The sequence below is a fragment of the Pituophis catenifer genome, unplaced genomic scaffold, assembly GCF_029215685.1.
Source record: "Pituophis catenifer annectens isolate HBS135680 unplaced genomic scaffold, rPitCat1.0.hap2 SCAF_2, whole genome shotgun sequence".
Classification (NCBI taxonomy): Eukaryota; Metazoa; Chordata; class Lepidosauria; order Squamata; family Colubridae; genus Pituophis; species Pituophis catenifer.
Genome location: NW_027256882.1, coordinates 250,278,649 through 250,422,140, shown reverse-complemented (window position 1 = coordinate 250,422,140; position 143,492 = coordinate 250,278,649). Strand labels below are relative to the sequence as shown.

At 37.0% G+C, this 143,492-nt stretch overlaps 2 protein-coding genes across 11 annotated transcripts; both read left to right on the top strand.

Moving 5' to 3' along the window:
- The first annotated feature begins 24,023 nt into the window (after positions 1–24,023).
- PPIP5K2 (diphosphoinositol pentakisphosphate kinase 2) lies at positions 24,024–84,351 on the top strand. Of its 8 annotated transcripts, XM_070938756.1 has the most exons (30): positions 24,024–24,167; positions 24,939–25,134; positions 25,993–26,083; positions 27,344–27,429; positions 29,258–29,412; positions 31,297–31,398; positions 38,524–38,685; positions 39,461–39,582; positions 40,220–40,321; positions 48,297–48,383; positions 50,976–51,051; positions 51,155–51,264; positions 53,840–53,925; positions 54,497–54,622; positions 54,728–54,849; positions 56,535–56,717; positions 58,573–58,714; positions 59,165–59,388; positions 61,074–61,201; positions 62,013–62,127; positions 62,907–63,014; positions 63,097–63,213; positions 63,975–64,148; positions 67,768–67,929; positions 69,167–69,236; positions 71,214–71,333; positions 72,083–72,145; positions 76,692–76,841; positions 78,913–79,041; positions 81,012–84,351. In XM_070938756.1, the coding sequence occupies exons 1-30, from the start codon at positions 24,024–24,026 to the stop codon at positions 81,041–81,043; spliced, it is 3,684 nt and encodes a 1,227-aa protein (XP_070794857.1). In that variant the 3' UTR covers positions 81,044–84,351. The 8 variants fall into 8 exon arrangements, with proteins under 8 accessions (XP_070794857.1, XP_070794849.1, XP_070794850.1 ...); XM_070938748.1 differs by lacking the exon at positions 67,768–67,929; XM_070938749.1 differs by lacking the exons at positions 67,768–67,929; positions 71,214–71,333; positions 72,083–72,145.
- A 5,262-nt stretch (positions 84,352–89,613) lies between these two features.
- On the top strand, positions 89,614–101,884 carry MACIR (macrophage immunometabolism regulator). Of its 3 annotated transcripts, none has more exons than XM_070935741.1 (2): positions 89,614–89,681; positions 100,739–101,884. In XM_070935741.1, exon 2 carries the CDS (start codon positions 100,760–100,762, stop codon positions 101,384–101,386), a length of 627 nt encoding a protein of 208 aa, XP_070791842.1. In that variant the 5' UTR covers positions 89,614–89,681; positions 100,739–100,759; the 3' UTR covers positions 101,387–101,884. The 3 variants fall into 3 exon arrangements, with proteins under 3 accessions (XP_070791842.1, XP_070791841.1, XP_070791843.1); XM_070935740.1 differs by lacking the exon at positions 89,614–89,681 and adding an exon at positions 90,066–90,134; XM_070935742.1 differs by lacking the exon at positions 89,614–89,681 and adding an exon at positions 90,282–90,351.
- The last annotated feature ends 41,608 nt before the right edge of the window (positions 101,885–143,492 follow it).

Below are 143,492 nucleotides of genomic sequence, written 5' to 3'. Positions count from 1 at the left end.
ATAAATAAATAAGCAAATAAATAATGCAACTGCTACCATGCTGCAAAGCACACAATTTACCATGCCTCTTATAGCTTCCTACCCCCAAGCATGGATCTAAAAAGCAAAAATGCAATAAAGCAACAACATAAAATATAAATATGAAGGGTGACCTGGTGCTTTGTTTGAAAAATATGCTTACTTGTCTGGAAAACTTAAATTATTATTTTATTTTTATTTTATTTTATTGGTTCAATTTATATGCCGCCCTTCTCCGGAGACTCAGGGTGGCTTACAATGCGTTAAGCAATAGCCTTCATACTTTTGTATATACCTGCTTAGTAGGGCTTTCAGCCCCCCCCCCCAAGCGATGTTCTTTATATACAAAGTCAGTTTATTGCCCTCACAATCCGGGTCCTCATTTTACCTACCTCGGAAGGATGGAAGGCTGAGTCAACCTTGAGCCTGGTGAGATTTGAACTTGCAGTAATTGCAGGCAGCTGGCAGCTAAGTGCTACTTGACAGCACTTTAGTCCACTGCATCACCAAGGCTCCTAAACAGAATAGACGTTCAAGAAAGGGGACTAGAGGAAAGATCTGTGATTTGCAACTAATCATGTTCTATGCGGCAACCATTCTATTAACAGATAAGTCTCCTAGAAGAATTATTTTAAGTGAATCGAAATGCTGCTCAAAGTATAAATATAACAGCCCAAACTTTGGCAAAATATGTGCCTAGGAAGTTGGGAAAACTTGTCTAGGTCACTTAGCTGCTATTTCTTATGAAACTCACAGTAAATTAATCTGGTGAATGAGAATTAGTTATGCTGTCTTTAGTCACCCCAATCAACTGAATTAGTTCTCCTGCAGGGAATAGGTATAGTATACATCTCATAGTCAATGGTACCATTTAACCAATCTTAAGTTTATCTTCCTGTTGTAGTAATGACTAAAACTATAGTGGTATTAAATGCTGCACCCACTATGTTTGATCTCAGCTAAAAGGTCCAGAAACCCTGAGACTCAGTGAGTGATTGACACCTAGTGGTTAAGAAGACAAAGAATAACTTATATTTTGCACTGAAGACTGAATGAAGCTTTACTGTCACACTAATCCCTCTGAAGTCAATCAAAATATCTTTTTTTTCCTAATTTGTATAATAATGATGCACCAGGAACTTGACTGCTTGTCAGTTATGGATTTAAATGTTCAACAATTTATTTAAACAATATAAATAAGCTTTATATGCTTGCTCATACATAACAGACTCAAGTTAGTGCAGGGCTTTGTCTCTTTTTTCTCCAAAATAATTAATCATAAGCTTTGGTAAGACACAAATTTACTCTGAGACTTCCTTGTACTCCCAGCAACCCCACCTAGAATGGCTAAAAACAAAAAAACGCAGGAAGTTTTAGTCAGTGGTGGGATTCAAATAATTTAATAACCGGTTCTCTGCCCTAATGATTTCTTCCAACAACCAGTTCACCAAACTGCTCAGAAAGTTAACAACCAATTCTCCCAAAGTGGTGCAAACTGACTGAATCCCACCACTGGTTTTAGTACAAATGATCATCCCTATTGATTGGATAATAATCCAAGCACAGATTGTTATGTATTATAAATTTGTGCTAGGATGAACATTGCAGTAGGTACACAGTTATGTACCATAGAGAGTTTATGCCACCCAACTGAATTAGTATTTAATCTATTCTAGACAGGCAGAAAGATAAACAGATGATAGATAGAGAGATGATAGAGAGATAGAGAGATAGATAAATGTAATATTTGAATTGCCGTAGAAACTGAATTTCTTTTGAAACATGAGGAATTAGTGTATCTACTGTAAGTTTCCAAATTCAGATATTGATGGCCAGAAATCTCACAGCAGGACAGTGGCATTGAATCAAAAAAGCAATGTCAGACCAAGACCTCAGCCATGGAAAATTACTTCTAAGTGAGAGAATATGCCATGAGAATCTGCAGGCAGTGGTGGGTTTCAAAATTTTTTACTATCGGTTCTGTGGGTGTGGCTTGGTGGGTGTGGCATGGCTTGGTGGGTGTGGCTTGGTGGGCGTGGCAGGGGAAGGATACTGTAAAATCTATTCCCATCCCACTCCAGGGAAAGGTTACTGCAAAATCCCCATTTCCTCCCGATCAGCTGGGAATTGGGAGACAAAGAATAGATGGGGGCGGGGCCAGTCAGAATTTTTACTACCGGTTCTCCGAACTATTCAAAATTTCCGCTACCGGTTCTCCATTTTCTGGACTGCCCACAAACCGTGGAAACCCCCCCTGTCACCCATCGGGTCTCATAACCCCACCCCCTCCCCAATCCCCCTAAAAGCCTAATTAAAAAAGAATGCAGAGAGCTTTTAAAAACAGTAACACCCTCATGACACATATTTCTGAATCCAGAAATATAACAGTTACAATAATTTCAGTGAAAACGTGGTCACAAATAATACAAGCACCTGAATGAAATGATTAATACAGCGTTGAATTGTCCCATGGTGAGTTCTCCTGTGGCAAGTTGGCTGTGGTGAGTTGTCCTAGACCCATTTCAGACCCAGCCTTGGTGCTGCTGTTCAAGGTGGCCCATATGGGGGTGAGGGGGGATAGGGAATTGTTTCTCTTTTTTGGAGGGGGGGGAGGGTAATATTCCAGCAGAGTTAAATTAGGCATTGTTCAGATTTTTGACATGCCGAGTCCAAAAGATAAAGGAAACTGCATCTAAAATGAAAAATGTGCCACTTCTTGAAATATAGCTCTGAATGGTAAAATCACATTTCGATGTTGTATTTCAGTGGAATGCACTTTTTTAAAAAAAATTATGAAATAGATTCTTGCTTTAAAAAAATGGATTTGAGAAACAGAATGAAATTACAAACAGTTGTTTTACCTCACTGGCTTTTTATCTTTCAAATTAAGATATCTAAATTTCTCTTTCATTCTTTATCAGGCTAGGAAAGGAACAGTGAGATTAAAAGCAACTATTAGTTTTCTTCAGTTATTATTTATGTGATGGCTTGAAATGTTCCAGATAATTTTCTTGAACTATTTGAGAATAGGGTTTTGCTAGTTGCTTAGCTCAAAAAACATAAAGGGGGGGAACAATTTTCTTAGAATGTTTTCTCCTAGGTTGTAAACCAGGGGTGAAATGTAAAATTTGTTACTACCGGTTCTGTGGGCATGGCTTGGTGGTGGTGGGGGGGGTAATGTGACGGTGGGCGTAGCCAACTTTTTTTTTTTTTAAACTTTTCAAAGCATTTTTTCTAATGCTTTGAAAAGCCTCTGCTGATCAGGAAGCTCAGCTGGGATCGTCAGAGACTTTTCAAAGCATTTTTTTTTACCACTTCTTCGGCCAAGAGATTGCAGAAAAAAATGCTTTGAAAAGCCTCTGACTATCCCAGCTGAGCCGCACAATCATCAGAGGCTTTTTTTTTTTTTACTTTTAAAAGCATTTTTTCGTTGGAAGAGGTTGTAGAAAAAATGCTTTTAAAAGTAAAAAAAAAAAGCCTTTGATGATCCTGCTCAGCTGGGCATGGTGGTAGTGGAGGGGGGGTGGGGGGCGTAGGGATTTTTGCTACCGGTTCTCCGAACCACTCGCCGCCATCGCTACTGGATCGGGCGATCCGGTCCGAACCGGGAGCATTTCATCCCTGTTGTAAACCTTTGGTTCAGACCTAAATATATTTACCATGATATAAAAAAGACTCTAGAAAGAGTTCAGAGAAGAGCAACAAGGGTGATTAGAGAACTGGAAGCTAAAACATATTAAAAACAGTCGCTGGAATTGGGTATGTCAATGGACACCTATAATCTGCTATATTGGCATATTTTATAGTAATGGCTTTTTTTTAAAAAAAACTGAAGTACAGGGAATTCAGACATATTGGTGTGTTTTACCTATGTGTGTTCTTTGGGAATCTTTAAATATTGATATTTATTTTTCAAAGGAATTTACCAATATTTTTATTCCTTGATGGTTCTGGACAGAATCTGCAAGCAGAGTTACTATTTCTGGCCAAGTTTCAGAAGAGTAGTCTAAAGTATGGGTATGTGTGGTGGTAGCAGCTGAACCTAGAGTAGCCCAGTGAATAGGAAATTAAACAAAGACTTAGTAATTTGCATTCAACTGACAAGTTCAGAAACCATTTTTGTCTAATGAAGTCTATACCATATTTTATTCAGGCTGTCTTATAAGTCCAAAAGAAATGCAGACCATTGCTTGGTATTCAAAATAGTAGTTTGGATGTGCAAATTCCAAGTACTTTTACACTCTGAAAAAAGAAGGTCCTTCCTCAGGAAGGATATACCATGGGTAGAAGGTCCTTTTGCAGAGAATACTTCTGCTCTGCCCTGCTTTGTGGAAGTTTCCAATGAACCAACATTGTCAGTCAATCACAATGGCATTTTGTCAGGCATAGCTGCTATCTGCAACAGGCAAAGATCTACATCACGGTTGTCAAGCTCGCGGCATCACGTTGTCGTCATATGATGTTTCACAATGTTTTTCCCATTCACGGAGCTGGGGTGGGCATGGCCTGCGTGTGATGCGTCCGGCCCACGGGCCGCCAGTTTGACACCCATGATCTACATTAAAGGTACATTTATCTCATCATAAGTATTTAACAGGATAGAAATTCCACTGACCATGCTTTAGTTTGGCAGTAAGGATGACAAATGTCTTTAAATTACAAAAAAACCCCAAAACAATGCCTAAAACATATATTACATTTCATATAAAAACAGCAAGAACAATAAAGCAGGACAGGCAATTCTTTCTTTCATTTTATGGCGGGCACAAGAAATCTAAGATATTTCCATTAAAAACTGGAAACAAAGTAAAAAAGATTGATATGTGGAAATTTCTCTGGAAAGCACTATACATAGTAAAAGTAATGACTGAATACACTGCAAGTTGTTATGTTATAGAAAGCCAAAATCATTAGCTTTGTATAACACACTTTCACACATTCTCCTCCTTTAATAATGTAACTACATATTCATTATTTCTTAACAGAAATAAATTAAGAGAACATTTATTCATTTAAGAATCCTAGCAATTAAACTGACCATGGAGAAGCTTCTTTCTAAAATAATAAATAAATAATTCACTAGTACATTTTAGAGTTAAGCCCGCAAAAATACACACACTGTGTTGCAAATAGATCTTTAAACTATGTTACTATTTGGCTTCTTTCTAATGATCATGTTCAATGATTCATTACTAATTTAAAGGGAATGAAACAACACAAGAAAAAAATGATATTGCTGAATCTATCACAACTAAACTGGTATTTAAAATTAAATATTTCTATAATCTTCTCTGTAGTAGTACAAAAAATAAATCAAAAGCCTTCTCTGTGAAGTACTTACTGACATCAAGATATTCATCCCCTCAATAAAAGAATAAAATAGTTTTAAGAGGTACCAACAAAGGCACTCAAAAATCCATTACTTTTACTGGCTAGATTAGACAAAATGATTTAAATTTAGGGACAAAATAAAGACAGGGAGCATCTTTTATATCTTATTTAGTACTGGTGTGCTGTCATCAGAAATTATGTAAAGCAATAATAATAATGAAATCCAGAGCTCTCAACAATTGCTGTTTGTGGACAGTATCTGTTCACACATCTCTCTCACTCTCTCTCTCTCTCTCTCTCTCTCTCTCTCTCTCTCTCTCTCTCACACACACACACACACACACACACACACACCTCTAATTTCATGTGGGATTTTTTTTTTCCCCAAACAGTAACTTGGAAGAAAGTATTGCCAACTGGGGGAAGAGTAGAAGCACAAGATCAAAAACATGGTTTTTGACTATGTTTTTTTTTTTTTTGAAAGGATGCAGAATTGACTTTTCATTTACGTCCCAACTCTGTTAATCTGTCTGCTATTCTATAATAAAACTGTTCCCCCACCCAAAGAATCAGAAACAACTTTTACTTTGATTATGTGATACTTTTATAGATGGTTTGAGATATTTTGATGGATTGTTTCAATTCTGAGCCTGCACAATCTCTTGAGTATTGCACATCCATTATTAGTGGTGCAGTATATAATGCAGGAGGCTAACCTATTCAGATGGAAAGCTGGGAACACCCATCTTTGCATTGTTTTGTTTTCTTTTGTTTAAGGACATCGTGTTTAACTTTAAGAAAACAAGATTCAACTGTTCAGGCTTTTTTCTAATGTGGGCCTTGTTCCTTCTCTGGATCCACATCTATTTTCTTCAAATTCTAAGAAAATAAAGAATCTTTTAGTTAGACTATTTTGGCGGAAGGTATTCAGAGATTAACATGTGATTTCAGAATCTATGATATATATAAACTTGATGCAATCATTCTGTTTCATTATGTGTGTATATAAAACATACATTCATTCTTGGTTATATTTGTCTAAATAACTGATCAGTCTCTATTTTCTCTCTAAAATAATTCCTATAGATGACATTGCTGTACTTAATGTATATAAGATTCCTAGTTTTGAGCATTTGCCAAGAATTAAAATTAGATCTATGTTGGATTGTAGTGCATAGAGGATAATTTACAATTCTCTAAAAAAAAAAATGTTGCAAGAAGTACCACCCATTTTTTTCATATAATATTTTTGGCTTCCTCCATATGGAAATTATTAAAAACTCTATCATAAATCCATGTTTAAGCACAAACAGGTAACATGCAGTTTTTCATAATTGATAAAATTTGGCTTTTAGAAACTTCGTGATGTTTCATGCAGGTTCCAAACATTATGAACTCCAGATTAAAGCATATAAAAGGGTTTGAGGAGACTGCAAAATGCTGTGCCAGTCCTTCTATCCCAGTTGTCTCTTTTCTTCTTTGCCTTCCATTCCTCCAACCCTCAAGGATCTTCTAAGCTAACTTGATGGTCTCATTTGTCTCCCTCACTGTGTAAGCTAATCCAATTTTATCTCTCCCAATGGAAGACCAACTCCCTCTTGACAAATTTCTTAAATTTTGGAATAATCCAGGTGTCAGCGCTTCGACGCTGGCATAGAGAGCAGAGGAGAGAGAGAGATAAACTCTGAAGTTTTGCCTGCTAAATCCCTTTGAAGTCGGGTTGTCGTGGAAATGAGGGGGGGAGACATTCCTGGGAAATGACGAGGCAAGAAGTCTGAAGAATGACTTGGAAGATAGCCAATGAGAAGCAGAGATTTGGGGATCGGAAAGGGAGGGATTGGGGGGCAAAAGGTCAGTCTTGTCTGCATCGAGTCATGATCCGGTGGCTGTGCTCAATTAAAGAAAAGATTTCCTTAAAGATTGGCAGTTTGGAAATTCATTTATTTTGAGATAGCATCGAAGTCTGACAGACTTCCAAGTTGCTCCTTATGCTTCATTTTCCTATCTTTCTGCACCTTCCTGTTCTCCATTTAAATCTCTCACTGTCAAGCTCTGCCTACCTAACAATGTCAGCCATTCCAATTCTGATAGTGAGCTGACAAATAGCCATTCTGTCATAGCCCAACTCCAGGCAGCTTTGTTAGCTGGCAGTTCATCTTATTGGTGTCTTAAGCAAGGACATCACTAGGTGATAAAATACCATCTGTTAGTTCTTCCTGCCATTCTAAGTTTTAAAAATTCTCATTCTTAACAGCCAGATGGTCACTCAATTCCCTGGCATGGTCTCCCAATGCTAATGGCCATCTCCAGCAAATCCCCCCCTCTCCCCCAAAAATATGAAAAGGTCCATTGCTTTTCCTTTTCTTCATTAATAACTGGCAATTGGAAACTTACGTACGGTAGACAACTTGTTCCAAAAAATAGGACCAAAGATTGGAACACATTTTTGCCATAGACTCTGGAAGCGTAGGTAAGCCTTATTACATTTTGGCCATTTTAGAAAAGTATTTTAATCCTCCATTTTTAACTCTAAAAGCTGAAGGACTGCATCAAGTAAAATTATACCACCACAATATATTCAATGAGTACTGAATCTGTTTTATGAGATAAAGACTTATCTGGCAACCTTTTCTTCATTACTCCCTTGACTTGCTTAACTGCAGTTGCAATTCTTGTGAACATGTTTTTCCCTTCTTGTAAATTTGGTGGATATCAGGATTTCTGTGAAACATTTTGAAATATGGTGTATTTGAATTACTGTCCTTTTTTCAAAGGATTTAAAAAGAAACACATTCTTATCTATATTGTGGTACTAAAAAAAACCAATCAGTTCATACAACAGTGTCCATACATACTGAATGAATCAAATTGAACATCTATACAATAGTTGGAAAATGATTGTCCAACTCGCTCCCAGCTGTGCTCCATACAAAATTTGAGAAGGAAAGATCTGATTGGCTTGCTAATTTCTTTTTTGTGCTTGGTTTGAGGATATGGCACGATTCATTCCTTCATTCAAACAGCTTACTGTTGATCTTTAAGAATAGGAGGAATGCTTTAAAAATCTTCATATTGCTATTGAAATAGCAACAGTCACTATGTGGGATGGGTGGGTATACAAATATGAATAAATAAACTTGAAACTGTTGTTTATAACTGTGCTGTCCCAAACTATTAATAATTGATATATAACATGCACATATTTTCAAAACAACTATATTCAGTTGCAACTGCTGAATACCTGATGTTTAAGGCACCTCTTTCATAAGCACTATTGACTGCTTCTAATAAATTATGTAGCTTCAAAATCTTCAAAAATATTCTCATAACTCTAATAACATGGAGGCAGATGTACGTTTTCATTACACGAAACACGAGTTGCAATATTTATGCTACTGTCATGAGAGCAAGCCACTACTGAAATACCATTTGTCTTTTAACCACTCTAAGGAAGGGGAACATTTATACTGTCTCTCTTTAAATCTATCTGACTATGGACTGATGGAGGCCCAAGCTTTTATCAGTGGGTTTATAGCTCTTTCTAGACTCATGATCTTTAATTATCTTTTTTTCCCCGAGATCCACATATATCTTTTTGGATTGGGGCATAATTTAGTTCTACAAGCCTGCTCATGAAAAGCAAGATTCCAAGAGTGGAAACTAATTTATGTTTCTTAAAAGGGAAGGGCCATTCAATCTCACATCTGATTGAATTTGCACTAACTGGACCATCAAATTCAAATTACTCCCTTTAAAGAACTGAGTATTTCGTGACTTCACATACTTTTTCTAGTAAAGACTGTGAATATTGGTTTTATGAGTAAAAACATGACATTTTCTGAGGAAAAGGGGCTAGAAAAATAGTAGATTCACAACTCTCTTGAAAACTGCGTTCAGTGAAGGTTCATCAATAGTTCCACACCAAATCAATGGCAGGTATTTACTGGCTTGAATAATCCATTAGAAAAATAATTTTAAAAACCATAAAAATAAAAATTAAGTGAAAAGGTTAAAAAAACTCCAGCTAATCAGATCTTTTCACTATGAAGTGATGGAACTGCACTTGAGCTTCTTGGCTTTTCTTTAGTGGCCACTCAAAAATATGTTGATTTCAGAATTTTGCCTTGTAATATGTTTGTTTGTTTCATTTTCATTGACAAATGCAAACTACCACACATGTTGGAAAGAAATTGTTATTTTCAATTCAAACAACATATATGCTTTGTGTTTTAAGTAACTATGTGATGATGTTGATGATGTTATATTCCTTTGAATTGCTTGAAAATGTGACACCTATTTCATTTTTGTATTTTACATACAGCATATTTCACATATACCGAAATGAACAGGAATCTCTTTTTTATTGTAATAGAAAAAGCACATTTTTATTGGGCAGATCAAAAATATAAAAATTAGTAATAATTTTTTGTCTCCTCAAACTCTCTCACACACATGCACATTATGGGGCCCAAAAGGCATCTAGAAACTGTCAGCTTAACATGGAAAAGTGAAAAATTGATATGCAAGATGTGATTCACAAAGAAAATACATAACACTGACTCCTAAATAGTCTGATATAATTGTGATCTTTACTCTTCAGATAGATGTACTATCCACTTTGAAGTGGTGTATTCAGAAGGAAGTTCCCAGGATATAGTGGGCTTATTCTAAAGGAACCTTGAGTTTTTTCATGTTCAAGACAAGCCATTCTGGAATGCTAATAGAAAACTGAAGAGGTCTACAGATAGTTCTTGCTTAATGACCATTGTTAAATGATTGTTTAAAGTTATGGTGGCACTGAATGATACTTTTGCCTGCTCCCCAAAGTTATGGCTGTTGCAACATATCATGGTCACTTGATCAAAATTCAAGTATTTGGCAGTCCACCCACATTTAAGATTGCAAGGATGTTTCAGTTCCCTCCATCTCCCTGTTTCCTCCCGTCCTCCATCTTTGCCCTCTTGGCCATCTTGCATTTCACTGTCTCAGCTTGCCCTCATTCCCACAGCAGACCTTCACCATCTTCTTCTCCTGCTGGTGACAAGGTATGCTGGTCTGGCCCTTCTTCCTGAATCTCTATGTAGCCTTGTCCAAATCATCAAAAAGTCAGCTTGGAAGTTACCCTGGACCAATGGTGGGTTGCCTCTGGTTCAGATCGGTTCTATAGAACTGGTAGTAAAACCAGCGGGAGGCTCCGCCCGCTGACCCTGATGTCATCAGAAAGCTTCTGCGCATGCACAGAAGTGCGCGCAGCCCCATTGCAAACTGGTAGTAAAGGTAAGTAGAACCCACCCCTGCCCTGGACCTATTTCTTTGATGTTTCTTTTATACATCTATGAATACATTGGCTTACAGGAAACTTGCTATCATTCAATTTTCAGAAATACACCAGTCAGAAATATGGAATTGTAATATTTAACAAGAAAAAGAATATAAAATGTCTACAATATTAAGAGAATCCCTTCAACTGACATTGTGCCACTAAGCAACAAAGTGCTATCATCCTGATAAAGCTGGCTCAAAAACCTGCAAATTTTGCCAACCATACAGAAACCTAGTAGAGACAATTAATTAGGGTGTCATCTTCACATTTGACTGGGAACACTGATTTTTTTTTTAGGAAAGAAAGCTTTATCTATAAAAAGAGCAAGAAATAGTCAGGAATATTATTGGACAACTGCCCCTAAAAGAAAAAAGAAGGCAGGAAAAAAAAATGCCTGCTGACATTTCAATACATAGAATATATTTGATAGAAAAAGAGAGAATATCTTTATACTGGTATAGTGTATTGATATTATACATCTTCAAAATCTAGTGTGATGTAACAATTTGAAGTTATATAAATATAGTATTAAATAAAAAGAACAATGTGTATTGTAACCAAAGAATAAAATATGGAGTACAGCCTTCAATTTAGCACCTTAGAAAATTTTCCATTAAAAAAAACCCTACACAAATGCTTAGGTTGCATATTATTCAAAATAACAAGGTCATTATATAAATAGCAACCATAACAAATGGATGCAATTTATCACATGCTGATAACAAATTCAGCAAAAAATGACTGCTTGGATACACTTGAGAGGCGAATCAGAATTATGTATAAGGGGAACAAAAAAAAAATCTAGGGAGGAAGATGAAACAAATGGAGATTACAATCTCGTCTTAAAATAAATTATGACAAAGCACTGAGCCTTATAACATGAAGGAAGACACAAGGGAAAATACTCTACTGCTTCAAAAAATCAGGATTTACTTCCAATTGACTTTTTTTTTTCTTCTTCAGAAAAGCGCATCACAGAAAAGGGCATCTTTAACCTCAGCCTTCCCTTCCACGGGGAGTAACCCCGTTATTAAAAGCCCAGGCAAAGGTTGTCATTTATTGACCATCTTTATCACTGCAAAATATAAACGAACAAACAAAAGTTTAAGAATGTTTTCCCCATTATTTTTTTTGCACCCCTTCGTTTTCATAACACGATCCTACCTACCGTCCCTGTCCTAATGTCCTTTTATTTATTAACCATCTCGTGCATTCGTAATCATGTTTATATATTTCATGTATTCACAATCATGTTTACACTTTTATCTGTAATCTTATATATGCCTTTATCTGTAATCTTATATATGCTTAACAAAATAAATAAATAAAATAAATAAATAAAATAGTCACCCCCCCCCCCCGCAAGAACCTGAATGTCATTTTATTCTATTTGAAATGCATTGCACCATGATATGCGGCTCATTTTTGCTGGTGACCGACAACTGTCGCTTTAGCCCAGTGTTGTTTTCCAACCTCGGTAACTTTTAGAAGACTGGACTTCAACTCCCAGAATATTTAGGGCGAAGTCTAAGGAGTTGGAAGTCCACAAATCTTAAAAGTTGCCAAGATTGAAAAATACTGAACTAAAAAGCGCTCTTGGCGTCAAAAAAATGCAAGGAGACCGGCGCAGATTCTTTCTTCGCGAGCTCGGACTCTGCTTCGCCGCAGCAAAGAGGGCGCGCTTCTCCGGCGACGGAGCCCTCCCCTTCCCCAAGCCGGGAGAAAGCTCCCATGCAGCGGAAGGTTGGTACCGCAACGCTCAGCTCTTTATGCATAGAAGGGAACCACTGCAGCGATTCAAGACATTTCTGGCGCTACGGAAGTGACGTCGAAGAAAGGGCGGGCTCCGTCGAAATCATAGAGATAAAAAATAGAGCCATGTCTTCCTGCCCTGGTTGGCTTTAAGCCAAGGGTCTCCAACTTTGGCAACTTTAAGCCTGGAGGACTTTAACTCTCAGAATTCCCCAGACAGCTTTGCTGGCTGAGGAATTCTGGGAGTTGAAGTCCTCCAGGCTTAAAGTTGCCAAAGTTGGAGACTCCTGCATTAAGCGAAGGCTTCATTTTCCAACAAGGGCAACATGTGGCTTGGAAAAGAAAAAGAAGGGAGGAAATATATCAGCGTGCAGAACAGCGGGGCTGTAAGGCTGGGAGAGGATTGCCCAGGTGGTGTTTCAGGGCGTGGGGGGGGGGGGGTATGATGCAAAAGCGAGATGGCCTGGGATACAATTAATTTTAAATTAAAGTTGATTCCCAAAGGTGCTTTTTCAAAAGGCAACTCGACTTTGTTTTTTCCTTGAAAATGTTTCCCTTCATTATCCAAGAAGCTTCTTCAGTTCTTCAACTAAAGCAGCTTCTTGGATGAGAAGCGAAACATCTTCAAGGAAAAACAAAGTCCAGTTGCCTTTGAAAAAGCACCTTCACCTGAGACTGAGAATCTCTACAGCCTTTTAGCAATGCAATTTGGGATGGATAGTGTGGGAGTATGAATGGATTTCCAGAAAAATTGCCGACTACAGGAACCATTAGCACTACTAGGGTGACCCTGAAGACACTGATAAACTTCCAAGTGCTTCAATGACTCTCTAAAAGTATGCAAACAACCAGCTGTATGCAAGGAATATAAATCCTTCCATTCCCCAATAGCCTGTCAGAGCTGAAGAAGCTTCTTGCCTCCTGAAAAAGCATCTTTGGGACAATGGCCAGAAATGTGAATTCTTTCCTAAAGCAAAAGTTGCCACAGATGAGGCTCAAGTCTTTGCTGACTCTCGGGTAGATTACTGCAATTCACATTATATGGGGCTGTTCCTGAAGGTTACTCAGAAGTTGCTGTGAGTTCAATGCAGCTGTCCATCTCCTTTTCTTTGGGAAAGTATTTGGGGAGGAAGAATTTCCTTAAAGTTGCAATAGTTTTTATTTAACAATATTTCGTTTAAAATCATAAATTGTTTTGTCCCAATTTTGACTTGGCTTAAGTTTCATACATTGTAAGCCATCTAAATTTGCTGGAATAGGCAGAAGTAACTATATGAATTTGTTTTTGTCAATCCCTTAATGCCCACACAGGGAAGAAGAAAAGCCATCTCTTAATTAAACAAAGCCAATGTAATTCACCAATCACCCATAATTAGAGATGATCAATGCCATTAGAGAAAAATCCTGCATAGAAACAAGTTTCCTCTAGAACAGGTGTATCTTACTACCTCAATACATCTCTTCCAGTAGGACTCCAAGGTATTAGCTGCAAAATTCCATAGAACCATTTAGATATTTTAAAGAGTATATTTTCTGTATCACTCTGATGCATCTAGAGGTTGTTTTGATTTTTGCAATTCAGATATGATAGCCCTAGTTCCAGCCTTGATGCATCACACATTCGTTTGTTATTGTTTTGAAATTAAAACTGGCTAGGCCACTCCTGAAACAATTTAAGCAAAGGAATGATGATATATGAAATGGTCCAAGTGTACATGCAACATTGCATTGCAAAGTTATTGTGGGACTGAGAAGTAAATACAATAAAAGAATGTATACATCATAATAATTTTAAATGTGAAACCAGTAAGATATCTTCAGAAGTTTTTTAGCCTGAAAGGTATAACAATATCTGTTAATAATGATAATAACCTATAGGTTAAGTGTAAATTAGGACTACCAGATTTAGACTGAAAAAGACCAACAAGTTACTAGATGTCAGCAAAGAAAACTCTAGGGACCATTTGGACTTTTACAATCCCAGCCTGATAATCCTAGAAAAGATATGAGCTCATTTATAAATAATCTTCAGGCAGGCCTACTATCAACGTTCCTTAAATTGGTTTGGTGAACAGTTGCAAGGTGCCCTTTCTCAGCCCCTGCTTCGTAGCCTGCAATATAGAATAAAACCCAGATTAAAAATGTAGTTTTTTAAATTCTTCCTTCTAATAGAGATGAGGAAGCATGCCAATTCTTTGTCCTGGCTTTTAAGAGAGCGATTCCTTTGGCTGACACACACACTCAAACTGGGGACATCATGACAACGTTTTTCTTGACAAGAGAGGGGAAAAAAACTTCTTTCTTTGTAAAGTTTTTATTGTCCTCGAAGTCCAGCATTGACATTTTCGGGTCGTCCGGCCTCCAAGCTGTGATCCCAGTTACCTTTTTGACCTTAGGCAAGGCCAGCTAAGCGCGGCCACTTGGATAGCCCAGTTAAGAGTTTTAGAATTATTACACCCCGCAACCCGCGAATGAACACGCAGCAAGAGAAAAAAAAAAGTTTCGAAAGGAACCTGGAAGTCTTTGATGCGGCCGATAGAGGCATCACTCTTCCTCAGGACCGACATTATGACGCAGGAGAGAGGGGCGGAGAAAGAGCAGCGGGTCAAGGGTAAGAAGGGGCGTGGTGGCGGTAACCACGGTAGCCTCGGCTTTTTTCCCCCTCTATTGGGAAAGGAAGTAAAGCACGATGCGGGCACGCTATGGCAGCCGCCGGGGGAGCAGGTGAGAGGGCCTGTCTTGCTGGTCGAGAGTGGGGCGGATGTTCTTTTTTTTTTTTTTCCCTCTCTTCCCCCGGCGGGTGAACGCGGACCGCTCCCTCCCTGAGCTCTTTGCTCCCTTGGAAGGCGCCAATGAAGCGAGGGGCGGGGTTCAGGGCGCGAGCGTGTGTCAGGTGTGTGGATCGGGGTTGGAACGTTAGGTTAAAAAGGTGAATGGCGCGCGCGCGTTCTACCCTCGCTGCCCCCTCCCCGGGCAAAGGCGCGCGTGGCTCCTGAGCGCCGATGCTGCTGCGAGTTTTTTTTTTTTTTTGCTCGTCTCTTGCGGTGTCGCCGGGCGCAGCCGAGGAGAAAACCCGAAGGTGCTTCTTGAGCTCAGGTGTTTTCCTTCCCTCCCTCCCTCTCTCTCCGGAGCACAGAATAAACTTCCGCCGTTCATGCATTTTTGGCCTCCCTGACTCAGGGGTGGGGTCGGGGGGGGGAATAGTATAGTAGTTGTGTCTGGGACTTCTGTTGTTATAATATAAGCCGCCCGGAGGCGTGAAAGGCGTTGCCGGGTCCTGGAGGTTGAATCGCTTCTTCTTTCGAAGCAGAAAAAAAAGCAGCAGGAAGAACTGGTGCCAGTTTTATTGCGGTCGGGCAATGTCACGGGGTAGCATCGATTATTTGAGATTCCGGGTCGTTTTTGCAACCGAGCGCTCTGCAGTTAACAAATCCTACTGGCTGCATTGCCCTAACATAGGAACCTGAATTGTATATGAAGCAGATTGTAGTGTAACGTAGGCAGTTGAAGAAAGAAACACTTTTTTTTTTTTTAAGACATCTTATGATGGCTTGCTGCATGCATCGTGCTAAAATACAAAGCCAAAAAGGCTTGATTTTCAGATGCTGCTTTCTGAATCTTGGTGTATGATTTAGTATGTCGGGTGAACACTGAGCGATGCTTCATAATTTTCCTCCCTTTGCAGTGTTTGTTAACCTCGGCACATTTAAAGGCACTACTCTTGACCTTCTTGCTTTCCTGCATACCTCAGGCTAAAAGTGCACATTTGCCATCTGCAGGAAATACCCAAGCATTTCATTTTTGGTTTCCTTTCTTTTTCCTTTTTGCACTTTCGGGATTTTTTTTTTTTTGTTATTCCTTTCTGTAAAACTTAAAAAATAAACAGAAAATATTGATACTTAAATTTACACTTTTGCTGCACATTAATTAGTAGTTAATTTTAAAAAAAGCAGTAAGAAATAAGCCAATTAGAGTTTACTAAAGTTGAAATTCTATAGGCATTGAATTTATTTGTCTTAGCACAATATATGATAATGAGTTTTAGGTAACATAGTGCTGTATAAATGAACTGTATAACTGCCGTTGAAGTAGACTTGAAGATGCACCATTGATAGTTTGGGAATGTTAAAGAAAACCTTTATAACATTTTGTTGTAAACTCTCAGAAACTATATTAGAATCCCCTATATAGTTCTTTTGACTGTGTTAATAGAAAAAGTGTAAATTGCTTTGGTTATGTTTTATTCAGTTTTTTCCTTAGTTGTTGTGATGCGACATTGTTCACTAGTTGGTTTAAGATAACATTTGGTTATTACTTCTTTACTATGGAATTTCAAATAGATAAGTTACAGTACTGTTACCTGTCTTGTTTTACTGAGGTATTTTTTCTATAATGTTAAAATAAAAACAATTATAATTGTTCCAATCTTGGTATGGTAGCAATTAATAGTTCCTGATATCCTATAATGAAATAATTCTTTAAGTATGGCTCTATAGTGGCTTATATATTGCATGTTTTTTTAAAAAAAATTGCAGGAAAATATAAAAAATCCCAACTACCAAAAATATACAAAAAAAAAATCCTAGTTTATTTCACCTGCTTAGTGGTACCTAGATAAGCATAACCTTTTAAATAAACAATTTGTTTTAAATAATTGGAGGTTAACCAAAATTGAATAACTAAACTACATATGTTCAGGATATGCATAGTGTATGCTCTTGTCTGCTCATTTATATGTCAACTATTTCAAGCATAACTAAATGAATTGAAGCAGTGGACTTTCAGGCTTTACTAGTCTTTCATAAGGACTTGGAGCAATGGGAATACTTCTATTACTTCAGAAGTACAGTATATAACAATGAAGATAAATAAACATCAAGTGCTTATTTCAGGATATGTTTTAGTAGTTTAAAATAATCTCACAGCTAATAAATAGGAAAAGAGAGAAAAGCCAAATGAATGAGAGAAGTTAAAAATGATTTAACTCCCCCAGCAATACATTGGAATTTATTTATATTTGATTATTTCCTCTGTTTTAGGAAATTATCTCTATGAAAAGCAGTGCCAACTATGTAACTGAAAGATGAATATACAGGTAGTCCTCAATTTACAACCACAAATGAGCCCAAAATTTATGTTGCTAAGTGAGAAATTTGCTAAGTGAATCACTGCAGTTCTTAAATTAGTAACACGGTTATTAAATGAATCTGGTTTCCCCATTGACTTTGCTTGTCAGAAGTTTGGAAAGGGGGATCACATTACCCTGGGATCTGGCAACAGTCATAAGTATGAACCAATTGCCAAGTGTCCAAGTTTTGATCATGTGACCATGAGGGTTCTGCAATGGTCATAAGTGTGAAAAATGGTCATAAGTCACTTTTTTCAGTGCCTTTGTAACTCTGAACGGTGAACTGTTGTAAGTTGAAGATTACCTGTACTGTTTTGCACCTAAGGAGCTGAGCCAGTATGCTATCTCATGGGTTCTTTCTACTTTTTTTAGCTTTCCTTTTAAATTCTTGGTAAGAAAATATGTGCAATTGTATTTTTCATATTTGTGAAATCACAGATTTTTCAGTATACTTTCTTAAATTTATCTCTAGGTGCAAATACTAATTAATACTCCAGTCACTATGTCCATTATTGAAAATTTTGAGGGGTTTTGAGGCTGAGGAAAGGAGTTGTAAGGTAGTTTGATTTTAGGTGCTCTCTAAATTTTACCTTTTTAAAGACAGTGCTCTATCACTGACAACATCAGGATCATGTCCAGTATAAAGTTGCCTTAAGTCATTCATTAGGTTACTTAGCTGAATGCAGCTTAAAGTTTCTCACTGTTTTGTCTCTTTACTTCAACTACAACTTCAACTGTACGTCTGGTTCTTTATAACTTTGAGCTTGTTGCTTTTTCCATTTTTGTAATTCCAGATGTTTCTGTATCTACATCTCTCTTCTATATACATTTCTCTTCCCAGTATTTTGACCTCCAGATAGTCTTCAACTTAACAACCACAATTGAGCCCAAAATTTCTGTTGCTAAGCAAGACAGTTAAGTGAGTTTTGTTCCATTTTATGATCTTTTTTGTCACAGTTGTTAAGTGAATCACTGCAGTTGTTAACTTAGCAACATGGTGGTTAAGTGAATCTGACTTCCCCATTGACTTTGCTTGTCAGAAGGTTGCAAAAAGTGACCAAATGACCCTGGGCCACTGCAGCTATCATAAATCCATGCCATCCCATGTCAAGGGTCCAAATTTTGATCACACACAGGGATGCTGCAATGGTCATAAGTGTGAAAATTGGTCATAAGTCTTTTTTTTTTTTTACCAGTGCCTTTGTAATTTTGAAGATCAGAATGAATTGTTGTAAGTTAAGGACTACCTGTATATTGACTGCTAGAAGTTGGAACAGGCCATTTTTGAAATCACTTATTACTATAGAAATAATATATGAGTGACAAGACAATTACATGATCATTAAAAATAAAAGGACCAAACAGTCAGCATCATGTATCTTTCCTCTCAGGATAGCATGAATCAGTTATAAAACCAAAAATACAAAAATGTTTCCCATTCCTAGTATCTGTACAATCCCTTTCTATGGTAATAAAGTTGTATATGTTCGTTCAGAACTTGAGTATTATGGAATAACTAAGATATGTTGCTGGAGAAATAAAGCAAGTTATTGAGAACAGCATTGTAGATATTTTTTTTTATTTTGTGAATGATAACTTACCAATATTTTTAAAGGTTTGCTTAACTGCAAAAAATGTAAAAAATGTGATTCACTATTACATGACTTGGGAGTCATGTAAGAGAAGAAGAAAAGAAAAATGTTTCAATTTTCCTACCATTAAAAAAGTTTCAGTTTGTAATTAAAAATCATATAAACATCTTTTTAAAATACTGCATTAAGTTTAGCTTCATTATTAACAAATGTCTTACAGATTGCACCTGAAAATATCATTGGTTGTACATCAACATTATGAAAGTTATTTCTGATTAAAAAATCAATTTTTTTAAAAAATACCATTTTAAAACATGTAGGTGGCTAGTTTTTTTTTAATGAGCGGGTCTCTTTGTGAATCTAGGTAAGTATCAATAATTAAAACTGACACATATTTTTCCAACTTGTCTAGCCACTTCTTAACCTGTTCCACGTTCTTTCAGTATACATGTGCATACATTTCACTTTTTCTTTTATCCTCTCCCTTTGGCTTGAAGTTCAATGTGATCAAAGTTATCTGTAATTAATTAATCCATATGATACAAGAAATATTTTGTTAATCATTTCACAATGTAGCAGGCTTATGTCATGTACTTGGCAACAATATCCCAATATCTATTGTTCTCTTTCTCTTTTTTAAAGAATCTAAATTTATGCAGTGTTTGTATTCCTAGAGACAACTAAGTTGTATTTTATATTGCTTGCATTATCATGTGGTATACTTCGTTTGTTCATTAGTGTGAAAGTAGCCAGTTACATCTTTTATATTCATTTAGTCACCAATCATATTTTAATTCACCTGGGTTTCCACGTGAACTCCAGCATATTCTGCATGGTTCACAGTACATACAACTGCACACAGCCCCAGGAAAATGGAATAGTTGCTTGAACAAATACTCTACCCACATCACACTCCCTTTCTTTGGCATACAGCTCTGCCAGTCTTTTGTCTTGTACCTGCTACATTCCTGGCTGAGTTTCAAACTGCATACCACAGTATTCTTCCCTAAATACATCAAGCTAGAGCAGTATTGCTCTCTTCCAAATGTTTTATTAAGGTTTATTATAGTGCAAAATACAATGAAAATTAAGATTTAAAAATAGGGTGGACAGGGTGGGGGGGAAAGGGGGGAAAAAACATTGACTTCCCACTGTTTCCAGTACAGTGAATACTAACTACCGCTACATTTACAGCATCAACATTTTCCATAATTGCAATAATATTTTAGTTATTACAAACCATTTCTATAACTACACAATTATTCAATCTTCAAACTAAAGTCTAAGTTCCTTTTTGCTATTTTGAGAATAAAAACCAGAACAGAAGTGATTTCCCAATGGAAACAGGACTGAATAAAATGTTCTCTTTTCTTTTTTAAAAAAAGTTTACATAGCCATCTCCATTTTTCCCATCCATTTTTTTCATTGTGAGAGATATTATATCTTTCTAGCTACACTTAAAATATTTTCTGCAGTGTTACTATGTATAATAACAAAAGATCACAGTATTCTTTCAGGGTAATTCTGAGAATTGAAGTCCACACATCTTAAAAGTTGCTAGGATGAAGAAATTGCGAGTTAAGCAGTGAAAGAGAAACAAGACAGGTTATGCTAGCAGCCGATGTAATGGTGGCTCCTGAAGAGCAAGGACTGTGTATCTGCAGGACTTTATAGATAACCATTAGATTGGCAACAAAGAGATTTGTAGTCCCATTTAGTAATTGGGGTGTGTGTGACTTCTGAGGGTGGATGGTAAGGAAACAACTAAGAAGGTTACGTGTGTGTGGAAGTGAATGAATGAGAGAATGCGAGAAAAAGAGGGAGAAGAGAAATGATAGCTTTGTGTGAAGAGAAAAAAGCATGTTGCTTATTAAATTACGGTAAACAGGTAAGTGTATTCTAGGAATTTTGTTCAGAAATCTAAGAGCCATTTTTTCCTAGAAACAGTGCTGGTTATTTAATATACCCCAAATTCCATAGTGAAAAACTTAATTCAGAATGACAAAATCATACAACTTTATATATTATGACTGGAAAGGATGACCATCATGGATTCTGAGCCTACTATCGCTGTCTTGTGAACCTTAACATACATACTGTTGTATTCCTTGCTGATATACAACAGCTGCCTAGAGGTAGCAAGAAAAATATTGACTTCTCCTTCCTGTCTGTCTTGAATAGTAAATGGATCCTGAACCCGCTGCCATTGGCCGCCAGGGAACGTACTATGAGAACCCTCCACCCACCCTATCTGCTGTGCCTTGTGGGAAAGAGAGGGCAGGGGAGATTGGATATCTTAACACCTCATTTTTTAAGGATCCGGAATGTAAATGTAGAGCTGTATGAAAAACAGTATCTAAATGTGGAATTTCATCAGATCTCCAAATTTCTTATAAATGAAGGCATGGTATTCTATTTTATTTTTTTTTCTACATGCAAACTAGCAGATGAATAGATGAATGTTGTGGTAAACTTGGAATGATTTATATTGGAAATGGAGAGAGAAATAAAGTAAATTGAATATTGCTTTCTGCTGTTGATATGGGCAATATATAGTGGTCATAGATATTCAATTGACGCAGATGCAAAATATTACCTTATATGTCATCTGATTATTATAACCATTTTCTTGCAAAGCTGCTGCTTGTTGGTTAGATATTAACAGTGAGGTAATAGATAACTGCCCTTTGAGCTTGTTGATGTCATCCTTCCTAGGGTTAGGCTAAATGCCTGATACTGACTATGGGCTCAGTTTTCCAACTATGGACTTTCAAAGGTGATAGGAAGAAGTATTAGAGATGAAAAAAGAAATGATTAATGCTTTATAAAAATATAGCTCATTAGGTTCCGTACTTTTATACTTAACATTGGAAGCATCTGTAATACATGTTTTTTTTAATTGTTGCCAGTCTTCAGTTTGTTCTGTGGACACATTTAATATTGTTTTGTTGATGCTAAAGAAGCATCAACATAGTGCTAAATAATAATAGTGACATTGAAACTATAATATTAATCCTAGGAGCAGTGAGTATTTAAATACATTGGTAGATTGGATGATGTGGTAGCTAACTTTGAGGCAAAGAGGATAAAAACCATTGGCTAACATCTAACTTTAGGTTCAATTCTACTCATGTCATTTGTCTGTGTAACTTGATGTTTCTAATTCCTTCTCCTTGTTCCAGTGCTTGTTCTGCTAAATTAACAAAATGTTTCTGAACTTTAATAAAAGTTAATCCTGTGGATTATGGATAATGGCACTTTTTATCTATTTTTTCAAATAGATAATTATCCTTTGATCCTTTAGTTTATGCATAAAGAGGAAGAATATGGACTTCTATAATCAAGATATAAAATGAAAAGTGAAATAATATGAAATGTTTTTAACAAGTCTAACTGTGCTCAAGCTTTATTATAATACATAGAAAATAGTAGAGATTACACAAAAAATGATAATAAACTATTGCATGGTCCTCATTTTACCCACCTTGGAAGGATGGAAGGCTGAATCAACCTTGAGCCTGGTGAGATTTGAACTGCCAAATTGCAGGCAGCCAGCAATCCGCAAAAGTAGCCTGCAGTACTGCACTCTAACCACTGCGCCACCGTGGCTCATATTATCTTAATATGTTTGCCATGCTTGCTAATATATTCTGATACTCTCCTATCCATTGTAATAATTGTTGATGAAGAGTTGTGAGTTAAAACCTGGAAGGTATAATATATGAAATTTAAAAGTATAAGAAAAAAGTTTATATACTTACTCTGGTTTGAGAATTTGAGAAAAAGTCTGACCGTTACTGTGGGAAAGTGCATTGCTTTCATTTTTCCATTCCCACATTTCTTTTTACTTATCATTCATCCTGACTCTGCTGTACATCATCATTTCACCATGAGTTTCTGTCAGTAACTTCTTTGAGTTCTTGTAACCTCTTCATTGTGTCAACAATGACATCAATCATCTAGTGACCTTTTCCCTCTTTCAGCCTCATTTTTTACTTGATTTCAATTTTTCCAAGTAGTAAGATCTTCTCCAATTATTGTTGTCTTTGCATTATGTATCTAAACTATTTAAGCTATTGCTTCATTATTAAAACTTATTAGTTCCTCATTTTATTTAGTAAGGCCATTAGAACTGTATTGCAAAAATCTGGACTGATACTGAGAGGCAGAAAAAAAATATCAAAAAAACTAATACTCTGTGTAGCAATTATTTGTCCTATTGTTCAGTCAAGAGCCATAGGTTGTCCACTCCACACTCTGCCGGGATTTGTTTTAAATATGGTTTGAAAAACAAAACCCAGATCAGCCTGGTTCACATAAGGATAAGTGCCAAATCATGGTTTGTAAAGCACTGTGGCTGAGTTACCACATCATAATTAGTGAAACTAAACAAATCACAGTGTGGTTTAGTATGATACATAAACCCAGTCTTCCCTTACATGTTTATTTTCCTCATGTAATACTTTTTTATATAACATACAGAATAGCTTTTGGAATTATAATAATGTAAATATTTTCAGAATGTTATTTCAACTATTTCTTGGTAATGAAATATGCTGAATATTTTTCTTTCCTTTCTTTCTTCTCTTTCTTTCTTTCTTTCTTTCTTTCTTTTCTAGGATAGAAAGTTGCTACTTTATCTCAGGGAAATAATCTGCTGGATTTTTTTTCCACCAATGTAACAAATGAAAACAATGGGCAGATGATATCAGTTAAACTGCTTTTGGCAGCTGACTATCAGACAGCAAGCAACTACGTAAGCAATTTGCAATCCAGACTGCAAGGATTTTTACTATTCCAGGCACTGGAAATTATGTGCAGTGCCTGAGTACTCGGAGTAACTACAGTTTCTATGTAAATCACTTTAGGATTTATAATAATGTCTGTTCATGCCACAGAGAGTGACATTCCTAGATTTTTTGTGGGCGGTGAAGATGGGGAAGAACTTTTGGATCGTGCCAGATCTTCTGATTTTGTCTCCTTCTATGATCAGGATGATGATGATGATGAAGAGTATGATTCTGTACGTACTGTGTTTATTTTATTTTTATTATTTAAAACATTTATATATCTGCCCATAGTTTTGTCCTTAGACTTCATTATCTGGAGTTATCTAGGGATTTTAGTAATATGCTACAAGTGACTTACGTATCAGAGTTTGGAAGACTGTTTAAAATTAAGTTTTGTTTTTTGTTTTTTTAAATGGACTTTTGATTGTGCCACAGAAAAGTAAAATCTAGTATCTAAAATTAATCTGATTCCTATAGTATCAAAACATGTTACTCATACTTTGCATAAAAAATAGTTTCTTTTTTGTTGCAAGTAGTTCAGATTTCTCCTCCATTTGTGGAGTTAAGTAGTGTAACTGGCATTAAATACAAACTATGTAGCTACAATTCAACAATGCTTCTTACCATAACTTTACTATAACTCATTACAAGTCCCATTAAAGGGTGGTTCTACAGATTGTGCTTTCTATAATTTAATAACCTAATGCACTGAAAGATGTTTTCACTTTCAAGTGGTAACTTCAAATTTATATAATATTTTTAAATCTTGTGAAATGGGCATTATTGTTTTTTTCTTTATGCAAGAAGTATTAAAACATTTTTCTTCTTTCTTAATTTTACTGTATATGTTATGCAAAATTAAGCACTGATTTCCAATTCATATTTTATTCTTAATAAACACATGAACCTGATAATAGAATCATGAAATTTGTTTATCAAACAAGGATAGAAACATTCCCTTAATTGATAGCATAATTGATCTTAACAATTATCATTTTTCTTAGCCACCAGAAAGACAGATCATGGTTGGAATATGTTCTATGGCAAAAAAATCAAAATCAAAACCAATGAATGAAATCCTTGAACGGCTTTCCATGTTTAAATATATCACAGTAGTGATATTTGAAGAAGATGTAATTTTGAATGAACTGGTGGAAAACTGGCCTTTATGTGATTGTCTCATTTCTTTTCATTCTAAAGGTGATTGCTGTTTATTCAGAACAATATAAAATTTTTCACACTCTGAGACATTTGGTTACAATTTTATTGTATTGTATTGTCTATTTTTAATAATATTGAATAGTGTTATTGAAATCTTTCTTACACTGAACTATATTTAAAGAATAATGTATCGGAATTATCTAGTGATATGTAAGAGTCCAGTGTTTCAATATAAATGCAGCATGGACTGATTAACATTACAATGATGAAAAATGACATTGGTCCACTTTACACAACAGTTAAAAACACTTAATCTTAGAAACAATTTATGTCAAATTATGCTAATGCTAATTTTGGAAGTAAGTACATAGTGCATGGAAACATGTATAGCAAAACCTTTTGAGCCTTCCTTTAAAATTGATTTAAATTATTTTTTCTGCTATTATTTATTTCCCCATTATTTTGTTGTTTTGCTATTTAAACAGTATTGGAATTCTAGTGAATGCTTAATCACCCTAATATTTTGTCAAAAATGAGTCCAATTCAGTGAAATTTACTTTAAATTATTGTAATGTTATTTTCCCCTTGACTTTAAAAAAATATGTTAATTAAATACTAGATTGCTGATTTTCTGTTGTATTTGAATTGATAGTTAACTGATATAGGATTCCTGATGTTTCAGTTGAACAAAATGGTGTAAACAAAATAAAGGGGAAAGCTTTTAAAATAGCTATGAAACTAACCCAGGTGATTATACAGATAAAGGAATTTAAAATAATTTGTAAAATTTATCTAGAATGTATCAATTGTGAAATTCCAATTATAAGTTGTAATTCTTATGCATTTAAGAACTATGTAAAAAATAAATATATATTTTCCCTACTACATTTTGTTTAGGATTTCCATTGGACAAAGCAGTTGCCTATTCTAAACTCAGGAATCCATTTGTTATTAATGATTTGAATATGCAGTATCATATACAAGACAGGTAAATAAATAACTTAGCCTCCTAGATGTAAACGCCTGTTTTGGTATTTTTCTTGCATTTTGTTAACTGCAAACCTGAAGTGTACTTCTAGTGTACCAGGCTGATCAAGGTAGAAGTTACTGTATTTGTAAAGAATATCCTCCTATTAAAAGTACATCTGAAAATGTTTAATTTTCAAGTTTACATTTTTCAAGGTATGTATTTTGTTTGTCTTTATTATGTTTTATTAACATATTATTATGTTTATTTAGTAAACATAAGATCCTTTTTTCTCAAGGATCTTTAGTGTTTCTAAATGATTCCTCCTCTTCTTTTTTTCTTTTGATTGTACACATTCATATGAATGTCCTTGACAAGGCCATATCACTGTGTTATTCCTACTATCAGCATCAAGCTGTTGCAGAGGAAGTGCAGATTTTCTAGAATGCAGCAATTATCTTCAGTGAGAATTTGATCTTGGTAATGCTAACCTGAAGAAATAAGTGCTCAAATTCAGTTGTACAATTATCCTGTAATCTGATTGTCCTGCATCAAAATGCACAGTATCTTGGAAGAGGAGGCTTTTTTATAATTCCCACCATCACATTTTCTTTCTCTTGTGCAAATAGGCATGTATAATGCATTAAAACGGAATTATAAATATACTGTGTCTAGGACTAGAGACATGATGGTGAACCTATGGCACGTGTGCCACAGATGGCACGCGGAGCCATATCGGTGGGCACGTGAGCTCAGCTCCAGCACGCATGCGCACACCAGCCAGCTGATTTTCCGGCCTTCCGGACCCACCGAAAGTAGGGAAACTTTCCTGCTTCCGTAGGGCCTGTGGTGGTGGGGAAGGCCATTTTTGCCCTCCCCGGGCTCTTAGAAAGGCTCTGGAGCCTGGAGAGAGCAAAAAACAGGCCTATCGGACCCACCATACCGTCACGTGCCAAAAGCGGGGGTCGCGCGTGCATGCATGGGGGCAGGGCGCATAGAATTATGGGTATGGGCACACACGTGTGTGACACCCCCCCACCCTCCCGCACTCCACCCGCTTCTGGCATGCGATGGCAAAAAGGTTAGCCATCACTGGACTAGAGATTCTACACTTTGCAACATTTTGTTCCAGGTCCCATTTTTAATAGTGTAACTTTCTAATTAGACATTTGTTGCAACTTTACATAAAATTGTCTGACTATCCTGTGATTTTAATTAGGAATTATTTTCCTGTTTTTCCAGTAATTGCCATGTTTTGTGGGATATATTATTTCTTTTCAGGAGAGAAGTTTATGGCATCCTTAAAGATGAAGGCATTTTACTTCCTCGTTATGCAGTCCTAAACCGGGATCCAAATAATCCCCAAGGTAATTATTATATTGGCATTTCAAAGTACTCATCTACAAACAGTTGTTCTTGTCTGTTTAATAAAATGTTATTTTTGTGACTATAATCAGCATAGGAATTGGGAGTGGAAGGTCACATGGGTGTCTTTGTTACAAGGTTAAAAAGAAAAAGAACTATGTAACTGATAGTATGTGATAGTTGTTTTTTTTAAACCATCCACTGAATCCAATGGAACTTCAAAATAAAGTTCTATAGGAATTTACTTCATAAAAATATTTAATTTCATTTTCTTTTGCTAGACTTGCTAAACAAGCTGTTATTTCAGTACAATGGTTTATTTCAGAAAACTTTAGAAGTAGATGCTTGTGTCAAAATGATTCGTGTTTTATGGGTATATTCTTTTCCATAGACTAAACTGTCCTTTAGTTAGGAAAAATCGGTTCCATTGCTCCTTTTATATCCTTCAATGTTCAGTTTCCTATAATATCTAGGTCAAATACAGAAAATATCATACGTTTTGATGGTATTTGCTGATTTATTTTGTTTTTAGGCACTTATTTATTTTGGCCCCCAACACTCTTAATGTTTTGTTTGTTTGTTTGTTTGTTTATATTTGCCGATAGCCGTCATTTCTGTTCTGGGGAAGAGGGACTCAGTTAAAATGTTAGTTTCCCAAATAACACTTTAAGGCAATGTAGCTAAAATCAGGTGCATTTTATCCACAACACTCAACTGCATTATGGTTACAAGCAAACTGCATTTTATCAACAGCTTGTTCCTTATGAACAATGAAACTGCAAATCATAAATGTATGTTTTGTTTTTAGGTTGTCGTATCATTCATTCTTGGTGTCCCTTTTAAATGTAACAAGAGAGGGAACCTATGTCTTCTGATTTTCCTTTTCTGGCTTGTGGCCAAAAAGGCTATCACCTATTCAAACAACATAGCAATCTAAAAGTAGTCAGTAGATAATTGTATCCATGTTGTTGCTGGAAAGAGAAATCTTTTGGCACACTGATTGTTGTCCAAATGTGTTCTATGTGAAGTAAAATTTGGCAGTGCAGGCAATTTAGACTATTCTGTCTGCTCTTTCTAATATCTTTCTAATCTTGTTCTTCCATACCATTTACTACTAGGCATCGTTTCTAGAGCTATTCATGCTTTCAGAATTATTTGGAAAAGATACTTTCATTTGCACAACAAAAGTATTGTTACATCTCTGTAAAATAACCACATCTTTTTTCAGACATGTCTGAAATTTGGGGCGGGGGGAGATATGACTGTTTAATGAGTCACTGTATCATAGCATATGAAGAATCAGCTAAGCTTCAATAAATGCTTAACAGGTCCCATTACCATTTTCTTCCACAACCTCCCTTCTTTGCTTTTTAAAGCTCTTCCTGCAATTCTTCTTCAACTCATTCTGATTTGCCTCTCCTTCCCAAGCATTATCATGGTCCTATTTCTGTCCCATTTGTTCTGCCTTGTGACTTCCCACTTACTTTTTCTGTTTGTTTGCTTGATTTTTATGGTAGTGATAATAATAGTACACTTTAAAGCTGGGAAGAAATATTTATTTGCACTTCGAAATTGATTTATGATAATAACTAGGGAAACAGAGTAAAAAGATAATCTGTACATACATTTACAACTATATACATATTCTGTAAATCCCTACGTAGGCCTCAGCAGGGGCAAAAAATTGCTTCTCCCTGGCTTAGTTGAGTTCAAAGTTGCTAAAGTTCATGGGTTCAAATACATTTAGAGATTTTCTTGTCTTAATTTATAATGGATTTTTTATCTGTGACTGAAGCCTGAAGTCTGCATTTATTTATGTTCTTTTTCCAGAATGCAATTTGATTGAAGGAGAAGATCATGTGGAAGTAAATGGGGAAGTTTTCCAAAAGCCATTTGTGGAAAAACCAGTTAGTGCAGAGGACCACAATGTGTATATTTATTATCCAACATCTGCTGGTGGGGGAAGTCAGAGGCTCTTTCGGAAAGTAAGACTAATATAAATTACACAAATCTAGTTTGCCCTTTCTTGTAAATATTCTGTGATTATGTGGTGATGATTGGATTGAAAAGAGTAGCATTCCATTCTGAGAGTTATTTTGCAAATTGCATTATTTGAAGAATTACAGGTAATTTGTATTTCTGGGCTTCATAATTAGAGGTGGGATAGAATGAAGTGGAAATAGTGGATATAAAAAATGGCTGCTAAATACATCATAGTAGAGTTGATCTGTAAACAAGTGATTAGATTATAGTTTAGTTTAGATTTCATTTTATAGTCCTTCTTTCTGCAAAAAGAAATTTTATTGAATGTATTCCCCTCCCCACTATACAAATAAAGAAAATATTAGGAATACATCAATTATAGCATGATTCTCAACCTGTGGTCCACTGATCCCTGGAGGGGCATGATGTCATCACAAGGGGTCTGTGAAGGCTTGAAGAAATATTATGATTTAAATCTTGAGTTAAGTTTTGATGGTCCATGGCCATGATCCGTGGCCACACAAGGTATTTAAAGGGAGTTTGTGAAGAAAATGTTGAGAACCACTGAATTACAGTATTCCTATCAGCCTGATGAGTGCTTTTTACCTTTCTCCCATAACAGGTTCAAGATGAAGAAATTATTTTAAAGTAAATTCTCTCTTCATAACAGGATAAAATATGCTATTCTCAACTTCTTTTCTTCATCTGAACATTTCCAAATGATTTTTAAAGTTTCACAACTCCAAGGAGCAGGGTTTCCTTAAATCTGAGCTGAAGAGGGAGGGGGAAAGAGTGAGTTTCTTTTTAAGAATAGTGATTTTGTTTTATTCAGAAAAATGAAATAAAAATAAAGGATAATGTTAACAATAGGGTAAAAAATAGGTATACTGTATGTAATGAAGCATGACATTAAAAGTATCAGTCATGTACTATCAGTCAATCCAATAATACTGAGAGGAGAACAATTATAAGGGTTGAAATGAGGGGTCCTTGGTGCTCTGAGCTTGATTGTTTTCTTATAGATGTTTCATTACCCAAACCAAGTAACATTATCAATGTTACCGTGTTTCCCTGAAAATAAGACCCTGTCTTATATTTTTTTGAATCCTGAAATAAGTGCTTGGCCTTATTGCCATGCGCTCAAAAGCCTGATTGGGTTTATTATCAGGGGATGTCTTATTTTGGGGGAAACAAGGTAATAGGGAGTGGGGTTTGGTCACATTTTATACTCCATGGCCTTTCCTCTCAGTGTTGGGAGTGGTCTTGGTGATTCTTTATTGGATTGTTTACTGTTAGCTTATTTGTGGTATTGTTTAATGCTTGATTGGTGGTCTGATATCAATCTTGGTGTTAATCTCTGCTCATCTGGGAGTTGATTGTTGGTGGGGAGAATCAGCCAAGGTCAACCCCCTCAATCCAATAATAGGAATTTCTAAAAAAAATTAAATAGTATTTGAGACCCTGGCTTTGTTCCAAATAACTCCTCTGCTCTCATATCAATTGCTAAGCCACTTAAAATGCCTTCAATCAAAGATAAAGCCAAAGTTTTTTCTAATTGCCTCTTTCCATTTATTAAATGCAGTTAAGATTGAAGAGTGAGCTGTGATCTTTTTCAGAAGGAGAGATTAAAAAATACTCTGATTTATAAATTTAGATATCTCAGGAAACCTTCCTAAAAGCAATTTTTTTTTTCAGTTTGCACAACCAGTGTATTTTCCTTTTTTCTTCCTATCCTGTCACGGTATAGTATGGTAAGAATGTTGTATTTTGTTTTTATAAACATTTATAAATATAGTTGTACTCCCTTCAAAGGAGTTTTTAAGAAGGAAAAATGTGTGTGAGTATTTTTAGCATAAATTAACATTGATGGAAATAATGTATTTCAGATTGGTAGCAGAAGCAGTGTTTACTCTCCTGAAAGCAACGTGAGAAAAACTGGTTCATACATCTATGAGGAATTCATGCCTACAGATGGTACTGATGTGAAGGTATAATTTGCATATTTAGGTTTAATTTTGGGACAGTCAAAATGATTAAGGAACTTAGCAACTCTGTGAAACAATTATTACTGCTAAAGTATTGCTGTAATTAAATGTGAAACAGTTACATGCTTTTTCTTCCGTGAAAATTAATTGTTCCTAAAGAAAATTAAAAATATATTTTGAAGAGCATGAGAGTGCAAATGAAGTATGTCTTTTGAATTGTTGAAATAGTTACATTTTTCCCTGTGTTGCACAGCTGCATATAACCTGCTCCCCGGTTTGTAAAAAAAATAAATAAATATTAAGGTATATTATAGCATAAAATACAATGAAAATAAAGATTAAAAGGGAGAAGAGTGCAGGATTAAAAAAGGAGAGAAAAAAAATATGACCTTTCTATTATCAAATAGTTGTACAGTAGTCTCAGTGATTTGATAACTTTCTACACTTAGTTGCCTCTCTGAATTACTTATCTTTCTTTGAATTACCTGAATGATTTGTTCTCTTTGCTCCTTTTTGGACAAATTTGGAACAGTTGTTTTATAAAGTGAATTATTATATCTAAATACTCCAGAATAATTTTTACAATCTCTGTCTGGCCTTTGATATTGCTTGATCTTCTATTCTTTAGTTCCTTCTTCTGGTCAAAGAATATAGGACACACTATAGCCTTCTAAGGGATGCGGTGGCTCAGTGGCTAATACGCTGAGCTTGTCGATTGAAAGGTCGGCAGTTCAGCAGTTTAAATCCCTAGTGCCGTGTAACGGGGTGAGCTCCTGTTACTTGTCCCAGCTTCTGCCAACCTAGCAGTTCGAAAGCACATAAAAAATACAAGTAGAAAAATATCTTTGGTGGGAAGGTAACAGCGTTCCGTGCGCCTTTGGCGTTTAGTCATGCCGGCCACATAACTACGGAGATGTCTTCGGACAGCACTGGCTCTTCGGCTTTGAAACGGAGATGAACACTGCCCCCTAGAGTCAGAATGACTAGCACATATGTGCGAGGGGAACCTTTACCTTATAGCCTTCTATAGCTAAGTGCTCTCTCACCATGCCTGATCTGGCAGTTTTCCTGTGCACTGCTCCCACTATCCATGAATGGGTTAAATCCTTCAGCCTTTGGCAATAACTGAGTGAGAGCTAAACTTCCCTTTCCTGCTGCCACGCCACGCCCCCAATCACATGATCCCCAGTCTTCACTCAGTTGTTGGCAAACGCTGAAGTGTTTTTCAGAGCTCTTAGATTATTTTCTAAAGTTTTCCTTTTCCTGAGAGCTTTCGTGTTGGGTTTTACTTTATTTTTGATTATTTGATTTTTACCAGGGATTGCTGCCTTCGAGGCACAGAAAGGAGGATCGCCTCGTCAGCTGAGTGGCGGCATCGGAGCTCCAACCGCCCACGCCTCAGCGCTCGGCAGCTGCTTCGCTTCCTTGCCGGTCTGCACCTCGCACAGAGCGAGCCCGGCTCACATTTCAGCAGCGGTGGGTGGCTGGACTCAGCAGCCATCCGTTATCGCGGCTTCTCACCCGGCGCACAAGGGAGCAGCGGAGGTTTTAAAAAGACAAGCGGAGAGCGGAAATTTGTCAGTGGAGCGGCGGTGAGGAAATCAACCCCCCCTTCCCTTGTTGTGAGGAGCCTCCTCGGGCCATTTTGGGCTGTGCGTGGCATGTGGTAGGACCCTCGGGCCGCCACTGTGAGATCGCAGCTTCTCCAGCCCCTTGGATTTCCGCACCAGGTGCGGCCGCCATCTTGGTGGACCCTCGGGCCGCCATTTTTGTCACCTCATTGCCGCCAGCTCCTATTAAATCAGCAGTTTACAGCCTGCTTGCTCCTGGACTTTGAGGGGTGAATCTCATCAACTGCGGAGTTATTACTATTAAGGGCAGTTTGGGGACCTTCGGGCCTCATCTACCTAGAAGCATAGGAGCAATCTACTCGATCCACAGGCCCAAGGCAAAAATTACCAGGGGGGACAGCTCTCATCTTATACTAAACAATCATGTCAGATTCCCCTCTCTCCTCTGACCTGGAGTTTGGAAACAAGCCCACCTCGCAAGGGGGCAAAATCTACCAGAAAGCACTCGGGGAAGTGGGCGGAGTCCAGCTGCAAAGCCAGTGCAGAAAAGGCGCCTCCCACGCAGGACAAGGATGCCCTAAGACGCCATAAGGCAGTAGAACGCCTGTGTGCAAAGGCTTAGAAAGCAGCGGTGGCAACACCAATTCAGGAGCCTGGTTTGCCTAAAGCTACACCTCCGGCACTGGGGGGACAGAGCCCGAAATTACAAGTCTGGCTGATTTGGCCTTAACACCGGCAACCCCAGACCCATCCAAGTCGGGCCAAGCATTATTCCGTACCAAAGCAGTTTCACTTTCGTTGCAGAGGCAACCTTTACACCAACAGCAGCTGGCCTACGAACACCAGAGGGGCCCCTGCCAGCAACTTATCTGGATTTTCAGTCCATGTTTTCAACTGCATTATCATCTTTCCTGGCTGCAGGATTGCAGCAGACCGCAGGGGTTTTCCCACAGCCGTTGGCGGCCCAGGGGGCACCACAGCAACAGCAGGCTCAACCTCGCAAACTCGAGCATCTTCTTCAGAAGACTCAGATCAAGCAGAGGAGGGGCCCAAGGACATCGAGTTCTCAGAGGACAAGGGCTTGATGCCCGATACGCCAGCTTTCACGGGTCTGTTCTGCCCTGCCTTGTTCAAGTCTCTCCTCCATAAGGCGCGTCTCACGACTAATTTGGGAGTGCCTGGGGAGGTCACAACAACTTCGCCTTCGACCGCGGGTCTCCACGATGCGCTCTTCAAATCTTCCAAGCCGGAAAAGGACTGTATCCCCTGCCCACAACTGTTCTTGAACATAATCCAGAACCCCTGGGGGCAGCTGGCTTCCCTAACGACTCCAAGCAGCTTGGACAAGAAGCTCTACTGCTCAGCCCAGGAACTGGAGGACTTATTGGCACTGCCATCGGTGGACCAGCCAGTAGCGACCTTGTCATCTTCCTCAATGATTTCCACGGATGTCTTGGACGGCCTCAAAGCTGAGGACAAAAGGACAGAGTGGGCTTTTCGCAAGTCACATCAGGCGGTGGCTTGGGCGATTAGATCAGCAACAGCAACTTCCTTTTTCAACAGGGCATCCCTCATTTGGCTACGCCAACTACAGGAAAGACTTCCTCCCGAGGACACCAGGCTATATCAAGACATAAACAAGATTGTAGCTGCCACTGAATAAGCCGTAGATGCATCCTTAAATTCCGCGAAGTTTGCCTCAAGGGCACTTGCCTCGACTGTCACGACAAAAAGACTGTTTTGGCTACGTCCCTGGAAAGCCGACCTTAAGGCGAAATGGAAGTTGGCCGCAGCCCTGTATAAAGCTCCCGAACTATTCGGGGCAGCTTTAGAACCCGTCCTAGTCGAGGACAAAGACAAGAGGAAGGTACTCGCGTCGGCTTACCGCTGGCAGGAGTGCAGATACACACCATATACTCACCAGCAGCCCTTTCGTCTCAACTCAGGGCCCAGGGGGCCCCCATCACAGCACACTCAATTTCAGAGCGGCGATAGACAGCAAGACAGACACCAATTTCAAGACCATGGCTGGTCCCAACAATCCAAAAGACCCTTTCAGGGGTCCGGGTTCAAAACCACTAGGAGGGGGAAGTGACGCCCGAGCTGCGGGTCCCATCGGTGGGAGACTCCACTTCTTCCACCAGAAATGGGCCTGGTCAACAGCGGACTTGTGGGGGCAGCGCACAATTTCATCGGGGCTCTCCATATAATTCTCCGGACCTCTGTCGCTTTGTACGTTGCCCGGTTCCACACTCCAAGGAGCTCAGACTCCTGATGGCGCAAGAGATCACACACCTGCTCGAAATAAGGGCCATAGAACCAGTGCCGTCAGATCAACACGGCTCCGGGTTTTATTCAATCCTCTTCCTGGTACCCAAGAACTCTGGGGGTTGGAGGGGCATCTTAAACCTAAAATGGCTGAATCGGGCGGTCCAGTACCGCAGGTTCAAAATGCACTCCTTCAGATGAATTCTAGCAGGAGTGAGAAAGGGGGACCTGCTCCAATCGGTCAACCTACGAGAAGCCTATTTGCATGTGCCCATTCACCCCAACCACCGTCAGTACTTGAGGTTCGAGTTTGCGGGTCAGCACTTCCAGTACCGCGCAATGCCTTTCGGACTCTCATCAGCACCTCACACCTTCACCAAGTTGATGGCGGTAGTGGTGGCCACACTCCAAGCAATTCCAGTGCGAGTTCTCTGTTACCTCAACGACATTCTGATCCTCTCGTCGTCACACGACCAGGTGGGCAGAGACATGAATCTGGTTCTGAAAGCTTTCCAAGACCATGGCTTCATGATCAACTTCGAGAAAAGCCAGCTGCAGCCTTCCACCCGACTTCTTCACCTGAGGGCGGAGATAGACTCAGCCAAAGGCCAGGTATTCCTGTCCCCATTCCTGTCCCCATTCGAGACCTAATCCAGCAGGTCTTGACACGGGGGAGAGTTCCCTTACTGCAACTATCATCCCTACTCTGGAAGATGGTCTCCTGCTTCGGCATCGTTCCATGGGCATGCAGACACTTACGGTCTCTACAATGGTTCCTACTCCCCTTCCAAAGGTTGGGCAAAGCCAACTCGAAACACAAGGTGATCATACCTTCTCAAGTTCGTCTCTCCCTCAGGTGGTGGACATCTCCCTTGGTCCTCAAGGGCTGTGAATTCCTAGACCCGGACAGGTTGATACTCACCACAGACGTAAGTCTTTGGGGGTGGGGCGCTCACCTTCGCAACCTAGTGGCGCAAGGCCAGTGGTTCCGATGCGAAAGTCACAGCAGCATCAATCTCCTGGAGCTCTGGGCGATCAAACTGGCTCTACGACAGTTTCAAGCTGCAGTACAAGGCCATCTTGTCCTGATCCTGACGGACAACATCTCGGCAAAGGCTCACGTGAACCGAGGGGGGCATGAGGTCCCGCGCGCTGATGTTCGAGTCCGAGGCTCTGTTCACCTGGGCGGAAACACATCTGCTCTCGATCAGGGCAGATCATATCTCGGGATCGACCAATGTCAGAGCGGACTGGCTCAGTCGGGAACTGATAGATACAGCAGAGTGGCAACTCCATCCCCACCTATTTCGGGACCTCTGCTCCCGGTTCGGGACTCCGGAGATAGATCTGTTCGCAACTCCGGCCAATGCACAGTTGCCGCGCTTCATATCTCGTTACCCAATGCCACAGGCGGAGGACTACGATGCAAGGGGCCCAGCGGCCTGTTATACGCCTTCCCGCCAATCCCTCTCCTGCCATGTCTCATTCAGAAGCTACTGGCCGAGAAAGCCAATCTACTACTAGTGGCTCCCAATTGGCCTCGAAGAACGTAGTATGCCGACCACGTAGCACTATCCATAAGCCAACTGTGGCTGATTCTGCCACATCAGGTAGAGCTCTGCCAGGGGGCGGTCAGTCATCCAGAACCTCAGTGGCTTCAATTGGCCGTTTGGCATTTGAGAGGGTCATTCTAAAGAGGGACAAGTTGTTGGATAGGGTCGTCAGCACTATCCAGGCGGCCAGACGGCCCTCGACGGCTCGCATATATGAGGCTTCATGGCGGGCGTTCTGTCGCTGGTGCTCCCAACACCATGTGGACCCGATAGCTGCAGCGGTTCAAGACATCCTCGAATTCCTACAGACTGGTCTGGACAACAGGCTGGCCCCAGCTACCCTAAGACGTCAGACAGCGGCCTTGTCTATGGTCATCTCATGTCCACCGTACCAGTCACTGTCACATCACCCACTCATCGGGGTTTTTGCATGGCGCCACAAATCTACGCCCCCCACAGTACACCGTTATCCGTCGTGGGATCTTCCACTGGTGTTGCGGGCCCTGATGTCCCCCCTGTTTGAACCGTTGGGCTCAGTCGCTCTCAAGTACTTATCCTTTAAGGTGACTTTCCTTCTGGCCATTACCTCAGCTAGGAGAGTCTCAGAGCTTGCGGCACTTTCAGTCAGAAGGGATCTTTGCATCTTCAGAGACACCACGGTGATCCTGCGCCTAGACCCTTCGTTCATCCCCAAGGTGAATTTCTGGTTTCACCGGGCTCAGGAGCTCATCTTGCCGGATTTCTGCCTGTCCCCTCGCAAGCACAGGGAGAAACAATGGCATACCCTCGATGTTCGTCGCGCCCTTCGCCTATATATTCACAGGACTGCGGCATTCCGCCGTACGGAAGCACTCTTGGTATCTTTCAACCCAGCCTCCATGGGCCTGAAGATCTCAGCCTCCACGGTGAGCAGGTGGATTAAGGCCTGTATTGCTTTGGCATACAACTTGAACTCCAAACCACTGCCCGGAAGGATTCTACTGCACTCCACCTGCAGTGCGGCTACGACGGCGGCCTGGGCAACACAGGCGTCAGTAGCAGATATTTGCAGAGTGGTGACTTGGTCTTCGTTGTCACCGTTCATTCGCCACTACAAAATTGACGCTTATAACTCGGCAGAGACGTCCTTCGGCCGCAGGGTACTTCAAAGGGTTTTGGCAGAGGAGGACACTGGAGGCAGTCAGCTTCCCGCCTGTGGGGTTTGAGCTTGGGTATATCCCATTCATGGATAGTGGGAGCAGCGCACAAGAAAATGGACATTGTCTTACCTGAACGTCCCTTTTCTGGGCGCTGTGTACATTATCCATACCCTTCCCTTGGTTTTGGCTGTCTGCCTGGTGATCGTTCTCATTATTGCTGTTTGGTTATTAATAAAGTTATGTTATTTTACCTGACAAATTCTGGTCTGCTGCGCCTTTGTTCAGACTGGGGATCATGGGATTGGGGGCGTGGTGTGGCAGCAGGAAAGGGGAGTTTAGCTCTCACTCAGTTATTGTCAAAGGCTGAAGGATTTAACCCATTCATGGATAGTGTACGCAGCGTCCAGAAAAGGGACGTTCAGGTAAGACAACGTCCATTCTATTTACATTCTAGTGCATTAAAATTTGTTTCTTTTTTTCACTATGGAAATGTAAAAGCATAAATCAGGAGACTTGGAAATGGAACTGGCTACGACATGAAACTATACCTAATGCCATGTATTTAACCAAGATCTTTCCCTTTACCCTCCAATATAGGTGTATACTGTAGGTCCAGATTATGCACATGCGGAAGCACGTAAATCCCCTGCTCTGGATGGCAAGGTGGAACGTGATAGTGAAGGCAAAGAAGTGAGGTACCCAGTGATACTTAATGCACGGGAAAAGCTAATAGCTTGGAAAGTATGCCTGGCTTTTAAGGTAACAAGATTACAATAACATACATCTCAAAGCAAATTATCATTTTCTGAAATTATTGCCTATTCCAGGGGTCAGAACCCTTTTCAGGCCTTGGATACAATTGAATGATTTCACATGATGGGCCAGATAACCCTTTCCCCCCAGATGGTCAAATATCATGAAATTTAAAATGAGAATGGTAATCTCATAAGATACAGGCATTTTAAAAAAAAATGTTCAATTTTGCAAAATAGCACAATTATGATATGGCAAGCAGTTCGGCATTGGTAAGATCATATTGCTGACCCCTGGTATGAAAAATGTGCAGAAAATTGTTTTTGTTCTTTTTAATATAGAAGATATCCTGCTTTCCAATTATTACTGTTTTTTTCTGTGTTTCTTCCTCCTGCTTTGATCAGCTGAAAAAAATCTATTAATAAAATCTATAAACGAAAACTCTTTACATCGACATGGGAACAAGCCCCTATAAATAGATGTTTTGCATTTCTTAGAGCTGTTTCTACTGTTAACCTGTTTTATAAAGGTTTTTTGAAATTTCAGACAAGAATAGGAGAAGAATTTAGATGAATGTTAAAATTCAAAAAGATGCCTTTCCAAATGTCTGATTTAAACATAGATTAAGACAGGATAAATATTTAAAGAGATACAAGACAACAGAACACTATCCTGTGATATTTTAGATTAATAATATGTTTCTGCTACATAGTTACTGTGTTTTACATGTCTGTGGATAATATTTTGCAAGTTTTGAGCATGTTATTGCTTTCTCTGATAGCAAACAGTTTGTGGATTTGACTTGTTGCGTGCAAATGGGCAGTCCTACGTCTGTGATGTCAATGGCTTCAGTTTTGTGAAGAATTCTATGAAGTATTATGATGATTGCGCTAAAATCCTTGGGTAAGAGTTTAAAGAACTTGAGTGGGTTTGAGACACTATTATTGACCCATAAGGATCCTTGGTTTGACTTGAGTTCCAGATTTCTCCATTTCCCATGTTTGTCATTTTTGTGCTATAAAATCTCAATTAATAAAAAAAAATAATTTTCTAGTGATGCTTTGGGGGAACAATATTGGATAAAATCTCAGGAGGTCAACTTTTAAAAGAGTTATTAAGATGTGCTTACTTTGTGCAAACAAGTACATACATACATACATACATACATACATACATACATACATACATACATATATAATGTGACAATTGGACATTTTAGAAGTCTAACTTTGAAAGTGATTTTTGTGGAATAAGCAACTTCCATAGCTTATAGCTTTTGACTTCCTGACAGCCTTAATAAATATGTCTCACATAATCATTTTTAACCAGAAGTCTTAATTTGTCGAATGATAATGATTGGCAATTCTCAAAATTGTTCAGAGGAGTTTCTTTACTGAGGTGTAAAAAAGCTAATATATTTAATTATTAAAATTGTAGTTAGATATTATTGCTACAAATTATTTATTTCATGGCATGTAAATATTATTTAGATAAATTAAAACATTTTAATTCAAGAAATCATTTTCTTTTCCTCTTTCAGAAATATGGTTATGAGAGAACTTGCTCCACAATTTCAGATCCCTTGGTCTATACCTTTGGAAGCAGAAGATATTCCTATTGTGCCAACCACCTCAGGAACAATGTAAGAAGAAAATATTTGCATAAAATTGCACCAAGATTTTTTTTCTTATCCGTGTTAGGTTCTGTAAATATACATATTCCATAGATATAACTTGTCAGGCTCAAGAAACCAAGAACAACACAGGGATCTGCTCAGAGTAGTTTCTTTATTATTGCTCACCAATAACCAGGAATTTGGAAAGACTGAAGCACAATCTGCATAACTATTAGATAAACCTTGTGAAAGGTTAAGGAGGATCCTCTTCCTGCGTGCCAGAGATTCCAGGCTGACTTGCCTCTTTGTTCCTTGGGAAAGATCCCTTCCTCATACATCACATTCCACCACATAGCTATAGCAGAACAGCTGAGCCTATCAAGTGGAAAGCTAGATATCTCCAGTCCTCCTCCCCAAGTAGGCCTGTGGACTTCACATTATGGTTAAACCCTTTGCTTTAGGTTATGGGTTTGTAATTGTCTCACAACCTATACCCAGGGGTGTCAAACTTGCGGCCCATGGGCCGGATGCATTACATGCTGGCCCCGCCCACATCCGGTTTAGCGAAGGGGAAAAAAGTCACGATATGTCACGTGACGATGCGAGTTTGACATCTCTGACTTATATTGTGTAACTACATCTTAAAAATGGCAAAAAAATAAATGATGTTGATAATGTAAACTGCCCCTGTGTGACGTACAGTCATGAGGCTAGATGATGCAATCTTTCATTTTGTTCCCTCTGTAGAAAATAAACTATTCTTACAGGAGATAAAATGAAATTTTACTGGAAAAAGAAAAACCGTTGTGTTCAGAATCTAGAGCGTAAAATTCTAAGCAAAAATAATACTTTCTAATGATAAAGTCATGAATGCAGTCTGAAATACAGTTAATCCTTGGCTTACATGCCAGGGACTTCCAGTTTCCAGCAAAAAAACACCCATTGTGGGCAATGGGTTTGTTTAACAATCTTGTTGTTTGTGTAACAACTACCACAAAAAAAGATAAAATTGGACATATGACAACCTGCATGACATGACCATAATTCCAGAGTCAATTATGGCCATAAGTTGAAGACTACCTACACACAATACACAGTATGATAGGAAACTTTAGTAAAACACAGCAAAACAAAGATTACATTTAACACAATGTTCTTAATCATTTTACATATCATTTCAAAAGTAATAGTTACTCATATTCCCCAAAGCTCAAGGCTGCTGAAGAAAAAGACAACATCCAAATATTTCCCCTATTATTTGTGGTCTTTCAGCTTTTGCTCCCTTTGTTAAAAAGGCTCTAAATTTTACTATCTCTGGGTAAGAGATAATCCATCTTCATACATGATCAAAAGCAATGCCTCACTCAGATTGAATGTTTACTATCTAACACAAGGGTCACCCCCTGCAGTATTATAAACACAGACTTCTATTCACAAAAGTAATATTTTATGTTCAAGATCAAATGTTGCTACACTTGCAACAATTAAGAGTTTCTAACTTTCTTGAGTTCAGTGAAAATATTTCGAATGGAGTTTAGATCTCCAAACAAATGCATTTAAACTTGGGCCTCTACCCACTGCCCAGTGCCGTATTGAGTTCTTCCCCAATTCCCAAGCTTAACTTGTTGAAGGTAATCTTTTTTTTTTATTGCAAAAGTTTTACAATTACATTTTCACCCCTTTCCCCCCCCCTCAACCCACCCCAAACTTCCCAGCTTCCCTAACCCACCCTAACCCACCCCTCCCCCCGGACTTCCGCACAATATACTCATGTTAAGTAAAAAATAAATAAAAAAACCCCTCCTATATATAAAACTTGTATAAAACTTGAACCCCTCCTTCCCCCTTATAATTTTTCATCTTCATTACATTAAAAAAAATTCTATCATAATATAACATTTTCAAATAAAAGCTATTTGATATTTCCTAGTTTGATATTTGTTCTGAACATAATCTATCCACTTTTTCCATTCCCATTCATAAGTCTCTTGTGAACAGTCTTTTAAATATGCTGAAATCTTCGCCATCTCTGCAAAACTGGCCATCTTCAAAGTCCATTCCTCGATCGTGGGCAAAGCTTCATTCTTCCAGTATTTACCTATCAGTAGTCTCGCAGCTCTTATCATGTACAATATCAACTTTGTTTCACCCGAAGTAAAACCCTTAACTATACCCAATAAAAACAATTGTGGAGAAAATTGAATTTTTTTCTTCAAAACATTCTGCATGACCCACCAAATTTTTATCCAAAGAGCCTTAACTTTCCTACAAGTCCACCAAACATGATAATATGTAGCATCTAAATAATCACATCTCCAACATTTTGGCTGAACATTAGGGTACATACACGACAGTTTTTTGGGGTCTACATGCCATCTATAAAACATTTTATAAAAATTTTCCCTCAAATTCTACGACTGTGTGAATTTAACATTCTGAACCCAAATTTTTTCCCATGTTACCAACATCACTGGTTCCTCAAAATTTTGTGCCCACTTAATCATACAATCTTTAACCAATTCAGTTTCTGAATCCCTTTCTAACAAAACATTATAAAGCCTTTTAATATGCATTGGACCTTTCTCTTTTATGTGTCTAACCAATTCTTCCTCATGCAACATAATACCAGTTTTTTGGTCCTCTTTCCATCTCGATTGTAATTGATTATATTGTAACCAAGTTAAAGTAATCCCTTCGTCCAACAGTGTCTGTAATGTCTTCAACTGCCATCTACCCGCATCTGTAAAAAGAACCTCTTTGTATAAAAGCCCCCCGAGTGACATTATATTTGTATTCCACATAATATGACCAAGATCCAGCCATAACGGTATTTTATAATCCCATTTGAATCGGTGCTTCTTCCAAACTCTCATCAAAGAGTGTCTAAGTAAATGGCTTTTAAATACTTTATCCACTTTGTTGTCATAAAATAAATAAGCATGCCATCCAAATTCAAGATCAAAACTTTCTATATTCAGTATTCCAGTCTTTTTCCTTCCAAACCAATCACTTGCTAGAGTCAAAGCTGCTGCTTCATAATATAACTGTAGGTTTGGAAGTTTAAGGCCTCCTCTTTCTGGAACATCTTGCATAATTTTCAATTTCACTCTCGTTTTTTTCTCGTTCCAGACAAACTTATTCACTCCAGTTTGCCACACTTTCAGTTGTTTATCACTTTTAAGCACTGGAATCATTTGAAACAAAAAAAGAAATCTTGGCAAAATGTTCATCTTAACTGCTGCTATTCTTCCAAGTAAAGACAGCTGCAGTTTTTTCCAAGTCTCCATATCTTTCTGCACCTCTCGCCACAACACCTCATAATTATTTTGAAACAGTTTCATATTTGATTCTGCAACCTGAACTCCTAGATATTTTACCTTTGGTACAATCTCGAAACCTGCCCTCCTTTCAAGCTCGTGTTTACGATCTTGTGTCATATTTTTAGCTATCATCTTAGTTTTTTTCTGGTTCAATCTAAAACCTGAAACTTTACCGTAGTCTTGTATAATGCCCTTCATCTGGATTATTGATTCCATTGGCTGTGTTAGGGTAACGACCAGATCATCTGCAAATGCCTTTATTCTATAATCCTCTTGCCTTATCATTATACCTTTCAAGATATTAGAGTCCCGTATTGTATTTAACAAGACTTCTAGTGTTAGAATAAATAGCAATGGGGATAACGGACATCCCTGTCTTGTTCCTTTTTGAATTTTAAACTCTGTTGTCAAATTTCCATTAATAATAATCTGTGCCTTTTGCTCTTGGTAAATTGCTGAGACCGCTTGTATAAGTTGGTCCCCAAAGTCCATCTTTTTTAAAGTCTTTAATAGAAAATTCCAATCCACTCTATCAAAGGCCTTTTCCGCATCCAAAAAGACCAGCACTGCAGGTACCTGTTTATTCCTCTCAAGATATTCCAATAAGTCTATTACTTGCCTTACATTATCCTTCATGTATCTACCCTCGATAAATCCCGCTTGATCATCATGAATCACCTTTTGGATTACTGGCATCAGCCTGTTGGCTAGTACTTTTGCATAAATTTTATAGTCAGTGTTCAGTAAAGATATTGGTCTATAATTCTCCGGTTTTTTAGGACCTGCTTGCTCTTTTGGTATCAAAGAAATATAAGCTGTTATCCATGATGGGGGTATTTTACCCCCTTGTTGAATATTACAAAATAAATCTCTAAGTTGTTCCACCATTTCTGCTTGTAAAGTTTTATAATATACTGCAGTCAATCCATCTGTTCCAGGAGCTTTAGCTGTTTTTAGTTGTTTAATTGCTATCATTATCTCCTCCTCTGTTATAGGATAATTCATTCTTTCCTTTTGTTGGTCAGTAATTTTTGTAACTCTTTTATTATCTAAATATTTTTCTATAAGTCCATTCTGCACATCATCTTTAGCATATAATTTAGTATAATAGTCCACAAAAGCTTCTTTGATTAATTTTTGTTGATAGATTTCTTTCCCTCCAATATCAATATTATCAATAGTCCGTATACTCTGCTTTTTTCTTAATGTATAAGCCAACCATCTGCCCGGTTTATTGGCATTACAAAATGTATTATGCTTCGCATATTGTAAGTTTGTTGCAACTTGTTCCGCCATAAGCATTTGAAATTGGTCTTTCAAAAGTTTTATAACACCACGTATTCTTTCGTCTGTTGGATTTTTAATAAGTAACTGTTCTTTGTTCTTTATTTCTACTTCCAATTCAGATCTTTTTTTTTGTCGAATCAATCTATGTTTAGAGTTCATATAAATAAGCACCCCTCTCATATAAGCTTTGCTCGCATCCCACACAATTTCAATTGGAGTACCTTTATTCAAATTTATTTCAAAAAATTCTTTCAAATGCTTTTTAAGTTCTATTATGTTTTTTTCATATCTGAACAAGTTTTCATTCACTCTCCAAGAACGTCGCTCAGTCTTACCCATCTCGATTTCTATCCATACTGAGCTATGGTCGGACAGAGTTCTTGGAAAAATCTTTGTTCTCTTTGTCTTAACAAGTAAATCATCTGACAACAAAATAAAGTCAATCCTAGAGAAGGATCCATGTCTGTCGGAAAAAAAAGTATAATCCAATTCTTTTGGATTATGTATTCTCCAAATATCTTTTAATTCCAAGTCTTCTTTCATGTCAAAAAAAGTCTGTGGTAGTCTAATCCTGGATTTCGCCAAACTCTTTTTATCTAGTTTAGAATCAATTACTCCATTCCAATCTCCCGTTATTAAAATAGATCTATAGTCCCATTGCAGTATTTTAGTATGTAACATTTTATAGAAATGATCCTGTTGTTGGTTGGGAGCATAAATTCCAATCAAAAGAATTTGACCATTTACTGTAAACAATTCAATTGCTATAAACCTACCATCTTCATCTGCTTCTATGATTTTAGCTGTTAGTCTTTTGTTTACATAAATAACCACACCATTCTTTTTTTGCAAAGTTGAAGATATAAAATGTGTTCCTAATTTAGAGTTTATCAAATATTTTTGATCTTGAGTTGTAATATGAGTTTCTTGTAAACAAATTATATCATTATTAAATTGTCTCAAGTATGCAAATAACTTCTTCCTTTTTTGTACTGAGTTCAACCCATTCACATTCCAGGATAAACATTTAATCATCATCTTTATCTTTCTGAAGCAACGAGCAGAATAACCGAATATCTTCCGGAATCTTCGGTCTTGCTCCCCCCATGGCTTCAGTCTCTTGTGTAGTGCTCTTAGCTCCCTTTTTATATTGTCTTTCCTGTTGTTGCTTTTCTTTAAGTTGCTTAGATTTTGCACGAGTTATGCGCTGATCTTTAACTTCAACCATCCGAGCCGGGTCCAAGATTGGAGAAGATTCTAACAGGGGCTCCTCCAAGAAACCTCCTTCAGCACCCTGTGTTTCCTCTAACTCCACCTGCTTAGACTGTTCTTGCAATTCTTGCTGGAGTTGCTTCTTATCACTCTCCTTAATCTCCAGCACTGTAGATGTACGTGGAGATGGTGTTCTTTCTTTAAAAATAGTGGTATAAAAATGCTCCGCCTTCTCAACAGTATTCAAACGATGTCTTTCTCCCTTATACTTCAAAATTATACCAGTTGGGGCATCCCACCGAAATGGTATCTCTTGTTTTTGCAGTTCTTTTACTAGAAAGCCAAAATCTTTTCTGGCTTTCAGCATTTTAGGTGGTAGTTCTTTGTAAACTCCAATTTGTGCGCCCCCCACTTGCACAGAGGTGAGAAAAGATTTTTGCAGGATGTCATTTCTTATTGCTCTGTCTGTAAAATATATCACCACATCCCTAGGCAGTTGTCTTTGTCTGGCCACCCAGGAATTCACTCTGTAAATTTTGTCTATTTTGTAAAAAACCACATCAGGATTAATTTTTAATATCACTGCCAAAGCCTCAGCACAAATCTGTCTCAAATCCTGTCTGTCATCCTCCCTAATTCCTCGAAGCCTTATTGCAAATTCCATTGCCCTGAATTGCATCATTACAATTTCGTTTTCAACTCTCTGCATTTTATCATCAACATCAGAGATTTTATAATCATTGTCTTTCATCTTAACATTGACTTCTGATTTAAATTCTTCCACATTAGAGTCCACTTTAATAATAAATTCTGCAAGGCCAGATGCCACATCTGATATTTTTTTAGTCACCTTGCCATAATCCTGTTTCACCATATCTTTAATTTCATTAATTTCCTGCATAATTTCCTGTTGAGATTTTTGAAGTTTATCATCTATTTCCTGTTGGGATTTTTGAAATTTATCATCCAAAGCCTGGGATATAAATTCTTTTAAATTTTCAAAGTCAAAGTTTTTTTTCTGAGTTTGTTGAACAGAGGGAGGCTGTGATTCATGTTTGTGTGTGGGGGATCCCCTCCCTGCTGCCTTTCCTTCCTGCTTCTTTGAAGCCATCCTACCACGTAGATTGGTTTTTCTGAAAAGGGAAGTCTTTTTTCCTTTTCCACCTCCACAAAGGCTTCTAAAAAAGTCCCCCAGGTTTAATCAGATAGAAACTAAGCTGAGCAAACTCAGATTTTAAAGAAAAAATTTTTTCCTCTTCTCCTATTGCTCTGTGTTACAGGCAGAGTAACTTTGTAACTGATCAGAGTAACTTCAGAGAATCACTTTCACTAGCTCGTTAGCTCAGTTGCTGGGCGCCATTTTTTTTCAAATCAATTTAACACGCTCGTATTTTCTCTTAAAGTCACCAAAACATCAATACTTGCAGTTTTTAAGTTTGGGGGTTCAAGTTGATACTTCCGCTGATTATTCAAGTTGGATTCATTCAAATAAAACGTTTGCAGCAGCCAGCTTGTTCTGCGGAGAGCAGAATCGTCCCACGCCGTCCAGAGTCTGGCAAGTTGAAAGGGAGCCGCGCCTGTTTCCTCCCCAGCAGCGATTCTCTGGGGGCTCACAGGGGCTCAATCAGTACCTTGCCTTCTCTCCTCCTGCAATCCTTCGGATTTTTGGAGTTTTCAAGCCGCTTCTAGGTATCGAAGCGGCTCTACAGACAGCGGGGCTGGCGGTCCTTAAAAGGAGACCGTCTTCGCTGGCGGCGAACAAACCGGAAGTCCGAAGGTAATCTTAACTTAAATCTGAGCGTTGTTCATTTCATAAATTCATAGAGTCGGAAGACGACATTTAAGGTTTTCGTCCTATCCCCTTCTCAGTTTGGGAATCCAAAATAAAGCATCTACAGTATGATACTTGTAGCTTCTGCTTATTGTATATAGTATAGTACTATATAGCATATAGTAAAGGCAAGCCCATCATTTTTCTGGATAATTATTCCAAAATAGTTGTTGTTTTATGGAACAAGTTGCCATTGACTATTTATTCCAATTTAAGAAAATGCTTACTAAGTCTTTTTAGACTTTGTGTATTGGTGTCTTCCATAGTTCTGTATATATTTTGCTTATCACTAAATCAGATTGTTTAATTTCAGTAATAAAATACAGCTAATCACATTCCTAATCACTTGCAGGATGGAGCTTAGGTGTGTCATTGCTGTAATACGGCATGGAGATCGGACACCGAAGCAAAAAATGAAAATGGAAGTTAAACACCAAAAGTAAGTATCTGGTGATAAAAAGAAATAGTGAAATATTTAAGTTGAATACTTTTTTGTAATTTAGTATTAAGGTTTGAACTAAGAGGCAATATACAACAAGTGTCTTCTTCCACATATGTTGGGACTGTTACTTCTGCTTGCTGACTTGGAATCCTAGGGATTATACTTTAATCATAACTGAGGGACCTCACATTGGGAAAAACCCCCTAGGTATTTATTTCTAAATTTGATGAAATTCTTATGTGAAATGTGTGGTCTAAGGCTGCTAGAGAAGCTGATGGCATGAATAGAAGTGTCCTGGGGGGGATGGACTTCCTGATTTGTGACATGATTGAGACTCTTTAATCCAGAGATGGGCCAGTGAATTGGGGGAGAAGGAGGGATCTGGGGTGTGTGTGTTAAGGGTAGGCTAGAAGATGTTTATGGTAATGGATGAGGAAGGCATAGTGGGAGGGGGCTTACTTGGGAAACATAGCCCTGATGCTTCTTACAGGTGTTACATTATCACACACTGTTTGACCCCATTTTCTGATCAACAGGCCTTCAGGGGTCGTGACTTGGTTGCTGCTTCTGAATCAGACTTCAGTCTGCAGTAAGGCCTCCTTCACCAGTGATCTATCACAAATAAGAGGGGTGACGTGGTGTTTAATATTAGAACCTGGATGGGATCTGAGGGAGGTGTTCCTTTCTTGAAGATGCACCCACACAGATTTTACTTTGTGCCACCAGTCAAGAACCAAGGACAGAAGGTGGAGGAGGGGCTATGGTTATCCAAGATTGGTGGCATTCATAGATTATTGAATGCAAGGCCCTGCTTATTCTAGGGTTCTAGGGATCATTAGGGATTGTTAATATTATACCAGTCTCCCTGCTATGGACCAATCTTCCTACCTTACCTGCTTGATTTAAATTAAAAAAAAAAAAACTCGGGATGGAGTGTGAGGTAGCATGGTCAGTATGAGGTTGGTCAGCATGAGGTTCATGGTCACTATGATAGCTTTAGGGATGATACAAGTCATCAAGGACCCAATTCATGGCAATAGTCACACATCTGTGATTTTCTTGCTGAAGCAGTAGCAACATGAACTGGAGTTGGGGGAGACTTTTATTGCTCTTCTGTCGTGGTCAGATTGCTCCTTTTAACATCTACATGATTACTACTGGTTAAGGTCATCTGATGGTATGGGGTGAGGATATCATCAGTTATACAGTATATGTATCATATCATTTATCTCTACCCATGGATGACCCAACAGTACCCTGGAGATTCTGACTCCATGTTTGGAAACTATGTGGTCTGGATGAGGAAGGACAAGCTTCAACTCAACCCAGCGCACTGAGTGGTTCTGGTTTTAAAACCTCCAAGATATAAGGTTTTCCATCTTTAGTTCTGGAGGGTATTGCAGTACCCCCAAACAGATGCAATGCAGTTTGGATGTCTTTCTGGTCACTGTTTCCTGTTTGAGGAATAGGTGGTAACTGCGGACAGGAGAGCTTTTGCCCAGCTTTCTGTTATGCACAACCTGTAACCATTATTGGACCGAAATGTTTTGCTCACAGTCATGCATACCGTAGTTGTCTCCCAAATAGACTATTGCAAAGCACTTTACATTGAGCTGCTCTTGAAAAGCACCTGGAAACTGTGGGTTCATAATGCAGCATGGGCAATTATGTGTCGGATCCAATCTGGACGACTCACCATGGACTCCAGCAAGAGTCCAAAAGTTCGGAAGACAAAACTTCTGGTCCCGTTGACTGATCCAGATTGAATCCTGCCATATTATCCTGGGACACATATATTCATCTTCATTTATGTGTGCTCCTTGACTGGTACATTTTATTCTATGAGTTGTGTTGGTTCCATTGTGCTTCTGGGTTCAGATAAAGGTGGTGGTACTTATATCATAGCATGGGATAGGTTATTTTGGGGACCACCTCTCACCAATTGTGTTTACCTTTCCTATCAAATCTGGTGGAAGAGGCATGCTGTGACTCCATTTTAAAGTGTTACATCTGGTGGGACCCAGAGAGAGACTCTTTTCTGTGGTGGCTCACACACTTTTCTGTGGTGGCTCACACACCAGATTTGCATAGATTAGCTCTAAGCCTGTTTACTTTTTATAAGTCTTGAAGAGTTGGCTATGTCATTGGGAATGGGGGTCAGAATGTGGTGCAGCCTGTGGGATGGTTTTTACCATGGATTATGTGCTTATTATGTTGCAACACTGTTTTTAATTATTGCTAAAAGTCATCATGATGAGATGGACTGCCATATGGAAGGAAGGGTTTTTTTTAAAAAAAATTGAACTTTTCTTTAAAAATTTATAAATATAAAGCTCACTGAATTTTCAGGTAATCCTAATTCTGGTATGAGATAGTATTCAGCAAATACCTTTTTTTAAAAAATGAAACAGATACCAGTTCTATGAGTCAATTCATGGGAAGTTGATATTTGTGCCATTATTCATTTTCATTTCATTTTATTAGATTTCTATACCGCCCTACTCCCGAAGGACTAATGCTACTAGCTAATGCTAGAATGTGTATCTGATTATATGGTGAAATAATTTAATCATTCTGTTTCTTTTAAAGGTTTTTTGATCTTTTTGAAAAATGCAATGGGTATAAGTCTGGGAAGTTAAAGCTGAAGAAGCCTAGGCAGCTACAGGTAAGGTTTCTTTTCTTTTTTTTTTCTTTTTAAAAAAATATTTTCTAGACACTTGTATAATTATCCATTTTCATGAACTGCTTGTATTACCACTGTTTTTTAGGAAGTACTTGATATTGCAAGACAGCTCTTAATAGAGTTAGGACAGAATAATGACTCTGAAATTGAAGAAAACAAATCTAAACTTGAACAGTTAAAGACTGTATTGGAGATGTAAGTATTTTATTTCAAGTTTTTTGATGTAATAAAAACACATTTTAAGACGACTATGTAAAGATCACCTTCATCCGTAATTTTTTGGAGTATAAGACACACTCCCCCCCCCCCCAAAAGAGGGTGGAAATGTTGGTGCGTCTTAAACACTGAAAACAGCTATTTTTGGCCTACAGAAGCTCCACTCCCCTTGTCCCATTTTTACGAAAAACGGCCCCGTTTTTTTGAAAAACAGGCCCATTTTTGCAAAAAACAGGGCGCGCAGAGGGTTTGGGAGGCCTAGAGAGTGCTCCTGGGGGCCGGGGAGAGCAAAAAACTTTTTTTTTCTTACTTATCTCTTTGAAATCTTGGTGCGTCTTATACACCAGTGTGTTTTATAGTCTGAAAAATACGGTAGTTCAAGTTACCTTGTTAGATCAGTTGCTAATTTAAACCTAATTCTGACTGTTGCTTTATTTTTCTGAAAGGAAGTTGGTTGTATTAGATTCACTGAGACAATGATAAAGAAAGCAGATTTTTTTTTTTTCATTCTAATGTTCCTTTAAAGCAGGGCTCCGCACCTCCAGGCTGTGGCCTATTCAGAACTGGGCCACATGAGAGGCGAGCCGGCATGCATGTGTGCATTCACCTCCACTCACACAAGTGGCAGGATGGTGCATGTGCGCAGTTTAGCTCCACTTGCGCAAGCACAACAGTGTGAGCACATGTGTGTGCTGGCCCTCCGCTTGTGCAGCCCAGTTGCTCTTTCCTTTGCTCATCCGGGCCGCCAGCAGTTGGGGACCACTGCTTTAAAGGATCAGGGTCAACCTCTTAATTTCATTTCATGGTAGCCTTCCTTTTGGAGTAATCATGATATTTTCAATGTCAGGTTCCAAGTAATGCATCCTTCATAAATTGAACTCCGAGGCATTCCTTTTTCTCAAAGTACAAATTTATTTAGATACAGTACATCATATTGGCACTAACTGGTGAAAAGCCAGTACTAACATTCCCGGGCTTTTCATTTCAATATACGTTTTCAGTTTCTCAAGTTTCCAAAACATTGGTCACATTGTCCAACCAAGATGGGAACTGGTTGCTCAGTGACATCTCTCCTCCTTCTTCTCTGCCCAACCAGACGGTGGAATGTGGCTGACTCATCAGTTAGGAATGATGTTTTGACTGAACGTTCCATCCCCCTCCAGTTCCAAGCTGTGTCAAGCTGAATTCACACTAGGATGTCCAAGGATACAAACAATCCCACACCCCAATCAATTCGGGCTTGACATTCAAAATTGGGGCTCCCATTTCTGTTTTGAGCAAAATATAAAAGCAAAGTTAAAAACTTGTTTGGATTTTCAGAGTGGGATATATTTAACAAGAAAGTGAGATAGGTGATGGAATATGTGTTTCAGAATGTGCAAGAGGTCAGGACCTCTTTAGAACAATCACGCCTTTTTTGCAGACACTCACGCCTTTTCTGTGAGCAGAAAAACAGGAGGTCATTTATTAAAGTAGCCATCTTTAGTATGATTCTTTAAAGCAATTGCATCTGTTTCAAGCTTGTCTGGAAGCCTGCAGAAATATATGGTTACTTTAAAGAAGTCCTGCACTCTTCCTTCCCCATTTTAATTTGAGATTTCTGCTGAATCAGACAACAGCAATACTTTCTAAGCCATATTATACAGGTACTCCTCGACTTACAACCATCTGTTTAGTGACTGTTTGAAGTTACAGCGGCATTGAAAAAAATGACTTATGGCCGTTTTTCACATTTAGGACTATTGCAGCATCCCCATGGCCATGGGATCAACATTCAGATGCTTGGTAACTTGTTCATATGGTTGCAGTGTCCAGGGTCATATGTTCCCCTTTTGCGACCTTCTGATAAGCAAAGTCATTGGGGAAGACAGATTCACTTAACAGCCGTGTTACTAATTTGACAACTGCAGTGATTCACTTAACAGTTGTGGAAAGAAAGGTTGTAAAATGGGGCAAAATTTGTCTCATGTAGCAACAGAAATTTTGGGCTCAATTACGGTCATAACACGAGGACTACCTGTATACATATACTTTACACTCATTAATTAAACTTTTTCTGCATGCATGAAATCTTTTTCTATGAGGCCAGTTTATTTCAATTATGTTAATTATTATTACATTAGTAAAGGATGGACAGAAAACTAGATAAGATAATACGTTTTATTGCTCTTCTTGATCTCTGCTAATTATATAAGACAATTAGCCCACAGATAAGGAAGAATTTTAGTTGCCAAAATGCATCCAAAAAAATCAGGTTTAGTTTATCACAGATAGATTTTTCCATGAGTATATATGATAAAGTACAGACGAAATAAAACATGGTTAAAAAAATACAGTTGTCTTATCTGTGGGTGGCACATTTTTGTTGGTGTTTTGGTTAAAAATTTGAACAGTAAACATGGTTGCTTTCTCTCCATATAGTAAAATATAGTTAAAATCCATCGGTTCTTCGTTATAGCTGTATTGCAATATCCTAAATTATCAGTTCATCTGATCTGTTGTATTTCCTTTACCAGTATTGTGTGATCTATAATATTTTCACTGCTGCTTGTAGGTATGGACATTTTTCTGGCATAAATCGCAAAGTCCAGCTGACGTATCTTCCTCATGGTTGTCCTAAAACATCTAGTGAAGAAGAAGGTATTTTGGTTATTTTTAGGAACTAATTTGCATTAATTAGTTTATTTATTTAATCCTAGGAACGCAGTTATGCCTTTAGAGCCTTGTGAAAGGTCAACAGGGTTAGGGCCAATCTGATTATTCTTGAATTGATCAATAGGTATATTGAATTGATTAATATCAAAACATTAATTCAGTTTATAATATTTTCTTCATCTTGGTTAGAAGTCAAAAAGCAACTTTATAATCAAAATCTAATATAATCAAACTGCAATTCTAAATAAATATATAGGAAATAAGATCATTGAAGATCTATAAACATATTTCTGAGTAGCTCTGTATAGGATTTTCAGTATTGCTTTTTACTTATTTCTGCATGCATCAGATAACATCCCTTCATTCCTTTAATTCAGAATAATTTTCCATATAGCATAAAGTACTGCTGTGTCAAAATCAAATTCAGTTCATTACAGCATACAGAATTAATATCAATATTCTTTGGATTATCCCTGTAGAAAAGTAACATTGGTTTCACCTTACCTTTTGAACATAAGTAAAAAAAAAATCTTTTACTTGCCTTGTATGTATTTAGATAACCGCAAACAAGAGCCATCTCTACTCTTAGTTCTCAAATGGGGAGGAGAATTGACACCTGCAGGTAGAGTTCAGGCAGAGGAACTAGGAAGAGCTTTCCGATGTATGTATCCAGGTGGACAAGGTATCTTGTTTTTTTTTTTGTTTTTTTTAATGGCTGGAAGCCATATCTATGAAAAGAGAAGATCTAAGAAAGCAAATGAGAAACTTCACTCTTTTGCTTTGGTAGGTGACTATGCAGGATTTCCAGGATGTGGTCTACTTAGATTGCATAGTACCTATCGGCACGATCTCAAAATCTATGCATCTGATGAAGGAAGAGTTCAAATGACAGCGGCAGCTTTTGCAAAGGTAGTATAACGTCAGCAAAAAATATGAAATGTGTATAGGTTACTTGCAGGAAGAGTTCAGCTCCTTTGCATTTTTATATTTATACATAGAAAAGATAACTTCTTCCATTCTTTCAATGCAAAATGGACTACTTCATCAGTCTTTAATCAGCATCAACATTTTTCAGCCAATTTGCATGAAATGTATAAATTGCTACTTTATTGAGTAGAAAAATATATCTTAGTATGCATAAGGAATTGCATGCAATATAATACAAAAATAGATCTGAAAAATAAAAATTGCATGCATGTATTTCTCTGAGCCTAGTTAACATAGCAATTAGATAGCAATTCTATCAAGATTTTTTAATTTGATTTATAGAACGTCTTTATTAGAAATATATTTTGAATTGAAATTAGATAATGAGTTGTAGATATTCTCAACCAGTCTTTCCGAAACTTGGAACCCACCAGACTGAAATTTTAATTCACACAAAATCCTTTGCACAAACTTCACAATGGATCACGTAACATGGCATATCCATTTCTAGTTAATATTGTGTGTGTGTGTGTGTGTGTGTGTGTGATTTTCCTTTTCCTACTTTGTCCACAAGAACCACCTTGTAAGGTGAATTGAGCTGAGAGAGTGTAATTGACTCAGTCACCCAGCCAATTTCCATGCCTAAGGGAGTACTAAAAGTCATTCTGTCCCAGTTTTTATTCCAGCATTTTAGCCACTAATTAAACTGGCTCTCCTGAACTAATTCATTTTAAAAATTTTCAATCTGTTTTGTCCTATTCATATATGCAAATTAATACTTGAACATCCAATCACCAAATTAAAAAAATGCCTTTCGATCAAAATGAAGTGATTTAGAAATGGTAGTGAAAATCTCAGTGGCTGTTCATTCAACGTATTATGTCTATTAATTTGTGTTACAATTGGCTGAATTCATACTTCATGGCAAGCTACAAACCTTATTTTACAAACCACAATGGCTAAATTCATGCTATATGTTACCTCCAAACTTGACAATCTTATTGTTTAGCACAACGTGTATATAATGAGTGTGGCAGATTGTCGAACAGAATTGTGATTGATTGTTTTTGTTTTTGTTTTGCTTAATGCTTGTTTTATTGTGTAACAGTTTGTAAGTTTGAATAGTCTTCAGCAGTTTGAAATGGTTGGAATATTGCCCCTCATTTTGGTAATCAGATCCCAAAGCCAAATTAAACAGTTGAAAATGGTGCCCAGAAACAAAATTGATACGGAGCTGAAGAAAATGGTTCTATGACAAAACATAATTTTTATAGCGTTTTAACTTATTAAAAAGATAAAAAAAGAAGTTGTAAGGGAACCTGAAATAAAACATAGTGTAGAAAAACTGAACAGGATTCTCTCTCCCTCCCTCCCTCCCTCCCTCCCTCTCTCTATTATAATACAAGCTTAGAATCATCACATAAAAAGAAGAGATGATAAATCCATAATGGATTAAAACAGTATTTCCTCAATGCAAATATAAATATGATATTTGGTATCGTGTTGTAATGGACTTGAATTTGGGCAGTTTTAGAATTATTTATTTTATCTGTGTGTAAGTTGTAATGCAGTTCTTCTGTCAAATTCATAGTGGGTAAGACTTATTTATAGAATTTATATATTCTGTTTAGTTTGAGATTTCTATTCAGTAACTTTATTTTCCCCAGGGTCTATTGGCATTGGAAGGGGAACTCACACCTATACTTGTGCAGATGGTCAAAAGTGCTAATATGAATGGTCTATTGGACAGTGACAGTGACTCTCTTAGCAGCTGCCAACATCGTGTGAAGGCACGCCTTAATGAAATTCTCCAAAGAGATAGAGACTTTACTTCTGAGGACTATGAAAAGGTTAGAAAATACTCTACAGATAAATTGAAATTGTGAAAGACTACAGGAAAGGTTGCACAAGGCTATTTAGAGGAATATGTCAGGCATCTGTTGGACAAAGTTTCTTGATTCCACTCCCAATTGGACACCAGCCTTTATACGGGCCGTGTGGAGTGTCTAGGTGCAGTCTTCCTGTGTTATCTGATGGGAGTGTGAACCTGTTGGGCCTTATGAAATGGACAGATTTTTCAGTGTGAGTATTGCTGCCTGTATATTAGATTCATGTCCCCAGGTTGCCTGCATCCTAAGAGGTGACATTTAACCAAGTCTTGGCTGTGGTGAATTCTTCTTAAAGAAATGCTGCTTCACCCACCCAACAAGCCATCCATTAGACCCAATCATACTAGACAATTTTTGTTCAGTCTCCAGCTTTACATGTTTAGAGAAGATCATTGAACAACAGCTTCAGAGAACCTTGGAAGAAGAGTATTATCCAGATCTCTTCCAGTTAGGTTTTAGACTTGGGTATGGAATTAAAACAGCACTGTTGTCATGTTTGGATGACTTCTGCATTCATTCTTGGACATCTTGGTAGCCTTTGATACCATCAACTATGGTATCCTTCTGAATCCGTATTTCTGAAATCTGATTGCTGATTAGGTTTAACATTTTGTTTACATGGATGCTTTATATAGTTTCATGTCTTTTTTATATTGCATTTTGTTTACGTATGTGGCTGTTTGTAAGTTGTAAGACATCCAGAGTCATGTACTTGAGATGTGTGGCTGTGTAAATGGAAGAAGGGAGGGAGGGAAAAAAGAAATACAAACTCCCCTCAGGAAGAAGGAGAAACACCCCCCCCCATCCCCTGGAGACAGTCCAGAAGGGTACTGTGGTTGATCATATGGAAAGCTGTTGAGACATCAGGAAACTAAAAAGGTTGTACGTCCAAAGATCATTTACTAACACGAGGAATACAAATTTCATGATGTGCCTTAGTCTAAACTTATTTGTCTGGTCAAAATGGCCTTCTGGAGTTCTTAAATAATATATTTTAATATGTAGCTGTAGTTACATGATTTGAAATATTAAATAGGAGTGTTAATGGATAATAAGGCAAAGATGGACTTCAGATATTGTCAACTAGAACTACCCTGTTTCCCCCAAAATAAGACATCCCCTGATAATAAGCCCAACTGGGCTTTTGAGCGCATGGCAATAAGGCCAAGTGCTTATTTCAGGGTTCAAAAAAATATAAATAAATATAATAAATTGTTGGATATAGTAATTATTTCAAATTAGTATTTTAGAGTAGTATATAGGTAGTCCTCGATTTACGACCATAGTTGAGCCCAAAATTTCTGTTGCTAAGTGAGACATTTGTTAAGTGAGTGTTACTCCAGTTTACGTCTTTTCATGCTACAGTTGTTAAGTAAATCACTGAAGCTGTTAAGTTACCATCATGGTTGTGAAGTGAATATAGCTTCCACATTGCCTTTGCTTATCAGAAGGTTGCAAAAGGGGATTACATCAGCCCAGAACACTGCAATCGTCCTAAATATGAGGCAGTTGCCAAGTGTTTGAATTTTGATCACAAGACCATGGGGCTGCTGCAAAGGTCATAAGTGTGAAAAATGGTCATAAGCCACTTTTTCAGTGCCATTGTAACTTTGAACGGTCACTATATGAGCTGTTGTAAGTCAAGGACTACCTGTGTTTAAAAGATAATAAGTCAAAAATATATATATATATAAATTTTTCTCATTAGGATAGCACACTTAAAAATACATATTTTTCAGGGATTAGATATCAGATGCTATACATGTAGACTATAAGTATTATAGCTTACATATTTCTTTTTGGTCTGGTACTACAGCTGACACCATCTGGCAGCATATCTCTGATAAAATCAATGCAAGTGATAAAAAATCCTATTAAGACATGTGATAAGGTATATTCCATAATCCAGAGTTTGACATCTCAAATCAAACAACGAATGGAAGATCCCAAGTTTGCAGGTAAATAGTTTGCTTGATCAGGCTGGATTGATAATATTAAATTGTGCATATTTATTTTATAATTAACTGTTAGGACAACCTTTTTATTAATTAAGGAACAACTTTCAGAATAAAAAATTGTAATAGTTTGCCCAATAACTGTTAGCTACTCTAATATATTAATAGCAAATTAACTTCACTGATGTAGATTGCTATGTAAGTAAAATAGCAATCACCCTTGCACAGGAAAGAAGATAGCAATAGGCTTAGTTAAGTACCAAAATTGGAGACCATTTCAGTGTGTGCGTGTGTAAAAGAAAACAAAAATAAAACAAAACCAAGCTGTAAGCAAAGCTGGCTGCTCTGAAGCTTAAGGAATGGGTGGATATATTTCTTTAATGTCTATGGTAACGTCCCTTCATTTTACTTTAATTAATTCTCATTGTTATTTTTTAATAATTGTGCAACTAGATATTCAACTTTATCACAGTGAAACATTGGAACTAATGCTGCGTAGGTGGGCCAAGCTTGAAAAAGACTTTAAAACAAAGAATGGAAAATATGATATAAGTAAAATCCCAGATATCTATGACTGCATAAAATACGATGTTCAGCATAATGTCTCTTTAAAGCTAGAAAATACAATGGAATTGTACAGACTGTCAAAGGCGTTGGCTGATATTGTGATCCCTCAGGTATGTACATTGCCACTTACATAGTACTCTCATTATAATAAAATGGCTATGTTATCCAGTCATTAGAAATGACTAAATTTACTGTCTCAGATCTGCATTTGTAGTTCATAAAGCAGTTTTTATGAACTATCGCAAACTGAACAGCAGTACCTCTTTACCTTATTCAATTGAGGAGTCTGATATTTATATACACGACACATGTCGAAAATAAGGTGAAGATCTTGTGGGTCTTTTGAATACAGATGGATCATCATTTGGAATACAACACGCCAGATATCACAGTTGTCGACAACCAAAATGTACAATCTATTGATATCGCTGTACCAGGAGACGCCAGAGTCGAAGAAAAAGAACTGGAAAAAAAATCACAAAATATTACGACCTGGCGATCGAAACAATATGATTATGGATGAAACATGTAACAGTGATACCCACTGTCATCGGGGCACTTGATACCATGGCCAAGGATTTTGCAAAATACATCAAGAAGTTGCAGCTTCCTGCTGTAGCGCCAGCAGAGCTGCAAAAGACTGCACTACTCGGAACAATATACATTTTAAGAAGATACTTGGTTGATACCTAGGATGCTGGCAGCAACCCATATCAACCATCAGAGCCAGTCAGCGATATTCGTGATACATTTTTAAATGTTCAGTTGACTGAGTTTCATGTTTAATGAATAAAAGTTTATAATAGTAATAAGAAGAGGAAGAGGAAGAAGAGGAATATAAATTTGTTGTTATAAACAAAATAACAATACAAAATAAAATAATATTTATGGAACAATATAACTGCAATATATTTGGACCTTAGCAGATAGGCAATATTATAATCCCCCCCCCCATGGTGTTTTTGCATCAGGAAGCCAATGTGACCAAAATTGAGACTCATATCGGGACTGGTATCCTCTCATTTTGTCTAAAGCTCTTCCCCACCTCTCATGGGTTTGCCCCTCCCTATTTTAATCAATTATTTTGTTTTAATTGTTTAAGAATTGAAGTGGAACACTTTTATCACCTCATGATACTGGTATTAAGATGATGGAACATAAACGATCCCCTGTAATATTCTAAGCAAAAAAATGGCATGTTTTTAGCCATAATGTCTGCAAAAAATGAGCTTGTCTCCACAACATCTTTATTACAGAGAAGTTCCATTTTACATATCTCAGCTGCATCCAATGGTGATTTAAAGCCTTATTGTAGTATAGAGGTAAAGAGGAAATAACTGATTCTCCCTCCAGCGAATATTTTATCCTTTACCTTTTGTCCCTGCAATAAAATAAGGCTTTAAAAATATATCTAGTGAATCCAGTGGATGCATTTTCTGGAGGAATCTATTTAAAAATGTACTTGGGGCTGCTTGTTCATATCAAGTGGCCTCACCTGTTTTGATATATGGTCCTACTAAGTAACATATGGCCCTGCTCAAAGCTATGTGGACTCAGGTTGAAACAAGTTTTTTACTGCTGCTGTCATTGCTTAGGCCCCATTCTGTGTTATGGGTAGGTTAATCCTAGGAGTTCGTGTCTATATCATTGCTCTCTGAGTTGACATGCCTTCCTGTCTTCAGGAAGAAATATTTCTTTAGGTAGAAATAGGTACTTATCTAACAAATTGAGTTACAGATTGAGAGGGAATTTTCAAGAGTATCCAAGTTTATTTTCACATTTTTTTTCACTTAAGGAATATGGTATTACTGAGGCCGAAAAATTAGAGATTGCTAAAGGTTACTGTAATCCACTACTGAGGAAAATCCGGTCTGATCTTCAGAGGACTCAGGATGATGATACTGTTAACAAACTCCATCCTTTGTAAGTTTTTTAAACCATTTTTTCAACATTATTAAAGCCCTTATATAACAATAAATTTAGCTAAATATTTAGTTAAAATGATAGCCTCCAGTCCTTTTATGAAGTCTATATAATTTTAGCATTAAAAAAACCCTATGATCTTTATCTATATATCTTTATCTATATATATGATCACAAACATGGTAAATTGAGGCACTTGTACTTAATTTCTGTTATTTTCAAAGGTAATTATATTTTAGTATCTCACATGTCACACAGTTTAGCTTCTAGGCAAAGGTTCTGGTAAGATTCTTATTTTTGATCAAGGATGCACAGATTATCAAATACAAACAACAACATATTCTGCAGTTTAAAACAAGGGTTCAACTTCAGATAATTCAGAGCGTGAAGTTTATTTTTTATTAAACATAAATGTAGCACTGATTAAGATTCCAGAGTTCCTTCAATTTGAGACAATTCAGAGCTTGAAGTTTATTTTTTATTAAACATAAATGTAGCACTGATTAAGATTCCAGAGTTCCTTCAATTTGAGATTTAGGTCCAAAATAAGTATGGATTCATAAAGGCTGTATAAAATTTAAGCACAAAAACAAAAATATATTGTTTTATGCCTAAGTTAATTAATCATGAACAGGAGAAAATTAATACAGAAGCTTAAACGGTGTGCCTAATTCATTATTATTAGTAGAAAACTGTGAAAATGTTAGTTAATGTTTAGATTTTAGATCTAGAAATTTTAAATTTTTAGGTTTGTTGAATAGTGTATGCAATGTATGATTCCCTTTACTCACTTATGCAATTTTATTTTTAGGTATTCTAGTGGGGTTATGTCTCCTGAACGTCACGTGCGAACTAGGCTGTATTTCACCAGTGAGAGTCATGTCCATTCATTGCTTTCAACTCTTCGCTATGGTTCTTTATGCGATGTAAGGGTTTCAATGGCATTCCTTTTCAGAATCACCAAAGATAAGAGGATTTATTTATTTATTTATTTATTTATTTATTTATTTATTTATTTATTTATTTATTTATTTATTGTTCAAATTTATATACCGCCCTTCTCCCGAAGGACTCAGGGCGGTGAACAGCCGAGGATAAAAATACATAGAATACAAAATTTAAAAATAGTTTAAAACAAATTAAAAAGATACATTTACTAACCAACTCAATACACTACTTATTCACTAATAATTTTTATTTCACAAATAACCTGAAAGATTCTCTAAAGAGTCATCATAGTTGACTTCTAATGGTTTCAGTAATGGAAACATTGACTGATTACTTTGCAAAAATCGTGTTACCTTTTTCTGATTTCATTGTGCTCTAAAACATATGAAAATACTAGTTAATATATAAAACTAAACTAAGACTTAAAGGCATGTTTTGTTGAACAAGTTTCATAGTCTGGTGTGCATGTTAATGGATTTGCTAATAAGTTAAAAGTTATATGCAAAAAATAAATGCTTTAGGATTAATTTCTGGCTGGTAATGTGTCTTCATTTTTCTGATGTTTTACTTGTCATCACTTGATAAGTTAATGTATAACACTGAATTATAAAATATATCAACTGAAGATACATTCAGAGCATCTATATTGTAAATACATTTAAGATTGCAACTTACAATTAGTTTAAGTATTAGAGTATAAAGGGGGATCAGCACACAGACAATACTAAACAAGTGGTATTTACATTTTTCATCTAAGGCATCAAAAGATGAACAGTGGAAGAGAGCTATGGATTATCTTAATGTTGTTAGTGAACTCAATTACATGACCCAAATAGTTATCATGCTGTATGAAGATCCAAATAAGGTAAGGAAACAATAAACAATAATTTAAGAGAAAATCCAATTACATATAGTCAGAATATGACCTGACTTATCCATTTATTTAGGAGGTCTCATCAGAAGAACGCTTCCATGTAGAGTTACATTTTAGTCCAGGAGCTAAAGGCTGTGAAGAAGATAAAAACTTACCATCAGGTTTTGGATACAGACCTGCTTCACGGGAGGTAAATGCTTCTAGAAATGTTTTGCATATGAAACTTAAAGGGCACTTTTCATGTTATTTAACAGCATTTGGTTGATTAACTAAAAATTTCTAGTTTTTGGTTTAAATTTAGAAACTTCCCAAATAATTTGGAGATGTATTTAACTACTTTAAGTCAGACAGTATTACACTCTTTCCATGTAATTATATAAAATAAAAGCCAATCTATTAAGTGATAATTAGCAAGGATTTGCATTACAAATTGAATTAGAGTGCTGTTATAACAGAATTGATACCTTTGTTATTAGGTATGTTTGATTTAGTGTACTTTTCAATATGGAGAAGGCATAATAGAACTTGCTTAACAACTGTCATGGTTACTGAGCATTAGAAGTTATAATGGCACTGAAAAAGTAATTTTCTGACTGTTTTTGCATTTACAAAGTCCCCACAGTAAAGTGATTGAAATTTGGGCACTTTGTAACTGGCGGACATTTACTGTCACAGTATCCTGCGGTCATGTGATTTCCATTTGTGTGTTTTGCAACTGGCTTCCAATAAGGAGAGTCAATGGAGAAGCTAGCAATAAAATCACAAATGGTAGTCATGTGATGTCTCTTAACATCACTTGATTGATAACTGAATGGGAATGACATTGTAAGTGTGTCATAGTCGCAACACTGAACATTTTTAGCTAAGGCCATGATATAATATTCAAGGGAATGATGCTTTTAGTTTGCTTGACGAAATGTTATATCACATGAAATATCTGTTTTCTTGTAGAATGATGATTCAAAGCAAACATCCCATAAAAATGAGAATGATGATGACCCCCATGCTTATAAAAGAGATGAGACGGATCGTTCAATAATGATGTTCAAGCCAATGGTGTCGGATCCAATTCATATACACAGGAAGTCACCCCTTTCAAGACCCAGGAAAATGGGATCAGCAGAAGTAAGTTTAGATATCCCAGTATTTTTTTTTAAATTAGAGTTGTTCCCCAACTAATCAATATAATTGATTTTGGTACTGAAAAATTATAAAACATACTAGTATTACAGTGATTAGTTGATTGATCACCTACCATCAAATCGCTGTCAACTCCTAGCAACCATAAAGATAGATTTACTACATAACAGTGTATCCATAACCTGGCCTTTGAGGTGTTCCAATGGTGCACACATTCCCACATTAATCTTGTATACAGTTTACTTAATTATACTTAATCAGGAACAACGGGAAAATCAAGTACGTGTAGAGAAAGTCTACATATCTCTGAACAATAGTTATAAAACAGAATTAGTAAACCTTTTGTAGATTTCTGGAAACTAATCAGCCATGAGCCCTATTAGCACAATTAGATAAAGTAGGAATATTAAATCAGTGTTTCTGGCTGCATAAAACAGGCAACACTGCAATAAATGCATAACTTGTTCAATTTCCTTCACCAGGTATGGCATGAGTACTCTTGGACCAGAAGGTTATACTCCCCTCCATTCTTTGTCCCTAATTAGGTTTTTAAAAATAAATTCAGAAGTCTTTTTTATGTCGAGATGATGTCACCTTTCTTGATTGCTTGGTTGATTATTTCTACTATTTTTTTTTTTAGTTTAAACTTGTTAAGATTATTTACAATTGCTTACTTAATTTGTTTTTGTACTGTGGATGTTTTAATGACATGATTATAACCTGCTGAGAATCTTTGAATTACAATGTATAAAATATCAAATAGGGATGGCATAGCATCTTATCTGGCCAAATTAAGCACTCTTTAGTAAGGCAGAAATGCAGTATTAATAGACTGAAAGTTCTTCCCAACAGACTACTGTCATCATTTTTGGATGATGTTCTAATTTTTTTCTGGTAATCATTGCCAAATATATACTTATCTCAGTTCCATTTTAACTCAAAACTAAGGAAAGCCAAGTATTGGGCTGAGAGTTCACAATATTTTAAATTCAGAATGATAAGTTTCTTCAAGATGATGTATCCAGAAAAATCGGAGAGACAAGCAATCCATAAATGAAAATAAATTTCAGCAATAATTTTAAATTATAGAACTGCAATGTGACCCTATAGAGAACTTAATCCTGATTCTATATGCAATAAAAAAATTGAGATGCTCCTAGACATTTGGAATGGGGATTAGCAAAAACTGTAACATGAAGTGTATGACTCGGGAAGAAAGATTTGCTATCATTAATATTTCAGTGGCAGAAGAAAAAGATCTAAAGAACAACATATCCTGTATGCTAATATTTTACATTTTTATTCTGAGGAAAGAGTAATATTAATATAACAATAATTCCAAAAGATTTGGCAACTTTATATAACTGAATTTTAGTATTTTTAACTGGTTTAAGTAGGAATGCTGCAACCAGTTTGGTGCAATGGTTAAGGCATCAGGCTAGAAAGCCAGAGTTTATGAGTTCTAGTCCCACTTTAGGCCCAAAGCCAGCTGGCTGACCTAAGCTAGTCCTTCTCTCTCAGCTCATGGAAACAGGCAGTAGCAAACCACTTCTGAAAAATATTGCCAAGAAAACTGCAGGGAGTAGACCAGGCAGTTGCAAGTGGTCAAAAACTGACTTCAAGAGGAAAAAAAACCCAAACAGCTAAGAGTAATTAGCATTGTATATCTAGGAAAAAAATAAGACATTAGATAATCTGAAAGTAGTGGTTTGACAGCAAATCTCCTTTGCTTCTGCTTTGTACTCCACAGCAGAAGTGTTTAGTATTCCAAATTGTCTACAGGTATTTCTTCTGGCATGACTTGAATCCTTTATCTGCTGTAGGTCTTAAGATTGCTCTCAGTCTTTAAAAAAAATATTGTGCAAGTTCTGTCTTCCTTTTAAGTCTATTGGTAACCATTAGAAGAGCAGTAGCTCAAGTTTGGCAGAGATATAATTGCTTAAAAGATGCTTAAACGTAGCAAAAATATGAAGAATTGATGTTCCTCTTTGCATTTGTTGTCATAACTATCCTGTCTTTGGTAATCAGGTAAGCTACCTTTAGTGGCATCCACGGTGACAGTGACTGGCTTCAAAATGAAAGCCCTGCCTTCTTTTAATGTGCTTTACACGCATTGCACACATTCATTTTAAAGCCAGTAACTGTTGCTGCAGATGTCTCCAAATCCTTACTGTAGGGGCTCTTCCTTCTGTCAATTGACAATTCAGTGTTAGCTCCAGGGAATCAGGATTCACAGGTCATTACTATGAAATCTTGTTACATAAACTTCTATTTTCCAACAATTGTATGTCTTGTTATTTTGAGCCCTCCCATCTTTTGTCTAGCATTTGCACTGAATTCTTTTGACACAAGAACGCTTCTGAATTAGCTAGTCTGTTGAAAGCAAATTCTGTAATCTGTCTTTGCTTTACTATATTTCCATAACATCTGTCACTTACAATAATGGAAAAATGTATTACTGTAATAGCATAAATACTTTTATTAAATTTCAACTGCTTATAATTTTTAATGACATATGAATATTTTTGAAACATGCTTTCTTTCAGGATGCAAAAAGATCTGCTATAACAGTATTATACCTATCCTCTCTAGCTTTTGATTTATACATGTGAGTTCTATTAGTTCTATACCAATTAAAATCTTAATTTACTGAACATAGTTATTTGAAACTTAAATATGGGAAGCTTGAAAATATTGTTACACTATATTACATTTCTTTTGAAGGCATTATTTACATATATTTAAACACTGTCAACATTGTTAACATTGTCAAATTCTTTCTATCTCAAAGAGAAATATTGAAAACTGTCATTTAAAATAAAAGATTTTGGTTACAAAAAATAATTTGATAAAAAGACTTTTACTCTCTAGATGCTATTAAGTTACTGTCTGTGTTTCAACATAAATTATCTGTAATTTTATCATTTATAAACAAAAATTGTTCATTTTTTTAAAAAAATATTCCTTGTGAACTTTATCTTTGTGTTAAGATACTTGATATCTTTCAAATGGAATACTGTATTGAGATCTGTGTGTATTGAGCATTGTTGATGTGAAAGTTTTTTTTACTGGTGGCTGGTTTGATTCACTTATCTACACTTAAAACTAAAGGAAGAATGAGGCTTGACCTAATAATCGATGTGGCTAAATTTCACTGACATTAGAAAAAGTTACTGAAATATATCTTTAGCATTAAGAAATTACCTGCTACTGCTATCAAAGTTCGCTATTTAATTTCCAAAGAGTTTTTAATTTTATTTCATAAGAATATTGCATTAATGATACAGGATGCAGCAAAAGTGTATGTATGTATGTGTTTGTATGTATGTTTATAAGTATTACGTTTGTGCCTGAAATACACACACACATACACACACAACTTTACTCATTTCCGCGTAGAATTTAAAAATCACCATTAATATTGCTGACGTACTGTAACTGTAGCAAAACCAGTAGCTGAATAGTTGCAGTTGCTGGTGGGTTTTGTTTGGTTAGAATCGAGCTATCTAGAAAAGAGTGCAACTATATTTTATTTTCTTACCATTTAGCTCTGACTCTAACGTTGCATGCTTTGCTGTTTTTTTGCCCCCTTTCTCATTTCCAGGAAGAGAGCCCCCTGAGTGTGTCTAGCCCAGAGTGGCTGCATTATACCAGTGGTGTGGGTACTGGGCGTCGAAGACGCAGATCAGGGGAACAAATCACTTCTTCCCCTGTCTCCCCTAAATCATTGGCTTTCACATCCAGTATTTTTGGCTCATGGCAACAGGTTTTTAAACTTTACTTCATTAAACGTTACTGTGCATTCCAAGCAGGAACCAATTGTCTTTAAGGACATCTAATCCCTTGTTCTGGATTTTGTTCAAAGTAAATTACTTCACCTGTCATTAAAATATGATTTTAAAAATAATAATTACTTCCAAAAATGCCTGGGGGGAAAAAAGCAAGTGCATGTCTTATTTTTGTTTGTTTTTTCCTACACAATTTTCACGGAATTGGTTATGGAATTGGTTGCTTCCAGCACTATATGGATTATTATGGGTTGTAGCCTAATGAAACAGACAGAAACAGCTCTGTCTTAGCTGTCCTTTTTCCTAAAGAAATAAAAGCAGCAGCATCTAAATTGGTGGCAGGCAAATCTAAATGATTTTTTTTTTTTTTGTGACATTGGAAATAATTGGATTATGATAATTTGGGGTTAGAAATAGATAATATTTTCAGTTGCCATTAACTGTGCAGGAAAAAAAATCATTAGTACTAATCATTATTTTCTCCACACCTTAACTGAATATACTTTTTTCCCCCTTCCTTTCCCTTCCCTTCTTCTCCTTCTCCTTCTTCTCCTCATTCTTCCTTCAGCACTTCACCCATTGTCATGTAAAATATGCTGAAATGGGAAAATGAATACAACATTGTATATTTAGTTAAATATGTTTGTCAAAAGGCTAATACCTTAAAGCAGTTGTATGGTTTATACTAAACAATGGATGGTGTTCTGTTGTGAAAACTTTTCTTTAGAAACTACATTGTTTCTGTTTGTTCTTGGCTGTTTAAAATATTTTGATGTAGAGAATAAGTGTTAATTTTGAACATCAGAAATTCATTCTGGTAGGGCTGCATATGGTTCAGTGATTGTATGGTGACTTCATCAGCCTGTCTGTATTTCCTCTTTTTTTCCCCCCTTCCAATACAGGCGCAGTTTAGGAGTATTCATTTGGTAAACTAAACTAAAACGATACAGTTATCTATGTTTTCATAATTTTCTTGGTGTCTGTCCTGTTTTATCATGAATGCCTGCTTGCACCACTTCATTGCAAGGATCTCATGAGTGAAATGGAACTCCTTCAGCAATAATTGCATGATCTTTCATATTATGTTGGTATTTCTACTAACCCATTGTATGGCTTTTTAATACTTGTCTGTCTTAGCAGGTGGCTGTTTCAAGTTTAATGGATTCAACCAGCCCATTAGACTGCTTTCCTTATTTATCTCTTTCTTATGTCCAGGCACCATCAGAAAATAATAGTCTCTTTCGACCTCCAAGAACAATCGTGGAACAAAAGACCAGTACTATAGGTATGTACATCTAATAAAATCCTGATTCTTTGAAATGGAAGTATCCTGGTTTTTAATATTGTTCGGATAACCTTGTAGGTTTGCAATTTGGCATCACAGTAATTTTAATACCAACTGATTATTGGATCAATAACAAAACAAACGAAGATTACTGGGTTGATATTCCTTTGTATCAAGTAAGATGCTCTTGAAAATCAAGCCATTCCTTTTAATTTTTTTTATTTGCTATCTTCCCTTTTCTTTTAAAACAATAGTAAAAGTTCTTTGCACTACCCCAAATTCCATCAACTACAGCTTTCAATGTATAAACATAGATAGCTATTGTAACTGCTGTCTTATAGCACATTTTATTTTAGTCCAGATACTGTTTTCTAAATAGTACTGCAAAAGGATACTTTATTAAATCATACTTTACTGTATTATCGGTAATATTATTGAAAGCATTATTGCCTCCTCCTTCATCTAAAATGATTTCCAGGATGGGTTGCAATAAAATCAGAAGCCAACAAAACCATTTGTGCTTTATAGATTTATAGTAAAAGATTTCACAAAACCAAAAAGGGTTGATGAAGGAAGAGAGGAAAAAGTCATCACAAGTTACCAGTTTTCAAGGCTAAAAACTCTTTTTATACACTCTTTTGAATGGGAATGAGAACTAGCTCAGTGAAACTGGTCTAACACAGCAAATGTAGAGGGTTTTCGGGCTCAGCATTTACTTTCTGCAACCTAATATTTGTCAATAGTACATTGTTAGTGATTTGTGTTGTTAGATATAGATTATCCAGTTTGTATAACGCTTTCAGAACATACAAAATTATAAATATTGTCAAATAACTTGACACGTAACCGGTTAAAAATTCTGTAATTTTTCTGCTAAATTCTGTACTCCTTCAATGCAACCTTTATTTGGTATTAATCATATCAGAAGTTTCCTTAGAAAAATGCATATGCAACAGGTGCTCTTGGTTTTTGGAATTTACTTTTTCTAATTTTCAGTCTTCATCTCTATGCTATATCACATTATCAGGGTAAAAGAAAAACCGCCTGATCTATTTATATGTATAAGTAAAGGTATAACTTTGCTTCAAAATTTTTTGCTACAGCTGTGGCACTCAACACTGGATGAGTTTCATCATTACAGGTGCTAGTAATGTTGGTTAGGTCATTAATAGCTACTGCAACTCCTTGCAGTTAGGGGCATATGGTTAAAATGATATAGACCAGTTTTTAAATAGGAAATTTCTCCTGTTACAAGTTCCATTGAGAAACACATTTTATCAATAGTTTAAAAAAATAAATTGCATCTACAGTAGCCTCTTTTGTAACTTTTAAATGTAAATTAGTGATAGATATGCTACAGAAAAATAACCTTGTAATTGTATATCAATATTACTTTTTATAAGTAAGATTTTTTAATTATTAGCAAAAACACAGTTGTTTATACAATTTCAATATTAATTTGAAATTAATATATTTCAATACAAGTAGACTGAATTTAGCTACTGGGCATATTTCATGGGATCCATCTACCAAAGACCCAAATGGACATAAGCCACAAGCAGATTGTTTGAGAAATACTTAAGAATTCCAGGAAAATTTGCATATGAACATGTGTTCAGTTCTGCTGCATCTAGAATTCTGTCTTCATTTTTTTTTCCCAGTTTAAGTACAGTTTCTGAAATCTAATAATTCCAATCTTTTTTATTTTACACTGCCACCTTTTTCCTTTGCCAAGTTTGTTTTATCCTTCATTTAAGGACAGCCTTATCTTTGGTAAAAAGAACTTTAAACATAAATTATTATAGGAAATTACTGTAAATATCACTAAGATGCTACAAGCATAATGCAGATCTATCCAAGGCAATGCCACAAGGTGCCTTTTGTGTGGTAAGAGCAAAATGCTTGCATGCTGCATGCATCCCAATGTGAATAGAAGAACACCTGGTTTTTGTATGTATTTTCTCTAACTCCCATCAGGGTCTCACTGTGCAAGCCTGTTTAGCGCCTCAGTGCTCGGGGGGTCTTCAAGTGCACCCAATCTACAGGATTATGCTCGTACTCATCGTAAAAAGCTGACTACTTCTGGCTGCATAGATGGTATGTGCACACATTCGCACATGCATTTACATTTACACATGCCCACTATCTTGCACACTGAGGAACACTTTTTAAAAAGGCCTAAATCTTTTGACTGAGAAGAAGGGTAGGTTATTATTTGTCACTATTAAATACAGTGAATCTTACTGCCTATCTTTTCAGCATTAGGTTGAAGTTAATGTTTCTTCAATTCTTCTGTAATATATCATCTTCTGAATAAAAGCTTTAAGAGCTACAATCTGTACAAAATATTAACATTTCGAAGTATCACTTCAAAAGTGTTTTGAAAAATATATTTTGGAAATTCTTGAAATTGGTCAGGAATGAAACAATAAAAAATATAAATATTTTTAAATTATAGTTTAGGCTTTGGACAGTTAATGGAAATGACAGCACCAAATTTTGAATGGTATTGCAACATTTTCCTAACATGTTTGAGGATAAAAAACACATACACCTTTTTTTCTGCTGTCACTACCTGAACATTAAATGCCAATCACGCATCATTTTGTGCATCAAATTTGCAGTTACTCCTTTAAGTCCATGCACTCCATTAAAATCCTAGTTAATATCAAGCAAAGGTTATTTTTAAATCTATTTGGCCTGTGCACTTTTTCCAATACCTTTTGCATGCCACTTAATTCTAACCTTTTTTTATTTCCCTTCTTCCCACCTTCCTGTCTTTTCTTGAAATGTCCCTCTTCTGGTAGCTGGTTTGAATTTCAGGTACCTGTTTTTCTCTTTCTCAGACACCACACGTGGTTCTGCTGTTAAAAGGTTTTCTATCACATTTGCTCGACACCCAACCAATGGTATGTTTTGCTTTTATTTAAAAAAAAAAAATATTCCCTTGCTTCATCCTCCACAAAATGGGATGGATATTATTATCCCACTATCTTTCTACATTCCATCTTAAGCACATAAGACATTTGTCCAATTATTAGGTATGGCAATTGATTAATCCCTTTTCATATATTAATTTCATTTTTTTAATTCACATATCAAATCTTTTGGGGAAATAATATGAAAGAATAATTCAGATCTAATTATACACATTCATCCAAATGACTGACACAATGAATACATCTTAATACATGTTTTTTTAAAAACATTCGGATCTTAAAGCTCCTTGGACTCTCTTCATAATATTCTTTGCCTTCTTGCTGCATTAGATATTTTCATCTGAACCTTTGTACCACAGCATAAAAAAATGTCTTGCTAAATCAGGTCAAAGTGCATTTTCTTAAGCATTTTGTTTCCAATAGCAACCATCAAATGGTGTTGGGAATTGCAGAAGGCAAAAAAGAAAAGGCATTTCTACTTCTTTTTGTCTCTAGCACCCCAAGCTACACTGCCTTTAAACTTGGGGTACTGTTTATTTAATTTCATTAACAGCTATCAATAAAAGCACTCTGTTAATTTAAATTGTCATTTAAAATGAAATCTATCAATCATCTTTCGTGAAACTGCATTGCATTAAAATAAAAGTTAAAACGGTACACTGTACTAACAATAACACAAGTTGTTCCCCTTATTTCAATCTTTTTCTCATTATGGTGAATCCAGGGTTTTTTTAATCAATATATATTAATCAATATATAGTTGCATTCCCGTGAAGACTGTGAACAAATTCAAAACTGGTTTTGTTGTTAAAATTAGATGATGTGGAAAAACATCCTTTTTCTGTTCCCATATGAAACAATTTGCACAAACTTTGCCATAGTCAATCCTTTTATTACAGAAACTGAACTGACTGCCCCACAATAATAATGCTGCCCTCAAACCATAATTCAAAACTTTCCAGTAGTATTAAGTAAGAAACGTCAATATGTAAAAAGAAATGTGGGTTCATACTGAAGTTACAGAACTACAGTTAACTCTTTGATACATTTGATTATTAGAAACAATCTAAAAATGCAAGAAGTACTTGCCTTATGATAATAGTTGAGCCTGGAACTTTTGTCAGAAGTCGTTGTGGTCAGAAGTCGAATCACCATGTGACTGGACTTGATTTTATGACTGTTTTTACAATGATTGTTAAGTGAGTCACTGTGGTTGTTAAACAAATTAAATGGTGGTTAAGCAAATCACGTTTGTAACTCCAAGCTTATCCAATGGGTGTTTTTTGCCAGAAAATGGCAAAAAAAGGTTGTAAAACGTGATCATGTGACCACAGAATAGTGTACCAGGTTGTAAATTGTCAAGCACCTGAAATACTCCCGGTTCAGACCGGATCTCCCGATCCAGTAGCGACTGAGGCGGGTGGTTCGGAGAACCGGTAGCAAAAATCCCTGCCCCCCCCCCTCCATGCCCAGCTGAGCCGTGCAATCATCAGAGGCTTTTTTTTTTTAATTTTTAAAAGCATTTTTTCTACAACATCTTTGCTCAAAAAAAATACTTTTAAAATTAAAAAAAAAGCATCTGATGATCGCACGGCTCAGCTGGGATCGTCAAAGGCTTTTTAAAGCATTTTTTCTACAACCTCCTTTCTCCTTTTAAAAGCCTCTGACGATCCAAGCTGAGTTGCCTGATAGGCAGAGGCTTTTTTTCTTTTAAAAGCCTCTGACGATACCAGCTGAGTTGCCTGATCAGCAGAGGCTTTTAAAAGAAAAAAGCCTCTGCTGATCAGGCAACTCAGCTGGAATCGTCAGAGCCTTTTGAAAGCATTTTTTTACAACCTCTTCCCCGAAGAGGTTGTAGAAAAAATGGTTTTAAAAGTAAAAAAAAGTAAAAAAAAAAAAAAGGCCACGCCTACCTAGTCACATTACCACCACCCCACCAACCCATGCCCACAAAACCGGTAGTAACAAATTTTAGATTTCACCACTGACCAGAACTGTGATCATGTGACCATAGAGTGTTGCAGCAATAGTAACTTGAAGACAGTTGTAACTTTTTGAATCCATCATAACTTCAAATGGTTGTTAAACAGCAGTCAGACAGCAAGGACTACTTATAACAGATCTACTTTAGTTATGAAAAATATTTATAAAGACAGTTTCTATATATTATAAATACTGTATGAATTTGGAAATTTAAAAACATGTTTGAACTCTTAAAATTAAACTATCTAAAAAGAGAGAGAAGCTTAGTGCAGTCATGCAAAGCAACAAAGTTGGATTTTTAATGTTAACTATTACATACCGGTATTTGCATAATTAAGAAAATTCTGTTTAATAGCTAAATGCATTTCACCTAAATTGTGTTCTTAATATACTTTGTATATTATGCACAACTACATTACAGAGCTTTCTCTGATCTATTTAATATGTTTCTTAGTATCTTTAATAATTTATTGCATGCTTTAGGTATTTATTTGAACCTTAAAGATACTCTCCAATTCATTCGTAGTGACTCTTAGGGACAGAAGTGTGATTTATTGTCTTTTCTTCACCTTTTCATTGGAGCCTTTCCCCCCCCCCCCACCCCCTGCTCTCGACTTTGGTAACCCTAACCTTTTTTCAGTCTTTCCCCTTTTCTCATCTTGAGTACAAGAAATATGGTGAAATCAGTACCTACTGACAGTGCTTTACCTTATTTTCTGGGCCTCTTATGCAGAGCATCCAGACCTCTATAGGTGCTGGTCGGTTTCCTCTGAGGAATTTCTAGGCTCCAGTGGTATGTCTTTATAGCTTTCAAATGTAAGATGGTAGGGTGGCTTTTTGTTGCTGCGCTAACCCTTTCATTGTCTTCCATGTTGAGATACAGATATGTATTGCAATAAAAATTACTCTAGAACTATTGTTTAATTAAAGCTGGGCTTGTTTTAAAGACATAAACTTAAGAAGAAAGTTTTCTTTTTTTCTTTTTCACAGAAACAGCCTCTTAGGAAATATCTAAAAAGCATTTGATAATTAGATAATAGAATTGCTAAAGGTTGAGTATATGTGTGACTACTTAGTTCCCACTGTATAGCCACAGAGAGACACTAATTATAATACATTTTTCCTATACATTTTTTCCAAGGTACTGATATCTTAAGCATTTGGATAGGCATGGTCTCTTTAAGACAAAAAAATAGTTTGTTATAAAATTCCTTCTTGTAATCCTTGAGTTACTTGTGCTTATAGATTTTTCTCTGGTAAAGAAAAGCTGCAGTTCTTGTGGAATTTACTGTAATGCAAAGAAAGGGTTTGCGCTTGTTGCATGTATACTGTTGTAGTTTATTTTACCAAGCATTGAATACAATTAATTTGAATTATACGTAGAAACTTAACTGCTAAGATTAAACCAAATTCCCAAATATCTTTAATAAATATTACTTTACATATGAAATATTATAGGTTTAAAAAATTAAGGAGGCAAAAGTGGTATTGAAATCATTGAGAGATTGTGAGTTAACATTAATATTACATTTTAAATGTGTCCTTGAACAACTACTTCAGTTACAATCCTGTTTTTGAAACAAATGCCTTGAAAATAATTCGGCAATCTAAATTGAATGAAATTCAGTTTCGTTCTTTAAACAATATAATATATGGACATCATTTTGTGGGGCACTGTCACAATCAGTTCATGAAACTCCTTCAAATCTCTCATATATGTCTGTATGTATACATACCCACACAATCAAATATTTATTTGTTAGTTAAGTTTTCTTACTCATTAAATACTAGAATACCTGTAGTTTTGTCTAAAATAGTTTTTGTATAATTAATGAAGCAGGTAATATTTAATACATGTTAAATCTTGCATGTTGATGTTTTATGAAAGGATCGTTCTTAAAATTTAACTCAGAATTGTATAATTTAAAAACTTCCAAATTATTTTCCTATTTGGGTGTGAAATGCAGTTTTATTGGTTATAGAAATAGTCTTAGGATATATTGCATCATTAACTTAATTGATTCTTAAATAGAGCTTCTGCTAAAATGCATATATATATGTGACTGTAACTACAGCTGTATTAGTGATGGTTAAATAGCTGCCTAATTTAAAAATGCATGTTTTATTAAGTTTATATAAAATTATGAGCTTCATGTGAAATAACCTGGTCTAAGTATTACTTTAGTTTGTGAAGTGGTTAGTGTATTTACTGGTATATTCAATGTATTTATATATTTGAGTGAGAGTCAGAGTGATTTTTGGCCATTCTTTATTCTCATGTTTGACATGCAATATCTCTGAAAATTTACATTGTAGAATCAGGCAAAATTTTGGAACTACCTTGATGAGAACAAAGATTTGTCAAAATCAGAAGTTTGCTGTGTTGAAAAGTATTTCATTACACATGGCCTAGGGTTGTTGTTTTTTTCCCTATTGTAGCTTTAAAATTCTGTAGATCACTTTACTATCCAAAAAAGAATTCAGTGCTTCTGGACTTTTATGGTGAAAATCTGTCGATTTTTTTCTTTTTTAGGCTTTGAATTATATTCCATGGTGCCTTCAATTTGTCCTCTAGAAACTCTCCATAACTCCTTGTCTTTAAAGCAAGTGGATGAATTTCTTGCCTCAATTACAGCCTCAACCTCGTGTGAAAATTTTCCACATACATCTACAGCTTCATTTCGTAATTATTTACTATATGTTCTATTTTTCAAACTGCAAAACATTGCTAAGTGTAAACAATTCATTAAAATATCAGAATTAGCACTTTGAATTGCTTACATATCTCTTTATATATCTAAGGTTTAGAAGAACAGAATCTAAGACACAGATACAGTACAAAACAGTGTCTAAGGTCCTGAAATTCCAATTACAGAAGGGGCTAGCTTACAATTGTATTAATTTGCTTGTTTGTTTGTACAGATTTAAAAATACTTGATTCCAAACAATGTGGAGTACATATTCCATCCTAAGGCTTGTTGAAAAACTCAGGTTTTGATGGCCAGTCCTTTAGTGGATGACAGACAGTTTCCAAACAAATATGCATTTCTTATTTCTCCTTTGCTTTAGCATTTTGATAGATTAACTCAGCTGAATCTTGCTTAGCAACGATACTATACAAGTGTCAGATTTATATGTTTAGAATATAATATATAATAACAAAGGTTATTTCCACCTCTACAAATACTGAAGATCCCCAAAGTTAAGTTGCTTTCATTATTCCACCTCTGAACATTCTCTTGTTCAAGATTATTTTTTAAATCAGCTTCACCTACCTCTGAAGACCCAGCAGAATTTACAAACTTTTCCATGTACTAATTATGTGATATTGTAATACAGGTAGTCCTTGATTTACAACTGTAATGGAGTCTACCTATTACGGTTGCAAGTTGTGATGGTTGTCAAGTGAGACACCTATGTGATCATCTTGCTTAATGACCCAATCCCTGTTCTCCCTGTTCCAGTTGCAGCATCTTCACAGCTCTTATGTGATCTGTCCTAAGCCTTCACCACTTCCTGCAGCACCCTATGCTCTGCTTCCCACTACACTGAGTTCTTACAGGCCTTGGACTTGCTTTCTCACCTGAGTCCCTTCAGGCCTTGGCTCTGCTTCTTGACCTGCTGAGTCTCACACTCTCTTCCTCACCCGTATCACAGATTAGTCATTTATCTTTTGATAGATCTTCAGTAAACAGCTGTTCTGCCACCCGGCCTCCTTAAACAGTGGAGGCCATGTGGCATCAGCCTGGAAGTGGGTGCCATTTTGGCAGTGGCTACAATGAATTGTAGCTGTTCCAAAATGGCACCCACTTTCAGGATGGTGTCACATGATCTCCACTGTATAGAAAGGTCCCATGGAAGAGTGGCTGCTTGCCAGAGAGCTATTTAAAAAAAGTGAGTGACCAATCCATAATGGGAGGTGGGGTGGAAAGTGTGGGACCTAGCTGGGTGGGAAGCAGGCCCAAGGCCTGCTGTTATCAGGTGGGACGGTGGAGGGGAGATAGGTGAGGGGGGGGTGCTGCAAGCTTCCCTGTGGTCTGTGGATTGCCAAGCGCTTAAATTTTGTTCACAACTGTAGAGGCCGTGTAGCAGCCATAATTTCAGGCATGGGTTGTAAGTCCATTTGGTTGTAATTTTGAACAGTCGCTGTATGAATGGTCATAAGTCAAGGACTACCTATATACAGGGTGTAAGGTGTAGACCAAGAATGGAAGACCCAGATTCCATTCCCTGGAAAATCACTAGAAGATAATATATATAATGTATACTGAAAGAACAACAGATAAATCTAATGAATTTTTAAAAAAGAGTAAACCTAAATATACAACAGTGAACAATATCCAGCTGCTCATACTGATGACTGAAAATTTCAGAAAGTGTACTTCCACTACCATTCCAAAGATGATCTATCCAACATTTCAGTGGTGTGGTTCATGATCTAAGGGACTGAAAGAGAAGAGGCATCTCAAAGTCCGGTTGAGTAATTTTATTTCCTAAAGATTTACATACATAGAATCACTAGAGTTGGAAGGGACTTTGGAGGTCATCTAGTCCAGCCTCCTACTCAAGCAGGAGAGTGTTTCAGACAAATGGCTGTCCAGTCCCTTCTTGAAAGCCTCTAGTGATGGGGCACCCACAAGTTCTGAAGGCAAGCCATTCCCCTAGTTGATTGTTCTCACTGTTAGGAAATTTCTCCTTAGTAGCAATGCTCAAAAAAATAATGTGGTTTTATCCTGCCCCCATTAATCTTTTAGGTTCTCCATCATTTATTGAATCCATGACAGAAAGAAAGTGTTCTTTAAATACATATACCCCTGCTAAAATCCAACCAACAACATTTGAAGACTCTGCAAGGCGGAGATCTGTTGAGAGAAGGCCCTCAGGTAAGTAATGCTTGAAAAAGTTTACATCATATCATATCAATAAGCTTTTTTAAAAAAATAAATTTTATTAAATATACAATTTAAAAACATTAGACATGGTGCGACTTGTCTATCAATAAGATTCTAATTGGTCATACTTTTCTTTTAACAATCAAATTTATATAATTTTAATCTAATTGAAATCTTTACAAACCTGATTTTCTGTTTTATCTAATTAAACTTGTTGATCAGTATTGAATTAAAAAGATGAGAAATGTTTCATTAGTAGGCAACACTTTTTGACTTTAACTGACATATAAGTGCAGGTAGTTCTCGACTTATAGACCCAATTGAGATCACAATCTTCAGTCATTAAGTGAAACAGTCATTAAGCAAAGCAGCACAACTCGTTTATTCAACAATTGGTCATCTGGCAATCCTGGTTGTGGTCATTAAGCAATCTCCTAGATCATTAAGTGGACAGAGCAAAAATAATGCTCTACATGGGCTTGCATCCGTCCAATAGGCAAGTCTTTTTCTCTCAAAAGAACTGCCTACTGGGGAAATTCTGTCTTGCTCTCAAGAGAGGCTGGCCGAAAAAGGTCCATCCAAAAATCCCAGCAAAATTTTGGCATAAGTGTTTGCAGAGTATTTGCAGCCAAGATCGGAAGACACATCATGCTGCATTGTTCTGCAGAGAAAAACAGGTTCTCTTGTCTGCAAGGATTGACTGAAAATGGTCCATCCTTAAATCCAAGTAGGATTTTGGCATGGAATGTTTGCAGTATGGGGCCTTTGCAGCCAGCCCCCATTACCTTTTGTTTCTGGGGGCTGGCAGCAAACACCCCATGCTGCAAATGGATTTTGGGATAGACCATTTCCAGCCCCCCAGAAACCAGAGGAAGTCCTTGGGACCTCCCTGCTGGCTTCCCATTGACTTTCTAGGGAAGACAGCAGGAAAGATTTCAAATGGCGATCACATGATTGTGCGGCACTTGACAATCTGTTATAAGGTTGCCAGCACCTAGATTGCATTCATGTGACCACACACTGCAACAGCTATAATTGCACGGGTTGCAAGTCTCTGTTCAGGGGCATCATAATTTTGAATGATCATTGAACAAATGTTTGTTAAGCAAGGACTTAGCAAGGACTATCTGTGTTTATAATTGTGCTTAGTCAGTTAATACACACATGGAAAAAATAGTTTGACCTATGGAAGTGAAATACTGTACCATTTTTTTTGTTTGCACCAGTGACTTGAAAAAACTGGAAAAAGAGATGCCCTTTACAGCCCTATATAATAATCATGTTTAATATAAAGCTCAGCACATTTTCAGGGTCTTCTACTTGTTTTGAATGTTCCAGATGTAGTGTTCCCCCATATCTTTCAGATCTTGATTTAACTGACTATAGTTGAAAATATTTTGTGTGACATTGTGGCTCATAGTATCTTGATTTTCTTACTACCTATCGTTTGCCAAAACTGTTCAGTTTGCTTCTATCCCCTTTCCTTTCTTGGATTTCCATTAAATATTGCAAATTCAGATTAAAAGCCATATGTGAAGCCAATTCTGTAAACAGCGGAGGATTATCAATTTTTAAATTGATATGTGATATAAAACACATATCCAGAGGTTTTAGTTTTAAGAGTGATTCGAAGAAGTGGATAAGTACACATATAAATAATTGAAAAATGTGAGTAAACTCTTGATCTAGTCATGTTTGGCAAGGAGCTTACTTTTAAACCTTAAGAGTACTTTCAGCTGTTCTGATTTAGTTTTGTTCACAAAACATAAGCATGTATTTTAATGGTGTACAAAGCACCATTCTGAATTTAAACCCAGTTATTTACAGTACAGTGCAAATTTCAATGGACTGGGTAGTATAGAAATTTTTGAACTCATTTGTACAAATTATTTTGAACTCAAAATGAGGCGTTATGAATTTAGCTTAAAATTTGACTGAAATAGTATTTTGTTTCTGTACAGATGCCACTTGCTCTTCAGTTCCTGATATTTGATTGTACCATTAGAAGACAAAAAGGATTTAAATAATAGTAGTGTGATGTTAGTAGTGAAATGCTTTCTGAAAAGGAATTAAGCACTTCAGTCAAAACTTGAAGGAACACTTCATTGCCTCTTCTATAACAAACAAATCCTTACAGAAAAAGGCAGTTATTGAAATCACATTTGCCACACAGAGTGTTTCATTGTATATAAAATAACTTCTGGAATGCATAAGTTGTATATTTTCAGGTTGAAGGTGACTTCCTTTCTAAAATATAAAAAGCAACAAAGTTTACACTTACAATTTTAAGGTACTGATATCTTAAATGTAAAAACTGCACAAAGTATTTCCATCATTGTTGTCTAAAATATGCGCACAATGCAAAACCAAAACTGCCTGCCATTGTATAGTATTGTATTGTATTGCAGAAAGGGAGAAAAGACAAAGATTTATGAAAGGCTGTTATTTGGGGATAGATTTACAATAGGCCTTTTAAAGTTTACAGTAGGCCTTTTTTCATTACCAAGAAATATTAACATGGCTCTGATTAATGGCTACTTTTCTGAATACTGATCCCTAAACTAGAATTTAGTAATTTATACTTTATTTCTAGTACTCCTGCATGTTGTTTGACTTACAGATGAAAACTGTTTAGATTCTGGGACTTGGAAAATGCAAAGAAAATTGAACAACCTGCTGTAGAAATTAATACTCTTAAAGCTAATGTGTGATATATTTTGAGTCATATAAGCACTAATAGCATCTATATAATATTGTACAATTGTATCGTTAAAAGTTAAATTTGGTTTCAGTTCACAGATTAGCCTCACTGAAGATTTATTCTAACTTGACGAGTCAGGGCCACCAAAAAACAAATTAAAAAGAGAACATTTTTAATGCTAATGTAGCAGAGCTAATGGTTTCATAACAAAATATTTTATTTCTATTTCATGCATGCTCACTACTAAGTTAAAAACTCATTCTCACTCTATGCCAATTATTTTCTGTCAGCAGTAGTTGTATAGGGAACAAAATCTTGGTCTTTTCTCTATTCCGTATAGTCATTCATCTGTCAAGTGCAAGGTTTAGACTGTAATCTTTCTCCATGTTTCAATTTAAATATGGCTTCTGGAAGCATCATGTCTTTCCTATTATATCGAGGTACCTCTAATGAGATTTCACAGTAGTAATTAAATAGGGTACTGTCCAAAAAGTCATATAAATTAGTATCTTGCCCTAAGATGACACCTGGCCTGCTCAGTCTTGGTGTAGAAGTACCTCTTACTTTTTCCTACTTGGATATGAGACATTTTGGGAATCAGTTATGGACAGTATATACATGATTTACCACATTCTTTGTTTACATCAATATCTGGAATTTGGGCAAGATTATTCTAACCTATGCTTTAGTATAGGGCATGAATTAATTTTGATTGCATTATTTATGAATTTATTTCCTGTTTACATACTATCCAAAGATTCTTTTTTTAAAAAAAAAAATTATTTGCCACATAGGTTTCTGCAGAATACTGTTTAAAAGTATAGTCCTATAGAAGGATAACAGGGCTTTATAAAAGCAGAAACAGCTGGTCTGTTTACATTCATGATTGTAATTTTATATATCTGTACATGCTGTCATTTGTCGTGTTTTCAAATGAAAAGAAGTTGCAACAAAACCAATTTTATGAAATTACTGTTTCATCATTGAATGTATGGGCGTAACCCCATATAGAAAATAGGCATATCATTGATTTTTTATTAATGCCTCCTGGTGGACAATGTTTAAAGATAATCAGCGTTATCAGACATCCCAAAACTGGAACTCTGCTTTTAAAAAAATATTCAGGCTTGTCAACATCTATATATTAGTTGTCTTTTGACTTCCCTTATGTCATGTTCAATTATTGAATATTTTCAGTCTTTGCAGTAACTCTGTAATTTAGGAATGGCAATAGTTTCCTTTATACTGCAAGAGGCCTGGTTTCAGTGCCTTTATAAGAATAAAAATACTTCTCATTCAGTAATTTTCCATAAAAGTGTAATTGCTTATAAAGCTTGCCATGGCATTGCTGTGCATATTATATGGGATTATATAAGCAATTATTAATTAAGATACCAAATATATGATGACTTCACAATTCTCATTGCATTTCATCTTCTAAAATACAGGTTTTAATATGGACAATGTTTGTCTTGCTCATCTATGAATGTATATGTTATATTCTGTTTTTCTATACAAAATGTTGTTTAATTATGTGTAACATTCCAGTCAACCAAAGCTTTGGCATAAAAATTCAATGTGCTCTTAAATAAAAGAGTCCGCAAAAAAGCAGCATCCATTCTACTTGATCTTTAACATGATTTTTTGTCCTATTTGACAAATATTCCTAAGAGACTGAATACAGAACTACAGTCTTAAGTAAATATAAAGTATAAGAGCTATCATTACAGGTAGTTCTTATTTAGCAACTGTCTCATTTAGCAACTATTCAGTCACAACAGTGATAAAATAGTAACTTTATGATCAATCCATGCAATATGATCTTCACAGTGCTGGACAAACAGAATTCAAGAGGTTCAGAACTTAGTCCGTTTGTGGCTATGTAGTCGCTAGGCTGATTCTTTTGATTCTGCCATTCCTTTTCCTTCAATAATAGTGTGTTGAAAACAGCTGCTCTGTATTGTTATCAAAATAATATGACACTTTGGTATACATTTATGCGTGAGTATAAATAAATAAAGGACACACGTCATTCTGAGCCATAATGCAAAATGTAAGAGGGATAATCTCTTTTAATTGATAGATACATGTAATATTCTGAATGTTTTTCAGGATATCCTGTTCTTCAACTATCTGAAAGAATGCAATACTGTAGATCAAAACTTGTTTACTATTACATAAGAGTGCCAAACACAGAGTAATGGATGGAAATTATAGGAAGGCAGATTGATTATTAGAACACCATTTCCTAACAGTTAGAGCAGTTTAACAATAGATCCAATTAATCAAGTAGTTGTGGGTTCTGTTCCCTGGATCTGTTCAAGCAAAGCTTAGGCAGTGACCTATTGGGATTGTTGGCATTGATGTTGTTAGTGACAAGGGAGTTAGATTAACAATGTTGAATGGTCTCCTTTAAATCTAATTGTAAACAGATGGTTCTTGCTCTATCCCTAATGTGGATCTTCCCACAAGACTGTAAAGTCTCTATCCTACACTTTTCTCTTTCCCTTTTCCTCCCCTATTTTACTTTCATCTCTCTTTATATTTTTGTATTTTATGCTTTGTAAAAAATTAATAAAATTTTGAATGGTAAAAAAGGACTATATCATAGATAAAGTATTTCAACATTGGAATGTCTAACCCATTCATTAATCAACATCAAATATTTTTAAGTTTCTTTCTGTGCTCTGTAGTTCCATTGCTAGCAACACAAAATAGACTAAATTCAAATTTTCTCAGAAAAAGAAATTCCAATTTTAAGTCAGTCTCATTTTAGATTACAGCCACCTTTGCTGATCACTGTTACTTTATTACTTTAGCTCACTGCAATAGAATTAAAGCCATTAATAGGTTTGTACCAAATTTTATACTACCTTATTCTATATTTTGGTGACATTTTGAAACAGCTTTAAAGAAAATGCTCAATAGCTACATTAATGATTGAAACTATTAATGAAACATACCTTTTAATTTACAGAGGCATAAGTAATACCATGACATCATAACGGAACAGGTATATATTTTTTGTTTATACTGTTATGAGAATTATTGCTGCCTGAAATACCAGTAGATTGTGAGTTTCCATGTCCTCAACTCAGACACTATAAGATACACTGTATAATCTTCAAAGATGGGATGCTAAATTGTTCATAGGACTGTATTTCTGACCAGTAAAGAATCTCATTTTTTAAATTTAGTTCAAAGAATATAATTACGATACATTAGATTTGTGTGACAGGAAGATACGATTAGTAAACATAGTATCCCACAGATTATTAGTGGTATCCATTATACAATTGTAAAAGCATAGGAATCATAGAAGAGATGTTTAGGTGTATGGATGTTAAGGCCTGTTGTGACTGGGGTTTTGCTGGTATGAGCCAGACATGGGGTGAAGGAAAAAGTAGAGCTGCGCGTGCACACCCCGCCACCCAGCTTAAATGTGTTCTTGAAGGATAGCTGGGCTGTTATGGATGAGCTGACCTGGCTGTTAGCCAGGGACAGGAAGGGGAGATTTTGAGTGAGCAATCCCATTGGTATATAAGTGTTAAAAACTATTGCCTGGGAAGATATGTACCTCCTCAGTAGTTGCAGGACAAGCTGCTGGAGTAACCCAAAATTGGAAAAAGAGAAAATGAGTGGAGAATAAAGGTTTATTGCTGCAGTGGAAGGAGAAGCTGGAGCGAAAAGAGAGAAGAGAAGTAAGTGTGCATGACAAGTGCCAGTTCTTATTTGGAGTGTGAAAACCCATAGAGACAAACTCCACCCAAGGCCCCAAACCTCAGAAGGCTAGAAAGAATCTGGCTAGTTGCAAGCAATGGCTTCACCCAAGATAGTGAAAAGGGCAGAGGGAAAATCATCTGCCAATACAAGAGCCCTGATTTTGCAAATTAACTATAGAATTGCAAATAAAAATAAATTTCTAAATGCCAATCACAATTTATAAAATGTTTCTAAATCTCTATTTTTCATTATTTTTTTATGAAGTTTAATAATATCGAGTAGATATTCTCAATTTTCACGACCCCAAAGTAACTATGAAAGCTGGCATTTTTATTTGCCAAAGATTGTAATAAGCATCTTAAACAATTGAATGGAAACATAGTCTGCTCAAACAATAATCCATCTGAGTTTGGCTTGACCTATTTTTCTAGAAATCAGCCCAAGTTAAGAAATGAATTAGATAAAGCAAAAAAGTATAATTGTAAAGAAGCAGTATGTGAATGATCTCTTTTAAAAATAGCAACTGGTAGAAGAATAACATATGTGCAATATATAGCATTGCTATTCAGCATTCATAAATTACATGCCATAATTGTGTATTGCATCAGATTTTTGTTTAAATATGAAATACTTTTCAAAAAGTTCAAAATAGGACAAATGTAACATTACTCATTTTGCTGCATTAATTTGCTATTTCACATATAATTATATATTGCAATATAATAAATTATCAAGCAAGAAGATAGTAGTGTCCACAACAAATCATTATGTCAGAATACCTTGTGTCATAAAGTCATCGGGCAAAGAATGCACTTTAGAACTTGTCTGAGACATCTGTCACAATTATTTAAATCATGGTTCATTATTATGGTGGTTTGCATAATAAACATAGTAAATATTGCCAAATGTTTACATAGGATTTGATGTTTTTATTCACCTATTTTGTGCTTCCCAAGGACCTGGGATAGGCAGATTTGTTATTTAATACTATTAAAGATATAGTCACAGGATGTAAGCTATTCCAAGCAAAGCTGCCTTTTGCAATTGACTGATGATATTGTCAATGTTGATGGCGTTCAAGTAGTTTTTCAGTTGTTTTGGGGTTTATTATTTACTAGAAGTCAACATCTGTTAAAAATAGATCATGCCAGGCAAACCTTATTGCATTATTTGACAAAGTGACTAAATTAGTGAATCAAGGAAATAACTGCGGACATAGTTTACTAGACTTCAGTAAGTATTTGACCAAGTAGACCATAGCCCATTTCTATGTAAGATAGAAAAATATGGGACAGACAGCATCACTACCAGATTTGCAACTAGATGATCAACCGTGCTCAACAGTCCTCAATGGAGCTACATCTAATGTAGCATGTAATGGAATATCCTAAGGTTCTGTCTTAGGCCAGTATTCTTCAACATTTTCATAAATAATTTAGATGAGGTTATATATCAAATTTGCAGACAATACCAAGCTGGGGAAAATAACAAAACTTTAGAATATAAACTCAAGATGCAGAAGGATCTTGACGAAACCGGGCACTACCCAACAAAATGCAATTCAGTGGTGAGAAAAAGTTAGGCAAGAAAAACTAAATGCACAGGTATGGTATCAGGCTCAATAGCAGTAACTCAGGAAACTAGGTGTTCTAGCTAGTAGACAACCACTTAAATATGAGCCAGCAATGTCCTGGGCTGCCCATAAAATTCAGTGCAGTCCTAGGCTGCATCAACAGAAAGATAATATCAAGATCACATAAGTTGTTTAGAAAAGATAAGTGATGATTTTAGAAACAGTGCTAACGGGAACTAAAGATTTAAAGCAGAAGAAAAATAAATACAAGCCTGATATCAGTTAACACTGGGATTTACAGAATGATACAAAACACTGTAGTATCAGAAATATTAAAGGAGATCTTTGAAGAATGTAGCTAGAACCACAGTATCAACACTCAGCAACAATATCAGTTTCTATGAATGGGTTATTTTTAAAAGATGTAAATGAAATAACAGATATAGAACAAATTTTATCTGACAAGACAAAGTACAGAATGTGGTACTACCAATGTCTGGCCAAGAGAATGATTTTGAAAAGGATGCTTTGCTGGATATACAAAAGAAACTGGTTTCAGTTTTAAAAATTAAAAGGGAAATACAAATAATACAACAAGAGAATGACCTGTAAAATGTTTTCATACTGAATCTATAAAAGTAGCTTGTTAAACCTTGAAGAAATCTGTTCAATGAGCTAAAGAAGATATTTGATTGAATTAAAGATTAAGACTTAGAAGTTTTTAATCTTTAAGTCTTATTAGAAGTAAAAGTAATATACAGTGGGGCAAAAAAGTATTTAGTCAGCCACCAATTGTGCAAGTTCTCCCACTTAAAAAGATGAGAGAGGCCTGTAATTGACGTCATGGTTGTCCCAAAGGTGCTTTTTCAGAAGGCAGCTGGACTTTTTTTTTCTTTTGAAGATGTTCACTTCTCATCCAAGAAGCTGCTTCAGCTCTGACAGGCTAGTGGGGAATGGAAGGATTTATATTCCTTGCAGACAGCTGGTCATTTGCATCCTTTTTGAGGGTTGTTGAAGTACTTGGAGGTTATCTGTGTCCTCAGGGTCCCCAGTAGTCCTCCTGGTTCCTTTAGTCTGCAATTTCTCTTGAAATCCATTCCTACTCCCATACCATTCCAAGGGTGTTCATCCCAAATTGTATAGCTAAATCTGTACTATTCTGTCAGTGCTGTACATTCCCCACTATTCTGTCAGAGCTGAAGAAGCTTGGATGAGAAGTGAAACGTCTTAAAAAGAAAATACAAGAAAGTCCAGTTGTCTCCTGAAAAAGCACCTTTGGGACAAGGCATAGGAATATTTAGTTAAATCCAGAAAATCTATGATGACTGAAAGAACAATAAAATAAAGGTTAAAAATATTGAAATAATTCCTTCAATATCAAGACTTTCAAAACTGTCAACTTTCAGTTCAAAAAAGAGGGAAACTTCTGAAGTAGTGCTTCCAAAACATTTCCCCTCATTACCCAAAACAGCTTATCAGAAAGTTACCAAATTTCAAGGTCATATCTCCCTTCGTTCAGCATTAACATAGCTAAATAAACATAACTCAAGAACTACCTGCATTATTAAAAAAACCTGACTGATCATGTCATTTCAACAAAATACCAATTGGTCATTTTTTGTCTGAATAGGAATAATTTGGAAGAGTTTTGAATATAGTAAATCTGGCAGTCTTTTAAGTCAATTAAAATATCCCTCACAGTGGGTAATGGGTTCATGGGTTGTTACACAAAGGAGGAAAAAACCACTTTTACCCAATTATGGGCAATTTACTCAGGTTTGGGAAGCATTGTTCTAAAGGGGAAGAGTTGACTTTGAATCCTGGTGACTTTATTGATCTGTCCAGCCATCTTTCTTAACAGGAAAAACAACAAATCATGTGTTCCTCCAGGGTGTTTTCAATTTTACAGCTAAGTCCACCAGCCCTGATATTCTTTAAATATTTCTCAAACTTGGAAACTTTTAAAATGCGTAGACTTCAACTCCCAGAATTCCCCAACCACCAATTGCCCTAGAAGTTTCCCATCCAAGTACTAACAGGGCTAAAGCTAGTCAGCCACCTGCTGAGCAGCAAACGGATGTCATAACAGCTTGTCACCTTTATCGTAGTCCCAGATTTCATGAAAGAAAGCTTACACCCTCACGGAGGCCTATAGGTGCCCGAGAACGTATGGACTTTATTTCTAACTAAGAATGTCCTGCATTGAGATAAGGAGAAAAAGAGTCAAGTGCCCGGAATCTTCTTTTCCTTCTTTTATGACTTCACAAATTCCATCAGCTCTGACCGAACAAAAACGCGCGAAAGGCGGCGGCGGCCACCAAGGGAGCAGGGACGGGTGCGGAGGGGTGGGGTGAGAAAGCGCTGTTAAAACAAGCTTACGCGCTCCGTATTTCCCACGCTTAGAGCCAGGCTGGGAAATAAGGCAGGGCCTTAACAGGGGCACCGGTGGGCGGGACCGCGGCAGGAGGAGCGGCTCTCCGCCTCGCCACGCCAACTACAATCCCCGCCCCAAGCCGGCAAAATAAGAGAGCGGGGAGGGGTTGCCGCTTGCTTCTCGCTTGCTCTTTCGGCTGCTCAGCGTCGCGGGCGGCGGGAGCGAGGCCCGCAGGCCCCGACCGGCATCCTGGACCGCAGGTAGGAGAGCGGGATGGTGCCGGTAGGCCTGGGGAGGAGAGGGGAAGGTTGGTGGCGCTAGCGAGACCAACAGCGGCGCTTGAGCCGGCGGAGGGTTTGCGGCCCGCCCTTGCAAGGCTGCGGGCGGGATGGGCCCCGGCAGCCGTAAGAGCTGCAGAGCCGGTGGGCGAGGCGGCAGCGGCAGCGACAGAGCGGGCGAGGGAGGAACGGCGGCGCGAAGGGAGAGCAGGCGCGCTCCCACCCGCTGACTGCGGTGCGGGCGTCCCTGTGGCACAGCCCCGCGTGTGCTTGGCGGAGGGAGCGATAGGTGGGTGGGCGCCAACCGTCCAGTGCTTGTAAAAACACAGCGGGCGCGCCGGCTTGGTGGCTGCCTGGGACGCTGCCTCTTGAGCTTCCCGACGGCGGAGATTGAGGTCGCCGGTTTTCTAGAGGTCACCTATGCGCGGTTGTAAGGTAAACACTGGCCGGGTTTTGCTGCGGGTGCCCGTCGAAGCCCTGGCGAGCGTAGAAAATCCCTGTGTGCGCGCGCGCGCGCGCCTTCTCGAGCATCCGTGACGCAGCAGAGGCTTCATTGTGTCTGCGTGGCTGTGGCGAAGCGAGGCGAAGCGAAGCAACGCGTTGTGTGGGGCTTCGTTCGGAAGAATGCGTGGAGGTCGAATTCGCGCGTGGGGTATTTATAAAATAAGTGCGAGCCGTCTTTTGGCCTACTTTTATGCCCGGTGTAGGTTGTGGGCGTGTGAATGAATACGTGCGCTTTGACTGTCAGGTATACTTATCTAAGCTTGGTGTAGCTTCATAACATTGTATGGCGTTCGTTCTTGGACCGCAAACCCTTTGCGTATTATATATTTTATGAACGGGTTCAAGATTAAAATTATTCAATTAAATAACATTCGCATTCTGAGAAGCAGTCCCCATCTCTATTTAAACATGCTGCTGGTTTCAGTGGCATTTGATCCTTGCTGTGTCCTACATATACTTTTCCTTTTCCATAGGGAGGAGATATACCTTGTAGGATGTGTCAATATTTTTACACTGAAAAACAAATGTGAAAGCAGTGTGATTCTTTTATATAGAATCCTGCTCTTAAATTTAAGTCATTTGACTGTATTAAAGCTTTGATTTTATAAGACTTTAAGAAGCCTGGGAGCAAAACCACAAATCTGAGCGAGCTTCAGACTATGTGCAGCTTTTGATGTTTGATGTACTTGTGTTTCTCTTTTGTTTGCAGTTTCATAGTAGGTAGTGGAACTCGGACGTTTTGCCATCCGCTATTTGCAGCATATACTTCATGGCACCACCGTCTATTCCCATTGAGGAATAGAGCTGATTCTGAAGCATAGTTTTTAAGCCTGTGCGTATGTATGCCCACGTGCTTCAAGGACTCTCCATGGTACTGCTGCCTTGCCTCATTGTCCATAAAAGGAAGTAGCACTATGGAGAGCTCTTGGCAGCTACAGATTCTCTGCATAACAGAGAGATCTCTTTCATCTGGCTTGCCTTCAAATGTATCTTTGTAGAACTGCTTCCCTAAAACAGATCTATGTGATGAATCTCAGCAGAATGGCTGCAAATAAAATGGATTTGGCATTTAGGCTTGGAAAAATGTAATGTTTTCAACCAACAGCAAAGTTGTTAAAAAATCATGCCAATGCTAGAGGGCTGTTTTTATTTTTGTTTTTATTTTTTTTGTAGATAAGATGACTGCTGAATATTTTCAGCAAAGACAGCATGCTATAAATAAATACTTTCCTGCAGTAATTTTATTTCTCACCTGATTTTTTTTTTAAATAATCCCAGGATTTTTAGTTCTGCAGTTTCACTTTTAAATTTTGGGTTTTTTTGAGGATGACTTTTACAGTAAAAAAAATAAAGGGGGGGGAAGCTATTTTAGTATGTATATAGTTACAATAATATATTTTAAAACAATTGTTAACCATAACATAAAAATGGCAACAGTAACATTAAAACATTAAGCCCAACAATAATACCAAATTTAAGAACATTGTGGCCCAAAATCATACCCAGAAATCTAGTAAAATTATACATTATTTTCTGTGTTGATATAAAATTGCTAAGCTGTGTTTTTATTTGCTGTTTCCATTTCCATAAGTAATTTTCTAACATGCAAAACCTGAGATCTGCTTCTAACATTATACATCACAAGTTCAGAAAATCTGAGTATACTATACATGTTATGCCCTTTTGAATGCCAGTGTTTGAATGCCAGTGCCAGCAGAGTTGGTGGCAGACTCGGACGATGAGAGGTTGGAAGGAACATGGGCCACTCCTAGAGTCTGGGGAAGGAAGGTTCTGATGGATGCTCTGCGTCAGAAGCAGAGATAGAGCCAGGGCCATCTGACATTTCCCAGCTGCCTTTGGAGTCGGAGATAAGTGGGGAGGATGAAGAGCTGGGGCCTGTTCCAGATGCACGCATGTGCAAAGCTGTTAGGAGACGAGAACAACTGAGGACAAGAAGCCAACTCAGGAAGAAATGCTGAATGGCCCCTCCCTGGCTGGGGAATAAATAGGAGGAAAAGGGAGGGATGGTTGCAGGAGACAACCGTTCGTATTTCTTTTGGAAGATTTGCTAATCGTGGTTCATGCCTCAGAGACTGCTTGCCAGAATTTAATTTACAGCTTTGCAACTGGAAGCTCCGGGCCTGACAAGTATCCCAAGGAACTGATACTGTCTGTTACTGCAATTAACCGTTTGAAGAATTATTGCCTGGACTTTTCAGTGTGTGGATGCCAGTAATTCACAAGAGCTAAATAAAGAGGGGTTTTTCGGAACAAGAAGTCTGTTTCTTCGTTCTGCTGAGTCAGAACAGCCAGAGGGTGAAGGGATGTTAATATCCAAAGCATCATAGTTTTGTAGCTTGTCTCTCTTGATATTTAATCATGAATCCATGAAGAACATCTGAGAAGGTATCAAGACTAGGACTGAAGACACCCCTCTTTGTGGGTGGGTGTGTGCGTGTGTGTGTGTGTGTGTCTGCGCATATGTGTTGTATGTATATTGTTTCTCTAAATCTAGTGTTTAATTATTGTTACTATTGTGACAATTATGTATGTCTGTGTGTGTGTACATACACATACATATACATACAAACACCCAAATATGTAAAAAGAGGGAAACAAGGCATCAATAGATAAATAAAATTAAAAATAAATCTGATTCCGGGCCCAGTAGAGTAAGATTTAATATAATCCCATGCAAATGTAAGTTATCGGAGAGACACACCAGACTCCAGTTTGGAAAAAAAATCCTTATTATTTATAGGTTTATTTGTAATCTAGGAGAGGGAAATGTATGGTGGATCTGCCAGTGTCCTGTGCCATATTTTCAGGAACACCTCTGGGATTTCCATGGACCCCAGATAAATCTTGAAAAATAAAGGGTGAGGATGTAGGAAGAAGACATTGTTTTGTTCATGTCTCATTCATTCCTTCCCCACTTATTTTTATAAGTAACTTAAGGCAGCAAACTTACATAGGACTCCTTCCTCTTCCTATTTTCCTCACAAGAATAATTCTGTGAGATGGGTTGGGCTGAGAGCAAGTGACTGGTCCAAAGTCACCCAGCTAGCTTTTATGGCTAAGATGGGACTTGAGCTCAGGGTCTCCTGTTTTCTAGCCTGGTGCGTTAACCACTAGAACAAACTGGCTCTCATTTTGCCAGTCTTGTGTTTTAGTTTTTGGCTGGTTTTGTTGGTTTTGTTTTGGTGTAGTCTATTTTTTGTCTGCCTGCTCTTATTCATAATGAAATATATTTGCCTATGTGTTGTTTTCTCCTTGGGTAAGGTTTTGCTTGTCTTTGAACTTCATCAGTTTGATTTTAGATTTATTTTTTCTTACAAAAAATTAAAAGTGAAAAACTAGATTCAAAAGATCGTTATTTTGAAGCCCTCACTTCAGCTGTTTCTTGAGTAAGAATATATCTCTGTTAGCATAATTTGGAATTGTTTTTAAACTGGTTATAATTATAGTTTTAGCCATTTCACAAACGAGCAAATCCATCATGCAATTCTTCTGTCGTAAGCTCTATATGTATTCTGAAAATATCCACTGGCTAAAAATTTTAGAAAATTTCATATATGAATATGCAAGGAAATGTTGAATTACACATAGGATGGAGATTCTGGAGAATAAATCTTACAAAATATAATATGTATGAACTGCATAAATATTTTCAGACATCTGTACACTGAAAATATTTCTAGGAAACATCTGTTGCTAGGGAGAGAATAATCACTAGGGACTAAGACTGGTTGATGTGATCTCATTTTCACAATGAACCAGGCTTAATTATCACCCGTAACAAAAATGATTTGAGTGTGATATTTTACATGGGTGATACGGCAAAAAAGAAACCCCTCTTATCCTTTTCTCATACTATTACTCTCTTAGGAAAATTGCACACTTCTATCAATGGGTATTTTTCTGTTATAGCTGAGTGGAGAAAAATTCTAGAATGTTTCAGCTATATCCTGTTTGCTTGATGGATAAAGCTGGCTTGAAACTGCAGGAAATCTGTGTTGTTTAGTGAGTTCTCATTAAATTGAAATATCGAACATTTTTATTATTGATATTCTTCAACATGTTAATGACTTGGATAAAGAGGGGGAGGGAATGTTTATCAGATTTCATGCAAAAATGAGAGGCCTAGCTAATACTCTAGAAAGCAGAAAGAAAATTCAAAACAATCCAATCCTAAAAGAAATAAGTTGAAAGTTACAGAATGAAATTAAATATAGACAGGTGCACTTTTTCACTTAGGAAATAGAAATCACATACACGAGTTCAGGTTACCTGCCTGAATGACATTACATGTGAAGATGTTCTTAGAATAGCAGTTAAAGGCAAACAATATGGGTCAGCAATGAGATATGCCTGCAGAATAAGACAAATGCCATTTTATTCTGTGTTGGTCAAATCCCATTTTCAGCAATATGTCAATTTTAAAAAAAAATCCTTTTAAGAAGGATTCAGATCAACTGGACAGGTCAAGAGAAAATCACAAGGATGACAGGAGGGTAAAAAGAAAATTCTGCAAGAAAAGATGGAAGGAACTGGCAATATAAGACTTTAGACTTCTGGGGGAAGGGAATATTTTGAGTCCCAGAAAGAATGTCACACAGAAGGTCAAAGCTTTGTCATTTAAGAATGCAGGGTAGAAATAATTTAAGCTGCAGGAAGAACTGGCTGAATATTAGAAAGTATGTCTTAACATTAACAGAGTTTAAAAGTATTTACATAAAGAAGAAGTAGAGACAACAACATTCTATGAATTTCTTAACTTTGGATTTTTATACCAAGTACAGAAATGATTACGTAAATGGCAAAACCACTGCTGTGATTTTATGATTGCTTGAGTCATGCTCTGATTACAGTTTCTCTATAGAACAATACCCCAGTGAGGATGACAATCCTACTCTTTTTTTACTACCTGCTTTTCCTAATCGGGCACTGGCTGGATGCATATGGAATGAAACACATAGCATTCTTGGATAAAATGATCTCTGAGCAGATCTTTGCTCTCTGAAAATGTTGGCAGTTACAATTAGAGAGAGACAAGTTGGTAAAAAAAAACTACTGCATATTGTATATGTTATGTTCTATGAAATTGTACATTAGAAGAAATTTCTGCCTAAAGCATTATGAGTAATAGCTCCATTACCCAAGCTGCAATTTCTTGAATCCTTAAACGGCTAGTACTTTATTCCTATCAAGTATGACCCTACATACAGCTGACTGACTACTCAAGACTTAGAAAAATCATACATCCTGCTTCTCTTTTGTTGGGGTTTCCTGAAACAGTTCATAATTTGTGAAATTCTAAACATTTTTGTTTCTGGTTAGCATTTCCTTAGAAATGCTCCTTTAATCGGGGAGGTAATTTTCAGTTGTGCAGTCTAGAAGAGATCAAAAAGAAAATACTCCCCGGAATATTTTTTTATTACCTTTTTTCTCACACATGCACATCTTGAACAATAAAATTAATAAAACTGAATTAAAGCTCACTGACAATGAGTTTTTTGAAGAATGGGTAAATATAAGTTTGACAGCCACAAAGAGTTTGTTTTGTTGAATGGCATATAGATTTTAGTCAATAAATAATTAATCCATATGTTCATAACCTTTATATGCTATTTGATTAATACTGTAAGACATCCTTCACTTGGATGATTCCTCCCAAATATGTTGTAACTCCAGTATCCACAATTCCTAGCTAATTTATATGGGTTGGTTGGCAATTCTGGGAACTGTAGCCCCAGCATAACTGGAGACCATTAGGTTGGATAAGGAAGTTGTAAGGACTTGCAGACATTGCCTTTTTAATTCTTAAAGCTTTTGTGTGAGATTTGCTGCCTTTCTGGAACAGCAAGTGATATAAACATTACATTTTAGAGAAATATAAATTTAGAGAAATTTAGCTTTCTTCTACATTTGTCAGCCATCATGCTAAATGTTAGAGAATTTTATATTAAAATGTTATTCTTTACATTGAAAATGAAAGTTTGTTGACCTTCAAAATTATTTGTACAAATCAGCAAAGAAAAAATCAGCCAGCTGTCCTTTGTAATATTCCACAGTCTACAAGGAAAATGCAAGTGTTACTCAGGTTCAACGTGACAAATGTACTTTCCAAGTTCATTGGCCCATATTAACAGCAATATTGCATCACCATGATTTATTGCACAAACAGATGTATAATTACCATGCTAATGTCAGGCCTACATAACTTGTAGAAAGGAAAGTTTACCACTTTAAAAATAATTACAGGTCACAAAGGAATAGCTGGCAGGCAGATCAACTCTTCAGCAGTGCAGCAGTAATGGAACTGGCTGTGTTGGTACTGCAGGTACTCAGCAGAGTGCCTATTGGGATGAAGGGTAATGCAAAAACCTAGGCAGTGGTGGATCCTTCCTGCCATCAGAGGATTGGTAGGCCGCAGGTTATGTAGACCTGCTAATATACATCCATCATAACTGCAGGTCAATGTGTCATGCTTATATAAGTAGATATTTTCTGGTCTTATGCTACATACAAATCAATACTAGAATTAAAAAAAAATCTCGAAAGAACAACTATTATGAAGGGCAATGATACAAGAGAGGAGAGCCGAGGATTTTGTGAAGAATACTGCATTTTATTTGTGCTAATTTTATTTTTTAGTTCCAAGTGTTGACAAAAGAGGCTTACAATAACAACGTTAAAAGAAAGGGAAAATTCCATTGATAAATTTCTATTAATAAAACTAGATGAGAATGATTGACCTGTTGGGAATACCCTAAAAAAAATATTCCAGAGTATTCTCCCCAGTTATCCAGAAGAGTTGGGGTAGAGAAAAATGAGGAAAAGTCCTACTACATGATTTTTACCAAAAATAAAAACCAGAATCAACTACAAACACATCCGGGATTTGGCTATCTACTCAGTAAAATGTTCAGTTGTGATTTAAAATTCACTGATCTTCAATTATACTTGCTATATAAATCAGTGGTCCCCAACCCCCGGTCCGCGGACCGGTGCCGGGCCGTGGAGTACCTGGCACCGGGCCGCGCAGCGGCCGGGGGACATGAACGCTGCAGCGCAAAGGCTCCTGGGCCGTGCGCAAAAGCTCCTGGGCCGTGCGCAAAAGCTCCTGGGCCGTGCGCAAAAGCTCCTGGGCCGTGCGCAAAGGCTCCAGGGAAGAGAGCCCCGCGCAGGTACGCACGTGTGGCCCAAAGCCCCCACCCCTGCGCGCGCTCAGCGGGCCACGGTAAAATTATCAAAGGCTGATTGGTCCGCGGCGATAAAAAGGTTGGGGACCACTGATATAAATCATAAACTTCTGGATAGAAAGACGGAATACACTCTCTATGAATTATACTCCTAATAAACCTTACACATATAAAAGGATATGCTTTGAGACTGCCCAGTATGTATAAATGGGCATATCTGTAATTAACCATGAAAGTACCTATTTTTACTCTTCATTATTATCTGCACTTGGAGATTACATTCAGTTAGTTTCATTTTGGATTGTTTTACACAAAGCACTTCAAGTATCCCATCTTCTTTAAGATAGTGGTGAGCTATTATTTTTATTAAAAGAAAGCTGGATAAGAGAATCTTACAACCTTTCATATCTAGTGCTTTCAAAATATATTTCTACTGCAGCCTCATAATTCCCAGACAGCATGAGATCCTCAGACTTGGAGTGTAGTGTTGTGAAGGCTAAATTAACAAAAGTGTTTTCTGTGAAGATTACCACTATTTTACTTTATATGGTGTGCATAAGAAGCACATGTATGTAATGAAGACAACCACAGCAGGTTCATGCACTAATGGAATTACAGTTTGGCTCTTTCTTCCTGTAGGATGTTGTTGAATTTGACAAATATAAATATCTTTTTCTAATGCACTTTTCCTCTGAGGTTGGAGGTAAAGAATTTGGGGTTTTTTTTTAAAAAAAATCAATTCTATGTATTGTGGATATTATTTCACAGGTTTTTTTAATAGCATTTCTGGATAAGAAACTTTTTGTTTGGCACATATAGCAATTTATACACATGGATTGTATATTGTTCCCTTCATTGTTTATTAGGTATGTATTTTGTAAAACAGGCTGCAGATTGAAAGTAACTTCTGTGAAAATCAGTGCATGATTTCCCTATGATTGTGATGAAAAGGAAAACCTTCCTATTCCTGATCTTGTTCATTCAAAATCAGTTCAAATAGACGTTATTAAGTGATTCTAGTAGCTGTGGTGCCGCAGTGGTTAGAATGCAGGCTAACTCACTATTCACTGCCAGGAGTTCGATTCTGACTGGCTCAAGTTGACACAGCCTTCCATCTTTCTGAGGTGGGTAAAATGAGGACCCAGATTGTTGGGGGCAATATGCTGACTCTGTAAACCACTTAGAGAGAGAGAGGTGTAAGTTGCTACTATTACTTGCTGGTCTTTTTTGTTTCGTTTGAGGTTGGCAAATCCTAGTAGGTGCACTAATGTCTTTTATTTTTATTTTTTATTTTTGTGGCCCTGGTAGTATATTTAGTGTAACTGTCAAACATAATACATGTATCATGATAAGACATAGGCTAGATAGTGAGAAGGTGCACACTGCTCTTTTCTCCCTACATGGTCCTTTAAACATGGTCAAAATCTTAAGGTTGCTCGAGATTGTGTGAAATCAAAATTACTACCATTTCTAGTAATCAGAAGTGGAGTTTAAAATCAAAGTTTTGACAGACACGGAAAATCTCCCAACCCTGGCAATGTGAAGTGTTAGCACTATTTTAAGAATATTGCATCTAGTTTTGGTCAACAGGATATAAAAAAGATGTTGAGACTCTAGAAAGAGTGCAGAGAAGCACAACAAAGATGATTAGGGGACTGGAGGCTAAAACATATGAAGAATGGTTGCAGGACTTGGATATGTCTAGTTTAATGAAAAGAAGGACTAGGGGTGATATGAGAGCAGTGTTCCAATATCTCAGGGGATGCCACAAAGAAGAGGGGGTCAACTTATTCTCCAAAGCACCTAAAGGCAGAACATGAAGCAATAGATGGAAACTAATCAAGGAGAGAAGCAACCTAGAATGAAGGAGAAATTTCTTGACAGTTATAACATTCAGTGGAATGACTTATCCTCTGAAGTTCTGTTGTTCCAGCACTGGAAGTTTTTAAGAAGAGATTGGACAACCATTTGTCTGAAATGGTATAGGGTTTCCTCTTGAGCAGGGGATTGGACTAGAAGATCTCCAAGGTCCCTTCCAACTCTGTTATTCTGTTAATTGTACATGGGGTTATATAATAGTGGCTTATTCATCTTCTGAATGTTTTGAATGGACAAGAATCTCCATTATCCATTCATTTACCTTTTGGCATATCAGAAAATAGTTGAATATTAAAGACGGCTGATTTTCTTATGGGCCAAGAGTTGCATGAGTGAACATGTTTGTTTTGAAAATACAGTTCTGCCTTCCAAAACTCTCAAGCATCACTTAGAGCAGCTAAACTTCACAACATCTTCTATTGTCAGTACATGACAACACCATACCACAAAAGCAAATAATTGCAAATAAGAATTATATTATAAAAGGTGGCAGATAAGTTATACTATAAAGTTATATTATAAAAGGTGGCAAACTAAGAATATCCCTTTGTAAATAAGAACAGCTTAACCTACTGACAAAAGGGCATCAACCTAATGTCTGGATCACTGCAATTTTTATTAAGGGGTTTATATGAGACATAATCACTTTGTTTTCTATCTGAGCTAAATTCAGTGCTATAAGGGTCATGTGCTGTGGTTGAGTAGGAAGTAGAAATTGAGTTGGGGATTCCCCACAAACAACAGCTCCCACTGAAAGTAATTAGAAACATACTAGGCTTTTTAGCTGTTGCTTAGCTGTGCACTTGAATTATTATATTCATTTCAGTATAACATGGAAGGAGATAAGCAAGAGCAGAGTTGCTTCAGGGAAAACTATTTTCAGTGAATTCTGTACAGTGTTGAAGCCATCTTCTGAAAACATGGCTGTTCCTGTTACATGTTCCTGTTCCATTACATGTTCCTGCATGTAATGAAGAAAATTGAACACTGAACTGGACCCTAATTGGTGGTAACATGTGAAAATAAAAAGACATTTTAAATGTTATCTTGAAGATAATTCTTGCTTTTACTTTTTTCAGCTGTACGATTCCCTTTAATTTGTTGTCTTGTGGCTCTATTATTAGGGTAAGATCTGGTGATTTTGAAATATGGTTATACTCAGAACTATCATTATGTTTACTGTCCACAGGTAGTACTAAAATGAGAGGGTATTTTCAGTTTATGGATAAAGGTTGGGAGCTGAACCTGGTAGGAAAGAAGAAGGGTAGATAGGCAAAGACACATATTAGTGTTTTGCCAAAAATGGAATGCAAGTCCAGCTCCAGTCATCTGTTTGTTATTTTTTTACAGTGAAGACTGCAAAGTAAGATCTAAATACAGAAGTGACTGCCACTTCTCAACTGATACCACCTGTGCTTGTGTCTTGCTAATACAACTCTTTTGTATTTTTAGGTTGTTGGATTCTTACTTAAAATGGAAGTTGACATTAATGGAGAGGCCAGATCTATGCTAGCCCCCCTCCCCTTGCCTATCGCTGAAGTGAGTGCTACAAGCAAAACAGACAACGAGAAACCTCGCTGCTCCAGCACCCCATGCTCACCAATGCGCCAAACTGTTTCAGGTTACCAAATCCTCCACATGGATTCTAATTACTTGGTTGGCTTCACTACTGGAGAGGAGCTCCTGAAATTAGCTCAGAAGTGCACTGTAGAAGAACAGAATAAAGTTGAAATGATAGGGCCTACGTTGCGCTCCAAACAGCTTGATTCAGGACTTTCTCGTTCTTCCCGAGTGTGCAAAGCCAGAAGCAGATATTACCAGCCTTATGAGATCCCAGCGATCAATGGCCGTAGAAGACGACGGATGCCCAGCTCAGGGGATAAATGCAGCAAGCCACTACCTTATGAACCATACAAGGCATTTCATGGTCCTTTGCCTCTCTGCCTTTTCAAAGGTAAAAGAGCTCACTCAAAATCCCTAGACTACCTCAATTTAGACAGAATGAACATCAAGGAACCGGCTGATACAGAAGTGCTTCAGTATCAGCTCCAGCACCTCACCCTGAGAGGGGACCGTATGTTTGCTAGGAACAACACATGAACATAAACCATCATTCGTTCTTCACTGCATTAAGATTGTCTATACAATGTAGGCAATCATGCACTTGGTACCTGGTTGGATCAGAAAAGTGTTTTCTTAGATCATAGCATAGGAAGATGAGGTGTATGTTTGTGTGTATGTTTGTGCATGTGTGTGCGTGTGCAGATGCGTGTGTGGAAACTACATAGAAAGAGAAAGGAGTACTGAAAAGTTCTGACAAGAAATTTATTTGGAATAGTGTAACGAAACAAAACGTTTTGCACATGGATACCTGAAATTTATGGCAATTTAACACTCAAAAATTGATGTAATGTGAATTATGTTTCTGACTGAGCTTGCTGTAAGAATTTACTCATGGAGAAGCACTGAAATATATTATTTAATATTAATCATATGTGCATATGCAATGAGTTTTGCATTATAGGACAAATTGTTTCACTAAAACCATGTGTTCTTTAAAATAATCCAGTTTGTACTCACTGTAGCTGGATTTGCACTGGCAACAAAAGAAAAAAATTGCTAATGAAATTAAGCCTCAGTACTTTACATTACTAGAGCTGACTGTTTTTAAATGTATAATTGAATTACTACTTGCATTTCAAACTAATTTCAGTGTAATTTTTTTAAAAAAATCCTAAAATGTGTTTTGAAGAAAAAAATATTGAAAGAAAACCACTGACTTTAATTTTGTATGTTTTTTTAAATAATTATCTTAACACAGAAAACCTTTATAGTGTGTAGTGTATGTATGAATATATATGTATAAATATATATACACATATACACACATGCACACATGCACAAATGTGGAAAACTGCATTTGCATTTGTGATATTCAGCATTTAGAGTTGACAGTAACAGTACTATGTAGGTATGATGGGAGGTTGTTATGACATTTTAGCACTGCATTGGAACATTCCAATTTATTTACAGCACTGATAATTATAACTTTGTCGTTTTGTTTTTCTTGAAAAGCCTTTCAGGCTACAACTAAATTATTAATTTCTCCAAATGTACTGGTGTAAATCATCTCCAAACAAATCATATTTTACATTTTAATATTTATTATTATTGTTCCTCTCTTTTAAGATATGCTGCTTATTATTGAAAGAGTGTGCAATCATGTTATGTTCTTGAACTGTAAGTTATTTAGAAGTGAAAGCTTAACTCTTGTGGATACAGTAAGGAATGCTTAAATTGTTTATGAAACCAAGCCTTTTTAAAACCATTCCTTGCACAGATTTGATTTACTTGGAAAAGACTCGTCTCTTAAGAAAGAATACAGAGAGCATATGCTTTGAAAGCATAAGGGTTGTCTCTTCTTTGACATCTTGTACAAAAATTGTGCTCAACTGGCAGTGCATAAACTATGGATCAGGTTTGTTTCACTTGAGAAGATGCTTGAAATTTTTACAAGTTGCACTGCTGTATTATAGTGAAAAATGATTCCCTAAGTAACTACTTTGCATGGCCTTCTAGTGTAAACAGAAGAGTACTGTCCAATGCCAAAGAAAGGATTTTTACATTTATTGATTAAACATAAATAATAAATATTAATTGATTTTATCTATGAAGCAACATTGACTAGAAAATAAAAGGGTTATATCCATACTTTTCTATGGCCCTTGGTATGTGTTGCTCTTTTAAAAACCTGGAAAGGAAATCTGCCTGATTATATATCATTTTACATTCTTTCCTAAAAATGTACATGTATAAATGTTACATTGATTTTATATATTTTCATATATATTGTAGACCCTGACACACGAAAGGAATTTAGTTTACATATTTCAGAAACTATGACATGGAATCTACTACACAATATTCAGAGAACTGCTACAATCTAGTCATTTTCCTTGCCATTGTAATAGCAGAAACAGGTGCATTTGCCTACAGCTCACTTTATAATGGAGGTTTCTCTGTGATTTTCTTTTTATCTGAGAAAAAATTGCCCATTGGAAACAAATAGCCATGGTATATGCATGAATCTGTTCTTGTTATGGTGTGCAATGAATAACTGCATTTTGGGAGATAGATAATACATATAAGAGAAGCCTCACATTTGTTATTATAAAGTTTGCTTATAAAGTAAACGATTGGCCTCCCTTTATGTGACTTTTGACCTATTTTCTTGAAAAAAAAAATTTAATTTTTTTTTTTATTTTAATTTCTAAAAGTCTCTGCAACTCTTAAGTCAGTTCTCTGGCAATTTAATCAGCCCATTGCTGACACTCTATGGGATAAAAGTGGGAAAATACAAATTTGACATGTTTTCCCTACTATTTTTAAGAATTGTTCTAAAAGTTATTTAAGCTATAGCGCATCAATTTCTTGTCTTGTACGAAAATGTAATTTCAGTGATTGAATTCATTGCTTGGAGTTTGCTCTTTTATTATTAATTGTTTTAAAGAATTTTTGAGGGGGGCAAAAATGCTTTTAATGCTAAATTAATGCATTCATTTTATTAGATAAACTTACCTTGAATTGCATATTGAATGATGACTTACCAAGAAAGTAAAACCTGAATGGAAAATTATGACCTGAAGTTTTTTTACCAAGTAGTCATTCATTGAGTTCGGTACTTTTATATGTGGATTTTTACAGACTAATCACAGGCATATACTAGATACATAGAGAGCATGCTTTGTTACCCCTTCCATGTGGGCTTCTTCTCTTCTTGATTCCCACAAAACATTAACAAACTATTGAAGTATACTAGGAATATGGATTTTTCTCTTCTACAGCAGGATTTCTTTATAAAAAATGTCTTTTTTTTTTTTTACCTAAGTAAAAGATATTCATAAAACGGAGGTGGAATGATGAGGAAATTCATCCCATCCCAGTATCTGGCAAAGTTTGAAAGTGCTCTTCATCACAGATAGGAGCTTTTGTGTAACTTGGTCTACTTTATACTTTGCCAAATTAGAGAGTGGAGTGGTGACCTTGATCAAATATAAGTTACCTTTATGGCAAAGGCAAAGAAACCCCCATTATTCTCAACATATGAGCACTATTCTCTTGCATTGAGAGGGGGAAGCAAATACTAGAGATTTTTGAAATGTTGCTAACTTCTAAATTATTTTTTAAATTCCAAAATTTTAAATAAATTTTAAAACTGTTTTTTAAACGGTCCCTTGCTATTTTGTTTCTATTTTATTAATAAAATCTCTATCCTGCCCCAGTCCAGACAGACCTGGCAGTGAATAACAGGAAAAAATACATAAAAATAAATCTGTTTTTTTTTAAAAAAAAAAATCATATGTTAATGTTCACTTATGATGATAGTTCTCATATATAGGCAAATGAACTAATTCAAAATTTCCATAGCATATCTAGCTTAGTCTGGGGTATCAATATTTCTTTTATTTGTATCCCAACTTTCCTCCAGCACTCATGGCATATATATACAACATTCCCTTCTCTTAATTTACTCTACAACATTGTAATAGGTCCATTATTCTTGCAAGAGTCTTATCTGTGATCTGTAATTTGACACCTGATTTGATCAAGGCAAAGGTCAGATGTTAACGTTCTCTGTCAATATCACCTGTTCCAATGTGAAGACCAAATATATCATCCTGTATTTTGGATCTGCAGTTTCTTGTGACAAGCCCATGGTGAACATGGACTTACAAGCTTACACCAGATTCCTCTTCCAGGACATGGAGAATGAAATTACTCAAGGAACAGTCTCAGGAACTCCATCACCTGCACTGTGATGAGATCCAGAAGCTTGTGACACCAGCCCTAGTTCATCAGTATGACTCAACTCCATATATAGGCACTTGCATCTGGTTCTGTTTGAGACAGTTCTCCCTGTCTCTCAAGAGTCACATGAATGATCACAGCGCACACATACAAAAAGGACAGGTTTCCATTTACAATGCTGTACTCACCATCCTGAAGTTTTTGAAGCTTTCCCCCTCCCCCTAGGATCTATGAATGTATGAGATCGAGTTATTTGTCCATCACCATGTCGGATGCAGTTTTGTTGTAGAGAAACCTGACATTTACCAACAGTTGAAGACTTAAAGCAACTTTCAATTTGCTAATCTGGCTCTAGAAGTGGAACCATTGTCTTCGAAGGAACCTGAATTAATATATGAATCCCCTTCCCCAACAGTACACTCAGTACTCCCTGCCATATTTCCATTTTCTTATTATTCAGCCCCTGCTGTTTAGTCTCCAGAACCGCCCCCCCCCCAGCTCAATCCACATCTTGGGGCTTTTAACTTTGGGAAGAAGTTTAAAACATTCATAAAATTCCTTCATTTCACTCCTGTTCTCTTGCCTGGGAAGGGATGGGAAGCTGACTTCAGTTTTCCCTAACTTACTGGGAGAACATACTCATATTTAAATCCAAGACAGCTGATAGATGCTAAAATAAACCTTCAGAAGCTTCCCAGACTCAGTTTAATTGCAGCTGCAGTTACCCTGGCAGCACTTCTCTTCAATTCTGGCACCTGCAGACACGAAATTTTTCATCCCATCAGTGAAATCTTTCTGGACCTGACAAGGGTTCTATTGGGCCAGGACTTTTCTAAGGAATCTCTGATTCCGTTTTTTGTTTACCATTCCTACTCCAGATATCCTCCTGGCTGCCACTGTAGATAATAGTGGTCATAGTTTGTGTTCCTCACCCACTCAGTCTTCCTGTCAGCAGCGCCAGCCACTTTGCTCACCTCTGATAAACTTGCTGAGGGCAGAAGAATCCAAGGCAGATTCATAATCAGGTCCCAAAGCAATGCTGATAGTTCCATTTCAAATGTTCACCTGTCCATCTTCATTCACCAACCAGCAGACTCCATTATGTCTTTCTCCACCAAACCTTTTCTGAAATCCTCTATTCTTCATATTCTTTTTCTCCTCATGTTCACTAGCATTTTCTCTTTCCTATGTAGTCCCAATGGTCTTGGTAACATAAAAAGTAAACACCTGCAATAAAACCATTCCTGATGGACTAATTTTGGAGCCAAAACTACAGAATCACCAAGGACTATGCATTCTTTTAGTAACTCCCAGGGTGAATATGTATATACACTATAAAATATATTTGCAATGAATAAGAGTAGTAATGCTATCAAGGCTTAACAGAGTTTTACAATCTGAGTTACTACAATTCTTTATGGCAGTCAGATTAGGAAATGTTACTGGGCATTATGCTAAGAATTATTCTGCATAGCATACTATTATAGCACTTTTAAAAATAGTTTTAATAATAATTGAACTCTTGCAAAACCCACCATTAATTTAGTACTTAGGTTGATTGATTTAGCAGGGTAGAAAAGGTTTGTTTTAATATATTCATGTGAAGTTTACTGTTGTACAATTATATACACATTAAACTAGCAATAAATGCTAGAATCCTGACCTGATGATACACACAGGAGTATACTGCAGTTTGTACTGGAGTACTACTGTGTTAATTAGAGTAGCCCTAGAATTAAGATTATGCCACTGAATCACAATTTGGGACATTAGATAAAAATAAATTCAATCTCCAGTAGAGATTTAAGTCATCTATTTATTTGCAGGAGGGTGAGATGGGGGAATCCCAAAAGTTTACAAAGGAGTAAAAATACCTGCACTCTCTGATGATCTCTCTAGCCTATACCCAAAGGTGGGCTGCTGGGAGTTTGCAGGGGTTCGGGAGAACCTCTAGCTAAGATTCTGTGCAGTTCAGAGTATCCCCAAATCCCACTCCTGGCTGGCCCCACCCACCCCACCCCGCTCCTCCCAGGAGTCCCCACACGGCCCGTTTGGATGCAGGTAAGTGCAGGGCATACTCGGAGGCTCGGGGAGGGTGAAAATGGGCCTTTTGGAAGTTTGGGAAGGCCAGAAAAGGACCCATTTCCAGCCTCCAGACAGCCTCCGGAGCCCGGAGAGACCATTTTCGCCCTCCTGGAGGTTCGAAAAAAGACTGGAGTCTGGGGAGAGCAACCCCCCCCCCCCATGGTGCCGGAGGCTGACTTGGCCATGCCTACCATGGCCAAGTCCACCCAGCAACCAGGCAGAGAACCCCTTGCTAAACATTTTGAAGCCCATCCCTGCCTATATCTCTGTGCCTCTTAGCAGCTGGAACACCAGCAGCAGCAGCAGCCTTTAACCACAAAAAGGTAACCTGTCCTTGTTATCACAAAGGAAACTTGCAGCTTCCTCAGACTATTAAACCTCAAAATAACCTCTTTTACTTTTAAACTTGTAGGCAAGATTGTAAAGAATTTACAAAGGACTAAATACCCTCTTAAACAGTATATTGATGGACTAAGTGCTTTCATAATTCAGAAATTACTTATTACAATAACTGTTAGTCATATTAGAAATACAGCATGCATGTCAACTGATCAAGCAGTTATCATAACATACTTTATATAATCACTTCTTAAACATAGACTATAAGAAAAAGTACTTGTGTGCTTATACCAGTCTTTCAAATGCTCTCTTTTATTACCACAGTCACAGATTTAGAAAAAAATGCTGCTCCATGGTTATTCCTCTTGAAGTTTCTTTAAATCATTTTCCTGGTATTTTTTTTGAAGGAATAGCAAAATTTCTGCTTGCAGATTAAAATAATTGGCTAAATCTCAGCTTTTTTATACTTTCTGCAACGTCTGAAATGATAAGCATATTTATTACAATGTTTGCTGCAATTATAAACAAGAAATGCAACTCTAGCAATAATACAAGATTTGCTGATATGAGTGAACAGTGATGAAAAATCTGGTAAAATATAGAAATCCAGGGAAGGACTATTAATAAAAATTAAATATGACAAATATATACAATGTGAAGACATTCTAGTGAATTAGCCAAAGAAATGAACACTTGGATTTCCTTTAGTTCCAACTTAAAAGGAAAACTCAGTAATGAATTTTTCTGATTTATCCTTGCCTCAGCCTGCAGGATTCTAGGCGATTCGTTAATATTTAACAAATATTTTAAAAATAATAAAATAACAAAACAGTAAGAATAACAAAATGTTTCCAAAATATATATTAGAGCAGAGTTTTCAAAACTCAGCAACTTTACAGATGTTTAGACTTAAACTCCAAACTTTCTGAGCCAGTTAGAAAATTGTGGGAGTTGAAGTTATTGCCGAGATAAAGAAACACTGCATTAGACTGTAGATGCTGATCGGGGGGGGGGGGGGGGGGGGGGTTCTACTTACCTTTACTACCGGTTCACATCGTGCCCATGCATGCAGTTCCGCATGCACAGATCACTTCTGATGACATCCGGGTCAGTGGGCGGAGCCTCCTGCCGGTTTTACTACAGGCTCTTGCGAACCGGTCTGAACCGGAGGCAACCCACCACTGGTGCTGATGGCTTCACAGCTAAGTACCAAAAATCTTCCAGAAACACTAAGTCCTTACCATCTTCAGGAAGAGCCCAAGTATGGGAGGGCATATTCTCTTTGGAAAAAAGCTGTCCTATAGGAAAGAACTTCCCATAGTGATTATTCACAGTTGAGTCTTCTTCCACAGCACCAGTTTGCAGACGGGGACCCTAAGTAAGTGCTTCTTGATTGTCTGAATTAGGCATAATCTATTTGTGAAGGGCAGTCTCAATATTAAGCCATATACTGTAATATAGCGAATACTTATGCCATGAGTATCCATTTGTTCTGCTTTGTGTTTTGCTTCTACACTCTCTTGAAACTCTTATTACTAAATTCACACTCAAAGCATGCCTTGAACCTTACAGAATTCATTGGGTGCTTTGGGTAGACATATATGATTCTTTTTAAGTTGTTTAGTTGTTTTTAAAGCTATTCAACATGACCCCACAGCTGGAGTACATTTTTTTCTTCAGGAAAAGGTTGCATTTAGGTTTTAAGTAGAAACCTAGAGATCTCGTGATATGCCCAAAAAGTGGGCTGAGCTAGGACACAAACTAAAATGGGTTTAATGTATATGTAAATAAAAGACAATATTTTCCTGTCACATTAAAGTATGCAGTTTTATAGCAAGGTTCTGGAAGGGTCTGCAAAGTCTGGAAGTCAGACAAAGGACACATTAGCAAGATTCAAAAGTGAAAAAACCCTATCCCACCACCAAAAACAGTCTATATCTACTTTATAAGAACAGAGAGACTTAAATTACAAAGCCATTATTGATGACAGGGAAGGTGTCAGGAAACTCTGTACTTGGATATAGATAAAAGTCATAAGATAAACACATGTATTAGAAAAATACAAACTAAGCAATTTCTTATCTATGCTGTGCTACGTGCTAGTCTGTACCAAGGGCAGAAATTGTTCTATGTCCCTATACTATCTAGGAAAGAGTATAGTAAAGAAAGCAAAGACTTTCAATAGATTGGTTAAATGAGATGGTGATTCAGTTGACTAATCCTGCTGAAGCAGTTTTACAAAGTCAAGTTGTGCAGTACTTTTACATAGCTTTTGGACAGTGATTCTTAAACTAGGGGTAATTATCCTAAGGGATAGCATAATTTGGGAATATACTGTGGGGAATGGAACAATTTGGGATTGCTTGTTTGTGAGTTTCCAGTTTGGAACTGCTGCTGCTGAGACCCTTGTGTGAAAGAAGAATCTGTTGGGTTGGAGGGTAATGACAGTCAAAATTGGGAAAAGGAATATTTTGGACAAACAATTTAATAAGCACTATTAAGAAAAACTACAGCAATGCTTCACTTTTGCTGCTTCGGTGATCTTCTAAACATTAATTAGAATGATTCTTTTCAACATGTTCTGAACTGCTACTACTGAATTAAATGATATTCCTTGTTTCTTACAAAAAAACTTGGTGTGGCTGTTTGTTTAAATAGGGTATATAGTTCTATGTTTGAACTGCAGGGTGTGTTTTTTTTTACTATGTCAATATTACTCTAGTTTTATCATATTAGTCTATCTCCTTTTGTTATATTGAATTCATAATTTCCTGTTCCTTTCTTGCATGTTCAATTTCTGAATCTTGTCTGTCTTATCGAAGGTATAACACTGAAATATCTTGAACAACACAGCCATGGGATGGCATCAAAATTTTAAACAAGCATCAATTTATTCAATAGAAGCCTATTTAAAACCAGAGGACCTGCAGCAAAAGGAAGCTGCTACACTACCAATAATTTGTGTTGATCCCATAAGAAGGAAGATGGAGGGTATTGGGGGGGGGGGGGAGGGAGGGAGGAAGACATATCTGAATTTCTTCATCTCCCATTTTTCTAAGCACTGAACTATCTTCCCAACAGCTGTAGGTTTCCTTGCCCAGTCCAGTGGAGAGACTTCTTTGATTAAATGAGCCAAGCTTGAGTTAGTAGGAAAAAATGTGAATCAATTTAGTGAGCCATTTCTAGAGGGCAAATTTGGAAACAATTTAGACTGACTTTGAAAGCCTGCTTAATTGGTTCATGTCTAACAGAGAGAAAATATGTTCTAGATTTGTAAATGTTTTGGTTGAAAGAACATAGGCAGGAAAAAAAACCCCAACTTTAAATTCAGTTAATGATTAATATACAGTCTTGATAATGTAGAATACAGTGTACAGATTACAACTCATTTGGAACTGAATAGCTATATTTTACTATCTTGAACAGTAATAAAAATAAAGAACTCATAAAATTCTATTCTGAACTGTAATAATAGTCATAGTGATAGTAGTAATAATCATAATTGTAAACAACTTCAACATGATGGCAATTCATCTGTTAGGCCAACTGAAGGCCTAACATGCCAGGTTTTGAGTTTCCAAGAATTCTTAATAAAGCAAGAGTGTTAAAAACCCAGGAAAAAGAAAACTGTGCCACAAATTTATTTCAGATACATTAGTTGTATTCTACATTTTATTAATGCCTTCAAGTTTAGCTAGGAACTATTGTACTTAAAGTTATTAATAAAATTCTTAACACTTAGAATCAAAAAAAGGAAACAAAAGAAAATTAAATTACATTTAAAATCAGTTGTGTGCATTATTGCATAGAATCATTGAACTGTAGAGTTGGAAGGGGTCACAAGGATAATCTAATATAATGTCTGTATTGTATAAGAAAACTATTTAAACCATCTATGAGGTGGTATCAGGGGTAAAATCCAGCAGGTTCTGACAGGTTCTGGAGAACCGGTAGCGGAAATTTTGAGTAGGTCGGAAAATAGGCAAATACCACCAAGAATCGGCTGGCCCCAGAGTATGGTGGGAATGGAGATTTTGCAATATCCTTCCCTGGAGTGGGTTGAGAATGGAGACTTTGCAGGATCCTTCCTCTGGAGTGGGGTGGGAATGGAGATTTTGCAGTATCCTTCCCCTGTCACGCCAACCAAGCCACATCCACCAAGCTACACTATGCCCACCAAGCCATGCCCACAGAACCGGTAGTAAAAAAAAAATTGGATTTCACCACTGGGTGGTATCCAGCCTCTTCATAAACTCCAGAGATAGAACTCTCATGACCTTTGTAGGGAGATTGCTCCACTGTTTTATTGATTTTATCAGGTAGCTTTTTTTATAATTAGATAAAATAGGTGTCTGCAAAACTTACACCATCATGCAACACATTAAATGTAAAAGATGCACTTATATGTGTACACACATACACTAAAATGAATGAAGAGATAGTATAAGAAGATCAAAGAATAACACCCAGGCATAGAATCCTTGCATCACCCTTGCATGAATCTGTCTAACATGCCTGTTTCTCAATAAAGCAGATAGACCAACACATTTCAATTTAATTTTAATGTAATTTATTTGCTTTGGCTGCTTCCCAACTCAAAACGACTTTGGGTTGCTCACAATGGAAATACAAAGTATGCTATTAAAAAGTCCAATAAAAATAGATAAGGCAAAATAACAAAATGACCTTTAACCAGTTTAGTTTATAGATAAGGAACCAGGCAGATACAAGGATATTGTGAGTTCTAGTCTCACTTTAGGCATAAATGTGTTTGGGTGACTTTGGGCCAGTCATTCTTTCTTTGTCCAAATAGGAAAATAGGAGGAGGAAGGAGTATGTTTGCCACCTTTAATTACTTAAAGATGAGATTTAAAAAATAAATAAACAACAGAACTCACAAGGGGCTCCAATTACCATAGCACAGAGCCCTGGAGAACTTCTGTTACCCTGGAAAAAAAAATGTGGCTGCTTTGAAATTCCCAGTAATGTTAATAAATTGACTCCTTAAAGCAGCCACACCTTTTCTGCCTAGGGTTTTGCAGACATCTAAAAAAATGAAGACTTTTTTTTTAATGAATAGCAAGAGAGATGCTGTGCTTGCCCAAGGTCTGTATCATTTTCAGGATCAGAACAACTGTACTTAGCATAAGGATGCACAGCCTTTTTTGAGCCAAAGGACCAACTTTAAACTTCGAATCAGCAGCTGCCTTCCAACAAATGAGAAGAGCCAGGACTAAAACTAAATGGTTTTTCAAATCAAAATTTTAATTATTTATCATGTTTAATGTTTTCCCCCCCCATTTATCCCATTAGAAGGCACAACTTTCAGCTTTAGTAGCAGACCACATTTAATATTGCTTTACCTGGAATATATCCAATTACAGCTGATCTAATGGGATTTGATGAATCATAGAATATTAGATTCTATGTCTCTTATGTAATACGAGCCTTCAAATCCTATTAAATCAGTTCTAATTAGATATATTCCAGGCTGAACAATACCAAGTATGGTCTGATACAAAAAAGAAACTTTTTTTAGTAGCAGTCTTAACTGACGGGGTGGGGCAAATGACTTTCTTCTTCTCCAGAAAGGGAGCTGGTCCATTGGGGTTTCAGGTTCACCAAGTCGCCAAGGTTGAGAAATACTGGTATATCCAAACCAGGTGATTATTTCTGCTCTACATAACACTGCTCCAGGGGTCTATCCTAATGGAAGCGTGTATAAAAGGAATGGGGGTTGGATGACTACCTATGTATCTTTCTAACAGTCAAACTGATAAACTGTTACTGAGAAGTCAGCTGCAGTTCATGGGTTAACCAATTTCCTAGACTTGGCAACTTTAAGATGTGTAGACTTCAATTCCCAAAATTCCCCAGCCAGCATGTCCACATACCTTAAACTTGCCAAGCTTAAAAAATACGTTGATCTTATATATCCACATGAGATTACAACAGGGGTGTCAAACTGGCAGCCAGATGCATCATGTGCAGGCCACGCCCACCCAGCTCTGGGAAAATTGTTGCAAAATGTCACGTGACAGCATGACACCGCGAGTTTGACACCCGGGGATTACAACAAGACTCCAGCGCTTTATTTACTTAAAATTTAGTTCTGCAGATGTAGGTTATCTACCCTTTATTTGCAATTTGTATACTTCTAGCTGTATTCTGCAGGATATTTTAAAGATCTCCTAAAGCAGTTTGCATGTGTTATGACTCTTTAAAAGGCAGAGTAAATTGCTTGCCTTCCTGAATTACAGGTTTAAGAAAAGAACTTTGACACAATTTCATAGTTCAGAACAAGGAAATGGTATAAAAATAACAGCACACATATATTATTTTGAATGATAAACTCAGTGTTACTTAACATCTTAGCAGCTTTCATTCGTATTTTGTTTAAGTGTAATGAACTTATTCATATCAAGCAGCTGATGACTAAATCAACATCTCTATGTATTCTTAGTCACAGAAAAATTTAAGATCTTAAAGAGTGGCTTGAATGTTAATTGGGATAGGAGAGCAAGCCTTCTTAAAGATGCTGATAATGAAATGCATGAGAGCACGATTTGAGAAGGCATTTAAATATCATCAATGGGATTTCTTTTGCTTGTTTTCCTTACATCTGTCTACTCTGCCTCAATGGTAGAAAATTGAATTCCCTAAAAACATTATAAATGTAATATTGTTTGAAATAATATTGATTAAAACCTATTACGATTCTTTTCCTTTGTCAAAAAACATGAAACAGTTCTTAAGCTCATTAAAGTAAAAGAACATGTACATCTGTGCTAAGTGCTATTTCTAAAGACCCATCAAGAGGAAGCAGCTGAGATTTAAGTTTTAGAAATGCTCTGGAAGAGGAATTGGACACAACAGAATGGCTACAAAAATGGAACTAAAGAGATAATTCAACTTTCTTTGGTTTTTATAACAGTTCCAGTTGTCTGAATGCATCTTCCCACTGGCATAATACTTTCTTATTTAAGAATATGCCATGGATGATACCAGTTGGGAAACTAAGCTTGAGTTCTATAGTCTTCTGTAAACAACAGAGCAGCAGGAAACTCCTAGCTATGCCCAGACACAATTAAGCTCATTGTCATTTAATAGTAGCTGACTATTTATATACAGGAGTAGTCAAAACTCTGACATCTGAGTTCAGTTTTAATCATTTGGGGGTGGATCAGAAAACGTGCAGTGATCAAAGCAATTCTAGGTTATCTTCTATTCTGAATTTTTAAAGTGATATTTTACATTAAACTTGCAAGAAGAGGGTTAAATATCCATTTGCATCAATTCGAACGAAAGCCTTTCCAGTAAAGCTGTGACTGGGGGAAGGTAATTGTTGCAGTGTTTCATGAAATCTAGTTAGTCATTGTTTTCCTGATCAGAATATGTGGTCAATTTCCTGGATTCTCATTGATAGACTGTGTGTGTCAGGTCTCATGAAAGTCACATTCTTTCTTTCTGTATTTATGTCAGAATTAACTAATTTACTAATTAGGTTTAGCTGCCATGCCACTTAACTCTACATTTTAAATATGAGTTGGTGTTGAGGTAAATAAAGAGCTAAAGATAGCAAATGTTTCGGCATAGTCTCAGCTTGAACTGGGCTCTGCCTGTTTCATTGCTTTCTGATGCTGCTAAGTGACATGAAAGACAAGAGAGAGAACCAAAGGTAGCTGCTGTCCAGCAAGTCACTGGATTCACCTAATTTGCTTTTTCTTCCTTTGCTGCAGAGAAATGGGTTGGGTTCATTGCTAACTATTCTGGATCTACATCAGTAATGGGTCCCCCCCCCTTCGCACTGATTCTATAGAACCGGTAGTAAAACTGGTGGGAGGTTCCACCCACTGACCCTGACATCATAAAATGCTTCTGTGCATGCGCAGAAGAGCGTGCATGCGTGGCCCCATTGCGAACCAGTAGTAAAGGTAAGTAGAACCCTGATCTACACGATCTTTTTTTAAATGTAAGCAGAGAATAGGATTCATATAATATATTTCAAGTTTTATTATCTCTGGTCATTTTAAAAGCCATGCCATTTTTCTGCTTTTCATAATTTCCCTTGCTCTTTACTCTTTCACAACAATGTTGATCTGTAATTCACAACAACTTACACAAATAAAGATGTTAATCACAATCAATTTGCCAAACTGCTCAGAAAGTTAACAACCGGTTCTCCCGAAGTGGTGCGAACTGGCTGAATCCCACCACTAATTTTGCCCCTTCACCCTCAGTGGCCAAAGGTGGGAATAAATAATAATAAATATTATTAATAAATTTGTGTCAAAATTAGGATATGAAAAGTTGCTGAAGAGCTATGGAAATATTAATGTTATGCATTTTTTTTATTTATTACCTATCTTTATTATTTTTTTAATAAAACTCCAGGTGGCAAACCTACACAATACTCTTTCTTCCTCCTATTTTCTCTACAAAAACAACAAAAAACTCTGTAAGTTAATATTGGACTGAGAAAGAGTGACTGGTCCAAAGTCACCCAGCCAGGTGGGACTAGAACTCAGTCTCCTGGTTTCTATTCTGGTGTCTTAATCACTACATTATTTGTAAATAATCCATATATTTGCTATCAAAGTAGTGCTGTGTTGACACCCCTGAAATTTTATAACAATATGTAGCCTGAGAACAGTTAAAGGGGCCAGCTCTTAATTCACATATATTTAATCTATTTGACACTCAAGATATGCTAAACAGACAGCACCATAGAGAAATATTAGAAACCATTGGAATGTGGTTATTGCTTACTTGATGAATACAAAGAATTCAGTAAAATTTTCCTGTATTTCAAAGAAAGCTCTTACATAGCCAAAAAATAATTTGTCAACAGCAAAAGAATATTAAAAAACAAATATTGCATTGGTTTCTTCTTGGATGTAAAGAGATTTATGATACTGTTGGAGCTTAATAAGAAATTTCAAGTAGAAAGCACTCACAGATACAAACACTCCTTAAAATATAGGTCATCCCTCCACATCAGCTTTTCCTAACAGTTTAGTGCAATCAGTCTAATCAGATACACTGAATCGCCTCTGAAGGAGATTAAGTCTCATCCTGCCTCAGTACACTAGAAACTCCTATATAAAATACATGGAGAGAAATGAGATTAACTATTGATTGTAGTCCAAATAGAAGAGAAATTCTGCTCACTCTTAATTAGAATGGTGGCATAAAAAAATATCAGTCATATGAAGGTTAGTTCATTTCATGATGCTCTGTATAATTACAATTGCTGCTGTTTTAAAAAGACTTGTTTTGTTAATAGAGCAGGACAGATATTCCCAGCTACAAGTGGTTGCTAAGCAGCACTTTTGCACACAACATCCCTACAATATAGTTACCGTTGTTGAAGATGTTCTCATTTATAAAAAAGAAATTCAGTATTTTCACATGTATTTCTACTGAATTCAAAATTCTCAGTCCTAGAATATATATGACAGCAGAACATGTCATGTTTTGCTTTCTTTCTGAATCACAGAAGAAAGAAAATTTTGGAAAACAATTTGGAAATTGATTTAAACAAACTAAGAGGAGTAGGTAGTTGTTAAAACAATGTAATACTATAGGTAAAACTACATATAGTCTAGGGCAGTGGTGGCAAACCTTTTACTTACTGAGTGTCGAACAATGCGCGTGCCCAGAAAAATAGCTCTGCGTACCACTTCTGTCAGGCGTGCCATAGGTTCGCCAACATGGGTCTAGGGCATGGGTGTCAAACTCGCTGCATCATGTTGCTGTCACGTGAAGTATCATGATGTTTTTTTCCCTTTGGGGAGCTGGGATGGGCATGGCCTGCATGTGATGTATCTGGCCTGTGGGCCGCCAGTTTGACACCCCTGGTCTAGGGTATAACATTATTATAGTATTCAGTAATTATTGCTGATTTACTTTTATATTAGCAATCCAATGTTCAGGAAGATAAGTGTTTTTAGGCCAAGTTGGATTTTTAAAGAAAACAAACATGGAGGAATTATTTTGAATCAGAATAACTCAAGATCTTTTCCTGCATTGCTCCTCTTCCCTTTCATTTAAACAACAAATCGGATCATGTCATCTGGAAATGGTGGACTTGTTTTCCTATCGGCATTCAATCAGAATTATTATTGTACCAAATAAAGGTTTTGGCTTGTTATATTGCAAAACCACAAATACTAAAAACACTAAGATATTGGTTCTCAACCATGGCAACTTTAAAATGAGTAGACCAACTCCCAGAATTCTCCAGTCAGCTAAACACTAGACAGTGGCTACAAGCATGTAGTTATAAGCTCCTCTTTTCGTTTCTTATATATCATCTTTTTACTTCTCAATTTGCCAGTGAGCTCTGAGAGTTGATAACAATGCCCCATATTAAGCTGGCTTTCTTCTTTTGGCATCAATCTGAGGCATTTAAAGTTAAAATGAATGGCATTTTAACCTACTGTATATTGACACAACTTGCCCAACTGCCTAAACAAAATAAATACCAATGAAGGCATTCCATCCCTCAATTTTCAAAACTTTGAATGTTACATATTTTTAAATGGTATATATTAACATTTCCTTTTAATGTTTATAATTTAATATATTTTTGTATTGTACTTTGAATCTACAATATAGTTCCACTATCTTGGATGTACGTAGTAGAAATGTGCGTAAAAGCTTTTTGTCTACCCCAGCATGTAATGTGGCTGATGTAAAAGCTAATGCAGCTTTAAAAGTTTACTGACTGCTCTAGGCACTATGACCTATTTCAGCTGCTTAACAACAAATGACTGCATCAGAGATTTGCTCTCCACATTTTTTCTTTTTTTCTTTTTCGCAAGAGGCAAAACAATCTGCTAAATCCTGACCTTGCCATTCATTTTAACTTTAAATGCCTCAGATTGATGCCAAAGAAAGCCAGCTTAATATGGGGCATTGTTATCAACTCTCAAATGTGGGTGTTGTTTTGGAATTGCCAAAGATCAGAATTCCCAGATGTTTACAACTCCTGGCATGTTTTTTCTCCCCCCAAATAGCTTGAATTAAGAAGTCTTTACTTAAGTCATGCTGTTTAGGACTACCACAAGGGTAAACTAATAGCAATAACTCAGTACAAGTTAGACTGTACCCAGCAGTGACCGTGGGGAAGGGGTTCAGAAAAAGGCAAGATGGTAGTCACAGCAGGATGATCGAAGTTCTACTTCCTTTGCATTCCTATGGAAAGGAGACATGGCTTCAGTCATTACCACTATTTTGCTATTTCTGCACTCTTGTGAGAATAACATGGTGGGTTTCAACAGGTTCTGACCAGTTCTGGAGAACCGGTAGCGGAAATTTTGAGTAGTTCGGAGAACCAGTAGTAAAAATTCTGACTGTCCCCGCCCCATCTATTCTCTGCCTCCCAAGTCCCAGCTGATCGGGAGGAAATGGGGATTTTGCAGTAACCTTCCCTTGGAATGGCGATTTTACAGTATCCTTCCCCTGTCACACCCACCATGCCACGCCCACCAAGCCATGCCACGCCCACCAAGCCACACCCACAGAACCGGTAGTAAAAAATTTTGAAACCCACCACTGGTTTCCACCTGTCTTATAATATAAGAAATGATCCTTATTTAGCAGTGCAGGTAGTTCTTATTTAGTAACCATAATTGACACTAGGACCAGGAAGTGATCACTGAATGAAAACTCATGTAACCATAACTTTATAATTTACTTATAATCTAATATACAGGTGTCACACTCGATCACGCCACAGGCCATATTGTGATGTATTGTGAAGTTTTTTGCCTTTGTGGAGCCGGGGTGGGTGTGGTCTGCATGTGACATATCTGGCCCGCCGGCTGCCAGTTTGACAGGCCTGATCTAATAGTTTACCCCACCATTTTTTTATATGTAACTCAAATCAGTGAATATACATAGTACTCCTTTCTCAACCTATTTTCCCCAAAAAGAGCCTTGGTAGTACAGTGGTTTAATGCACCCTGTTATTAACACAGCTGCCTGCAATTTCGAATCTTACCAAGCTCAAGGTTGACTCAGCCTTCCATCCTTTCTAAGGTAGGTTAAATGAGGACCCACTTTGTGGGGGCAATAAGCTGACTTTGTATACAAAAGAATGAAGGCTATTGCTTAACGCATTGTAAGCCGCCCTGAGTCTCCGGAGAAGGGCGGCATATAAATCAAATTAAAAAAAAAAAATCAGGGCCGTCAAACTCGTGACCTGCAGGCCAGATGTGTCACGCACTGGCCATGACCACGTCCAGTTTAGCAAAGGGGAAAAAGTCCCAATACGTCACGTGACACTGCCATAATGACGCAAGTTTGACACTCCTGCCCCAAAGCAACAACCCTATGAGATTGGCTGGGCTAAGAGAGAGTGACTGAGATCACCCAGCCAGTTTTCATGACTAAACTGGAACTAGAACTCACAATCTTCTAGTTTATAGATCAGGACCTTAACCAGTAAGCCAAAGAGCCTCTTCAGCTTTCTTTTACTTTGCAGCATCAAAAGGCCATGACCCCAAACAGCAGGCGAGTCCAAATGGCAGGGACATTTTCCAGAACTTGATTCACAAGGAAGCAGGGTAAGAGGACAAATCCTATAGCCCCTTTCCTCCACTTCTCACCCTTTGGAATGCTCACTTCTGTGCTGGGACAATTAGCAAGAAGGGAATTAGCATTTGTGTTTCTATTCCTCAGAGCAGATGAGATTACAAGAGAATAAGCAGGTACATAGTGGGGAATATACACCAAAAGCAATGTGCTAATGCTAGCTGTTTACTTAGCAGCTGGCAGCTCTGAGCCCTCAGCTGCTTAGGAGGCAAACAAAAGCCTTTAACGTGAAACTGATTAGGGTCTGGTCAATTGCAAGCAGCAGCTTGTCAGTCAGCAGAGTATTCCAATCAACTAATTAAGGTCACAGAGCTGAACTTGTTAACTTGCGGTTAGCTTTTTTTATAGGCAGTGCTGCTGCTGGGAAAAGCAGCTCAGGAATAGATACTGTAACTTATTTAAGCAATCTCTCCTCTGGGGATGGGGGAGAAAAAATGGGTCAGGCACAGGACAACCTGTGATGACTGCAGTTGCAAACATGTCACTGAGATATACACTGAATGGCATAAATGTGGACACTGATTGCAAAGTTATTTTTTCATCAGCATCGTAACTGCAAACGGTTGCTGTCTGAGGCAGTCACTAAACAAGACTCCCTCTGTAATGTATACAATTCATGTATAATTCATCTCCTGTCAATAAATGATAAAGTTTCTCTTTTGTTACTGCTTGGCCTTGGGGAAATGCGTCAAAACTAGAAAGAAGCTTTAACATGTTACCTACTGGTATTTCCCCCCCCCCCCGAGTTTATTGCTGTCCAGCACTGTTATTTTCTTTTAATGAGGTAACATAATGTTATTTGTCTATTTTATTTATTAAATTTATATGCTGTCTACATCAGGGGCAGGGGTGAAATCCAGCAGGTTCTAATAGGTTCTGGAGAACTGATAGCGGAAATTTTGAGTAATTCAGAGAACTGGCAAATACCACCTCTGGCTGGCCCCAGAGTGGGGTGGGAATAGAGATTTTGCAGTATCCTTCCCCTGGAGTGGAGTGGGAATGGAGATTTTGCAATATCCTTCCCCTGCCATGCCCACCAAGCCACACCCACAGAACCGGTAGGGAAAAATATTGGATTTCACCCCTGATCAGGGGTGACTAACCTTTCAGACCTCAAGGACCACTAAACTCTTAATTTTAAATCCCTCGGACCACTAATTTGATTTTTTTAAACAAAGGTAAATAGTATGTAGTGCAATATAAAAAATGCAAATAATTTTTCTGTGGGCTACCAAAATTTTTTCGCAGACCACCAGTGAACCCTGGTCTATATCACTAGTGGTGTTCATTATGAAGTACTGCTGTGGTACATAAGAAATAAAAATGTAAATCTAAAAATAAAAATCTGTGGGGGAAATAATCAATTTTTTAAAAAATTGATTAATATTGTAGAGGGAATTTAAACACATTAAATTAATAAATGTGATGATTTATAGTATTCTCTAAAAAATAAATCCTTCCTAAGCTGGGGGAGGGGGGATGGTGTATTGTATTTTAAACAATTTAAAAAAAACAAAGCAGAGGAAGCAGTCACTTTCTCTCAATCCAACCCACTTCACAGGGTTATTGTTGTGGGGTGGGTGTGTTAGATGTACTGTATTCACCACCTTGGGTTATTTGTAAAAAATAATAAAGGTGGAATGCAAATAAATAAACAAATAAATAAATAAAATAAATATGTCAGTCTCACCTGGTGCTTTCCAGTGTTTCAGAAAAGAGATGAGCTGGGATTGGAGTGGTGGCTTTTAAATCTGGGGCCAATTTGTATATAAACTGTGATTTTTCTCATTGAACTGTTAGAAGAATTATCTTTCTGGGTTCAGCTCCAAGTGGGGAAAAAGACACTGGAAACATGGAGACTGCTTGAAAAGATGGTTTAATGGTGGACAGGATCATATGGTTTGAGTTCCTGAACAGAAAAGGCAGAGATGCTGAGCGTGCCTTGGTTTTATGCTCTCTCTCTGGCTTTGAACTTCCTGGGGCCCAGGAAGAGTATCCTGACTGGTTGTCAGACTCCCAGGGGGTGGGAGCTAGCCTTGCTGACTGATGTAATCTTCCCAGGTGCCATGTGATGAGTTTCTGTTGCTAGATGGGTCCTACTGTGTTGCAGATGATGGTCCATTGACAAAGGGTGGGGGAGCAGGAAGGTGGGAGCTGCTTTGTCTTTAAAACATGTTTCTCCATTTCTCAACCAGGGAAATATAATATTCTGCCTTTTTAATATTTCCTAAAATATTTCATTCTTCTAGGGAGGGGGTGGGTGCTAACTTCCTACAGAACAATTGTCCAAAAGCTGATATTCATTATCCGTAAGAATAAAAACCTTTCCAAATGAACTTTTTTGTCATATGTGACAGAAACGGGAACAAGGTCCATTTGTATACAAACCATAACCTTTCCTGCTGAAAAATTCTTCCTTCCAAATGCTGGTATTCTATTTCCATAAGAACAAAAACCTTCCCAAATGAAGCTTTTTGTCATATATGAAAGAAATGTGTATGTTTTTGGTGATATAATGTGCCACTGCTAATACACTGCTAAAACCTGTGTCTGAATCAATTGTGAAATCTGAACCGGTTTGCTACCCATTGCTGGTTTGGGAAGGTAAGTAGAAGCAAGGGATTTCCTGCTTTCTAGAAAAACTAAACCCCGCTGCACAGCTGATTCCCCCCCTGCTGTTCTACTTACCTTCCTAAGCATTCTTTTGATGTGTGCTGTGCGCATGCATGTGCAGTACACGGCAAAAGGAGGCTTTGGAAGGTAAGTAGAATAACGGAGGGGGGATCAGCTGTGCAGCACGGTTTAGCTTTGCTAGAAAGCAGAATTTCCTGCTTTATTAGCAAAGCTAAACCCCACTGCCCAGTTGATCATCAGAAATACCAGTTTAGAGAAACTGGTAGCTTTTTTTAAAATTCCGGTTCGCCCGAACCGGTAGTTTTTATCACTACTGGTTCACCCGAACCGGAGTGAACCGGTAGCATTTCACCTCTGGTCAGAATAATTATGTTTTTAGAACTGTGGAGGTATTTCTCCAGTGATTTCTTTGTGCTTCAGATTCTAATTCTTTGGGATAAAGGGACACTTCAGAGGCAAGATATGCAGTCGCATTTCTCTCCATTCATTTTGAATGAAATGTGCTACATTAGAATATCTCAAGATGGTTGAATACTTTACAGTCAATAAATATTTTTACATTATTACAAGTACTGACCTGGTTTTTGTATATTCTATGCATCTTTCTTGTCTAAGGATATTCTGACTTTGTTTAATCCTGTTGTTGTTATCTTCTGTTTGGATATTAACTGGCATAAAGATGCAATAGGAATTTCAATGTGGTTTTTTGCTGAGGATACTTTCTGCAGTGAGGAGTTTTCTCTAGCCCTGAAGGCTTCCTTGTATAATTTAAAACCTTGATCTTCTAAAGTTTTAAATCATGCAGAGAGGCTATATAGCTTCAAAAGGTTCCCTCTGAAGAAGTTATCTGTCATTTGCAGGAAGAAAAAGCTTCTGGTAGCTTCAGTTCAATAAGGAATTTTCCATGATGCAAATAACAAGTGCAAAGGATGCAAGCCAATTTTTAGATATCAGAATATGTATATGTGGGGAAGAAAGGTTTATGGCCCCTGGTGTTTACCCGACCCCAATTTTAAACAGTATGCCCTTGCTGGCCATTTATGAAAGAAACAAAAAAAAAAACCCTAATTCAAAAAACCCCATATCATTTAAATCATGTGTACATTGGTCCTCGGCTATGCAATGCTTCAGATTCAATTTGGAAGATGTGTTTTGAAATGTGTAAAAGCATGAAGGCAGCATTGTCTGTGGCTCATTAAAGCTGATGCGGCCATTTCCAGAATCACGTGGATTCTCAGCCTTAGCCCTTTGGTACACTGATAAGGGAGATGGTCTTTAAGCACACATGTTGTAATAGAGATTTAAAGCAACAGGGCTTGTGGCATGTTTTGAATTTTTAGTATTTCTCATAAAATGATCACTCACAAGTAGATAGCTTGTCTGTACAAAATGGTTTCCATCACGGGCATGGCTAGTAACAAATTAATCATTTACAAGACAGCTGGTGGGGCCATTCTATATCTTGTACAGGCTTTTACATTTTGGGGGGTAGATTTAAATGTATTGTGAGCCGCCCTGAGTCTCCGGAGAGGGGCGGCATATAAATTTAATAAATAAATAAATAAATAAATAAATAAATAAATAAATAAATAAATAAATAAATAAAGTATTCACCATTTTTTAAAAAACAACATCTTAGAATACCCTTCCATTTCCATTTTAATCTATTTTATATTTATTTATTTTATTGATGTCCCACCTTTTTATTATGTTTTACAAATCAAGGCAGCAAACATATCCCACACACCTTCCTGCTCCTATTTTTCCCACAACAACCTTATGAGGTGGGTTGAGCTGAGAGAGAGTGACTGGTCCAGTCACCCAGCTGGCTTTCAGCTTGCAGCTTACTCCTAACTTGTTGGTCAGGCAATATCTGTTTCTTTAAGAAACAACTGAGCCACGTAATCAGGGTTTGCTGAACCCTGTAATTAGGCTACAGTGCATAAATAAGCAGCACAGAGAAGCGTTCGTTCTTCCTGGTTCTTCCTGCTTCTTCTGGATTGATACCTGATTGTATCCTGTTGCTTACTGCATCTATTATATGGTACTGTATACCAAGAGTTACTAAAGTCTGTTTGCTTTGGTAAGGGAAGATACTTACTGGACTGATATTACTGTTTATGACCTTGGACTGTTTTACTTACACCGAGACTGCTTGTTATCTATAAAGTATTATTCTCACATGAGCTGGACGTTTATCTCCTTCCCTGTGTGTTTCTGCTCTGCTCGTTGCACAAGCAACAAATACTTTTTACACACACCCTAACATTGGTTATGGGCCCAGAACGTTCCAGGGCTCTTTAATTTGTTTTTGTGGAAGTGAGAAGTGCAGGCAGTGGGTGTAGTAGTCAAGATGATGGCTTTTGAGCAAGGTACAAGTTATTCTACCATAACCCGGTTGGATGGAACAAACTATGTTACCTGGTCCACAAAATGCTGTCTACTTTTGCGAAAAGAAGGACTGTGGGACATGGTTAATAATCCACCGGACATAACTGCACTGAATGCTGCTGACGAAGAAGATGCTGAAAAGATAGCGAAGTTTCACAGGGACAACGAGCGTGCTTTATGCATCATTGGCCTGACACTGGGAGACCAGCAACTTGTCCATTTCCGGGGCGAAGAGTCTGCTGCGAGGTGTTGGACAAAGCTAAAGAAGCTCTACGTTCGTGACTCTGTGGGTGTCCATATCTACCTGACACGGAAATTATTTCGCTTACATCTTCAGAAAGGAGGAGACATGATGGCTCACCTGGACTCCGTGACAGGGCTTTTCCAGGAGCTACATGAGAAAGACCTTGTGTTTACTGAACTGCAGCAAGTTTATATTATTCTTTCATCGTTGGATGACAGTTATGACTCTTTTGTTTCATCATTAGAAGTATTGTCTAGAGATGAACTAACATTGGCCAGTATAACTGGTAGGTTACTGGATGAGGCCAAACGTAGGCAAAAACGAGACCAGTTAAGGATGCAACAGCAACCAAAAGTGGAAGCTGTATATGAGAATGTTAATATTGTTAAACGCTGTTATGCATGTGGGGCTAAGGGGCACATTGCAAAATATTGTAATAATAAGAAAGTGTCTGCTAGAAACTCTGCTAAACCCAGGAAAGGGTGTAATTTAGCAACCAGTTCATCTAATAATATAAAAGATGATTGGTGGGTGATTGATAGTGGTGCCTCTCAATCCATAACAAAAAACAGAAAACTGTTTCTAAACATGAAGAAAAGTACTAAAAAGGTCAAATTAGCTAATGGCTGGAATGTGACTGTAGCTGGGGAGGGACTTGTTCAATGTTCTATTAGTAAGCACCCTTTACCCATGCTTTATATCCCTAGTTTGAAATATAACCTTTTATCTGTAAAGTCATTACTACATTCTGGGTTTACAGTAACTTTTAAAAACAACAAATGTTTGCTGGAATGTGAAGGCACTGTAGTTACTGCAGAATTAGAAAACGACTTATTTGTCATTAGGGATAAGTCATTACTGTTAGTTCAGTCAAAAGCTAAATTTGGAAATGTAAAGCCTCATGATGAATGCGTACATTTACTACATAGAAGGCTTGGTCATCTGAATTTCAGGTTGTTGAATTCGACTGTTAAGCAGTCTAACGGCATAAAATTAAGGGCTTGCAGCAAATACCTGAACTGTAATACTTGTAACCAGCATAAAAGTAAAGTTACACCTGCAAACCGCTGCAATGGGTTTAAAACAACTAAACCTTTGGAGGTAGTCTTTTTAGACTTAATAGGGCCAAAGAAACCCAGTTTAGGGGGAGCATGCTATATTTTGAGTATAGTTGATCACTTTACTAGATATGGTTTTTGCTACCTTATGAAGTCCAAAAGTGATACGTTCCAATGTATCACAAACTGGCTTCGTTTTGTTGAAAGGAAGCAGAGGTTTAAGGTGAAATGCATTGTTACTGACAATGGAACTGAGTTTACTAATCATCAGTTGGCTAAGTTTTTGAAGGATGCTGGGATACAGCATAAATGTTCTGCCCCTTTTCGGCCAGAACATAATGCATATATTGAAAGAAGAGGCCAGACCCTACAAGCTATGACTAGGACTATGCTGGCTGATGCTTGTTTACCTGATAAATTGTGGGGAGAAGCAATACTATGTGCCAATCATATTTTAAATAATGTGGTGCACTCCTCTACAGGAAAAATACCTTTTACTTTATGGCACGGGAGGAAGCCTGATTTAAGTTATATACATACTTTTGGTGCACCAGCCTGGGTGCATATACCAGTTAGTCAGAGAAGGAAGGACCAACAGAGAGCAAAGAAAATGATTTTTGTTGGCTATGAGGCTAACCATAGGTCCTATAGGTTCTGGGAAAAAGGTACAACAAAAGTTTTGTGTAACGCTAATGCTAAATTTCTAGAACATGAAGGCTGGGACAGGTTAGAAAAAGCAGATTATGGTTTTACAGATGTAGATGTTAAGGTAGACCATATTCCTGATGATAGTTCATCTGAGATGGATGATAAACCATCTATTAAGGTTGAAGAACAGGAACAGGAATTAGGGTTAGGGGAGGATGAACCCAATATACCTGATGTTAGTCCTGTTATGCCTAGACGATCTTCCAGGGACCGGCATCCACCAGATCGCTATAAAGCCACAGTGGTTTGCCAAGTAGATATCGAACCATCCAGTTATCATGATATAAAATTATATCCAGAAAAGGAGCAAAAAGCTTGGCAAGAGGCAATGGATAGAGAAATTGATTCATTGAAGAGGCTTGGTGTCTATGAAGTTGTAAGAATACCACCAAATGAGAAACTTATAGGCTGTAGGTGGGTCTATAAGGTAAAGAAAAGTGTAGATGGGGTAGTAACCCATAAAGCTCGGCTTGTTGCACAAGGGTTCTCACAGACAGATAGAGACTATGATGAGGTTTTTGCTCCAAGTTTACGAGCGAGCACTTTGAGAACGATGCTTGTTTGGGCAGCTAGAAATAAATGCTCTATTACTCATTTAGATGTCGAGACAGCTTACTTGAACGCTCCGTTAAGGCATACAATATATATGAAGAAACCTCCTGGTTATGATACACAGGATAGAACTGAGTGTTGGAGGCTACAAAAAAGCCTATATGGTTTAAGGCAATCAGGTTACGAGTGGAACCAATGTATAGTGCAGGAATTGCATAACATTGGGTTCTATGAGGGCGTAGCAGATAAATGTCTGTTTAAAAAAGAACAGGATGGATGTGTTTCATTCTTGTTACTCTTTACAGACGACATTGCCATAATTACCAGAACTGACGCTGAGGCCAGAGAGATTATCGGTCAGTTGCAAACAAAATTTAAACTTAGAAATCTAGGACAGATACAGCATTATCTAGGGCTGGATATCCTGAAAACATCTAGAGGATTTAAAATTTCACAGTCTAATAAGATCTGCAAATTGTTGAAAAAATATGGGATGGAATTATGTAAACCTGCCAAGACTCCTATGGCACAAGAATTCCAACAGGATAGTTTGCAGAGTCCACATTTCAGTAAAGAACTGTATCAATCATTAATAGGCAGTTTGTCGTATTTGAGCAACTGGACACGGCCTGATATAGCTTTTAGTGTTAATCAACTAGCACAATATAGTTCAGAGCCTACTGATAGGCATTGGCAGGCTGCTAAACGTGTTCTTAGGTATCTTAAAAGAACATTGCATTTTGCTATGTATTTAGAACCAAATGCCAATATGATATTAAAGGCATATGCTGATGCCAGTTTTGCCAGAAAATCTACGTCTGGAATAGCAATCATGTTGGATAACTGCCTGATTGGATGGAGATCAATTCGCCAGAAACACATCAGTTTGTCTACCATGGAAGCGGAGTTTTCTTGTCTATCACTTACATGTACTGAACTGATTTATTATAAACAGTTGATGGAAGATATTGGATTCAAAATGGATTATCCTATTACGGTTTATGAGGATAACCAGGCAGCCATTAAAATGGCAACGAATCTTGCTGTAAAGACAAGAACTAAATACACTGATATACGCTATCTGAATGTTCGGCAATGTGTTAAGGATAACATGATTACATTGGAATATTGCGCATCAGAGGACAATATTGCCGATAACTTTACCAAAGCGCAAGGTGCCATTAAACACACCAATTGTTGTGAAAGATTTGGATTAAGAATCTGAAATGTAATTGATACCACTGTACAATGTATGATTTGGATGTGCATTTTTGTTTCTGTATCTATTGTGTATATTGTCCTGTCCAATGGGGAGAATGTTAGGTTCAGCTTGCAGCTTACTCCTAACTTGTTGGTCAGGCAATATCTGTTTCTTTAAGAAACAACTGAGCCACGTAATCAGGGTTTGCTGAACCCTGTAATTAGGCTACAGTGCATAAATAAGCAGCACAGAGAAGCGTTCGTTCTTCCTGGTTCTTCCTGCTTCTTCTGGATTGATACCTGATTGTATCCTGTTGCTTACTGCATCTATTATATGGTACTGTATACCAAGAGTTACTAAAGTCTGTTTGCTTTGGTAAGGGAAGATACTTACTGGACTGATATTACTGTTTATGACCTTGGACTGTTTTACTTACACCGAGACTGCTTGTTATCTATAAAGTATTATTCTCACATGAGCTGGACGTTTATCTCCTTCCCTGTGTGTTTCTGCTCTGCTCGTTGCACAAGCAACAAATACTTTCTACACACACCCTAACAGATGTCCCACCTTTTTATTATGTTTTACAAATCAAGGCAGCAAACATATCCCACACACCTTCCTGCTCCTATTTTTCCCACAACAACCTTATGAGGTGGGTTGAGCTGAGAGAGAGTGACTGGTCCAGTCACCCAGCTGGCTTTCATGGCTAAGATAAGACTAAAACTCACGGTCTCAAGTTTTCTAACCTGGGTGCCTTAACCATTAGACCAAACCGGCTAGGTAAATTAATTTAATTTAATTTAATTTAAATTGTTTTCGTCCCCTTCCCCCCAATTACTTCTTACTCAAAATGAACAATTACAGAATAGAGTATCTGGAACTGGAAGTCAAGTGAAGTGCATAATATTACATCAGCTAACGATGAAATGTCCTCTGTCAGTTCCTCTATTCACAGCAGGGGATCTTATAGTTTGTGATTGAAAGGTTGGATTCTGAATCAATGCCATGAATACCAAGGTTTTGTTTGGAACAGGACTTCAAGGGAATGATATAATGCAACAAATAATGAGTGAATTTTTGACCTCTCACCACATAGTCCTTCCAATGAGTCACTGCTGGCAAATCAACTAAATGGTGTGCATAGAAAAGGACATTATTTAGTGATGTGAATGACAGTGGATATTTCTATTCTGGTGAACACATTCTCTCTCTTTCTCTCTCTCTCTCTCTCTCTCTCTCTCTCTCTCTCTCTCTCTCTCTCTCTCTCTCTCTCTCTCTCTCTCTCTCTCTCTCTCTCTCTCTCCCCTTCTCACCCCTTTTGTCTTTGCCAGTGCCTTTTACAAGTGGCTGATTTCAGCAGACTTTTCCTTCTGCTGTGGGTAATTGATGTGTTCATATTACGCAGTGTCAACATTAGCCCAAGGTCATCTCAAGGCAGAAACATGGAGACAACACTTAATCTGTCAGGTTTCACCAGCTATGCTTCTCTAAATAAAATATGCAGGTCCCAGTTGTATAGATGATTTTTCATTGAGTTATTCTGTACATTCTCCTTATGGGGAGGGGGCAGATTTATTGTTTTAAACTTGCAGGATCTATTTTGACCTCATGAGAATATAAATCTGACGTCTGAACTCTCACTATTCAGCCAGTATTATCTTTCCATGGTATTGTCTTATAGTCCAAATAAATATTTTTTGTTGTTGTTTATAACAGGTTCAGTCTCAAGGCTTTCAACCTGTAGAAAATGCAGGTGCAGGTTCTGTCACGTGGAACAAAAATCAGATAATATGATGAAATGATTGCTACACACACACACACACACACACACACACACACACACACACACAGAGAGAGAGAGAGAGAGAGAGAGAGAGAGAGAGAGAGAGAGAGAGAGAGAGAGACAGGGCATGAAAAGGTTTAAAAATAAAGTTTGTAGTAAAACAGGTTCAGACAGCTGCTGGTCCTGAGGATTACATCTGTTTAATGGAGGGTGGTCAGGATCTCTTCTACAAATGGTGTACTGGGATCTCCTAAAATCAGATGGCTTGAACACCTGACTAATCACCAGAGAATTAAGACTTTAAGGGCTGACTTGGACATTTTAGAACCTCCCTCCCAAATGCATTGGGATTGCTTTTATTCTGAAGATGGCTGCTACTTTTTTTTTTTTTTTTTGTACATATGCTTGCAAATCACAGTCCTATTGATTCGGCTTTCCCCAATCCCAGTTTCTCATGTGGCCTCTTGGAAAAATTTCCCACCCCTGCCTAAGAAGATGTGGTATGGATTAAGTAAAAAGGTAAAGGTTCCCCTCGCACATATGTGCTAGTTGTTCCCGACTCTAGGGGGCGGTGCTCATCTCAGTTTCAAAGTCAAAGAGCCAGCGCTATGCGAAGATGTCTCCATAGTCATGTGGCCAGCATGACTAACTGCCAAAGGTGCACGAAACGCTGTTACCTTCCCACCAAAGGTAGTCCCTATTTTTCTACTTGCATTTTTACATGCTTTCAAACTGCTAGGTTGGCAGAAATTGGGACAAGTAACGGGAGCTCACCCCATTACACGGTTCTAGGGATTCGAACCGCTGAACTGCCGACCTTTGGATCGACAAGCTCAGCATCTTAGCCACTGAGCCACTGCGTCCCTTATGGATTGAGTACAACCATACTTATGAAGAGCAATTTGTGGTAGAGACATTGAGATGCAGGCTAAGAGAGAAGGGGCTAAGTGTATGTCCAAAGAAGAATAAACATGGACAATGTTTTGAAAAAAGAGGCTATTGTTTACCTACTAGTTAAAGAGTTCCTTTTTCTGTTACAATCATAAGCTAAATTTAATATTTTGTATCAGACCTCAAATAGAAGGCTTTAAATAACTTGAAGTTTAGATTAATTTGGGTAGTTGTACTTGTAAAAAAGCTAGAAATTTCTGCATTTAATTACATATAATGATACAAAGATCAACATTCAACTCAAAGCAGAACTTTTCTTGCTGTGTTTAATGGACAGCCATTTAGAAAAGAGTCATGGAAGATTATTTTTACATATGATTACAGCTGTTCCACTATTACATGTGCAAAAAGGAAAGACTCTGAAATACCTATAATGGACAAATGGTTGGTAAAGACAACAGAATTAGGAGATGGCAAAATTAACTTGTTTGATTAGAGAAAGATCAATACCTCCCTTGATCCAGTGATAGGAAACCTCTAACCTTTTGCTGAAGAAAGAAAAAAATGAAGTTGTGATGTATAAGCTTGAAGATTAGAAGGGGAAAAAAAGATTAGAAGGGGTAGGCTATGGAAAGAAGAAGATGTTGATGTAACCTTAGCGAGGGGGGGAGGGGAAAGAGAATGCAAAATATAAATGTATCTATAAAGTAAGGGACACAGTGGCTCAGAGACTAAGACGCTGAGCTTGTCAATCGAAAGGTCGGCAGTTCAGTGGTTCGAATCCCTAGTGCTGCATAATGGGGTGAGCTCCTGTTACTTGTCCCAGCTTCTGCCAACCTAGCAGTTCGAAAGCAAATAAAAAATGCAAGTAGAAAAATAGGGACCACCTTTGGTGGGAAGGTAACAGCGTTCTGTGCGCCTTTGGCGTTTAGTCATGCTGGCCACATGACCATGGAGACGTCTTCGGACAGCGCTGGCTCTTCGGCTTTGAAACTGAGATGAGCACTGCCCTCTAGAGTCGGGAACGACTAGCACATATGTGCAAGGGGAACCTTTACCTTTACCTATAATTGCTATCAGGAAGATCAGAAGCCATCTCTTTTTAATCTTTTTTTTCCTTTCTTATTTTATTTTTTCACTATGTACTATTTTTCTTTATTATCTCTATTTTCTTTTATGATTTTTATTTTGTTAAAGATTATTTCAATAAAGAGAGAATAATTAAAGTCTGCAGACATTTCTAGCTTTTTGTGTTTCAAAACCGTAGACTTACTGAGGATAGAAAGGGGTTCTCATCATTTGCAGGAGCACTATGGAGGATAAATATAAAAATAAATATTTATTTATTGAAATGTTATACCAACTCCAAACAACTTTGGGAAGCTTCTCAAAATTAAAAATAAACAATGTTATATTAAAAAATCCACAATTGGTGGTGTGTCCTACATCACTGAAAACCTGCTTCAGCAAATTGGGAGACTTTTTTCAATAGTTAAGGAGCAGATATTAAGAGCTCCAGGAAGAAGAAGGACAAAACTTTCAGCACCGAAGGACATTCTGAATAAATCTGATTTGGAGACACATTCAGTTGGAGAATATTACTCTGGACTCAAGCCATAATCTTTCCTATTTCCAAGCTTTCAGTATTATGGCAGGGGTAATGCATCTTCCTAAACTATTATTTATTTTTTGAGAGATTTTGTGTGATAGGCAGAGATTGGAAAATAAACCATGGATTGTTTTATGGGTATGCATCAATTGGAGTCAATTTTGATGTAGTGTGACAAAAGAATAGGAGAACGTAGCCATAAACTATTTATTCTATGTGGCCTGCTAGTATAATCAAATTTTCCTACAATGCTTTTTCATGATTTCCTTCACAGAGATATGTTATTTCTCTTCTGCTCTTTGATGATGTTCCATTCTATTAATACCAGAATGAGTAAGAGTTTTCTGATACTAGCTAATTGTCTTTGCAATCTGGCAGACAAAGACAATTAAAATTTGGCAGCCAGAGAGCAGATACTAAAAGAATTCAGTTTCAAAAGTAAATAATTAATGGAACAGTAGGAAAACCTTCCAATAAATATCCCATTACTTAAAAGGTTCATTTGCACTCCATGATCAATTTTGTTATACTGGCAACTATCATTACATCTAAAGAATTTCATTGCAATTTGCTATTGACTCCAAAACAATCTGTGGAAGTGGAAAAGGAAACAGATGAATAACCAGATTTATTGCCATCACATATAGAAGGTGGAATTATAATCTAACAACTGAAGGCCATAGATTCTTCATACCTAGAATATAAAATTGTGCGGCTGAATGAAAGGCATTTAGGTTCTATAATACATCCAGTAAAGGGGATTCCATGACCTCTCTGAATAATTCGTATCAGTATCAAACTGGTCATATTGTTGCTCTTATTGTTAGTCAAGTTTTTGTAACATTAAATTGGATGATGATATACAATACCGATAAAAGGGTTTCCTAGGCAAGGATGGCTTCACTCTACAATATAAGTGAAATGCATATTTGGGATGGGGGGGAAGTCCTTTGTAATCTTAATCGGAATTATTGCAAATTAAACAGAAGGAAGAGGGGCAGAGGCCCATAGACATGGATAGAAAAGTGCTGGATGTTAAGTATGTGGACAAGGCAAGAGCATGGGAGGGTACTCAAATCCTCAACACAACAGTAAAGAGGCCAGCAAGCAGTGTTATCCCCAATCTCCAGGCAATAACAGGAGAAAATGAAAATCTCACTAGGAAATGTAATTTAGGTTTCATTGAAATATGGTGGGATGAGAATCATAGCTGTAATGTAGAACTCAGATATTATTCATTCAAAAGAAATAGACTCCGTAAAAAGAAAGTCCTTTGGCTTTCTAATCTTAATATGCATTTGCCCGTTAAGTAATTCATATTTCAGAATGTAGAAGTTCAAAGCATTTGGGGAAGAAGAAAAGGAGTATAAACAAAATAGTACCATTGGGAGAATTTACTGAAAGCAATATTTTTAAGCAAAGGATATGAAGTGTGCCTTTCTACTCTCCATGATTTTAAGGATGGAGGCTATAATGGCAATGGAAGACTTCAACTACCCTGAGATCTGCTGGAAAAATAACTCACTAAAAGGATTAGATCTAACAGACATCTGATCTCTCTTGGTGACAGTTTAATTTTTCAGAAGGTAGAACAAGAGGTCAGGCAGCCTTGACCTAATCCTGACCATCTGAGAGGAATTGATTGATGGACTAAAGTTGTCAGACACCATGAAGGAAAGCAAGCTTATCTCACCAAAGTTCAAGATAACTAGGGGAGGAAATGCTGAGAAGTTTGTCATGGCCTTTGGACTTCAGGAATACAGATTTTAATGAGGTAGAGCAGAGATTGGAAATGGGGGGCAGCATATGATATTTTTAAGCAAAGGATGTGCTCAAAATCATGAAGGTATTCAAGTTGAATATAATTGAGAGATCCTGAAAAATGAATACAAATTATTCTCATGAAAAAAGAAATATGGGAAGAAATGTTAAGAGGCTGATAAGGACAGATAGAGAGCTCCCAGCCTCTAAGGTAGACCAAATTTGAAAGCTAAAGACACACAAGCTAATGCCACTTTATTATAAGGGTATAGTAACAGAACGTTGAAAGTCTGAATGTGTCTCTCCTTTTATCTTCATGAAAACTAGAGAGGGTCACACCTGAGGCACTTTCTCAAATTACATTCCTGCCCTTGATTCAGATGTCTTCTATCAGATTGTTGTCTCATTTGCAGCTCTACCTCCTGTTCTTCAAGATTATTCCTTCTTCCCATTACAGGAGTCACAGATAAGTTGAGAAGTAAAAAGGTGATATACAGTGTAAGAAATAGAAAGAGGAGATAATAACTGAACCGGTAGTTTTTAAAGTTCAGAATGAGAGAAGGCTGGTGAGGAATGCAAAATGGGTTTGAGATATATATCAAAAAACAGGAAACATTAAGAGGCCATTGGCCTGCTGAATGGGAAAGATTCATCCATGTTCAGTCCTCCCTGTAAGGTCCTGCTTCTGGGTAGGATAAATCAAATGCATAGACCCAGGATTAAAAACACTACATGGCAAATATAAAAGAGGGAAAGGTGCTTTTCACTGTTATGGTTATAGCCACTGTCTAGATTGTTTGACTCTGCACTGCTCACTGGAAGTGTCTGGCAGTTCATCTGAATGCCCTGTCTGTCTTTATCCCAGCCTAAACAAATCCAGATTAAACCCCCACTTTTCTGACTTGCTTTTCTAGTCTATGTGGGAAGCCTTTTTTTCTCCCATTAGAGTACTATTTTAAAAATGACAAGGGCAAACAGAAGTACATTGTGAATTGCATAGCTATTGCTGTCAAACTCAATTTCATTGAGGGCCGCATCAGGACTGTGGCTGACCTCAGGGGGCAGGGTGGGGGGCAACTGGGTGGGTGTGGCCAACTGCTGGGCTTGGCCAGTTTGATGTCACTCCCCAAACTGCTGGCATGTTTGCTCTTCGCATTGGGTAGACCGGGCTGAAGCAAGACGGGCCAGCTCCTTACATTTTCCAGGATGGCCCCACAGGCCAGATCCTACCATATCATGGGCCAGATCTGGCCTGAGGGCCTTGAGTTTGATACCCCTGCTCCAAAGCCTTTCCAGTCTTTAATACTGAACAATCAGACAAAATCAGAGAGACACGTAGGAGAATGCTTGCATTCTTCTCCCCTTCCATCTAGGATCTCCTTGTTGCATTTATTTTGGCAAAATAGATTTCTGAGCTGGATGCTTATCTGTTTTTTTTAAAAGTAGTAAATCATTTAATGGAGATGGCATAAATCTATCCTGATTTTCCATTTTATACATATACATTATTGTATGCATATGTATATGTATATGTATATGTATATGTATATGTATATGTATATGTATATGTATATGTATATGTATATGGAGGGTCTTCTCTGTGGGAGCCCCTGCCCTGTGGAATGAACTGCCCCCGGAAATGCGTAATATCTCCGACCTCCGTGTATTTCGCTGTGCCCTCAAGACCCTGCTTTTCCGCCAGGCTGGGCTATCAATGTAATGATTTTAAATTAGGTGTTTTAAATTTTGGGGGTTTTAAATTTGAGCCGAAACTATTTAATAATTTTAATTATTTTTAATTGATGTTTGTCTTTGTGCTTTTAATAGGCTGTACACTGCCCTGAGTCCTCCGGGAGAAGGGCAGTATAGAAATAAAATTATTATTATCATTATTATCATTATTATTATTATTATTATTATTATTATTATTATTATTATTATTATTATTAATAATAATAATATTATTAATAATATTATTAATATTATTTGTGTATGTAGTATATAAAATCAATGTAGGAGACTGGAAGATCATCCCACTTCCTCATTTTCTAGAAGGTGACTTAGGAAAAGGAAGATCAGTAATTGCAAGTTCATCATCTTTGGCTGAGTGCTTATATTAACTTACCAGTAATCAGTGCCATGCGTTACGAAGTGGTTGTTTAGTTTCACCAAAGTACAGGTCTTCACACATCTGACTGCATTGCACAGCATATACCACATTGCTTAGTTTGTGACTGGGTGTTTTATCCTTGGGGTGGACAGCTTCTGCCTTAATGTATTCTTGGGTTTAAAGTGTACACATATGTTGTGTTAGTTGAAAATCTTCCGGAGCTTTTCAGATATTCCTGCAATGTATGGAATGACAATGTTGCTTTGTTTATTGTTCTCTTCTTTGTCTGATGGAGGAGTTCCTGCTGAATCTTTCCCTGGATTTGATAAAAAAAGAACACTGGGCATTTCACAAACACATGGCACAACACAGGAGAACAAACCTATCAGGACATTCTGGACAGAGAGGACCACTGGTTTGAAAGAGGGGTCAAAGAGGCCATCTATATTAAAATTGAACAGCTTTTTCTCAACAGAGAGGGAGGAATATGACACCACCTATCCTCTATCTACAACACAGTTCTTTCAGCAGTCCCAATAGGGTACCACACTCATTTGCACTCTGATTCAAGTGACTCTCAGGGTACAGATATGCCCCCAAGTATCCTCAACAACTCTTAGAGTACCTAATGACCAAACTTCAGAGTGGTAATGACCAGGTGACTGCTAAGGAATATAAATCCTTCTATTCACCAACATTCAGCCAGAACCAAAGAAGCTTCTTGGATGAGAAGTAAAACATTTTCAAGGGAAAAAAACCTCCAAGAAAGTCCAGTTGCCTTTTGAAAAACATTTTTATGACAACCAAGGGCCTGGATAATTGAGAATCTCCATTGACATTTAAACTGACTTGTTTGCTGCAGTAGATGTTAACCTGATGAGTACTCCTTGTTTTTAATAGATTTATATATTCATGGTTTTTATGTTTTCAAAATGTACTTTTATATTATGTATTTGCATGTTATTCATACTCTGAGCACAATTTTTGGTGAAAATATAAAGTCTCCCAGCTTAACTCCCAGTCACGCCATGGGCCTATATTAATAGATGTAATGTTATATGAATCTTGAAATTATGAAATCTAGAAATTAAAGTACATTACAAGGAAGTCAATGAACATGCAATGATAAAGTTATATGTCTTTGTTTTGTTTTTCAGCTATGCTACACTGGATCAGACCTTGGTATATATTTTTGACTTAGTAGCAGATGGCAAATTGTTCACTTTAAATTATAACCTGCTGTTCCAGCCAATTTACTGGCAACACTAAAGAGTATCTTCTAACAGTATCAATCTCCATGCTGTATCTTCCTTCCTTCCTTCCTTCCTTCCTTCCTTCCTTCCTTCCTTCCTTCCTTCCTTCCTTCCTTCCTTCCTTCTTCCTTCCTTCCTTGTTAGAAAAGTAAAGCTAATGACATCTAAAAATAAAGATAAATATTTTGTTTGATATCATGAGCTATTTGTTTAATATTAAAATATTAAGTTGACAAGAGTAAAGGATGGGATAAAACCTTTACCCATTTAGATACTTTCAACCAGTCTAAATGGTTCAATTTTTGCTAGGACAATGTGTCTTCAGGAATTTCTAAGCCAAATAGATCTCCTATATGCAATCATCCCACAACTCATGCAATTAATTTCATTTTTAAAGCATGAAACTCAGATTTTCAGCATTTATTTTCTGAACAATGTATCTTCACATTCATGTGAGCTCTCTTAATGCATTTTTAAATTTCTGTAGTAACATTAGCATGAGCTTGGCAGTCACTTCAACCAGCTGATGCAACAGGATGAAACTTCAAGCAATTAGCCAAATTAGGTGTAAGAATTTACAAGAAGCAACAACTGATCTAAAGCTTGCATTAACACTGCATGTGACCAGAAAACTTAAAAATAAGTAAAATATTAATTTTTAAATATTTAATTTCTAAATGTTATGCCTTAAATAACATCTACATAAAGTGCAGCTTATTTAATATTGTCACTCTATGTGTGTACTAAACATAATTTGTCTACATTTTACTTTCTAGAAACCAATACATTTTCTTTATTCAGTGAAACATTTCATGCAATTTTCTGAATGGGCATTATATCAATAGAGCAATTGGTCATATAGATGTAATGTTGAAGTCTCATTTAAAACAACTGGATAATTATCCAAAAAGCCACCAGAAATGATAATTTAGGTCTTGGAATAGCTTAGCCTGTACAGCTGTCTGTTTAAAACAGTTTTACCTTGTTCAATAAAATAAATGTACAGGGGAGCTAAAGGAATGGGAAAAGGAATACACTTTTTTTTTTTCTTATCGTGCCTTTCGTTAACTAGAGAGGAAGGATGAACAATTACATATATAGTATAGTAAACTCCATTCCAAGATATTCAGATACCGGAAGAGTTAAAAGAATGCTTTGGTATATGCAAAATCAGATGCTGAGAAGCCAGTCAAGAGTGGGATTTTCCCCTTTTGGGTGGGCTTTTAGAAGAGGGCTCAGCCTTGTCTTTTGTCTTTATTCCTATGAGATGTCAAGCCCAAGGTTGGCTGAAAACCACATCAGAAAAGATGACCTAACCTATAAAAATCTGGATTAGAGATAACAGAATTATGTACAAGAGATTAAGAACAGTACTGGATATATGCAGAATAGATTCAATTTTACTGTATTTTATGGAGCAATGTTTCACAATGGGGTTTTTGTTCTCTCTCTCTCTCTCTCTCTCTCTCTCTCTCTCTCCCTCCCTCTCCCTCCCTCCCTCCCTCCCTCCCTCCCTGTCTATGTTATAGGAAATCCTAGGCTGAGGAAAGAGCCGGCTGAGATCACTCTCCACAGAAGTCATTGCTCTTCTCTTTTGCCACTCTTTCCTTTTTGTTTTTGTTTGCTTCCAATATTCTCCTACTTCTGGGATTTATATAGTAAAGATTCTGAATTATTGTTGAATCAGTAATGCTTATTTCAGAAAAGAGAGCACACTTTAGCACAAGTCTTCCCTTCTGGCAAAGCTACTGATGGGAAGAAGGTTGTGGTTTGAATCCTCCTGGCAGAGAGCTCTGTCTAGGGAAATGTAAGGGGTAGCTATTATATCATCAGTAGTTTTTTCTCCCTAGCAACTATGTTTAAGAGTGGAGCTTAAGGAGTCCCTCATGTTTTGGTAATCAGAGAATGTCCTTCTAATCATTTTTAAATAGCATGTCTTTATGATGTCACCTTTGTGTCATGCATAATCCATAGCTGAGGCAAGTTTATTACATATTTCCAGTTTTAAAGTAGTATTTTCCATTTTCTGCCACAATTCTTCTGTAGGCACAATCTGTGAGGAAGTGATGGCTGAAGTGGTCAAGAGCTGGGTGGATGGCCAGTTTTGGGCTCCTATGCGCATGTACCTCTTCTTCCAATCTTAGACACTCCTTTCCAGGACTTTCATTTGCAGGAAGAGGTGAAAGGCTCAGATAGGGCTCTTTTCCCATTGTATGCCAGGTCTCTGTCTGCACCGAACAGCTCAGTGAAATTTGAAAATATGGTGTTTAATCAGTCAATTCTCTACTCACATTTCTCTTGTCATTCTGTCCCACTTCTGTCAGCCTGGATATCCTTTCTTTTTTACTGGGAAGTCCCCAAATTCAATAAATAAAACAATGTGAATAAGAATTTGAACAAGAATTTGCCATTAGACATTAAAAAAATGGGTGAGGAATTAAGAATTAAGGAAATATAATGATAATCCCAGAGATCAATCAGAATAATTTCCTTTGCTGGACCCACAAAAGTTTTTAAAGTATTGGAGAAATTCAAAACAAGAATCATCAATCATCTGAATGGATTAAAGAGCAAAATTGGTTTATGTCAAAGGACCACAAAGTTGGTTAATTTAATCAGGGTTAAAATGGGGACATGTTATTTTGAGAGGTTCTTTTTGGATTTTCTGACATCTGGACTGGAATAATGTTCTGTATAGATTTGTTTTCAGTTAACAAAGTTTTTCCTCTACAGTTACTTTATGAATCCTAATCTGATAACATTTAAATTGGCTTTATATCTGCCCTTTAAGCTGAATAATGTTTGTGAACTTGTTCTCTTTAAAGGAGAAATTATCCTTCTTTGTCATGTTACATTTTATTGTTCATACTAGAATATTGGAACTACTTATGCCTTCTAAATGTGGATTTGCTTATAGTTATGAATTGAAATATGGAATGTTTATTACAATAAATATTACAATGGGTCATATTGTTATTTGGTGTTGTTCTCTTTGGACCTGTTGATATCTGGAATGGAAAAATGTTATGTATTACATTTTAAACTTTTTCTTACAGTTAATTTATATATTTTAATCTGACAGGATTTAAACTGATTTTGTATTTAATTGTCTTTCCACTTAAAATAAGACATCTTTGTGAGCTCCTTCTCTTTAAAGGAGAGATGTCATGTTAAACTTTAGTCTTTTGTTTACATTAGGATCTCAGGATGACTTTATGCCTTTAAATGTACTTATAGCTAAAATTAAGATGTGCAATGTTTAATTTTATATATGTTAACTAATGTTATTTTAGCACTCTTGTGGGGTTTTTTGCTCATACTGAATTGGCGCAGATGTTATTCATTGGATTTGCCTTCAGTCAAGAGATGACTTATGGGTGAAGAGCTTTATATCTGTTAAGTAAGAGGAGGTAAAATTGTTTATGCTTGTGATGAGGTGGAAATTTGCTTTCTTATTTTCCCCCCATCTTTTTATTTATTTTCTTCTTTTATATTTGCTTTCTTGCACCTTTCTAGTTTTCTCTTTTAGTTTGTATTATTTTTTTTTACTAATGTAATTAAAATTTTAATAAAATTATTTAAAAAAAACCAGAAGGGGTGGAAAATGGCAGAAGATCCCTCTTTCTTCTCATGTTACATACCGCCTGGTGAAGGCAGGATCTAAAAGAAAGAACCGACAGCTGAGCTATCTTCTACTCAAGCAACCTTTTGGATACATCCCCAGACATTAAAACTATCCCTTATGATTTTATCAGAATTTGGAGGAAACTGTGAAGAGAGCATACCATCCCACCACTGTGAGAAACATCAGATGTTACAAGTAACAAGAGATACCTATAATTAAGTCAGCAGCACTGCATGAGCACAAAATTACACGCTGCTATTTATAACAACTATTGTCCCATGAACACACTAAAAACTCTAGGGGTTAGTGGAAATAAGCAATATTATTCAGGAAAATTTCATTTTAATCCCCTAAAAGGAAATGACAACTCCAAGGAGAAACTAGCAAGCCTCATCAAGAGAATTAAGTTCTTAACGGTGAAAATGAGAGCATAACAAGTTGTATACAAATGATACAGGTACTCAGTGGGTAGTCTCAAATAATGAAAGAGAAGATGCTGAAATAAATAAAGGAACATTCGAGGGTAAAGTCTTTAATTCATTATGCTTCCAAAAAAAAATCAACAAATAGAGGATTTGCTACTCATGGGATACCAGGACACGATCAAGAATTTATGCCAGCAGCTGCGTTCATGTTCTGAAAATTCGTAACAAAAGCCCGTACCAGTAGTTGTACAGAAGTCTGAGTTTTCCTTTCACATTGTACTTCTTATAGCAATCAATGCATGAAGTCTTCTGTGGCCTTGTTCCAAGGAAGCCATTTACTGACTGAAGCTTGCAAGGCACTGATCCACCTGGAAAAAAGGACAAGCCAAAGCTGATCATTAATTGAATGGACTTTTATCTAACTGCAAATTAAAACACATGTAATTACAACATAGTAAATGAGATATCAAACATACCTTTTAAACAAAACTGTATCACCAAGAACAGAGGTTCCCAATCTTGGCAACTTTAAAATGTGTGGACTTCAGTTCCCCAGCCAGGAATTCTGGGAGTTGAAGTCCACACATCTTAAGTTGCCAAGATTGGAAATTCTTGATCTAGAGTTTCAAAATGTGTCATATCCATTTGTTACCATCACACTTCATTCTTTGGATCAGTTTACAGAAAGTAGCTAACCTTTGCAAAGATTGCACAAGTTGCAATATTTTTACTTACCAGTACTACAGATATCTGCCTTACCTTGAAAATACATAAGCATTAATAAATTCGAGCCAAGAGATGAAAAAATCCTCCTGCTCTTTCACAGTGCTAGCTGTATCTTAGCTTGCTTAAATGATTATTCAATTGACTAATTTTTTTTTTTAAAAAAATCATCTGAGTTGATGGGTTGAATCCAGATAAAGTCAAGTTTAGTATAAACCCATTTAAATCCACAATATGTAAATTATTTTAATTGGGTCTATGCCAAATAAATATGGCTAAAGCTGGGATTCAGTTGACTGTGTGAAAGACTTCTCAAGAGTATAGCTATCTATATCATGAGACACACATCCCTTTTAAAGATTAATATATCTTTAGGTTTATTATGCCAGCCTTTGCTATCACA

Excerpts from the sequence above, each read along its gene's own strand:
- PPIP5K2 (XM_070938756.1), top strand. The coding sequence starts at position 24,024 with ATGTCTGTTCATGCCACAGAGAGTGACATTCCTAGATTTTTTGTGGGC. Across the intron at positions 58,715-59,164 it reads GGAAGATCCCAAGTTTGCAG|ATATTCAACTTTATCACAGT; the intron begins GTAAATAGTTTG and ends TTGTGCAACTAG. Across the intron at positions 63,015-63,096 it reads TGTATGAAGATCCAAATAAG|GAGGTCTCATCAGAAGAACG; the intron begins GTAAGGAAACAA and ends CCATTTATTTAG.